This window comes from Musca domestica, unplaced genomic scaffold, assembly GCF_030504385.1.
Source record: "Musca domestica strain aabys unplaced genomic scaffold, Musca_domestica.polishedcontigs.V.1.1 59, whole genome shotgun sequence".
Taxonomy (NCBI): domain Eukaryota; kingdom Metazoa; phylum Arthropoda; class Insecta; order Diptera; family Muscidae; genus Musca; species Musca domestica.
Genome location: NW_026712362.1, coordinates 3,437,928 through 3,582,106, shown reverse-complemented (window position 1 = coordinate 3,582,106; position 144,179 = coordinate 3,437,928). Strand labels below are relative to the sequence as shown.

Here is a 144,179-nt window from a genome sequence, read left to right as displayed (position 1 = left end):
GTCTTTCCATAGAAGAATTTAAGGTGGTGTCATAGAAGGTGGTTCCATAGAAGATCTCAAGGTATTTCCATAGAAGAGTTCAAGGTCTTCTCATAGAAGAGCTCAAGACCTGCGCATAGAAGAGCTGGAGGTCTTCTCCATAGAAGAGCTCAAGATCTTCTCCATAGAAGAGCTCAAGGTCTTCTCCATAGAAGAGCTCAAGGTCTTCTCCATAGAAGAGCTCAAGGTCTTCTCCATAGAAGAGCTCAAGGTCTTCTCCATAGAAGAGCTCAAGGTCTTCTCCATAGAAGAGCTCAAGGTCTTCTCCATAGAAGAGCTCAAGGTCTTCTCCATAGAAGAGCTCAAAGTCTTCTCCATAGAAGAGCTCAAGGTCTTCTCCATAGAAGAGCTCAAGGTCTTCTCCATAGAAGAGCTCAAGGTCTTCCCCATAGAAGAGCTCAAGGTCTTCTCATAGAAGGTATTCTCCATAGAGGGCCAGAAGGTCTTCTCCATAGAATACCACAAGGTTTTCTCCATAGAATAACAGAAGGTTTTCTCCGTAGAAGAGATGAATGTCTTCGCCATAGAAGACAAGAAGGTCTTTCTCGTTCCGTGGAAGAAGGCCTTGTCGATCCATAGAAGTCCAGAAGGTCTTCTCCATAGAAGACAAGGTGTTTTCGATCCATAGAAGACCAGAATGTCTTCCCGATCTACAGAAGACCAAACGGTCTTCTCGATTAAAAGTTCTCTCATAGTAGTCCTGAAAGTCCTTTCATAGAATATCAAAAGTTCTTCCCACTGAAAATATGAAGATGGTCTCATAGAAGAGCTCATAGTCGTCGCAAAAAGACCTGAAGGTTCTCTCATAGAAGAACTTAAAGTCCTCTCATAGAAGACCTAAAGGTCTTCTCATAGAAGACCTAAAGGTCCTCTCATAGAAGACCTAAAGGTCCTCTCATAGAAGACCTAAAGGTCCTCCCATAGAAGACTTAAAGGTCCTCCCATAGAAGACCTAAAGGTACTCTTATAGAAGACCTAAATGTCCTCTCATAGAAGACCTGAAGGTCCTCTCATAGAAGACCCGAAGGTCCCTTCATAAAAGACCTGAAGGTCCTCTTTTGGAAGACCTGTAGATTATCTCTTGGAAGACCTGAAGGTCCTCTCATAGAAGACCTGAAGGTCCACTCATTGAAGACCTGAAGGTCCTCTCTTAGAAGACCTGAAGGTCCTCTCTTAGAAGACCTGAAGGTCCTCTCTTTGATAACCCGAAGGTCCTCTCTTTGATAACCCGAAGGTCCTCTGCTATTTGATCTGAAGGGCCTTTTTAGAAGATCTGAAATTCCTATTTTGTAAGACATAAACTTCCACTCCCACAAGTCTTGAAAGTCCTCTTTTGGAAGACCTTAAGGTTCTCTAATAGAATACCTGAATACCCTCTCAAAGAATACCTGAATGCCCTCTCATAGAGGACCTGAATGCCCTCTCATAGATGACCTGAAGGTCTTTTATAAGATACTCGTAGAAGACCTAATGGACCTTTCATAGTAGATCAGAAATTCCTATTCTAGAAGACCTGAGCGTCCTCTCTTGGAAGAGACTTCCGTGAGAAGACTTGAAGGGTTTGAAGTCCTTTCTGTAGATCCTCTCTTTGAAGACGTTAAGGTTCTTTCTTGAAAGACTTTAAGGTCCTCCTATAGAAAATGTGAACGTCCTCTTATAGAGGAACATATGGTCCTCTCTCAGAACCATCCACAATTGTAGTACCCTTCGCTTATAACTGTTTTGCTCCATTATCGCTTTTTGTTTTAAAATAACACAGATAAGACTTCCCCTGCCATTTAAACGGCCCTCCCCTAATTCCAATACAAATGAATTGTTAAACTTCCCAAAAACCTAAACCTTTGATACCGAACAATGTTCACCACCATGCTCAGCGCCCTGCTCCACTGGTTGGCAATGCATTTGACTCTGGCCAAAGTGTTGTAGTGCCAAAAACACAGAAAAAATCCCCCGCTCCCCCTCGTTCAACCACACTGACGCTGAGTACTGTGGCTGTGGTGTTTTTGAGCCACCTCAATCAGCAAACACTTTAGCTCGTTAGTTTGAATTAAAATGGGCAGATTTAATGTGTCGCCCCACCCCTCTCCAGTTTTAGACTTCCCTCATAGCGATCCACCGCCCTCGACTCGACTGCCAACGATTTATCTAACTATTGTTCTTCCCTGTGAGAAGGGAACGAAAAAAAAACCATACATAAATACCTGCCTGGCATATTCCACAAATTAACGTTTTTCATAAGCTTATTGTGGTTTCTGTTGTTTTGGCCAAAATTTGGTAGAACATCAAAACCACAACACGTTAGATATGCGTGGCGGTTTGTGTGCATGTATTGGCAATATGTTAGCACACATATGTGTGTGTGTGTGTGTCGGTTGTGTGGATTAACTTGATGGCAAATCATTGCAAAACGAGTTTTTTTGTTTTGATGGAAAATTGAAAATTGACATCGAATTTAGCAGAATGAAAAAGTTTGACCAAATTTGACGGATGGTGTATGTTATGGGGATGTAAACATGAATTCGTCGAACAGGAGCTATTGATAAATAATGGTAAACATTGGGAGTATTAAATCATCAATTTCGGTGGAAATCATTCAATTGCCTAGTAAATACAGGACTATGTATAATGATCTTCCACAGAGAGTGGATCCAATTACGAAAAAAAAAAAAATAAAATGTATACAATATGAAGGCTATAGTTATATTCCGTTATATAAAATCAAAATATTGTTTGCCCCACATATTGTCATTGGAAACATACATAACGACTGGAGATTTGTCGTAAAAGGCAAGGACGGCTTCTTACAGAAGGCCAGTAGACCCGATCATTGACTTAGGTCCTCTCATAGTCGACCTGTAGGACCCCTTACAGACCATCTGATGGTCCTCTCATATAAGTGCAGAAGGTTCTCTCATAAACCAAATAATAGCCCTCTTATAGACCAACTGATAGTCTTCTCATAGACCACCCAATGTACCTCTCATAAATGACCAGAAGGTATTTTCATAGAACTCCGAAGATCATTGCATAAACAACCTGAAGGTCCCCTCATAGAACAAAGACGAACAGAATATCCTCAGAAAGTCGTCTCATAAAGCCCTGAAAGTCATGTTATAGAAGAGATGAATGTCCTCAAAAAAAAGGCCGAAAGGTCCACTCATAGAATTCCTAAAAATCTTAAGAAAAGATCCGAAGAAGACATGAATGTCCTCTAAATGAAGGTCGAAATGTCCACTCATAGAATACCTAAATGTCCGCCCATAAAATATACCAAGATCCCACCACAGAATACATGCAACACCTCCCACTGAAGATCTGCAAGTCTTCTTATAGACAAACTGGGCCTCAACACCAGAAGGCCAGTAGTCTTGTCATAGACAACCTGAAAGTCTTCTCACAGAAGAACTGAAGGTCCTCTCACAGAAGACCTGAAAATCCTTTCACAGACGACCTGAAGGTCCTGTCATAGACAAGCAGAAGGTCCTGTCATAGACGACCTTAAGGTCCTCCTATATTCCTCTCATAGTCTTAAGGTCCCCTTATAGACGACCTGAAGTTCCTCTCATAGACGATTTGAAGGTCTCCTCATAGAAAACCAGAAGGTCTTCCCATAGAATACCAGAAGGTCTTCTCATAGACGATCTGAAGGTCTTCTCATAGAAGACCAGAAAGATTTCACATAGAAGAACAGAAGGTCTTCTCATAGAAGACCATAAGGCCTTCTCCTAGAAGACCATAAGGCCTTCTTCTAGAAGACCATAAGGTCTTCTCATAGAAGACCAGAAGGTCTTCTTCGCATGGAAGACCTGGAGGTCTTCTTCGCAGGGAAGACCTGGAGGTCTTTTGCTCATAGAAGACGAGAAAGTCTTCTCATAGAAGACCATAAGGCCTTCTCAGACCAGAAGGTATTCTTCTCATAAAAGACCAGGAGGTCTTCTTCTCATAGAAGACCAGGAGGTCTTCTTCTCATAGAAGACCAGGAGGTCTTCTTCTCATAAGGACCAGGAGGTCTTCTGCTCAGAGAAGACCAGGATGTCTTCTGCTCAGAGAAGACCAGGAGGTCTTCTTCTCATAGAAGACCAGGAGGTCTTCTTCTCATAGAAGACCAGGAGGTCTTCTTCTCAGAGAAGACCAGGAGGTCTTCTTCTCATAGAAGTCCATGAGGTCTTCTTCTCATAGAAGACCAGGAGGTCTTCTTCTCATAGAAGACCAGGAGGTCTTCTTCTCACAGAAAAAGGCCTTCTCATAGAAGAACAGAAAGCCTTCTCACTGAAGACCAGAAGGTCTTCTTCTCACAGAAGACCAGAAGGTCTTCTTCGCACAGAACACCAGAAGGGCCCTACGCACAGAAGAGAAGAATGTCTTCTTCACACAGAGGAGCAGAAGGTCTTCTTCACACAGAAGAGCAGAAGGTCTTCTTCACACAGAAGAGCAGAAGGTCTTCTTCACACAGAAGAGCAGAAGGTCTTCTTCACACAGAAGAGCAGAAGGTCTTCTTCACACAGAAGAGCAGAAGGTCTTCTTCACACAGAAGAGCGGAAGGTCTTCTTCACACAGAAGAGCGGATAGTTCGCTCATGGATAAAAGTTCCATAAGGGAAGATCCGAAGGTCATTTCGTAGACCTCTCACAGAGGACCCAATCGTCCTCTTTCAGAAGATCTAAAAGTCCTCTCTCAGAAAACCAGAAGGTATATTAAGTTTGTCATTCCGTTTGTAACACCTCGAAACATACAATTTAGACCCCACAAAGTATATATATTCTTGATCAGCATAAAATTCTATGTCGATTTAGCGATGTCCGTCCTTCTGTGGAAATCGCTCTAACTTCCGAACGAAATGAAGTAGGTTGATAAAATTTTACTCAAAAGTGTATTATGTCTGCAGGACTTTTGGTTTTGAAAATGGATCATATAACGTTACCTCCCGATATTCGGTGTTTCTATGATTTTAGCGACATTATTCACCGAACTTGTTTTAAATTTGGTAATTGAAATTCGTAATGGATACATCAGCCTATTACAGAAAACTGTCTGTGCCGGTCCACGTTTTGGTATAGTCCCATATAATAGTACCTCCCTATATTCGATATTTTGATGATTTTGATGATGCAGGTCCGCGTCGTCGTATATACCCTAATATAACGGCTACTTTTGATATTTTTAAGACTTTAAAAGAATTTTAAACGGATTTTTTTTTTTTTTTTTGAAATTGTCAAGTTTGTACTAAATGGTGGAGAGTATTCAAAGCTCGGCCCGGCTTATATTTTTTTTACTTAATTATAGAATAGAAGATATTTGTAAAGCCTCCCATAGAACAGAAGCAAGTTTTAGAGATCCTCTGCAAATTAAGAGTACTATATCATAGAAAATCCTACTTCAATTCTTGTTAGAGAAGCAGACATTTACGTGTTCAAAAACACCTCCATCCTCCTTAAAATTGGCAAATCCTATTTAAAAATTTAATCCCTCTCCCCCCTGGTTTGTCATTATTAATCCAATTATCAAATTTACTGCATATTTATTGAGAAATCCTAAACGCAAAAACTTAATTGTTGCATTTATGGCTGGCAAATGGAATGTCGTTAACAGGTATTAAATTCGCATAAACAAATACCTGAACGAGGTTAAAATGTCAAAAATCTTTCTCTAATACCTTAAATCGATTAGTTACAGTATTTTAATACCCCTTGGCAGAAATTAGAAAGTGATTGGTTTTAAATTTCTTTCTATCGGTCATTGGCAAATTTTCTATTTAAAATTTAATTAAAAGCCATTAATTAAACACACAATATATCAAATGACCAGCCGCAGCGCCGGCAGATCAACAGAACAATGTAAATTACCCCTACCATTGCTACATGCACATTTACACACACACACACCCACACGCATATTTAATTGAAGTGATAGATTTCAAAGGATTCCGAATGGAAGAGTTTTCATTAAACTGCCCAGATAGATGTAAGCAAAAATCCCAAACTTGTTGAAATTCTCCAAATGAGTTACTTACAAATCAGCTTAAATCAAAGAAAGTGTCCTGTAATTGAAAAGATTTTTGCACAAACAACACTCACGTAGATGTGTGCATCTTTACAATCGAATCTCCGTGTGTGTGTGTGTGTGTTTGTGTATTTCCTTCATTGAATATGGTTTGGGTCTATTATTTCCGCTTGAAGTCCAGCAAGTATGCTTAGATATTCCAGTAAGTATGTTATGACATAATAACCAAATCCTATTGTTGTCAGTAACACACCAGTAGTTGCACATACACTCTCACACACTCACACATATCCGAACACGATATATTGAACATCAATCCTTTTCACAAAATTTCCAATGCAATTCTCTGGCATGTAATTCAATTAGTATCCTTCTGCCCATAGAGCCATAGCATTCTATTGTCTGTTGCGGTCATTCGGAGAGGAAGAGTGAGGGAGAGCAAGGATAGTAGCATATGTTTGCCAGGCATATCTGGACGTCATTGGGTTTATATGTCGCCTAACAATAGCTGAGATTGGATATATCCTAATTGATTTGTTGTCACCTTTATGTCGAATACAATGGCTTAAAATTGATAGTGTAAATGAGTGCTTTTATTCCAATGACCGACCACATGATGCAAGTCCATTTGATGGAATTTTCAGAAAAAGGAATAAAGAAATAAACAAAGGAGTATCTAGTAATTTAAACTCTAGGAAAAAATATTCTTCAATAGCTTATGAAATATGTTGTGCGGAGATAAGTAGTGATGCCAAGGTGTTAATGGAATTGTAGTGTCTTAATTGACTATAAAATAATTGTTAAAGACATATGGAGCTGTAAGGAAAGTAAAAGAGTACGACTGGCCAGATTGTATGATACTCTACATCAGTATTTGAATTTAGAAAAAATAGCCTTAAAAATATGCATTTATATTGGCAACCGAGTGCCAATGCGACTTTAGTCCGATTGAAGTTTGAAATCGAATATATGGTAACCATATTTCAATCTTAATCAATTTCTTCCACATTTGACAAAATTTATTGTAAGTTGAATGTAAAATCTGGTACCAGATATCATTGTTATTGAGTGCATCTAGGAACGTAGCTATCGGAGCTATGTATGACTCGATTTGTTCCAAACCTGGCAACATTATGTGTTTTGGGTATTATAAATTTGATAGGGCAAAAAATTATGTAGAACCTTGAAATATTGGTCGTAATATAGCAAACTATATGTACATGGAGGTTATGTCCAAATCTGAACCGATAATGACAAAATTTAGGGACTCATTTCTAAGCTGTATTTGATATCTGGTACCAAAGATCATTGTTGTCGAATGCATATTACGAATGTGAGGAACTTAAAACCCCAAATCGGATGAAACATATATGGCAGATATAGCTATATCTGGACCGATGTTCGCCAAATCTGAAGTACTTGCTTCTAGACTGAATTCGATCGGATGTACCAAAATTCAGGTCATTTGGACTGATATTGGCCATTTGGAGCACAGTTAACCCGCCATTTGGAGCACACCAATTTCAATAGGGTTCATCCTTGAACCAAACAAATATTGTTTTCGAAAATTTCATCTCAATCGGATAAAAATTTTTTTCACAAAAATGCTTGGATTAACGGACGGACAGACAAACTGACATGCAAACATCAACTCAGAAAGTGATCCTATAAAGATCTTCAAAAGTAACTATGGGTCTATCTCGCTTACTTCTCTATGTCACAAACAAATGCACAAAGAGCTAATACCCTTAACCTCAATGCCGTCCGCCTGACCCTTATATTAATATAGATATATCAACTATGAAAAATCAATTAATAAACTGATAAAAAAAAACAGTTATGTTCGTCAGGGCCCCATTTGGAAAGTAAACTTATGGGAAGTGAGTGCCGATATGAGGAATTTGCAAACCAAATTTCAAAATATTCCTTTTAAAAATGTATCTAAAATAATGTGGTACAGTTATATGGGTCTATGCGAAATCGTCTCCTTGTATGAACAGTGTGACTAAAGTCATTAAAGTGTCGACAAGTATTCTCTACAAATACCGCGATTATTGATCTATTGATCCTTGCAAAAAACATAGATTTTTGATCTATTGGTCCTTGAAATGAATTCTTGAATGAATCTGGGAATTTTTTTCTGTTGGTCCTAGAAAAATCCACGGTTATTGACCTATTATTCCTGTAAATGTATTCTTGAAAAAAAAAAAACAGGACTATTCGTCTGTTGGTAATTCGATAGTTCTTGAAAATATTCTTTCATAAGTCCACGATTGTAGCTCCTTTGGTCATTGAATTTATATTTAATAACAAAATCCAAAAATATTTAAAATAAAATGGCCTATTATGTACCGAATATATTCGGAATATCGGGGAGGTACAATTATATATTGGGGTTGTGCGAAGACGTCGACCTTCAAACATAATTTCCTGTTGTAAATAACAACAAGTAAAAAAACAGCTAGGAATTTTAAAAATCCGTCGAAAGGTACCGCTCAATTAAAAAAATTAATATGGGGGCTTTACATAGACGTGGTGCTTGATAAGTAATTTTCTGTCATAGGTTTTAGTAGCCATAACGAACTTCAAAAACGAAATTCCGGTGAATAATGTCGCGAAAATTCTGGAAATACCGAATATCTCGGTGTAACATTAAATGGGTGCTATACTAAAACCTAGACCTCTCCTCCTCTTCCAGGGAGTAAAGTACTCACAGAGAACTCCTTGTGTAGAATTTCAGGCAATGTCACATAAAAATGTGACTAAAATCATCAAAATACCGAATTACAGGAGATCAGTTATATGGGGGATATACGATATCATGTACCTATATAGACAATTTTCTTTAGAGGTTAAAGTACTCAAAAGGAACTTCTTATGTGGATTTTAAGCCAATTCCATTGGAAAATGTGACTAAAATCATAAAAATATCCTATATCGAGGGCACAATTGTATAGGGGCTATACGTTATCGAGGACCTATATAGACAATTCTCGTTCAGGGGATAAAGTACTCAGAGAGAACTTCTTGTGTAAAATTCCAGACAATTCGATTTAAAAATGTGGCTAAAATCATCAATATACCGAATATCGGGATGTAAGGTTATATGGGGGATATAATATATAGTAGACCTATATAGACAATTGTCTTTCGGGGGATAAAGTAGTGACGAAGAACTCCTTGTGGAGAATTTCAAACAATTCCATTAAAAAATATATTTATATGGGAGCCATTTGATATCGTTGGCCGATACAGCCCATCTTCAAACCTAACCTGCCTGCACACAAAAGACTGATGTGTGCAAAATTTTAGCTTCCTATCTAAATTCGTTTTGACTCTAGCGTGATTTAAACAGACGGACAGACGGACGAATGGACAGTGCTAAATCGTCTTAGAATTTTACGCTAATCAAGAATATCTATACTTTATTGGGTCTAAAATTATTATTTCAATGAGTTACAAACGGAATGACGAACTTATGTTTTTATAATACTTACGTTTACTCAAATCTGAGTCCTTGAAAAATATTTTTTTAAAACTCCACTGTTATTGGTCTAAAGCTATATTTGTGTATCACAGACACACACACACTCACTCACCCATACAATACCTTTAACATTAATTTCCATAAAATAAATATAATCAGTTTTAAACGACGAACTTAATATATTCATACTATGTATGGTGAAGGGTATAAAAAATACTTAAGACAAGTCTTTTAAATAATATCGGGAGGTACCGTTATATGGGAACTATACCTAAATTTAGACATATATGGGCAATTCTATGCAAGGATATTTCTCATATACTGATAACAAATACTACTGAATTACAGAAAATTCCGTTTAAAATATGACTGAAATACCCAAAACACCTGAAATATGGAGCTACGTTATATGGGAGCTTTGCCAAAAAATGGATCCATATGAGTTATTTTCGATTAAAATCTAATACATAATGGAAGGGTAAATGACTCAGAACCAATCTATATATATTTTTAGAATGGATAGAATATGGATTGTAGAGAATTTTTTCCAAAATATGAAATATCAATACAGAAAGCGAACTGACGGAAAATCGGAGTTTCTAAATAATCGCAAATTTCTGTCATACCTTTATAATATACAATTCTCAAGTCCCGAATCGAAAATATTGCATAAAATTCCAAAATAATAAATCATCAGGAGAAAAAATACTCCAATACTGACAACGCTGTTGCGGATTCTAAGGAATATTTCCATAAATTTTAAATTATTTTCAAAATTAATAATATATTTCCTATAAAAAAGTAAAACATCCTTTTTACTTAATACTAAAAAAAAAAAAAAAAAAACAGGCAAAACCGTTGTTTCTATTTTATGTATGCAAAACATCCGGAAATATATATTAAATTCCATTCTTAATATTTCCTCCCAGTCAAATGATACATTTCGTATCCGACAGCCAGCTTTTATCTAACTTTCTATCCATTTTCATTTCGTAACGATAGCACCTCCAATGAAAATTGTTTTGACACTGACAATTAACATTATTACGAGGCATAGATTTAATTTGGTTTCGTTTTCATGGTGTTTTGGGGGGGAGAGGGGGGGGCTCTTTGTTGCTGCTGGCAGTATTGTTGTAATAGACCCACCTATGTGTGAATGAGGCATGGCACGTTTTTTGGACAATGTTACGAGTTTTTCATGGAATCGAGATTCAAAATACAATGGGTCGTATACATAATAGACTAACAGTGGAGATGATGATATTCCACATGCGCAGGTATGTCCCACAGAGGGGGTAAATATTTAACAGATGAAGAGTATTTGCAATGTTATCTATGATTTACATTAAGAGAAGAATAACAGAGAAGGGCTATGCTGTAAATAACATTTGTGAGAGAGAGGGAACACACACTCACACACATTGTTTATCTCCTGAACTTGTGACGTCAAGTATGGCTCAAGTGCCACTATAAAAACCCCCCATCACCACCAAATTCTTTTTGTTATTGTTGTCGTTTTTTTTTTTTCTTTTTTTGGTTTTCTCGTCTTTTTTCCTTTCATTCTTGTGAAACACTTGATAAAATGTAAACAAACTCAAACCACATAATTAACATTTGGTGGAAAATACTTGAAAAGAATTGCAAAAACAAAATAAAAAACAACAACAACACAATAATGATGATGACGAGAACGTCAACAAAGTGCAAAAATTCCACAAAATCTGGAGCAAAACAAAAGATTGCAATGACACACCGTAGACAGATAGAGAGCATGACAATATCGAAGGGTATGACTGAGTGAGTGAGTAAGTGTATGTGTGTGTTGTGCTTTGTATGTGTTTGAGTGTATGACACTTTAAATTTAATCGTTATGCCGTCACAAGTGTTTGCTTATTCGTTTGTTTCTATTTTTTGCTGGCTATTTTTTGCTTCTATACGTGTGTCATAATTTTTTTTACTTTCATTTGAATTGTATTAATGTTTGTTTAATGCTGATGTTAACTTTAACACACCGAGATAAGAGGCTTTCCCGACCTATACAAGCCATGTTTTTTTTCTTGTTTGTTATTCATAGAAAATAATTGCGTGTGTTGCGATTTTTCACACATGATTAAAAACTATGGTTAAATCTTTATTGATATAATTATTAAAAAAAATAATGCATATATACTGAGAAATATATTTACATTTTAATTGTAAATATTTATAAATCACATAAATAGTTTCGCTTGTTTTTATTATTAATAGAAAAAAATATATAATGATATAAAGTGAAGATAATGATCCTTTAAAACTGATTATATTTATTTTATGGAAATTAATGTTAAAGGTATTGTATGGGTGAGTGTGTGTGTGTGTGTGTCTGTGGTACACAAATACAGCTTTAGACCAATAATTTAAAAAAATATATATTTTTCAAGGACTCAGAATTGAGTAATCGTAAGTATTATAAAAAGTTTTTTTTTTTTTCAAATGACTAAGAGATCAATAATCGTAATTTTTTAAGAATACTTTTGAAGAGCAACAGATCAAAACTAGTGGATTTTTGAAGGATATTTTTCGATAAACCACATATTGGATTGGAATTTTTTAAGGACCAACAGACCAATAATCGTGAAGTAATCATGGATTAAAAAAAAAAAAAACAAATTTCAAGGACCAACAGATCAATAATCCTGGATTTCTTACAGGATATTTTTCAGGCAAAACTAAGCGTGAATTTTTAATAATATTTACCAATGACCCACAGATCAATAATAGTGGATTTTTTAAATAAATTTTTGTCAACGGCCAACTTAACAATACTCCCGATTTTCTTAACATAAATTTTTCCAGGAACAATACATCAACAATCATGGATTGTTTTGAAAAATATTTTCCAGGGACTATCAGAGCTATATTCATGGATTTGTTTAAATAATACTTTTCAAAGAGCAACAGAAGAAAGAGACCATAATTCTGCATACAGGAATTTTAAAGGATATTTTTTACGGTCCAGTAGACTAATTGTCGTATTTTTTTTAAAGAATCTTCTTCAAACTCCAACAAACAAAAAATAGTGAACTTTTTTCAAGGACCTTCAGACCAGACAAACATTCAATTATTCATGGATTTTTTAAAGAATTTTTTTCAAGAGCCAACAAAAAAGGCTAGTTTTCAAGGTCCAGTAGACTAATTGTCGTATTTTTTTTTTTTTTTTTTTTTTTTTTTTTTTCAAAGAATCTTCTTCAAACTCCAACAAACCAAAAATCGTGAACTTCTTTCAAGGACCTACAGACCATTATTCGTGTTTTTTAAGAGTATTTTTCAAGAACAAACATACAATTATTCTTGAATTTTTTAAAAAATATTTTCAAGGACCAACAGATCAAGGATATTTTCCAAGGTCCAGTAGACTAATTAGCGTATTTTTTTCAAAGAATCTTCTTCAAACTCCAACAAACCAAAAATCGTGAACTTTTTTCAAGGACCTACAGACCCTTATTCATGGTTTTTTTAAAGAGTATTTTTCAAAGACACACATACAATTATTGTTGGATTTTTTAAAGAATATTTTTCAAGGACCAACAAAAAAGGGTTTTCAAGGTCCAGTAGACTAATTGTCGTATTTTTTTTTTTTTTTTTTTCAAAGAATCTTCTTCAAACTCCAACAAACCAAAAATCGTGAACTTGTTTCAAGGACCTACAGACCTTTATTCGTGGTTTTCTTAAAGAAGAAAAGTTTTTTTTTCAATTATTATAGCTCCTTCAAAAGATTCGCTCTAAGGGTCCCTAAAAAACCCCTTCAAAAATTCACGTTAAGGAGTCCTTGAAAAAAGTTTTCTCTTATATATTATAACTCCTTCAAAAAATGCACCTTTGAGGGTCCTTAAAAACTCCTTCAAAAAATTCACCCTTGAGGGTCCTTAAAAACTCCTTCGCAAAATTCACGTTTAGGAGTCCTTGAAAAAGAGTTTTCTTTAAAATATTTAACTCCTTCAAGAAATTCACCTTTGAGGATCCTTAAAAACTCCTTCAAAAAATTCACCTTTGAGGATCCTTAAAAACTCCTTCAAAAAATCTCCTTTGAGGGTCCTTAAAAACTCCTTCAAAAAATTCACGTTTAAGAGTCCTTGAATAAAGTTTTCTTTAAAAAATCCACGTTTGAGAGCCCTTGAAATTTTTTTCTTTAAAAATCCATGTTTGAGAGTCCTTGAAAGTTTTTTCTTTAAAAATCCACGTTTGAGAGTCCTTGACATTTTTTTCTTTAAAAAATCCACGTTTGAGAGTCCTTGAAAAAAAATTTCTTTAAAATCCACGTTTGAGAGTCCTTGACATTTTTTTCTTTAAAAAATCCACGTTTGAGAGTCCTTGAAAAAAAATTTCTTTAAAATCCACGTTTGAGAGTCCTTGACATTTTTTTCTTTAAATAATCCACGTTTGAGAGTCCTTGAAAAAATTTTTCTTTAAAAAATCCACGTTTGAGAGTCCTATAAAAAATGTTCTTTAAAAATCCACGTTTAAGAGGCCTTGAAAAGTTTTCTTTAAAAAATCCAAGTTTGAGAGTTCTTCAAAAAAATTCTTTAAAAATCCACGTATAACAGGCCTTGAATAAGTTTTCTTTAAAAAATTCAAGTTTGAGGGTCCTTGAAAATAAGTTCTTCCTTAAGAAACACATTCTAAGATCATTGAAAAAAGTTATTTTTTAAAAAAGTCCACGTTTGAGAGTCTTTAAATAGAAATTCTTCTTTAAAAAATCACATTCGAGGACCTTTGAAGAAAATTATTAAAAAAAAACAGTCCTCGAAAAAAATGTTCTATAAAACGTTAAAAAAAATTCTTTCGAAAATTCACCTTGGGGTTCCTTAAAAAAATTACATTGGGGAGTCCTTGAAAAAGGAAATTTTAAAAAAGTTTTAAAAATATTAAAATCCTCTTTTGAGGGTCCTTGAAACACAATTATTTAAAAAATCCAATCCCTGGAAAAAAATCTTTAGAAAATTCACATTAAAATCTCATTTCACATATCTTGAAAAAAAATATTTTTTTAAAAAAAATCCACGTTTGATGGTTTTCAAAAAATGTCCTTAAAAACTGCTGGGTTAAAGGTCCTTGAAAACATTTTCTTTAAAAAAAACTCACGTTTATAGCTTTGATGGTCAGTGACCAAATATTTCTAAGAAATTTACTATACCTGCTCTGATGGCTATTATATTCGTATACAATCTACGATTTCTGATACATACGCACTTTCAAAGAAAAAGTTAATTAATTATTTAATAATAATAAATATTACTGAGAAGTCAAAATTGTATTTCATGTTTGAAAAAGGAAGAATTTTTGGTTTAAATTTTATATTTATCTCTGATGGCTTGTCAACGACGGCAATTTAAACTCAGACATTCCATTGGAAAATGTGTTAGCCTATTTTTCGCTCTGCTGATCTATTCAAAATATGCTTAAACAAGTAAGCAAAGGCTACAGTCGAGCGGGGCCGACCGTTGAATACCCTACAACACTATAATAAACGATACAGTTTATATAGGCGAGAAACTCGAAAGAATTCCACAAGATATTGTGACAAATAATAAAAGAAAACCATCAGGTTTCATTCTCAAATTTTCGAAAAATAGCAACTTAAACTAATTTGCTAATTTCCAATTTATTGGTAGATGTTGCACTTAAATAGTCTTCCTAGATCTGGAACCAATATTTCCCAAAGACCTATAATCTCTCAGAAGTGGCAAAAGGTTAACATTTATTATTGGTTTTTGACTGAAACGCATCTATATGAGATACAGACATTTGACTATATTCTTCAACGAAATCAGCGTTAACGAAATAGTCGGAAATGCGTCTTTCCTGTATTTGTGAATTCTCCAAAAAGTCACTGGAATGGACATTTTCGTATTTTGTCTACAAAAGTTGGCAAACTCCTTCACATATTGAATATTTTTGGATGGCCATCCAAAACTGCTTGGCTTTTGCAAATGTGCGTGAGGATCGGGCGATAATTACGACCTGCAGACAATTTTGCAGTTTTTTTGTCCATTTCAACCCCTAAATATATGGCGATCATCTCCAAAAAGAGTAGGCTTCTATTCTGACCCTCATCTTATCCTCATGCAAAATTTCGTAAGGATCGGGCCATAAATGAGATCTGTATATGATATCCTGATATCCTAACTACTTAGTTTTGTTAGCTGTAGGAATATTACCAAATGTTTAATTCAAAATGAAACAAGTAAGCAAAGGCTACAGTCGAGCGGGGCCGACCGTTCAATACCCTATAATAAACGGTACAGTTTATATAGGCGAGAAACTCGAAAGAATTCCACAAGATATTGTGACAAATTATAAAAGAAAACCATCAGGTTTCGTTCTCTAATTTTCGAATAATACCAACTTAAGCTAATTTGCTCATTTCCAATTTATTGGTAGATGTTGCACGTAAACGGTCTTCCTAGATCTGGAACCAATATTTTCCAAAGACCTATAATCTCTCAGAAGTGGCAAAAGATTAACATTTATTATTGGTTTTTGACTGAAATGCATCTATATGAGATACAGCCATTTGACTTTATTCTTCCACGAAATCAGCGTTAACGAAATAGTCAGAAGTGCGTCTTTCCTGTATTAGTGAATTCTCCAAAAAGTCACCGGAATGGACATTTTCGTATTTTGGCCATCCAAAACTGCTTGGCTTTTGCAATGTCCGGTAACCCCCATCCAAATGTGCGTGAGGATCGGGCGATAATTACGACCTGCAGACAATTTTGCAGTTTTTTGGTCCATTTCAACCCTCAAAAATATGGCGATCATCTCCAAAAAGAGTAGGCTTCTATTCTGACCCTCATCTTATCCCCATGCGAAATTTCGTAAAGATTGGGCCATAAATGCGATCTGTATATGATATCCTGAAATCCTAACTACTTAGTTTTGTTAGCTGTAGAAATATTACCAAATGTTTAATTCAAAATTAAAATATGCCAAAAATATGACAAAATTGAAAAAATATGAGAAAATTTTACAAAATCAATATTTTCATCTTTAGAGAGACATTTTTATGCGATTTTTTAGACGTTTTTTCTTTCCTGCCCAGAGGCCATTCTGAATTAATGAGAACTGTAGAAATCAGTTCAGCCGTTCTCGACATTTAAGAGATCTTTCAAGCATATCCTCTTTGGTAGACATATATATCGCACATATTTTGCTATATATCCGTTTTGTTGGATGTTAACATCAATGTAAAGATCAGAAGTAACCTTGTCATGGCTTCGTGATTTCGCCAGGATTTAAAATATTTGCGGTTTAATGAAAATTTTTGAATTTTTTCAACACAAAAGATATGGTATATTTTACCCGCTAAATATTATCCGATGACCACCCAATTTGGTAGGCTTCTTCCCCGCCCTAAACTCTAGCTACATGCGAAATTCCGTGTCGATTGGTCTATAATTGCGACCTGTATAGCTACTGCAAAATCCGACATTTTTTCAGTATTTGGTCCATTTCAACCCCTAAACATTTGGCGATCATCTCCAAAAGAAATAGGGTTCTATTCTGACATTAACCCCACCTACATTTTAAATTTCGTGAGGATCGGGTCATAATTGCGACCTGTAGAGTGATTACAAATTAACATGGACAGACGGACAGACGGACAGACGGACAGACGGACAGACGGACGGACGGACATACATAGCTAGATCGACTCAGCTCGGCGAGCTAGGAAGATCCATATATACTTTCCTATATGGGAAACCAATATTTCGAGGTGTTACATAAATTCTGGCCCAATCAAACTTATAATACCCCCAACACATAGTGTTGTAGGGTATAAAAACAACGATTCCTACTATGGAATCTATCGCTCAAATTTTATTCTTTAACGTATTAGGAACTCCCTCGCAAGAGTCCTATAAAAATAATCGTTAAAATTCATTTCATTTTTGCTCACCCATAAAATTATTCATTTTAAAAGAGGAGTAACTGATTAAACGATGGCTGGTAGAATTTCAAATATTATTTTAGGAACTTCGTGGGAATTGTTCAACAAGCATTTTAAACATGTTTTCCCTTTAACAATTGATAATAACTTAATTCGCATTTCCTCTGAATTGAATTTTAAAAACTGTGAACACCACATATCCAGCAGTTTCCTTTGAAAATAAACACAGAATTTTCCATTTCGCATGTAGTAATGAAATCCTTCCCAGAAAATACAACAATTTGTTAATTACCTCGTAACACATCACAGTTAACTCAGCCACTTCCAATTTGTTGAAATTTCCATTAATTAAATATTCAAATAATTATTTTCAATGAGATTCCCACGCTTTCGATTATTTCTCCATTTATGTAATTTAACAGATTATCCCCTAAAAGTATACTTTAATAGAATTGTGCAACATACATGTTAATAATTAAATCATCTCTTCAAGAGAATCGGTAATTGCTCGATGCATTTAAATACCCTCTACCATATTATGGAGGGTATATTAAGTTTGTCATTGCGTTTATAACACCTCGATATATACATTTTAGACCCCACAAAGTACATATATTCTTGATCAGCCTAAAATTCTGTGTCGATTTAGCGATGCCCGCATATCTGTCGAAATCACTCTAGCTTCCGAACGAAATGAAGCAAGTTGACAAAATATTACTCAAATGTATATTATGTCTGCAGGACTTTTGGTATTGAAAATGGGTCATGTAGGTCCACGTTTTGGCGTAGCCCCCTTATAATTGTACCTCCCTATTTTCGACATATTGGTGATTTAAGCGACATTACTAACCGGAAAAGTTTGAAATTGGTACTTGAAATTCGTAATGGATACTACAGCCAATGACAGAAAATTGTCCGTGCAGGTCTGCGTCTTCGTATAGCCCCATATAACGGTACCTCCCGATATTCAGTATTTATTTAGCGGCATTATTCACCGGGATTGTTTCAAATTTGGTATTTGAAGTTTGTAATGGATACTACAGCCTAAGACAGAAATTTGTCTGTGCAGGTCCACGTCTTCGTATAGCCCCCATATAACGGTACCTCCCGATATTCGGTACTTTGATGATTTTAGCGACATTATTCACCGGAATTGTTTCAAATTCGGTATTTAAAGTCCGTGGTGGATACAACAGCCTAAGACAGAAAATTGTCTGTGCAGGTCCACGTCTTCGTACAACCCCATATAACGGTGCCTCCCGATATTAGGGACTTTGATGACTTAACGACATTATTCACCGGAATTGTTTCAAATTTGGTATTTGAAATTCGTAATGGATACTACAGCCTAAGACAGAACATTATCTGTACGGGTCCACGTTTTTGGCCCCATATACAGGGTGAAATAAAAAAAAACTGCAACAAAGTCAAACGCCATAATATTTACATTTTTTTTATTGAATGAAAGCAAAAAATGTCGAAAATAGAATAAGTTTTGATTTGTTCGAATTGTTCACCTTTGGCACGAATTATGTCCTTTAAACGGCCAATCAAACCGTCACACACTGCCCGAATGTTGCTCTGCGGTATTTTGGTCCATTCCAGGTGAAGCGTTTGCTTGAGGTGATTGACACTTTGGTATTTTTTAGTGTCAACCTTGCTTTCCAAAATACTCCAGACACAATAGTCATACAGATTGGTATCTGGAGATTTTGGGGACCATTGTGCGCTGGAAATGAACCGAGGAACTTCATTTTGTAACCATTCTTGGGTGGCGCGTGCTGAGTCCTGTAGGAATGTCCAAGGTGTGCGGCGAAAATTTTTTCGCGATAATATTCGACATTTTTTTTGATACCACAGCCGATTAATACTAGCAGAGAGCGACCATCGACTGTTATTGCGGAACACACCATCACCATGGACGGCGCTTGAGTTCGCGATAATATTAGGCATATATTCTGATGCCACAGTCGATTAATGCGAGCGGAGAGCGACCATCGCCTGTTATGGCGGCCCACACCAGCACCATGGCCGGCGCTTGAGTTCAGGTGGCCAACCGAAGGTGCACATTTTCAGCTGTACTTTGGCAAGTAAACACGATCATTTTGTTTTGTAGTTGTTTACAAACTTCTAGACAACGAATGTTTTCTCATCGGAGAAAACCAAAATTCGGCAGTTCACCACTTTCGACCAAGCGAAGCAACTCTTTAGCTCTTTTGAGTCTATTTTCTTTCTGTTGCGGTGTAAGTTCTTGCATTTTTGGAATTTCAATGGCTTTACCCCGAACTCATTTTTCAACAATTGCCAAATGGAATATTGCGATATGTTCAGCTCACGAGCCATTTTTCGGCCACTGCGATGCGGGTTTCGATCAAGTCGCTTTTTTACTTTTCGAACCATTTCTGCTGATGTTGCTGTTCTGTTCTTCCGTCCACTTCACTTGAGGTTGGGCTACGCCACCAGTATCACGGTAACGAGCGATGGTATGAGACACAAAAGATTTATTCACATTTAAATGCTGGAGTGCTCTAACGATAGCCACTTGTGGTTTTCCAGCCAAATTTAAAGAAATCACACTATCACGCTTGAATTCCATCACGAATAACTTTTTTTTGTGGAAAATTCTCACCACAATGCTTTTGTACCCTTGTAAACAATATAATGAGCTGTCGTTGGAATAATTTTAAGAGCTGTCGGACGAGTGGCTTAGAAATGACAGCAGTCTGAAATTTGTTGCTTTTTTCATCTCCACCGTAATTGTACCTCCAAATATTTGTTTTTTTATGATTTTGGCTACATTATTCAGCGATTTTTTTAAAGTTTTACATTTGAATATTGTATTGGCTTATAGAAAAAGTTGCCTATGCAGGTCCGCCTCGTAGTATAGACCCTAATATAAGGGCTTCATTCGGTATTTTTAAGATTTTAACAGAATTTTTAACAAATTTATTTATTTTTTATATTATTATTATTATTATTATTATTATTATTATTATTATTATTATTATTATTATTATTATTATTATTATTATTATTATTATTATTATTATTATTATTATTATTATTATTATTATTATTATTATTATTATTATATTATTATTATTATTATTATTATTATTATTATTATTATTATTATTATTATTATTATTATTATTATTATTATTATTATTATTATTATTATTATTATTATTATTATTATTATTATTATTATTATTATTATATTATTATTATTATTATTATTATTATTATTATTATTATTATTATTATTATTATTATTATTATTATTATTATTATTATTATTATTATTATTATTATTATTATTATTATTATTATTATTATTATATTATTATTATTATTATATTATTATTATTATTATTATTATTATTATTATTATTATTATTATTATTATTATTATTATTATTATTATTATTATTATTATTATTATTATTATTATTATTATTATTATTATTATTATTATTATTATTATTATTATTATTATTATTATTATTATTATTATTTTTATTTATTTTTATTTATTTATTTATTTATTTTATTTTTTTTTAGTTATTTTATTATTTTTTTTTTTTTTGAAAATTACGAAATTCATTCCAAATGGAGGAAGGTATTCAAAGTTCTGCCCGGCCGAAAACTCAGCTTTTTTACTTGTTTTCTCTGAACTTAATTTTGCAAACTGTGGTCTTCTCACTGTTAGCTGTTCTCCTGACCTTTAACACATAATTACCCATTTCACAGATTCACAGAATCGAACCCTTCCAAAAAAAAAAAAACAATTTATAAATTTCTTCTAAAAATATCCCTTTTTAATTACATTTTGCTAAAAAGGCCATTTCAATTTTCCTTTATTTTTCGAAAACTTTCATAAATCAATACATTACTTCAAATATTCTTATAATTATTTTCAATGGAATTCCCACGCATTCTATTATTAGCCATCCAAGTAATTCATGAGATGATCCCCTAAAAGTAGACTTTAATTAACACCAGCATGTGACGCCTGGGGCTATGCTTTAAAAAGGCAAGCATTTTTTCTCTTTTTCAAACTATTTGAATGCCCATCATTTTCTGTTAAAGAAACGACAACGTAAAAGGAAACAAAAAACTTAATTTATATTTAATTTAAATGAGTGAGAGTGAGTGACCTTATCATAATTCTCAATACTCAAAAAAAAAAAACAGGAGCCGTTAATCGTACAAAGGGGGCGCCAAAAATTAACAAAACTCATTTCATTAATTCAACCATGTAAATAACTTGAAAGCTTCATTTCACATCCACCGCCGGACCCCGACAACAAGGCAAAATGGGCCACAGAAACAGCGTGACCATAGATACCATCAAAAAACCGTCATCGTCATAGTCGTTGAGCCATGCCGTTCTGCTCTTAGCTAGGCAACGGCAGCAGTACCAACAACATCATTATCATCAGCATCATCATAATCATTGTCCTCGTCACCTATACACAGGAAGCCGCCATGAAACGGCAGCACTTTGATTATTAGCTGGCTATTTTTGGTCCTCTCGCCCATTCTGGCAGTCATTCATTCTTCATTTATCTGAATTAAATGTGAGGTGTATCCATGAAAGAAAATGTGTGTGTGTGTGCTTGTATTTGTGTGTTCACAAAGGTGGCATTATCTTTTGAAAAGGACCTTTTCTTCCATTCAACGCTGGCTACCATTGTTGTCGATTTCCTTGTTTGTGTGTGTGTCGCGAACGGTCGTTTGATAGCCAGCCGGCTGGCTGGCTACCAACCAAAAAACAGGAAAGGTGATTTTCAAGTGGGATTTTCTGTTAACTTCTGACAGCAACAACAAATCTCTTACCATCAATATAATCTAGAGTCAGGACACACGCACACACACACAAACACCCAGAACAAAACATTGTACATATTTTATATCTTTGACAAAGTAAATATGTACAAATGATGATTTGCCTTGTGATATCAGGGCGACATGACGAGATTAAAGAATTATGGTAAAATAAATGACAAATAAAATTGGTGAGCGTTGTAACAATTAAAAGTCCGTTTAAGAGGATAATAATAATCAAATACTTGGAAGAAGTTTGGGCTGGGGAGTTTCCATGGGAGCAACTATTTGGAGGGTTAGCCCTTGATAAAAAAAAAATCCACGTTTGTAGCTTTGAAGGTCCTTGAAAAAATATCCCAAGAAGTCCACGATTTAATAATCTGTAGGTCCTTCAAAAATATTAATTAAAAATATTCAAAAAAATACTTAACTATTGGTATCTAAAAAAGATGGCTTAAAAAAGGACATAATAATTTAGCTGAAGCCCCTTTAAAAATATTCTTAAAGAATCTACAACACAAAAAAAATTACATTGAAAACCCAGCGGATTATAAAAGTAGTGCAAAAATAAAAGACAAGGGTATCGTGGTTTTGAAAGTTTATAGCACAAAGTAAGTTCGACCATTTTTCAAGCACCTAGAGAATATAAATTGCGAATTTTGTGGAGAATATTTTTCAAGGATATTTGTCAAGGAACAATAGTCCATTAATCTTCTATTTTTAAGCACATTTTTGAAGGACTATCAAATAAACAATCTTGGTGTTTTAAAACATATTTTTCCACAATAAATAGACCAATAATCTCTGAATTTTTAAAGAATATATTTGGAAGGACCAAAAGGCCAAAAATCTCGAATTTTTTAAACAATATCTTTGTAAGCTCTAAAAGTCCAACAATCGTGGATTTTTTTAAAAAACATTTTTCAGGAACAAACAGACCAATAATCGAATTTTTTCAAGGATATTTTTTAAGAACAAACAGATCAATAGACGCGGACTTTTTCAAGGACTAAAAAGCCAGAAATCGTGGATTTCTTAAAAAATCTCCTTCAAGGACAAACAGACTAATGTTCGCAATTTTTGAAGAAAAATTTTCAAGGACCATCATTTCAATTATCGAAGATGTTTGAAAGAGTATTTTCCAAGGACCAACAATAATGTATTTTTTTAAGAATACTTCTCAGAGACCAATAATCGTGGATTTTTAAAGAATATTTTTCAAACACAAAAATTCACAATTTTCGCAGGTTTTTAAAGAATATTCTTGAAGGATTATGAGATAATCAATAGTGAAAAAGAATATTTTTCAAGGACAAAATATTTCAATTTTCGTAGATTAAAGAATATTCTTGAAGGCTCATCATCTGATGATCAATTGTGGATTTTCCGGACTTCCAAACGTGGATTTTTAAACAAAAATATTTTTTCAAGGACCATCGGACACCGAATCAATTCAATTGAGAATTACTTGACAAATAATCGCAGTAATTAATTATTAAATTACACATTTAAGGATTAATTATGTGCTTTATGTGAGTTTATGCAAAAACTTTCCTCAAAATTTAGAAGGACGATATCAAGGGCAAAAATATTATTAATCGAATTTCACTCTAAGTCACCACGGAAAAAATCACGATTATGGATCTCCTTGTCCTTGAATGTATGTTGGTCCTTGAAAAATATTCTTGAAAAAATCCACGATTCGTTCGTAAAAATATTCTCAGTGGGTCCTTAAAAAATATTAAAAAAAAACCATGATCATTGGTATGTCTGTCCTTGAAAAATATTCTTCAATTAATCCACGATTAATGGTACTTTGGTCCTTGAAAACTATTCTTTTAAAAATTTAAGGCTGATGATCTGTAAGTCCTTGACAACTATTTTTCATCTAATCCACTATTATAGCTTTGTTGAAATACATTCCTTAAAATATTTACCATTACTGCGTATTTTGTCCTTGAAAAATATTCTTTATAAAATCCAGGATTATTGGTCCTTAAAAAATATTCTTTAAAAAATCCAGGATTATTGGTCCTTGATAAATATTCTTTAAAAATCCAGGGCTATTGGTCCTTGAAAAATATTATTTTAAAAATCCAGGACTATTGGTCCTTGAAAAATAATCTTTAAAGAATCCACGATTTTTGGTGCTTGAAAAATAATCTTTAAAATCCAGAATTATTGGTCCTTGAAAAATATTCTTTAAAAATCCAGGATTATTTGTCCTTCAAAAATATTCATTAAAAAATCCAGGATTATTGGTCCTTGAAAAATATTATTTTAAAAATCCAGGATTATTGGTCCTTGAAAAATAATTTTTAAAAAAATCACGATTTTTGGTGCTTGAAACATATTCTTTAAAATATCCACGATCCTTAAAAATTATTCTTTAAAAAATCCAGGATTATTGGTCATTGAAAAATAATCTTTAAAAAATCCACGATTTTTGGTGCTTGAAACATATTCTTTAAAATATCCACGATCCTTAAAAATTATTCTTTAAAATATCCACGATCCTTAAAAATTATTCTTTAAAAAATCCACGATCCTTAAAAGTATTCTTAAAAAAATCCAAGATTCTTTAAAAAATCCTTTAAAAATTATTCTTTAAAAAATCTACTTTTTTCGGTTCTTGAAAAATACACTTTAAAAAATCCACGACTATTTGTCATTGAAAATATGCTTTGGAAAATTCACGACCATGAAAAAAATTCTTTGAAAAATCCACGATTATTGGTCTTGGAATTTTTTTTTTAATCCATGATTATTGGCCCTGGACAATTTTTCTTTTAAAAATCCATGATTATTGTCCGTTGGTCCTTAAAAAAATCCACGATTGTTGATTTGTTGGTACTTGAAAAATATTCTTAAAAACTCCACAATTATTAGTCTGATGTATCTTGAAAAATGTGTTTTTTAAAAATCAGCGCTCATTGACCTGTTGATCCTCGGAAAAAATCTTCAAACAATCCATGTTCGTGACTTTTTGGTCTTAAATTTTTTTGTTTGTAGAGTAGAAGATCCTATTTAAAAAAAAGGATCCTTTTTCCCTTATATATCGTAAATAAAAATCAACGTTTGTAGCTATCTTGGTCCTGAAAGCCTATTTCATAAAATGTAGGTTTGTAGTTAGTGCTTGATGATCCTTCAGAAAAATATTCTTTAAAATATCCAGGTTATATGCTGTGATGGTCGTAGCCTAAATATTTTTTTAAAATATCAGCGATGATATCCCTATCCCGGTACACCAGTAATGCCATCGAATTAATACAGCATATTCTGGCCTTTCAAACCACCACCTCTTAATTTTCGTTATTTCGATGCCTGACCAAATTGATAATTATATCTTTTCGTTCAAAAATTGTTGACGCACCGTTCGTTAACGTATTATTTCACTACTGACACTTCGTGCAATTAAAATGCTTTTAAGGCCACATCCGTCATTGGCTGGAAAGAACAACAAAAACGACAACAATGTTAAATTTAACATATATTTTTAGTCATCACAAAATGGTTTTGTCATTTGACAAAAGTCACACGCAAACACATACTCGAATACCAGGCGAAAAATCACTGGTTTTGGAATTTTAAAATTGGCGAACAATTGCGAGTAGCACCCCCCTCCATGCCTCTCTTGCTCGTTCACTCGCTGGCTCTCTTATCAAATCAACAACACATCACACGTTTCACATTTACGTAACCAAAAACATTTATAAAACATTATTTCAGGGTTTGCTAGAGTCAGCAGGACTACACAACCACAAAATAGAGAATAAACCTCGAAATAAAGCTAGCTGGCTAGCCAACAACAACAACACCGAAAGTTACAAAATAACAACATTCGAAATGGACACACAATGTAAAGAGTGGTCCTTTCTTCTTTTTTTTTTTTTTTTTGGTTTTTGTTTAAAATATACCCAAAACATTGAACGAAAAATTCAATATCTATCACTGAGTGTGTGCCAAATTACAGCTCTGCCACTACTACTTCTGTACGATGCCCAAACATCAATAAACAACAAAAGATTTACACATTCCGGAATAGGGATTTCAAAACTGGTATTATTTTTAAGGATTATTAAAAAATATTTTTCCCGGGCCACGGATAAACATGGATTTTTATAGAATATTTTGTCAAGGATTTTTTATGAATATTTTTTCAACGACCAAGGAGCATGGATTTTATAAATATTTTTCAGGATCAAGAATAAACGTGGATTTAAAAAAAATATTTATTTAAGGACCAAGGATAAGCGTGGATTTAAAAAAATAAATTTTTTAGGACCAAGGATAAGCGTGGATTTAAAAAAATAAATTTTTTAGGACCAAGGATAAGCGTGGATTTAAATAAAATTTTTGTTAAGGACCAAGGATAAGCGTGGATTTAAATAATATTTTTGTTAAGGACCAAGGATAAGCGTGGATTTAAATAAAATTTTTTTTAAGGACCAAGGATAAGCGTGGATTTAAATAAAATTTTTGTTAAGGACCAAGGATAAGCGTGGATTTAAATAAAATTTTTTTAAGGACCAAGGATAAGTTTGAATTAAAAAAAATATTTTTTCAAGGACCAAGACAAACGTGGATTTTTTAAAGAATATTTTTTTAAGGACCAAGGAGAAACGTGGATTTTTTAGAGATTTTTTAAGGTTCAAGTACAAACGTGGATTTTATAAAGAATATTTTTTAAAGGACCAAGGAGAATAGTGGATTTTTTAGAGATTTTTAAGGATCAAATGTAAACCTGGATTTTTTAAGAATATTTCTTCAAGGACCTTCTATAAACGTGGATTTTTTAATAATATTTTTTCAAGGACCTTCTATAAACGTATTTTTTAAAGAATATTTTTTCAAAGACCTTCTACAAACGTGGATTTTTTTAATAATATTTTTTCAAGGACCTTCTATAAACGTATTTTTTTAAAGAATATTTTTTCAAAGACCTTCTATAAACGTGGATTTTTTTAATAGTATTTTTTCAAGGACCTTCTATAAACGTGGATTTTTTTAGTAGTATTTTTTCAAGGACTTTCCATAAACGTGGATTTTTTAATAATATTTTTTCAAGGACCTTCCATAAACGTGGATTTTTTAATACGTGGACTTTTTAAGAATATTTTTGTCAAGGGCCAAGGAGAAACGTTGACTTTTTAAGAATATTTCTTCAAGGACCTTCTATATGGTGGATTTTTAAGAATATTTTTTCAAGGACCTTCTATAAACGTGGATTTTTTAAAGAATATTTTTGTCAAGGGCCAAGGAGAAACGTTGACTTTTCAATAATATTTTTTCAGGGACCATCTATAAACGTGGATGTTTTAATAATATTTTTTCAAGGACCTTCTATAAACGTGGATTTTTTTAAAAATAATTTTTTCAAGGACCTTCTATAAACGTGGATTTTTTACAGAATATTTTTTCAAGGACCTTCTATAAACGTGGATTTTTTAATAATATTTTTTAAAGGACCTTCTATAAACGTGGATTTTTTAATAATATTTTTTAAAGGACCTTCTATAAACGTGGATTTTTTAATAATATTTTTTAAAGGACCTTCTATAAACGTGGATTTTTTAATAATATTTTTTAAAGCACCTTCTATAAACGTGGATTTTTTAATAATATTTTTTAAAGGACCTTCTATAAACGTGGATTTTTTAATAATATTTTTTAAAGAACCTTCTATAAACGTGGATTTTTTAATAATATTTTTTAAAGGACCTTCTATAAACGTGGATTTTTTAATAATATTTTTTAAAGGTCCTTCTATAAACGTGGATTTTTTAATAATATTTTTTAAAGGACCTTCTATAAACGTGGATTTTTTAATAATATTTTTTAAAGGACCTTCTATAAACGTGGATTTTTTAATAATATTTTTTAAAGGACCTTCTATAAAAGTGGATTTTTTAATAATATTTTTTAAGTGACCTTCTATAAACGTGGATTTTTTAATAATATTTTTTAAAGGACCTTCTATAAACGTGGATTTTTTAATAATATTTTTTAAAGGACCTTCTATAAACGTGGATTTTTTAATAATATTTTTTAAAGGACCTTCTATAAACGTGGATTTTTTAATAATATTTTTTAAAGGACCTTCTATAAACGTGGATTTTTTAATAATATTTTTTAAAGGACCTTCTATAAACGTGGATTTTTTAATAATATTTTTTAAAGGACCTTCTATAAACGTGGATTTTTTAATAATATTTTTTAAAGGACCTTCTATAAACGTGGATTTTTTAATAATATTTTTTAAAGGACCTTCTATAAACGTGGATTTTTTAATAATATTTTTTAAAGGTCCTTCTATAAACGTGGATTTTTTAATAATATTTTTTAAAGGACCTTCTATAAACGTGGATTTTTTAATAATATTTTTTAAAGGACCTTCTATAAACGTGGATTTTTTAATAATATTTTTTAAAGGACCTTCTATAAACGTGGATTTTTTAATAATATTTTTTAAAGGTCCTTCTATAAACGTGGATTTTTTAATAATATTTTTTAAAGGACCTTCTATAAACGTGGATTTTTTAATAATATTTTTTAAAGGACCTTCTATAAACGTGGATTTTTTAATAATATTTTTTAAAGGACCTTCTATATGGTGGATTTTTAAGAATATTTTTTAAATGACCTTCTATAAACGTGGATTTTTTAATAATATTTTTTAAAGGACCTTCTATAAACGTGGATTTTTTAATAATATTTTTTAAAGGACCTTCTATAAACGTGGATTTTTTAATAATATTTTTTAAAGGACCTTCTATAAACGTGGATTTTTAATAATATTTTTTAAAGGACCTTCTATAAACGTGGATTTTTTAATAATATTTTTTAAAGGACCTTCTATAAACGTGGATTTTTTAATAATATTTTTAAAGGACCTTCTATAAAAGTGGATTTTTTGTGTTTTTTTAAATATATTTTTTCAAGGACCAAGGACAAACGTGGATTTTTTAATAATATTTTTTCAAGGACCAAGGACAAACGTGGATTTTTTAATAATATTTTTTCAAGGACCAAGGACAAACGTGGATTTTTTAATAATATTTTTTCAAGGACCAAGGACAAACGTGGATTTTTTAATAATATTTTTTCAAGGACCAAGGACAAACGTGGATTTTTTAATAATATTTTTTCAAGGACCAAGGACAAACGTGGATTTTTTAATAATATTTTTTTAAGGACCAAGGACAAACGTGGATTTTTTAATAATATTTTTCAAGGACCAAGGACAAACGTGGATTTTTTAATAATATTTTTTCAAGGACCAAGGACAAACGTGGATTTTTTAATAACATTTTTTCAAGGACCAAGGACAAACGTGGATTTTTTAATAATATTTTTTCAAGGACCTTCTATAAAAGTGGATTTTTTGTGTTATTTTAAATATATTTTTTCAAGGACCAAGGATAAACGTGGGTTATGTTAAGAATAGTTTTTGGAGGACCAAGGGTAAATGTGGGTAATTTAGAGGATATGTTATCAATGACCAGGGATAAAATTGGAATTTGTAAAGAATATTTTTTAAGGACCAAGGATGAATGTTAATTTTTAAGAGCCAAGGATAAACGTGGATCTTTTAATGAATATTTTTTCAAGGACCAAGGAATTCAAAGTGTCACACGGGGATTTTCAGAAAAATATTTTTCCAAGGATTTTTAAAGAATATATCTTTCAGGCTCCCACTTTGATTGTTAAAGGAATCTTTTTTCTAGGGATCTAAATGTTGCAATCCTTGAGTTTTCAACAGATACTTTTTGAGGATTATCAAAGCTACAAAAATGGATATTTAAGGAATAATTTTTCAAGGACTTTTCGATTTTTTGTGGATTTTTGAAGAATATTTTTGGGAGGACCAATATTAAATGTGGATTTTTAAAGAGTATTTTCTCAGGGAACTTGTTTAGATATTTTTATTTCATAAATATGTATATATACATAATTTATTATATGTTTATTTATTTTCTATATTTTTTTTAATTACATTTATTTTGGAAGCCCTACAAGCAATGTCCTCACATGCTTCACTCGCATATGGAATGCTACAAACTAACCAGACAAAATTACATGTAGTACCTAGTACACATATATATCCGAACGTGCAAGGAAAATTTGAAAACATTCACACACACAGACAGACACACTCACTCGAACACTAACCAATTCAGAAAGTTCTGTATCGAATTGCGTACGTAACAAAATGTGTTGTCACTTAGTGACACCATCACATTTATTCTTCTACCAAAAAAGAAAACACACACACATACACCTAAGGGACTTGTTCGTTCCAAGAATTTGTACGAAAAGGTCTCCTGTTTTTTGGAAGGACTTTTAAAAAAAAAAAAAAACATTTAAAAATTGAATTTCCATTCTGTTACAACTCATAAATTGTTCGAGTTTCCTTCCTTTTGCGATTCACACAAAATCCTCAACTGGTGAAGACACGTGAGTTGTCTGCATAATACATTCATTGAATTTTTAATGTATGCCAACAATATTTCTCTTTTTTTCCTTTTTTTTTACTTTACTTTGTTCTCATGTGGACAGATGATGAAAGGGACAGAAACAAAAAAAAGATATATATAAATATTATAGAAAGAATGACGGATTTCATATTATATTTTCAAATGTATTTGGGGGTAAGGGTAAAGGTAAAGACGTAGAAGCCAATGAAACCTTAAAGAGTGGTTTTACAAAGGATTATTGGCATCGTTATGATGTCTGGGCAATTTTGGTATTGTCGAGGGGCAAAGCAGTGATTTTGGGTTATAAAAAAGGCAGAGATTTTAAAAAACTGATATGTTAAGAAAGGAGAAAATATTATTCGTGGACTTTTCGAAGAATAGATTAAGGAGGACCAAACAAATACACCTGAGTTTTAGAGAATATTTTCTAAGAATCGTCAAAGACACAAACGTGGTTATTTTAAAGATTTTTTTCCAGGACCAGGAGTCCAATAATTGTCGATTTATTAAAGAATATTTTTTTAAGGATCAGCCGATCAATTAGACACATTTTTTCACAGATCAACAAACCAATAACCGTCATTTTTTAGAGAATGCTTTTCCAGGACCAAAAGATCAATAATTTCAATAATATATTTTTCAAGGACAAAAGACAAATATTCATGGATTTTTTTAAAAAATATTTTATTTAAGCAATTGGCCAATAATTCTGGACTTTTTATAGAATATTTTTCAAGGATCAACCGACCAATAATCGTGATTTTTTAAGGAATGCCTTTCAATGACTAAGAGGCCAACCATCTTGGATTTTTAAAGGATATTTTTCAAGGACCAACAGATCTTCAAACGTGGATCTTTTCAAGGTCCAGCAGACCAATGATCGTGGATTTTTTAAAGAACATTTCTTCAAGGACTAAAATATCAATAATCCTGGATTTTTAAAAGAACATTTTTTCAAGGACTAAAATATCAATAATCCTGGATTTTTTAAAGAACATTTTTCAAGGACTAAAATATCAATAATCCTGGATTTTTTTAAGGAATATTTTTCAAGGACTAAAATATCAATAATCGTGGATTTTTTAAGGAATATTTTTCAAGAACTAAAATATCAATAATCGTAGATTTTTTAAGGAATATTTTCAAGGACTAAAATATCAGTAATAGTAGATTTTTTAAGGAATATTTTTCAAAGACTAAAATATCAAGAATATTTTCAAGGACTAAGTGGCAAACAATCTTGGATTTTTAAAGAATATTTTTCAGGGACCAACAGAGCAATAATCGTAGATTTTTTAAAGAATATATTTTAAGGACCTACAGACCAATAATCGTAGATTTTTTAAAGAATATATTTTAAGGACCTGCAAACCAATAGTCGTGGATTCTTTAAAGGATATTTTTAAAGGACCAACAGACCAAAAATTGAAATTCAAGATTATGTTTTAATGATCTGCAGACCAATAATTGTTAACTTTTTTGTAGGGAATATTTTTTAAGGACTAAAAGGCCAAAAATAGTGGTTATTTTATAGGATATTTTCAAGGACCAACAGACCAATAAACGTGGATTTTTAAAGAATAATTTTTAAGAACTAACGGACCAATAATCGGAGATTTTTTAAGGATATTTGCAAAGGGCCAACAGACCAAAAATTGTGGATTTTTAAAGAATATGTTTTAAGGACCTGAAGACCAATAATTGTTGACTTTTTTTATAAAGAATATTTTTAAAGGACTAAAAGGCCTAAAACAGTGGATATTTTAAAAGATATTTTCAAAGACTAACGGACAAATAAACGTAGATTTTATAAAGAATAATTTTCAAGGACCAATGGACCAATATTCGGGGACTTTTCAAGGATATTTTCAAAGGACCAAGAGACTAATAATTGTTGACTTTTTTGTAAGGAATATTTTTCAAGGACTAAAAGGTCATAAACGTGATTTTTAAAGAATATATTTCAAGGACTAAAAGGCCAACAATAGAGGATATTCAAAGAATATTTTCAAGGACCAACAGATCAATAATCATTTATTTTTTTCAGAACATTTCTCAAGGACTTAATGGCTAACAGTCGTGAGTTTTTAAAGGATATGTTTCAAAGACCAACGGACTAACAATCGTGACTTTTTAAGGAACACTTTTCAAGGACTAAGAGCCCAACAATCGTAGATTTTTTAAAGAGGATTTTTTAAGGACTCAAAGGACAACAATCGTCGATAGTTTAAAGAGGACCAACAGAATAGTAATCGCGGATTTTTCCATAATATTTTTTATGAACTGAAAGTTCAACAACTGTGTGTTTTTAAATTATATTTTCAAGGACAAACAGACTAATAAGCGTACATTTTTAAAAGACATTTTTCAAGGACTACAACGGCAACAATCGTGGATTTTTAAAGGATATTTTTAAAAAACCAACAGATCTTCAAAGGTGGATTATTTAAAGGATATTTTTCAAGGACTAAAAGTCCAAAATTCGTCAAATTTTTAAAAAATATTTTTCAAGAACTAAAAGGCCAAAAATTTTAGATATTTTAAAGGATATTTTTTCAAGGATCAACAGGACAAACAGAATCGCGGATTTGTTCAGAATATTTTTCAAGGACTGAGGACAACAACTGTGGGTTTTAAAATTATATTTTGAAGAACCAACAGACCAATAATCGTGGATTTTTAAAAGGATATTTCTCAAGAATCTTTAAAGGATATTTTTCCAAAACAAATAGATCTTCAAACGTGGATTATTTAAAGAATATTTTTCAAGGTCTAAAAGGCCAAAATTCGCGAATTTTTTAAAAAAATTTATATTTCAAGATCTAAAAGGCCAAAACTCGTAGATATTTTAAAAGATATTTTTCAAGAACCAACAGATAAATAATCGAAAAAAAGCATTTTTTAAAGAATATTTGCAAGAACTAAATGTCCAATAATCAGAGATATTTTCAATAAATATATTTTTATTTTTGGGTTAATTTGGATCAATATTTTCCAAAAAATAAATATTTTTTCTTTCTCTCTTGCTTTCACTTCATCCCGATTTCCCACCTCTCCCCTTCCCCACAAATCAATACGAAAAACTTACCAAAGTAATTAATAAAAACCCCGTGAAATAATCATTTCTTGCAAACCACAAATCTTATCATCATCATTGACATTCTCCTCTGCCGAATGCCAGCCGCAATTTTCTATCTACATTTAAAATTATCCAGATTTCCATAACTTATTCATACCTAAATGCTGCGATTAAAGTTTTCGCACCAAAATGCTTGAAGGAATTTTCCCGCTGGCAATAGCTACCATACGATGCTATGCTATGTTTAAGAAAAGTAAAGAAAAGCAAAAACAAGAAAGAACTTTATCTCAACATATTTTTCTTGTGTAAGAAAATGTTCCTTGGATCGTTCAATCGTTCTCGTTCGCTATCTGGCAAAAACCTAAACTATCAGTATTCAAAGTTTTCCATAATATTATTAATGACAGCTTAAATACTTTTTCAAAAAGTAATGAAAAACCTACTGTTGTGAATAGAAAAATGGCTAAAGTCGATCTCGGTGTGTGTGTATGTGTGTGTATCTGCTTGTGTGTTTGTGAGTTACTGTGTGCCGCACAGCACACCTAAGGAAAAGTGTCAAAATCAGACACTTTTTCTTCTTGTGCTATTCGACTGAGCCGTAACACAGATGGAGTAGAAGAAAACGTAGAAGTGAGCAAAAGAATAGAAATCATTTTTCAAAACTATATTCTACGTACAATCTAAAAGTATTGACGATAAACTGCTAACAAAACGCTCAAGTTTGCCTTCTGCAACTGCTATTACACCGCGCAGAAAAAGGTAGTTTGCGGAAAGATTGTAATGTGAAAAAAATAGTTGGAATCGGAATAGTTTATTACACTTGTATTTATTTTTATATTTTTTAAAAAATCCATGTTTATAGCCTTGAAGGTCCTTGGAAAAATATTCTTTAAACAATCCAAGTTTATAGCCTTGATGGTCCTTGGGAAAATATTTCTTAAAAAATCCAAGGTTATAGCCTTGAAGGTCCTTTGAAAAATATTCTTTTAAAAATCCACGTTTATAGCCTTGAAAGTCCTTGGAAAAATATTATTTAATAAATCCACGTCTATAGCATTGAAGGTCTTTGGAAAAATATTATTTAAGAAATCCAAGTTTATAGCCTTAAAGGTCCTTAAAAAAATATTCTTTAAAAAATCCAAGTTTATAGCCTTGAAGGTCTTTGGAAAAATATTATTTAAGAAATCCAAGTTTATAGCCTTAAAGGTCCTTAAAAAAATATTCTTTAAAAAATCCAAGTTTATAGCCTTGAAGGTCTTTGGAAAAATATTCTTTAAACAATCCAAGTTTATAGCCTTGATGGTCCTTGGGAAAATATTTCTTAAAAAATCCACGTTTATAGCCTTGAAGGTCCTTGGAAAAATATTTCTTAAAAAATCCACGTTTATAGCCTTGAAGGTCCTTGGAAAAATATTCCTTAAAAAAATCCACGTTTACAGCCTTGAAGGTCCTTGGAAAAATATTCCTTAAAAGATCCATGTTTATAGCCTTGAAGGTCCTTGGAATAATATTCTTTAAAAAATTCACGTTTATAGCCTTGAAGGTCCTTGGAAAAATATTCTTTAAAAAATCAACGTTTACAGCTGTGAAGGTCCTTGAAAAAGTATTCTTTAAAAATCCACGTCTATGTTGGTCCTTGAAAAAGTATTCTTTAAAAATCCACGTCTATGTTGGTCCTTGAAAAAGTATTCTTTAAAAATCCACGTCTATGTTGGTCCATGAAAAAGTATTCTTTAAAAATCCACGTCTAGTTGGACCTTGAAAAAGTATTCTTTAAAAATCCACGTCTATGTTGGTCCTTGAAAAAGTATTCTTTAAAAATCCACGTCTATGTTGGTCCTTGAAAAAGTATTCTTTAAAAATCCACGTCTATGTTGGTCCTGGAAAAAGTATTCTTTAAAAATCCACGTCTATGTTGGTCCTTGAAAAATATTCATTAAAAATCCACGTTTATAGCCTTGAAGGTCCTTGAAAAATATTTTTTTAAAAAATCCACTTTTATAGCCTTGATGGTCCTTGAAAAATATTCATTAAAAAAACCACGTTTATAGCCTTGAGGGTCCTTGGAAAGTATTCTTTAAAAAATCCACGTTTATAGCCTTGAAGGTCCTTGAAAAATATTCTTTAAAAAATCCACGTTTATAGCCTTGAAGGTCCTTGGAAACATATTCTTTAAAAAATCCACGTTTATAGCCTTGAAGGTTCTTGAAAAAATATTTTTTTAAAAAATCCACGTCTTGTTGGTCATTGAAAAAATATTCTTTAAAAAAATCCACATTTATCCTTGGTCCTTAAAAAAATATTCTTTAAAGAGTCGACTTTTATAGAAGTTTAAAAAACCCACGAAGGGTTCTTGAAAAAATATCCCTTTAAAAATTCGAAGTTCTAATAATCCCATGTCCACATTTCTAACATGAATACACCTTCCGCGGGTATTCCGCCTATAGAGGACCTTCGAATAGCAATCAGGAGAGATTTTTCGTACAACGTTATTTCCCTCACCCACTCATATTTGTCTGACTGATAATGGCAAAACTTCGCCGCAAAATTTTAAAATTTTTCTCACCAAAAAAGATAGTTGATGCCGAAAAACTAAGTTTTTCTAGCTCGCCGAAAATTTGTTACAGCGCATTTCCCATTTGGCTAGCCTAAAAAAAAATAACAAACTAGCTTAACATTATGAAGCTGTTTTTTTAGCAGCAGAAAAAAACAACACACACACACTCTTCAGACAAAAAACTCTCAAAGAAAAGGTGGTCGAAGAAAAATGAATAGCAAAGATATCAACGCTATAGCCACAAATCTGCTGTAGGAGATCGTAAACGGCTGGCAAAAAAAATGGAAAACTAACACCCAACCAGGCAGCGAACCAGCCAACCTAGCCCAGAAACTACAGAAACTTTTAAATTACGATGAAAATTTGCTGTTGCCCGCAAACATTGTGGAAAACGGTAAAGTTTTCGTTCAGCTACTTCCGTTAAGCGTTCAGCACTGTTGGTGGTAGTCTTGGTCGTGGCTGGCTATGCCTGCTTACTGGTGTCGCGCCCCAGCATCCTTTTACCAATTTCCGTTTTTAAGCCATTTTCTTCGTTCTCTGTGTGCACAACTTCTGCTATTTATTATAAGAGAGTTTTTTTCTTTCTCTCGGCTTCTTTTCTTTTGAGTCGAACAAATTGTGACAGCGAAATAAGAAGGCACAGCAGAAGATTGTTTAAAGCCCGTTTTTCCATTCCATAACACAAAGTTTAATTTTTCAAAACGCCACATAAACGCCATGGTGAAAATGTAAATATGCTGCTAACAACATGGCGAACGAACCAAAAAAAAAAAAAGAAAGGAATCAAAAAGCCTAACTATTCTACAGAAGGCTTCAGCATGCAATCTTTTCTCCGTTACTTCTATGGCACAGTGGGTGGAAAAGCAAATTATGTAGCTATAATGGAGGACCAATATAAGGGCCCATAGTCGAGCTTGTATACAGGACAAAGAAGGCTCTGGTCGTGGACTTTAAACGACTTTTATCCAGGACAATAACATCTCTAATGGAGGAATTTTAATGAATATTTTTTAAAACACCGATTATTAAAGAATGGTTGACCATGGTTTATTTAAAAATAATTTTTAAGGACCAAAGAGTCTTGAAAGGTATATTCTTTCCAAGGAACGTCATTTTTAAACAATGTGAATTTTTAACGAATACTTTACCAAGTCTCCATTTTTTTTTTTTTTTTTTTTTTTTTTTTGAATTGTGACGTATTTATTTTCTTAAGGACTATATTATGTGTACTTTATTCATCAATTAAAAAAAATTTTTTTGGAGGACTATTAATGCTATATTCGTGGATTTTCAAAAAATATTTTTGCAAAGACTGTCGAGGCAACATTCGTGGATTTTGAAAGAATATTTTCAAAGGACTGTCATTCGAGTATTCCAGGAGTTTCATTCGAGTATTCCAGGATTTTCAAGGAATATTTTTGCAAGGACTATCGAGACAATATTTGTAGATTTTGAAAGAATATTTTTCAAAAGTCTGTCATGGCTATATTCGAGGATTATTTAAAGAAAATTTTTTCAAGGACTTTTGAGATAATATTTGTGACTTTTGAAAGAATATTTTTCAAAGGAATGTCAGGCCTATATTCGAGGATTTTCAATGATTTTTTAAAAATATTTTTTCAAAGGACTGTCATGGCTATATTCAAGGATTTTTAAAGAATATTTTTCACAGGAGTATCGAGACAATATTTGTGGATTTTGAAAAAATAATTTTTCAAAAGACTGTCATGCCTATAATCGAGGATTTTCAAGGAATATTTTTGCAAGGACTGTCGAGACAATATTCGTGGATTTTGAAAGAATATTTTTCAAAGGACTGTCATTCGACTATTCCAGGATTTTAAAAGAATATTTTTGCAGGAACTGTCGAGACAATATTCGAGGATTTTGAAAGAATATTTTTCAAAGGACTGTCATTCGAGTATTCCAGGATTTTCAAAGAATATTTCTGCAAGGACTATCGAGACAATATTCGTGAATTTTGAACGAATATTTTTCAAAGCAATGTCAGACCTATATTCGAAGATTTTTAAAGAATATTTTTTCAAAGGACTGTCATGGCTATATCCCAGGGTTTTAAAAGAATATTTTTCCAAGGACTATCGAGACAATATTTGTGGATTTTAAAAGAATATTTTTCAAAGGACTGTCATTCGAATATTCCAGGATTTTCAAAGAATATTTCTGCAAGTACTATCGAGAAAATATTCGTGAATTGTGAACGAATATTTTTCAAAAGATTGTCATGCCTGTAATCGAGGATTTTCAAAGAATATTTCTGTAAGGACTGTCGAGACAATATTCGTGGATTTTGAAAGAATGTTTTTCAAAGGAATGTCAGGTCTATATTCGAGGATTTTAAAAGATTTTTAAAGAATATTTTTTCAAAGGACTGTCATGGCTATATTCGAGGATTTTCAAAGAATATTTTTCCAAGGACTATCGAGACAATATTTGTGGATTTTGAATGAATATATTTCAAAGGACTGCCATTCGGTTATTCCAAAATTTTCAAAGAATATTTCTTCAAGGACTATCGAGGCAATATTTATGAATTTTGAACGAATATTTTTCAAAGGACTGTCTTGGCTATATTCGAGAATTTTCAAAGAATATTTTTGCAGGGACTATCGAGACAATATCGTGTATTTATAAGCCAAGAACTGTCATGGCTATATCCGAGGATTTTCAAAGAATATTTTTAAAAGGAATATCGACTCAATATTCTCGTATTTTAAAGAAGGGTTTTCAAAGGACTGTCTTCACTAATTTCGGGAATTTTCATATAACAAGGACCATGAATGGTAGAAATGTCCATATTTTAAAGAATATATTTAAAGATGTTCGGGGATTATTTTTTAAAAAATATTTTTTCAAGAACTACAAATGGCACAAGCGTGCCATGCTTCCATGTTTATAGAAGATCCTTGAAAAAAAATTATTTAAAAATTCCACGCTTATCCTTGGTCCGTGAAAAATACTCTTTAAAAAATCCACATTTATAGAAGGTCCTTGAAAAAATATTCTTTAAAAAATCGACGTTATAAGAGGTCCTTGAAAAATATTCTTTAAAAATACCACGTTTATTGAAGGTCTACAAAAATATGAATGATTTTTTTTTTTCAAGGAACAAACGTTGATTTTTTAAAAAACATTGAGATTTTAAAGAATCTTGGATTTTTTTAAGGACCAATCTTGTATTTTTTAAAGAATATTACTTTTAATGACCAATCGTCGATTTTTTAAAGAATATTATTTTCAATGACCAATCGTCGATTTGTTAAAGAATATTATTTTCAATGACCAATCGTCGATTTTTTAAAGAATATTTTTTTAAGGACCAATCGTGGATTTTTCGAAGAATGATTTTTTTCAAGGAACAAACGTGGATTTTTTTAAAAATATTTTTTCAAGGACCAAACGTGGATTTTTTAAGGAATATTTCTTAAGGGCCAAACGTGGATTTTTAAGGAGTATTTCTTAAGGACCAAACGTAGATTTTTTTTAAGGAATATTTCTTAAGGACCAAACGTAGATTTTTTTAAGGAATATTTCTTAAGGACCAAACGTAGATTTTTTTAAGGAATATTTCTTAAGGGCCAAACGTAGATTTTTTTAAGGAATATTTCTTAAGTATCAAACGTGGATTTTTTAAAGAATATTTTTTTAAGGACCAATGGAAATTTTGTCTTTATAAATCAAATTGATTCTCTTGAATAAATTTTTCAGGAGTCACCGCAATATCAGTGATTTCCTTCAAGGATTATTCAAATATGTGACTTCAGGGAACAAAATGATAATCCTTGATTTTTCATACATATTTTTTTGAAGGACCAGAGGGGATTTTCAAAATATTTTAAGGCCTATTTTAAGCAAAGATTTTTGAGGATAATATTTTCGACGACCATCAAGGAAATTATCTTTGAGAGGTTATAGTCTGATAAATTGTAGAAGATTTGTTTGAGATATTATGGAAGATTTTTTAAAATGAAAACCCTGCATTTTTGAGAATATTTTTCAAAAATCAATAAACCATCAATCTCCGATTTTTAAGAATATTTTAATGATTTTAAGTCCCTTAATCGTGGCTTTTAAAAATAATTCTTGAAGAATTATCAGAGTATTTTTTTAAGTTTCAAAACACTGTTTACAGAATCTAGCGAAAAAATAATGATTTTTAATATGTATATTTTTCAAACGTACAATATATATACATATGAATAGATGTTAGCTAAGAAATGCAAATGTTTTGTGCGATTGTGTGTGTGTGAGTTTGTGAGAAAGAAAAAAATAAAACTATTCCCCATTTGCATAGAGATGGCGTTGTCTTGGGTGCATTGTGAACACACACACACATACAGAGGCAGGCAGGCAAGCCACAGCCATACTCTTCAGATTGTCACATGGCGCCGACGATGACGAGGAGCAAAATGACAAAAAGAAACACACAAAATTGATGGCAGTTTAGTTCTTAGATTTTTCTTTCTTTTTGTTTCCTTCTGCTTCGTTTTGTTTCTTTTTTTATTTTTTTCTCCATTTCATTTAATAATATTCATATATCAGTTGCGAGGCTGTGAACAAATTTTTTTAAAAGCATTCCTTTCATACTTGGCGAATGAGATTTCATCTTCAAGAAGAAGACGAAGATGAACAACAACAAAAGTATGACATCACCGGCAGCGAATGGCAACCCCATCTACCTCGGGAATCCCCAGAAGTGACATTTAAGCATCTCTTGTCTAGGTAAATGATAATTAATTTTCTTTTGACTTCATAAAGTATTCAGAGGTGAGAGCGACAGTGAAACACTTGAAACTAAATGCAAAAGCGTTTTCCACTTGTTTACGCTTGTTTTCATGGGAATGGACCGACTTTGTTGCCGTTTGTTGTTGTTGTTGTTATTGCTGCTGAAGATAGATGACAGGCAAATGGTCTCTAGTTACTTGTTCAGGACAGCTCAGCGCAGCCTCTTTTAATGTACTCCAACATCTTGTAAAGTTCTATTTTTAAATACTATGGGATGGGAAAAGCCCCCTCCCCATCTCACCAGGTAAGTTAGATTCTCACGTTTTCCGAGAAGTACAAACATAAATATTTGAATTAGAAAACGCTGCAATTGATCAAGGAAATTTAAACAATATTGTTCATCTGAAATGGAAAAAGTTTTTTTCAAGGTAAATATTTACAAGAAATTGAATAGGGGAAAGATGCAGCTGATATTTATGAATATTTTTTATAACAGCTGAAGGACGATTGTGAATGCGGCAGTGAATTATTAAAAAAAATATTTAAAAGGACGATAATCGCAGATTTTTTAATAGATAATTTTCAAGGACCAACGGACCAACAATCGGGAATTTGTTAAATAATATTTCTCAATGACTAACTGCCATGGACGATAATAGTGAATTTTTCAACGACTCACAATTTAAAGAATTTTTTCAAGGACCAACATACCAATAATCGTGGATTTTTTAAAGAATATTTTTCGAGGACCAACAGGCCAATAATCGTGGATTTTTAAAGAATATTTTTCAAGGACCAACAGACCAATAATCGTGAATTTTTAAAGAATATTTTTCTAGGACCAACAGCTCAATAATCGAGGATTTTTTAAAGAATATTTTTCAAGGACCAACAGACCAGTAATCGTGGATTTTAAAAGAATATTTTTCAAGGATTAATAATCGTGGATTTTTTAAGGAATATTTTTCAAGTACCAACAGACCAATAATCGTGGATTTTTTAAAGAATATTTTTCAAGGACCAACAGACCAATAATCGTGGACTTTTTAAAGAATATTTTTCAAGGGCCAACAGACCAATAATCGTGGATTTTTTAAAGAATATTTTCCAAGGACTAAAATATCACCAATCGCGAATTTTTTAAAGAATATTTTTCAGGGACTAAAATATCACCAATCGCGAATTTTTTAAAGAATATTTTTCAAGGACTAAGAAAAAACAATCGCGGATTTTTTAAGAATATTTTATAAGGACTAAGGAAGAACAATCGCGGATTTTATAAAGAATATTTTTCAAGGACTAAGAAAAAACAATCGCGGATTTTTTAAGAATATTTTTCAAGGACTAAGGAAGAACAATCGCGGATTTTATAAAGAATATTTTTCAGGGACTAAGGAAAAACTGTCGTTCATTTTTTAAACAATATTTTTCAAGTCCTAAAGGACTAATAATTGCGGATTTTTTAAGGACCAACAGACCAATAATCTTGGATTTTTCAAGTCCTAAATGACTAATAACCGTGGATTTTTTAAGGAATATTTTTCAAGGACCAACAGACCAATAATCGTGGATTTTTTAAAGAATATTTTTCAAGGACCAACAGACCAATAATCGTGGTTTTTTTTAAAAATATTTTTCAAGGACCAACAGATCAATAATCGTGGATTTTTTAAAAAATATTTTTCAAGGACCAACAGATCAATAATCGTGGATTTTTTAAAGAATATTTTTCAAGGACTACCGGATCAATAATCTTTGATTTTTACTAATATTTTTCAAGGACTACGGGACCAATAATTTCAAGGAACAAAGGTCGGATGTGAATTTTCCACTTCTGAATTCTTTGAAAGTATCAGCGTGGATTTCTAATGTCAACTTCAGTATTTTTTTTTAGGTATTTTTTAAGTGTTCCTACATGGATTTTCTATGCAATTTGTTACGGTGTTAGCCTCTTGGACCATTTAGACAATTTCTTGAAGAAATTCTGCAGCGGTCCCATTAAAGTATTAAATACTTTTAAAGAACCACCGTGAATTTGTTTTCTTTGAAGGACCATCGTGATTTTTTTATGGGACCAACTTTGATGTTTTTTTATTTTATTTTTTTTTTTAGATTTTTTTACGTATTTTGTTTTTTGAACATTTCATTAGAAGTCTAATGCTAATCATCCAATTCTGAATTCTTTCAAAGGATCAGCGTGGTATTTAAAGGGCCAACTTGAATTTTTTTCAGAAATTTCTTAAGAAGTCCAATATGGGTTTTCTAAACATTTTTTTGTTTTAAGGACCAACATGAACTTTTTTGTAAATTTGAAAAATTTCCTGAAGAAATTCTTAAAAGGTCCTGTGAATTGATTTTAATTTTTTTAAGAACCAAAGTGATTTTTTTCCTTGAAAAGCCAATTTGAATTTCTTTGCTGGACCCATACTGATGTTCCAAGATTTAATGTGAATCCTTTAAAGAGTTTGGTTATAGGATCAAAGTGATTTATTTCAAAGGATGAACTTGAATATTTCCACTAATTTCTTAAGACGACTCACACACATCTTTTGAGAATTTTTTAAAGGACCACCGCGAAGTTTTCCAATATTTACTTGAAAGGGCCAACGTCATATCTTTTAAGATTTTTTAAGAATTTCTCCTGTATTTCTTCAGAGGACTTGGACTAATTTCTTCAAAGGACTTTTTCAAAATTCTCAGAGGACTTAAATTTCCAAAATTGTTTAGAAGAGAACATTTTTTAGACTTAATTTTTATTTTTTGAAAATGAATTTTAATTTATTTTGATGCCTAGAATTCTGATGCTTTTTTCAGAGACAAACTCTGCTGTATTCCTTCAGAGGACTTGGACTAATTCTCTGAGAAGAACTTAGAGTCATATATGACAAGAACCTCGGGTTTTCTATGAGAAGACCTTCTCAGCTCTTCTATGAGAAGACCTTCTCAACTTTACGATGAGAAGATCTCTTCTATGTGAAGACCTTCTCAGCTCTTTTATGAGAAGACCTTCATATCTTCTAGGAAAAGATCTTCAGCTCTTCTAAGCGAAGACCTAAGGATTTTTTCAATATTTTCAGAGGACCCAATTATCGAGAATTGTTTAGAGCACCACATTTTCCAGATTTTATTTATGATTTTTGAAAAAAAATATGAATTTATTTTGACGCCTAGAATTCTGATTTTTTTTCTCAGAGACCAGTTTTGCTGTAATTGTGGACTTTGAGAATTTCTCAATGGCCACAATTTTTCTTTAAGATTTTTTTAAGGTCAACCTAAACTTTACCATTGGATTTTTTATACAATACCTTATCAATCCGCGGCAGAACATCAACTACGTATCCTTACTTTTTTCCAAAGACCGTGTGTTTTTAATGTATTTTTCCTAGATCCAATGGAGGTTCATTCCTAAGTTTCTAAAAAAATATATTTCAAGAATTTCAAGAAAAAATATTTACAGAATATCTATATATCTATATATATCTATTTCTGAATTTTTGTTATGTTTTAGAAGTCTATCACAGATAATTTAATTATACCATCTGAATTCGTGGATTCTTGTTATGTTTGGAAGTCTATCAGAGGTAAGTCCATCAAAAGTGTATCCATTTTTTTTCATTATTATTTCTGCATCATTTCTTGAAGGAGTTTTATAAATGAGGATTATATGTTTCCATGAATCAACCTTTAATTGTCATCTATTCTTCATTTTTCTGATAAAAGATCCACGAATTTTTAACGAATAATTCTTTAATATTGTCCCACAGTCAAGGCATAGTTTGTACACCTCGCCACAAAAATGTACGCACCTCCTTTTGCTAAAAAAATGTGGAATTCTAATTAAAAAATTTCGTCGCCTTCGCCATCGTCATTTAGTGTTGTATCCACCTTTTTGTCACATTCCATATTTTCTTTTAAACTTTCTTCTTCTTTAGTTTTAGGTTGCCGTTCTCTCTCGCTTTCTCTACCTGTGTTTCGAAATAAATGTAAATTAGAATATTTGCTCATTTGCAACAAATTTCATTTTACATCAACTTCCAATTAGATTTACATGAGCAGTACGAGAAAAAAAAATCCGCTGAAGAAAAGTATGGCAAAGAAAGTGACATCAAATTCAACGGTGTAAACTTTTTTGAAATTAGGACAAGAAGATGCAGGAAAGGCGAATAAACCAATATATATTATAATGAAGCGCGCATACAAATATTCGTTGATGTGGAATATTTTAATAAACATCGATTTGAATATGGAGCACGATAACCGAGAAATATGGAATACTTTAAGGAAATGTGTTCATTTATTGGCCAAAGGTGTTAAGTATATTAGAGGAAGGCCCGGAAACCTTATTAAATATACAAAAGAGAACGAGAATTTTACTCCTAGAAATGTTCCCAGAAATTTTTAAGTAGAGTCCGAATTTATACAAAAATTGTTTTGATCCTAAGACGAACAAAAACTATGACAAATCCTACCGAACCTAAAGCTTCTGTAAACCATATTCTATTCCATATTCAGGAGGTATCAAAAATCCTGAGATTTTTTTATTTAGGATGATTATATGCTGCGACTTTCTTTCGAGCAAGTCCTAATTTTCTGCATTTTGTCTCTGTAGACAATGTCGGTAGTTGGCAATTTAAAATTGAAGATGATTTTTTTTTTCTATTTAATTTTTATCATTTTCCAGAACATCCGCTTTCAGTATTTCCAAAAAATTCCAACGATCTTCTCCCGAAATCTAAGAATCTAATACCTCTCAATATTCTCTCTACTATATTTCAATAATATTACCACATATTTTCACATTCAATAAGCCATGAAATCCCCCTCCCATATTGTACCTTTTATTTCCCTCTCATCATATTCTTCTCTTTCTTAATCCTTTTATATTGTGCGAAGATTCTCACATCCTTAATGGGGATTCCCATTTGACCTTTTTCGTTAGCCAAAAAATCACTTCAAATAACTAAAACAAGTTGACTGCGCTAAAAATAATAATTGCATTTGTCGAATAGCCACCATGGCTATTCAACATTTATGGACATCCGTTTTGGTTTTCGCTCCTGGTAGGCTATGAAAACAGATTTCTTCCTTCCGACATTGTATGGGTCTTTGTCTTAACCACACCAATTAGTTTAACTACAACTCTGAGAATAAAGAACAACATTTTGAATAAAGAATTGTGTTTGTTTTTCTAGGTAAATTTCTTTATCCGGCATGTAATGCGAGGGTCGTAAGGAGAAGTTTTCAGTAAAAAAAAAGTAACGAGAAGGGTAACCACAAATCCTCACCCAGCTTATGTCTTAGAGGAGACCAAAAAGCCCTCCAACAGAAGATCTCTTAGAAGAGCTAAAGATCTTCTTCTCATAGAAGAGCTGAAGGTCTTCTCATAGAAGAGCTGAAGTTCTTCTCATAGAAGAGCCGAAAGTCTTCTCATAGAAGAGCTGAAGTTCTTCTCATAGAAGAGCTGAGATGGTCTTGTTATAGAAGACCTGAAGGTCTTCTCATAGAATAGGTGAGAAGGTCTTGTCATAGAAGAGCGGAGAAGGTCTTGTCATAGAAGAGCGGAGAAGTCGTTCTTTTCGTAGAAGGCCAGAAGGTCTTCTTACAGAAGACTAGTAGGTCTTTTCGTAGAAAACCACAAGGTCTCCTCGCAGAAGACCAGAAGGTTTTCTTATAGAAGACCAGTAGGTCTTTCTATGGAAGACCAGGATGTCTCCCGTTAAAAGTCCAAGAGGTCTTCGCATTGAAAACCAGGAGGTGTTTTTATAAAAGGTCTTCTTATGGAAGGCCATGAGGTCTCCACGTAGAAGACAAGAAGGACTTCTCGTAAAAGATCAGAACGTTTTGTCTTAGACGAAAGTCTTCTATTAGAAGAAGGTCTTCTCGTGGAAGACCAAAAGGCCTTCTCGTAGAAAACCAGAAGGTCTCCATAGGAGATCCTTAGGTCTTCTCTTAGAAGACCAGGAGGCCTTCTCGTAGAAAACCAGAAGGCCCTTAGGATCCTTAGGTCATCATATAGAAGATCTCTAGGACGTCGTATAGAATGCCTCTTGGTCTTCTTATAGAAGGCCTCTAGTTCAACGTTTTAAAGACCTTCGTCTTCGTATAGAAGGTCTCTATGTCTTCGTAAAGAAGGCCTCTAAGTCTTTCTATAGAAGACCTCTAGGTCTTCGCATAGAAGACCTCTAGGTCTTCGCATAGAAGACCTCTAGGTCTTCGCATAGAAGACCTCTAGGTCTGCCTATAGAAGACCTCTATGTCTGCCTCTAGAAGACCTCTAGGTCTTCGCATAGAAGACCTCTAGGTCTTCGCATAGAAGACCTCTGGGTCTTCGTATAGAAGACCTCTAGGTCTTCGTATAGAAGACCTCTAGGTCTTCGTATAGAAGATCTCTAGGTCTTCGTATAGAAGACCTCTAGGTCTTCGTATAGAAGACCTCTAGGTCTTCGTATAGAAGACCTCTAGGTCTTCGTATAGAAGACCTCTAGGTCTTCGTATAGAAGACCTCTAGGTCTTCGTATAGAAGACCTCTAGGTCTTCGTATAGAAGACCTCTAGGTCTTCGTATAGAAGACCTCTAGGTCTTCGTATAGAAGACCTCTAGGTCTTCGTATAGAAGACCTCTAGGTCTTCGTATAGAAGACCTCTGGGTCTTCGTATAGAAGACCTCTGGGTCTTCGTATAGAAGACCTCTAGGTCTTCGTATAGAAGACCTCTAGGTCTTCGTATAGAAGACCTCTAGGTCTTCGTATAGAAGACCTCTAGGTCTTCGTATAGAAGACCTCTAGGTCTTCGTATAGAAGACCTCTAGGTCTTCGTATAGAAGACCTCTAGGTCTTCGTATGGAAGACCTCTAGGTCTTCGTATGGAAGACCTCTAAGTTTTCGTATAGAAGACCTCTAGGTCTTCGTATAGACGACCTCTAGGTCTACGTATAGATCTTCCTGTAGAAGACTTCTAGATCTTCCTATAGAAATCCTCTAGGTCTTCCTATATAAGACTTCTAGGTCTTCTTATAAAATTTCTCAAGGGCAAAAATGTCTTCTTAGGTCTCAACACATTTTTTTCTTCCAAAACTTCTGACAGTCTCCCCATTTCCTTGCCAGACTTTATTTGGCTTTTGTATGGCTCCCATTGAGTTTGTTCTCCTCTTTCAGCCGCTCCAAGTATTTAACGTTAACTTGTTGGAGAGTAAATATTAAATTGTACACTATGCAATAAATAAAAGAACAATCTTTTCAAATGGTTTTTCCTTTAACTTTTCTTTACACGTACTCACAACGGCACACACATACATACACACATACTCACCTAGTGTGAGGATAAACAGAAAAAGGCGAACTTGTTTATGCGAATTTTATGTAAAGACTTCTTTTTTATATATCCTTGCTTTCTTTCGCTGCTTTTTCTTTCATTCTTTAATTTTTGTTGCTGTACAACAGCCAACCTTTTGAAAGTCAGCAATAGCAGCAACAACAACAGCAGCAAACCATGGACCTGCAACACTGCAGGCCCTAAAGTGAATCTGTTAAGGTGGTCATAAAATGTTTAACGAATAGCAGCGAGCGGTGGAATCCATGAATGGACGGATGGAGGGATGGAGGGCAGAAAAAAATGCGTTCTGGTTAACATGTATTAGGCGTGTGTGTTTCCGTGTGTTTGTTTCTGTATTGGTACAAGAAAACCAGCTTACATACAAATGAGTCGGCCAGTGTGAGTGTGTGTGGGGGGAGGGTAGTGTGTGTTGTGCATATGGAACTGAGTATAAAAACGGAATCCTCTTATAAAGTGTAGGTTTATACGAAACTGAGTTACAATGAGTGCCTGGTTGGCCATTAATGGTTTGGAAGATGGGTCGGTTACTTGATTGCGTTGCGGTGCTAGTCGAGGTGGTGTCGGTGGTGAAGGAGGCCGTGTTGCTGCTGATGGTGATTTCTTCATCGTTGTCGGTTAGTTGGCTTGAATGCTTTAACACGGTGCTTATCTTTTGTTTACGCCATAAACTATGAAAGCAGCAAGGATTTCACAGACGCGAACGTGTAATCATTCAAGCTAGTCAGTCGACCACCAGCCAGCCATTCAACCAGGCAACCTACTAACGCACACACACACACATACTTCATAATCGATATACGTTTGTATGTGCATGTGTATGTATGTTTGGAGATGCTAAAAGACATACACAGGCACTTAACTAGATTTAAGCTTAACTGTGTAATCTACTCCGCTTACAAAGCAGTGGCGAAATTGAGGTTTTCAATGAATTATTCCAAATCGAATTTAATTTTTGAATTAGGGCAAAGGAAGCTAAATAAATATCAAGGATAAAATTGGGATATTTTCCAAGACCAAGAACCAATGTGGATTTAAAAAAAATCAAGGACATAAAAACCCAGATTTTTAAAAATGTCAAGGATAAAATTCTAATATTTTTAAAGGATTACACATGGATTTCGATAGATTTTCTAAAGACTATTTTTACAAAGACCAAGGACGAACGTGGATTTTTAAAAAATATTTTTTCCAGGACCAAAGGATCATCAAACGTGGATTTTTTAAAGGATTTTTTAGGACCAAGGATAAACGTGGTTTTTTTTAAGGAATATTTTTTCCAAGACCAAAGGATCATCAAACGTGGATTTTTTAAAGAATATTTTTTCCAGGGCCAAAGGATCATCAAACGTGGATTTTTTAAAAAAAAAGAGTTTTTTAAAGAATATTTTTTAAGGACCAAAGGATCATCAAACGTAGATTTTTTAAAGAATATTTTTCAAGGACCAAGGGATCATCAAATGTAGATTTTTTAAAGAATATTTTTTCAAGGACCATCAAGATTTTTTAGATTTTTTTAAACTTTTTTAAAACTTTTTTTCTAAGAACCAAAAGACCATCAGACGTGGATTTTTTAAAGAAAATAGATTTTTAAAGAATATTTTTCAAGGACCAAAGGATCATCAAACGTAAATTTTTTAAAGAATATTTTTCAAGGACCAAGGGATCATCAAACGTGGATATTTTAAAGAATATTTTTCGAGGGCCAAAGGATCATCAAACTTAGATTTTTTAAAGAATAATTTTTTAAGGACCAAAAGATAATCAAACGTGGATTTTTTTTTAAGAATATTTTTCAAAGAACCTTCAAAGCTATAAACGTGGATTTTTTTAAAGAATATTTTTCAAAGGACCTTCAAAGCTATAAACGTGGATTTTTTTAAGAATATTTTTCAAAGAACCTTCAAAGCTATAAACGTGGATTTTTTTAAAAATATTTTTCAAAGGACCTTCAAAGCTATAAACGTGGATTTTTTAAAGTATATTTTTTCAAGGACCTTCAAAGCTATAAACGTGGATTTTTTAAAGCATATTTTTTCAAGGACCTTCAAAGCTATAAACGTGGATATTTTAAAGAATATTTTTTCAAGGACCTTCAAAGCTATAAACGTGGATATTTTAAAGAATATTTTTTTAAGGACCTTCAAAGCTATAAACGTGGATTTTTTAAAGAATATTTTTTTAAGGACCTTCAAAGCTATAAACGTGGATTTTTTAAAGAATATTTTTTTAAGGACCTTCAAAGCTATAAACGTGGATTTTTTAAAGAATATTTTTTTAAGGACCTTCAAAGCTATAAACGTGGATTTTTTAAAGAATATTTTTTTAAGGACCTTCAAAGCTATAAACGTGGACTTTTTAAAGAATATTTTTTCAAGATAAACGTGGATTTTTTTAAGAATTTTTTTAAAGACCAAGGATGACGTAGATGGTTTAAAGAATATTTTGCAAGGACCAAGGATAAACGTGGATCGTTTAAAGAATATTTTTTCAAGATAAACGTGGATTTTTTTAAGAATTTTTTTAAAGGCCAAGGATGACGTGGGTGGTTTAAAGAATATTTTTTCAAGGACCAAGGATAAACGTGGATTTTTTAAGAATACTTTTAAAGACCAAGGATGACGTGGATGGTTTAAGGGAAGGACCAAGGATAAACGTGGATTTTTTTAAGAATACTTTTAAAGACCAAGGATGACGTGGATGGTTTAAAGAATATTTTTTCAAGGACCAAGAATAAACCTGGTTTTTTTGAAGAATATAGTTCAAGTACCAAGGATAAAGGAGGATTTTTTAAATAATATTTTTTCAAGGACCAAGGACAAACGTGGATTTTTTAAATAATATTTTTTCAAGGACCAAGAATAAAACTGGATTTTTTGAAGAATATTGTTCAAGGACCAAGAATAAACATGGATTTTTTAAAGAATATTTTTTCAAGGACCAAGAATAAACTCTCAATTTTTTTTAAATATTGGATTTTTAGAGAATATTTTTTCAAGAACCAAGAATAAACTCTCAATTTTTTTTTCAAAATATTTTTTAAAGGACCAAGGATAATCTTGGTTTTTTAAAGAATATTTTTTCTAGGACCAAGGATAAACATGCATTTTTAACAATATTTTTCAAGGACCAGGGATAATTGGGAATTTTTTGAGGAATATTTTTTTGAAGGACCAAGGATAAATGTGGATTTTTTAAAGAATATTTTTTAAAATGATTTAAAATTATTTTTTAATGAATTTTCGAATAAATGATGTTCAGAACTATAACGCGACATTCTTACGTGCTGTGTTGTTGGTGATCCACACGTGATATCCCAATTTTTTTCACCTGCATTTCGAAAAAAAATGAAATTTGTATTATATTTTTTTTCTTTCGCAAATACCTACTTATTTACATAAATTTGCCATGTGTCAATCAAATAAAGCAGTATATAGCTACTTACTATCGTTTTATTCACTCATTCGCTCTTCGTTGACTGTATACCTGTTTAACACAGATATGTCCTTATGATGTCACAAGGATTTAACTTTACTTCGCAGTCAAAGTCTGATACATGTCGCTGACAGGGCTGCAGTTTTAACATACATTCTCAAACACACACATATGCATACATTGACACGCGTGTGTTTACGATGAACTGTTACAGTAAAAAAAAAACAGAAGTAGAAATATTTTTACGGGGATATGGTGTGGTACACAAAGTATTGAAATTTGAATTAAACAATATTCAATTATTTTTTTTTAGAATTTCGGTAAAGATACTTAATTAATACGGCTCACTTAAATCCATCTTTAATATTTATTGCTCTATATAAAGTTATTCAAAGTTTCCAACCTACGTTCATACTTATAATCCTTCTACGGCATCCAATTTCATATATAGAACATCCCATATTCTCAAATATATATGTGTATGCATGTTTTTTTATAGAATGAACTGCATACTGAACATGTGACATGGATACTTTATGGGAAAATTGGTTACTATGACAGACACATGAAATGTTGTTGCCACGGCCACTCCGATGGCTATGACGATGTCACCGACAACGACGACAATTGCGACGCCAGTAACACTGAAGATGGTGGAAAGTCATTCGAAAAGCGGCAGTTAACTGGATGAAATATTTCGCAAAAAAATATTATGCACACTCCTCTGAAGCACGATCATCATGCGAGTTGAAATTACTTTAAACGGATTTGTTTTTGCTGTTCGTTGTTTTTTTTTTTTTTTTTTGCATTTTTGCTGAGCTCACAGCTCTCAACTGACCTGCAAATTAAATGGGCGGCGAAAAAAACGCAAAGTATGAAAGTGAAAATAATTGCTTAAACTCACTCAAAACCATTAAAACTTTATGAAAGGGCAAATGACCAAAAAGAAATGGTGGAAAGTGAAAAATAAAAGGTGGGTAAAATAGATAGTTTATCGAAAGTCAAATATAAATTCTGAAAGCTTTTGAAAAATATTTTCTAAAAAAAAACTTGAAATATATTCCATTTTTTTATATTTCCTCTGAAAATTATTGCGAAATGCACTTTAAGAATCCCCTTTTGTAGCTCTTGAAGGTTCTTGAAAAAATAAAAAATTCCACGTTTGTAGCTGGGATAGGTCTTGGAAAAATATTCTTTAAAAATCCACATTTATAGCTTTGAAGATCCTTGAAAGAATAAAAAAATCCACGTTTGAAGCTGGGATAGGCCTTGGAAAAATATTATTTATTGAAGATGCTTGAAAGAAAAAAATCCACGTTTGTAGCTCTGAAGGTCCTTGAAAAAATAAAAAAAAAACACGTTTGTAGCTTCGAAGGTCATTGAAAATATATACTTTTAAAAAAATCCACGTTTATAGCTTTGAAGGTCCTTGAATAAAAAATTTCTTTAATAAATCCACGTTTGTAACTTTGAAGGTCCTTGAAAAATACTTTTTTAGAAATCTACATTTCTAGATATGAAGGTTCTTGAAAAAATATTCTTTAAAAAATTCACGTTTGTAACTTTGAAGGTCCTTGAAAAATACTTTTTATTTCATTTCTAGATATGAAGGTCCTTAAAAAAATAATCTTTAAAAAATCCACGTTTAAAGCTTTGAAGGCCCTTTAAGAAATATTCTTTAAAAATCCACGATTATAGCTTCGAAGGTCCTTGGAAAAATACTCATTAAAAAATCCTCGTTTGTAGCTTAGAAGGCCCTTGAAAAAAATATTTAAAAATTCTTGAAAAAAAATCTTTAAAAATTTCACGTTTAATCCTTGAAAAAAATTCAAATTCACTTCTAATCCTCAAAAAAAACCTTCAAAAAATCCACTTTTAATCCTTGAAAAAAATCTTCAAAAAATTCGCTTTTAATCCTTGAAAATTTTTTTTAAAAAAATTCATTTCTAATCCTTGATAAAAATCTTAAAAAAATCCACGTTTCATCTTTAAAAAAATCTTCAAAAATCCACTTTTAATCCATGAAAAAAAATCTTCAAAAATTCACTTTTAATCCTTGAAAAAAAAAAATATTAAAAAAATCTAAAAGTGGATTGAAAAAAATCTTCAAAAAATCCAAGTTTCATCTTTAAAAAAATTTTCTTTTAATCCTTGAAAAAATCTTCTTCAAAAAATCCACTTTTAATCCTTAAAAAAATCTTCAAAAAATCCACTTTTAATCTTTGAAAAAAAAACCTCAAAAAATCCACGTTTAATCCCTGGAATATATTCTTTAAAAATCCACGTTTAGCCCTTGAAAAAATATTCTTAAAAAAATCCACGTTTAGGCCTTGAAAAATATATTCTTTAAAAAATCCACGTTTACAGATCGTCCTTGAAAAAATATTCTTAAAAAATCCAAGCTTAGCCCTTCAAAAAAACGTTTGGTCCTTGAAAAAATATCCTTTAAAAATTCAAGTTGATATTTCTTGGTCCTTTAAAAATCCTCACAACAATAGTTTTATTTACCCTTTGCATCCTAAGTTGTTGAGTGGGACACCATAGAGCACCAACTTTCCTGTCCCTAGGATACAGTACAAATAGAGAAACAACTTTGTCGATAACATTATTGGTTTTTTGGCCAAAATAGCAACACTCACTTTTTCGCCCACACTCACTTTTTCGCCCGCAAAATCTTGAAACAAAAAATTATGAATAATTTAAACTGCGAAAATTTGTGATGCTCAACCCTTGCTCCGGGTCTGCCCACTAGTCTAACCCTTTTGAATAAAAAAATTATGGCAAAAGAAATCTCACCTGAACCTAAATCGTTTGGCAAATTAGTTTACAATTCATAAACATACCGGCTGAGAAGAAAGGAAGGGGCCAAGTTACAACCTGGGTGGATCCTTAAAAATGTCGGAGGGGAAGGGGGAAACTTTTTTCTAGAATATTTTATTTGAAAAAACTTCTCGGACATTTCACACTTTTGTTATTATTAGTCTTTTGTGAAATTCCTGGTGGACCAGCCAACAATAAAGGTCCTTCAGTTACATCCTTGTAATGCTTGGCCTATGGTATTTTTACCTGCATGTGATGCTGCTGTTGTTGTTTCCTTCTTTGTGGTAAAACATAAAAATTGCTTTCCTTTTTCAAATTTAATTCTCCTGATGATATAGGCTAGATTATGGTAATTTGCTTCTTGGTAAAAGCAAGCCCACACATCCCGCCCCCTCTCTCTCTCTCGCACTCTCTCCACCACTCTCTGATAATTGTCAGAGCCAAAGACCAAAAGACTTTTTTTACTGTCATTTGCATAACATTTTTGTTAAGCAGCACCCAAAACGGGGCCCGCACTTAACGAAGCCATGACATGCTACCAAAAAAATACAGGAAAAAGCCGAAACGCACTCACACATTCACAAATTAATATGACGGCTTTTGTATGGCAAAGTGCTTTGGGCAAATGACATGTTTGCTAATTTGTCTTTGATGAAGATGTGCGTACTTGAATATTTGAGGTTGAAGTTGTTTTTTTTTTTTTTTTTTTTTGGTATTGACTTCAAATAATTAAAAAGGGGTTCGGTACTTTGATTGCGGTAATGTCATAAATGTGGAAATAATACTTCAAATTGTTGTACTTGTTTAAAGGGATTAAAAAATCACTTATTTGGATTTAAAACAAAAAAAATGATGACCACGCGAAACAATGTTGGGCGATGAAAAAAAATATTTTCTACGGATCAAATTAGACACGTGGATTGTTTTTAAATCCCAAAATAACACAAACGTGAGTTTTTAAAGAATATTTTTTTCCAGGACCAAAAATCACACACATTGATTTTGCAAGGGATTTATTTAAGGATTCTTTAAAAAATATTTGTATACCCTACAATACTATACCTTGGAAATATTAAAAGTTTGGTTGGGCTAAAAAATTTTGAAATTTTGCACGAAGGTCAGTTTGGGTGAGTAGACGTACGAAAAGTACTAAAATGTACTGAAAATTGAATACTTTGTATAGTACAATAGGAATGAGCTAGAATACTGAAATTTGGGATGAGAGTCACTGATGGAGTGCAGGATAGATGTGCCAAAGAAATTTTGAAAATTCGAACTTTAGGGTTATGGAAAGTTCCAAAATTCTAAGATAGTACCATTTATTGTTATGTGTACGAATAGAGCTAAAAACTTAACATTTGGTATGAGAATCATGGTAGGAAAGTAAGATTGATATATGAAGGTGGTTTTTGAAATGTGTACTAAGTGTGCGAACTGCACTAAATCCGTACTGAAAAGGTACGAAAAATAATAAAATGTACTAAAAATTGAATACTTTGTGTGAGGCAAAAGGAGCTATAGGCCTGAGATTAGAACAGAGAGTCATTGATGAAGCGCAGAATAGATGTACCAATGGATTTTTGGAAATTCGAACTTCAAGGTTACGAAAAGTTCCAAAATGGTACTAAACTTCTAAAATTACACTTTTTGGTATTATGTGAAATGATAGGGCTAAAAACTTGAAATTTTGTAGGAACGAACAAGGTTAGAAAGTAAGGTTGATATAAGAAGGTGGTTTTGGAAATCTGTACCAAGTGTGCGAACTGTACTAAATGGTACTAAATTTTAGAACAGTTTGGTTTAGAGTGAACGAATGAAGCTGAAATTTTGAAATGTTGGTATTGGAGTGATAGTGTTGATGATAGGTTTGTGATAAAGAGTTGGTTTAGGAAATGTGTAAATATGTGTGTGTATAAGTACCAAATAGTACTATATTTGGTACTATTTGGAATTGGGTGAACCGATATTGTTTTAAATCTGAAATTTGATGTTAAAGTCACCGTTTATATGAGGCCTAGACATATGGAGGTGATTTCGGAATTGTGTACTATAATTATACGAAAAGTACTAAATAGTACTAAATTTGGTATTGGATGAAGGGATGCGGCTGGAATCTTCAAATTTGATATTGTGACATCTGTTGGTATCTGGAATTGAGATATGGAGGTGGGTTTTGAAAATAAGCACAATATTTGTACGAAAAGTACTAAACGGTACTAAATTTGGTATTGGGTGAAGGAATAGTACTGGAATCCCGAAATTTGATATTGAGGCCTCTATTGGTATTTGGAATTGAGATATGGAGGTGGGTTTTGAAAATATATACTATATTTGTACGAAAAGTACTAAATGGTACTAAATTTGGTATTGGATGAAGGGATATTCAATTTTCAAGGGCTATTAGATCTTCTTAAGACCTATAATCATGGATTTTACCTGATTTTTTCCCAAGGACTATCGGACCTATAATCGTAGATTTTTTTCCAAGGATTATCAGGCCTATAATCGAGGATTTTGTAATGAATTTTATTCAAGTGCTATAAGGATTGCTACCGTGGAATTTTTAAAGAATTTTCTGCAAGGACTACTTGATCTACAAATGTGAATTTCTTAAAAAATATTTGAGGGATAAAATCGTGATTTTTAATGGATTTTATTGAAGGACTATATCGTGGATTTTTAAAGAAAACACATCCAAGGATCTGATAGTCCTTGAATATATGAAATATATTCGTGGACTTTTATAAGCATTTTTTCCAAGGACTGTCAGATCTGTAGTTGTAAATTTCTTAACGATTTTTTCCAAGGACCTTGAGACCCATACTGGTGGATTTTTTAAGCAATTTCATTCAAGGTCTGTACGTAGCATAACAATGGATTTTTATGAGAATTATTTTCCAAGGACTATCAGAGAAATTGCTTGGATTTTTAAAGAATCTTTTCAAAGGACTTTGAGATCTATAGTCGTTGATTTTTTAATGAATATTTTCGTGTACCTGAAACCCTCGATTTCTTAAAAGATGTAATCAAGGCTATAATCGTGATTTTTTAATGGATTTATTCAAGCACTATTGGACCTATAATTGTGGATTTTTAAGGTATTTTATTCAAGGACTATCAGATTTATGCCCATACTCGTGAATTTTAATCAAGCACTATCAGAAACATAATCCTATTTTTTTCAAGGACTATCAAACCTATAACCGTGGGTTTTTATGAATGTTATTCAAGGTTATTATCAGTATTTTTTTAAGGACTATGAGACTTATAATCGAGTATTATCAAAAAAGCATATTCAAAACCTATTAGAGGACCATCAGGCTTACAATATTGGGTTCTGTGAAGAATATTTTTAAAGAACATACAACTGTAGCTTTTTTGAAGAATTTATTTTCAAGGACTATTGGACCTAAAATCGTGACTGATAATTCTTTTTTCAAAGACCATCCGACGTTATGTTTTTTAAAGGGCAACTTTAATTTAAATATGCGATCATTTAACGTTTTTTTTAAGGACTATAAAATCAATAATGATAGAATTTCGTTCAAGGACCTCTAACAAAGGTTTTTTTTATTTATTCAAGGACTTTTCAAATACTTTAATTCAAAGACTATATAATTAATATATTTGATTTAAAAAAAATCAAGTACCATAAAACGTTGATTGACGTATAATTTCGTTCAAAGACCTCTATAACGGATTTTTTAGAATTTTTTTTTAAATTTTTAGAAGAATTTAATTCAAGGACTATCAAAGTCACAAAAGTAAATCTTAAAAAATATTTTCAAGGACTTTTAGATATCTAATCGAGGATTTTTTAAAGAATTCTATTCAAGGACTATTATATCTATATAATAAATACTTAAATAATTGGTTCAGACCTACAATTGTGTTTTTTTTTTTTTTTTTTTTTGAGAAATGTTTTGAGGGGCTATCAAAAAAAAACATAGCCAGCGATGTTTTAAGTAATTTTTCAGGAACTACCAGACTTAAATTTAATTAAAAAAATTGGAAACTCTCAGACTTAAAATGGGGAATTCTTTACGATTTGTTTTTTCAAAAACTTTTATACCTTGATTCCTGGGTTTTTAAAGAGCTTTTTTCAAGGACTACTATTAAGATTTTTAAAAAGTTTTTCCAAGAACAATAATGTGATTTTTTTTAATAATAATAACAAGGGCCATAAGAACTATAATCGAGGATTTTTCGAAGACTTTTTTCTACGACTATTTGTTTTCTGATCCTGGATTTTGAAAGAACTTCCTCAAGACATCAATTACATAATCGTTTCGTTTTAAGATTTTTTTCAAAATTTGTAGGACCTATAGCCATGGTGTTGTTTAAAAATTCAAGGACTATCATAGCTATATTCTTGAATTTTTAAAAGTTTTTTTTAAGCATTATTTGACCCGCACCTTGGGATTTTTTTCAAGGACTGTCAGACCTATGTTATTAGATTTTTTTTGAAAAATTTTATTTTATTAATTATCGTGAATTTTGAAAATAATTTTATTCAAGGACTATAGACCTATACCGGATTTTTTTTTAAGAATTTCTTCCCTTCTATGGGAATTTGATCTTTTAAATTGATTTTTATATCTCTGCCTTTGGTTGAACATTTTCCTATGAAAGGATGACTTCGTAGAATTGTCTTCTATGAGAGTTCTCATATAACAGACATTTAGCTGAGGAATTTTCCTTATATTGGTAGGTTATCCAAAGGACTATTTTTAACTGGCTCGTATTTTTAACTTTCTCGCCTTAGCATGTCAACGAAATCTTGTAATCATTATATATTTCATCACCTACTTATATTTCAAGTAGGGTATCAAGAAATCCATTCACCCACATATGCCTATGCCTACTGACCTTCATGTTCACACACATATGTTCTTCTTAACAATGCTGATGAGTTGTGTTGGATTGCATGAGTGTGTGTGTGTGCGTATTTTAATGCGTTTGTGTGTCTTCTCATAGACAATGGAATTGCTTTCTAGAGAATCATCTGTTAGGTGAAAATTGAGTTTGGTTTTAATATTTAGGCAAAACTATGCAAATTATATTTTTATGTGTTGAATCCCGGAGATACAGGCAAGGACGATGATGATGATGATGAGGAAGAGTAGGAGCAGCAGCAATATGATAACAAACAATATTGAAATTAGAATGGAAGCTAAATTGAAAAATATTTTTCTTTAAACTGAACATTTTCCAAGAAATTTCAATTAGTTTTTCCAAATGGCCTAGCATGGCAGAATACAACGACTGGATGTGAATGCGAATGTGTGTGAGGGCTAGTTGATGTGTGTGTGCGAGTATTGAGAAAAAGTAATAATATTATATGGAGCATATGTGTTGGACATATTTTGAATCGGCCGGATAGCAGTGTCATTATTATTACTATTATGATAGAAAAATTTTAATGGAATTCATTTCTGGGATATGGGACAAGTTTAAAGAGAATAAATTATGGCCTATATAATGGTAAGGACGATGTAAGGTAACTTATCTTAAGTATGGTCAAAATTTGATTATCAATTTCCTGTAATGTCTATTTGCGATTATGATGGTGATTTTAATTCTTTGAATATATTTTTTTCCATCTCTCCAAAAAAACCTTTCATTGCAACATAACATTTAATAAAGGATATGTAATTAAATTTCATGTTATCCTTTTTTCCAACAAATTCATGGAAATAAACTCACAATTCATTCAAAAAACAATTTCAAGTACTTTACATCCATCCATAAATAAATACAAAAAGAAAAAAATCTGTTGTATGCCTTCATTTAAATAATAAATTTGATTTTGTATTTTATTTCATTTTTTGAATATGTTTTGAGTTTTTTCTTCTTCTTTTCTGAAAATTAAACAAATAATTGTTACATAGTCAAGCAAATGTTTGAAAATTGAGATTTTTTTCCCTTTATACATTGTTAAGCTACAATGTGTTTTACATAAAAAAAACTCTTAAATATCTGCATATATTGGGGCGGGTAAGAAAAAATATTCCACGTCAGGAAGACAAAAGATAGTCGTGACTTTTTAAAGAAAATTTATTCAATGAATTTCAAACCTATAATCATGGGGATTTTAACCAATTTTATTTAAGAACTATCAGACCTGTAATCGCGAAAAAATAAAAGAATATTTTCCAGGGCCATTAAGCCCACAATTCAAGACTATTAGACCGATAACCGTCGATTTTAAAGGAATATTTTTTAGGAACTTCAGACCTATAAGATCCATCAGACTTATTGTGGATTTTTTAAAAGATTTTTAATCCAGGGCTTTCAGATATATATTTAGAGGGATTTAAACAAATTTAATTCAGAACTATCAGACTTTTAATCGTGAAGTTTTAAAAAGTTGTAGAAGACCTGCCAGTCTTAAAATCATGGATTTTTTAATAATTATTTGAAGAACTTTCGTGGATTTAATAAAGATTTTTTTTAAGTTCTCTCAGGTCAATGTTCTGAATTTTTTAATGTCTAAGTTTCAGAAACTATCAGACCTTTAAAAGATATTATTTGAACCAGACGAGGCTTATCAGTCCAAGAATCATATCCAGAAGAAGAGCGACAGTTCTTCCCCTCCAGAAGGTCCTCTCATTGAAGACGAGGAGGGTTTCGTTCGTAAGGTCTTCTTCTGAAGGTAGTCCCATAAAAGGCAAGAGAAAAACTTCCATAGAAGATACAGAAGGTCTTCTCATAGAAGGCAGAGAAAATCTACTCATTAAAGAGTTGCATGTTTCCTCCTAAAAGATCAGAAAGCCTTTTCCTAAAAGACCAGAAGATCTTCTCCAAGAATACTTGAAGACCAGAAGTAATTTTCCTGGAAGACCAGAAGGTTTTCTCTAAAAAGATTGGAAAATCTTTTCATAGAAGGCCAGAAGGTCTTCTTCAACTTCTACTCATAGAAGGCCAGAAAAGGTCTTCTACTCATAGAAGACCAGAAGACGTCCACTTCTCGTAGAAGACCAGAAGGTCTTCTTCTCATAAAATACCAGAAGGTTGTCTTCTCATAGAAGAGATGAAGCAGGTCTTCTCATAGAAGAGCTGAAGAAGGTATTCTTCTCATAGAAGAGCTGAAAGAGGTCTTCTTCTCATTGAAGAGCTGAAGAAGGTCTTCTTCTCATAGAAGAGCTAAAGAAGGTCTTATTCTCATAGAAGAGCTAAAGAAGGGCTTCTCATAGAAGATCTGAAGAAGGTCTTCTCATAGAAGAGCTGATGAAGGTCTTCTCATAGAAGAGCTGATGAAGGTCTTCTCATAGAAGAGCTGAAGAAGGTCTTCTCATAGTTGAGCTGAAGCCGGTCTTCTCATAGAAGAGCTGAAGCCGGTCTTCTCATAGAAGAGCTGAAGCCGGTCTTCTCATAGAAGAGCTGAAGCAGGTCTTCGCATAGAAGAGCTGAAGCAGGTCTTCGCATAGAAGAGCTGAAGCAGGTCTTCGCATAGAAGAGCTGAAGCAGGTCTTCGCATAGAAGAGCTGAAGCAGGTCTTCGCATAGAAGAGCAGAAGAAGGTCTTCTCATAGAAGAGCTGAAGCAGGTCTTCGCATAGAAGAGCTGAAGCAGGTCTTCGCATAGAAGAGCTGAAGCAGGTCTTCGCATAGAAGAGCTGAAGCAGGTCTTCGCATAGAAGAGCTGAAGCAGGTCTTCGCATAGAAGAGCTGAAGCAGGTCTTCTCATAGAAGAGCTGAAGCAGGTCTTCTCATAGAAGAGCTGAAGCAGGTCTTCGCATAGAAGAGCTGAAGCAGGTCTTCTCATAGAAGAGCTGAAGCAGGTCTTCGCATAGAAGAGCTGAAGCAGGTCTTCGCATAGAAGAGCTGAAGCAGGTCTTCGCATAGAAGAGCTGAAGCAGGTCTTCTCATAGAAGAGCTAAAGAAGGTCTTCTCAGAGACCACAAGGTCTTCTTGTCAGAAAAGTCCAGAAGGTCTTCTCATAGCAGAACTGGTCATCTGTTGAAAATAGAAGTCCTAGAATTGGAAATAGAAGCCCTTCAGGCCTTCTATTGAAAATAAAAGCCCTTCAGGCCCTCTATTGAAAATGGAAGCCCTTCAGGCCTTCTATGGCAAATGGAAGCCCTCTAGGTTTTCTATTGATAATAGAAATCCTTCAGGTCCTCTATTGAAAATAAAAGCCCTCCAGGCCCTCTATTGAAAATAGAATCCCTTTAAGTCCTCTATTGAAAATAGTAGCCCTTCAGTCTCTCTATTGAAAATAGTAGCCCTCCAGGCTCTCTATTAAAAATAGTAGCCCTTCAGGCCCTCTATTGAAAATAGAAGCCCTTCAGGTCCTCTATTGAAAATAGTAGCCCTTCAGGCCCTCTATTGAAAATAGTAGCCCTTCAGACCCTCTAAAAATAGAAGCCCCTTATTGAAAATAGAAGCCCGTCTGGCTCTCTATTGAAAAAAGAAGCCCTTCAGGCCCTATATTGAAAATATAAGTCCTTGATATTTTCTACTGAAACTAAAAGCCCTTGAGGTCTTCTATTGAAAATAAAAACCCTTCAGGTCTTCTATTGAAAATAGAAGACCTTCTGGCCTTCTATGAAAAATGGAAGCACTTCAGACCTTCTATGGAAAATAGAAGCTCTTGAGGTCTATTATTGAAAATATAGGACCTTGAGGTGTTATTTAAAAAATAGAAGCCCTTCAGGATGTTCTCAAGGGCCAGAAAATTTTCTAGTAAATGTTACCCGCAGACATCCACCACCCCAATATTGATGAATTGTTCCGAATTGAAGTTAAATAAATTTGACATACAAACACAATTACAATATTTAAGTTTAAATACATAGTATCGGTGTATATGTGCACATACATACCTGACTACGACAACTAAGAATCTGCACACACACCCACTGAAATATTTATATTACTCTTGTTGTTGTTGCTGCCTGTAACAGTGATTGTATTTTGAGATTTCATGTCACGTATTATTGACAAATCATTATGGGTATTATTGTTGTTCGACAGGATGTACAGGAAGTGCGTCAATAATACAACAACACTGCCTATATATCTCACAACCGATATCAAATTCACACGGAAGAACAGAAGAGAACATCAGCAGAGAAAAAGCAAATAAATGCAAAAGCAAACGGAAAACGTTTTGCAGACATATTTTTTATTTAGGATTTTTAAAAGATTTCAATGAATAACCGAAAAGAGGAAAAAAAAATTTTTTCCATATTCACCCAAAGAATCTGTGTTTATTCTAATTCAATATTTATGCAAATTCAAGTTGTGTTCTGGCCAGGTGATGGTAGAGGCCAGAATATCATAAATTGAATATCGAAAGATATGCAAACACACCGACAGGAATGAAAATTTATTAGAAATATTATTAATTCATTTCAAGGAGAAGGGAGACCCACTCACACCTGCCCCCCTCTTCCACACCCCATCTATAGATAAATCTATAAATTTTATTATCCCAATCAAATGCAATGAAATATTGTCGAAGCTATTTCTGACACAATTGTTGGTGTATTTCGGAATTGTGCAAACATTAAAAAATCTTGTTGTTAATTTGATTGTTAATCCCGATAACGTCTAAGACCTTAGCCGCCAGCCAAACGTACGAACGAACGAAGCGATGCAATTTCATTGAATAAACACGTAGAAAAAATATTTATTTAGAAAATTTTGCACACTTCAGCTGAGCACGAATAACGAACGGTACGATGAAAAACGCTGGGCCTCAATGAATTTGATTTATTACCTCGTTTTTTTGGAAATCTTAAATGCGAATGCGAATAAATCAGTCGATGTCACAGACAAAAACGCCAAAATGACAAATTGCCCTCAAATCACGGACGGAGGATTTGATTATTTGAAGGATTTAAATTCTGTCACCTTAAAATGTGACATCTTTCCAGGTTCATGGTCAAGGTGTGAGGAATTCTTCTATGGAAAACTGAAACATCTGGGAAGTTCAGAAATACTATGCCAAATAAAAGCCCTTCAGGCCCTTTGTGGAAAGTAGAAGACACTGAAGCCGTTGTGGTTTTCTATGGAAAATAGAAGACCTTGAAGTCGCTCATATCCTATAAATGCCCTTCAGGCCCTCTATTAATAAAAGAAGCCCTTTAGGCCTAATAAAAAAAATAAAAGCCCTGAAGGTCTTCTATTGAGAATAGAAGACCTTCAGGTCTTCTATTGAAAATAGAAGCCCTTCAGGTCTTCTATTGAAAATAGAAGCCCTTCAGGTCTTCTATTGAAAATAGAAGCCCTTCAGGTCTTCTATTGAAAATAGAAGCCCTTCTGGTCTTCTATTGAAAATAGAAGCCCTTCAGGTCTTCTATTGAAAATAGAAGCCCTTCAGGTCTTCTATTGAAAATAGAAGCCCTTCAGGTCTTCTATTGAAAATAGAAGCCCTTCAGGTCTTCTATTGAAAATAGAAGCCCTTCTGGTCTTCTATTGAAAATAGAAGTCCTTCAGGTCTTCTATTGAAAATAGAAGCCCTTCTGGTCTTCTATTGAAAATAGAAGCCCTTCAAGTCTTCTATTGAAATTAGAAGCCCTTGAGGCCTACTATAGGAAATAGAAGGCCTTGAGGCCTTCTATTGAAAATAGTAGCTCTTCTATGGCAAATACAAGTCCTTCAGGTCTTCTATGGCAAATACAAGCCCTTCAGGTCTTCTGTGGCAAATACAAGCCCTTCAGATCTTCTATGGCAAATAGAAGCCCTTTAAATGCCTTCTATTAAAAATAAAAGTCCTTCAAAGGCCTTCTATTGAAAATAGAAGTCCTTCAAAGGCCTTTCATTGCAAATAGAAGCCCTTCAAAGGCCTTCTATTGAAAATAAAAGCCCTTCAAAGGCCTTTTATTGAAAATATAAACCCTTCAGGCCTTCTATTAAAAATATAAGGTATTCCTATTTAAAAATGGAAGCCCTTCAGGCTTTCCATTGAAAGTTCTATTGCAAATAGAAGGCCTTTAGGCCTAATATGGCTATATAAGCCCTTTAAGCCTTCTTTAGTAAATATAAACCCTTTAGGCCTTCTATGGAAAATAGAAGCCCTTCTATGGCAAATAGAACCCTATCAGGCCTTCTAATGAAAATATAAGCCCTTCAGGTCTTCTATGGCAAACAGAAGCCCTCAAAGGCCTTCTATTGAAAATAGAAGCCCTTCAAAGGCCTTGTATTGAAAATAGAAGTCCTTCACAGGCCTTCTATTGAAAATAGAAGCCCTTCAAAGGCCTTCTATTGAAAATAGAAGCCCTTCAAAGGCCTTTTATTGGAAATAGAAGCTCTTCAAAGGCCTTTTATTGGAAATAGAAGCTCTTCAGACCTTCTATTAAAAATATAAGGCCTTTCTATTTAAAATAGAAGCCCTTCAGGCTTTCTATTGAAAGTTCTATGGCAAAAAGAAGACCTTTAGGCCTTATATGGCTATAGAAGCCCTTTAAGCCTTCTTTAGCAAATAGAAGCCCTTTAGGCCTTATATGGCTATTGAAGCCATTTAAGCCTTCTTTAGCAAATATAAGCCTTTTAGGCCTCCTATGGGAAATATAAGCCCTTTAGGCCTTCTATGGCAAATAGAACCCTATCAGGCCTTCTAATGAAAATATAAGCCCTTCAGGCTCTTTGGGCCTTCTATTAAAAATAGAAGACCTTCTATGGCAAAAAAACCCCTTCAGCCATTCTATGGCTGTAGTTAAGCTAGTTTCTTTTTAAATCATATTTATAAGCATTTTATTTATGATTGGTGTTTTCAAGTGGGAAACAAATCCTTTATTATTGCAATCATGTTATCAGGTGGCAGGAGTTCTGAAATCCTCTACTTGCCAGGGTTGAATGGTGGTGGCTATAAAATATAGAAAATGTATTCCATTTTTTGCAGAATCAATATAATATAATCAAGAACTTACATTGCCATCATTGTAGGCCAATAGAGCGGTGAAAGCAGCAACAACCATAACTAGGAACTTCATTTTTGGAGGATGATTACTTTTCAAACTGTATGCAAATACAAAGATGAATAGTAGAATGATTTTGAAACGATTTCGCTTCGCTTATATAGTTCTACATTGGTGGCAAATTGTTAATCATTAAGTGGCAGGCATATGCAGTTAAATGCGTGACAAATTTAGAAGTTATGTTTAAGTTTAAATGTGAAGTTAATGAATTGGAGATTTAGTTGCGAAATTTTAAAATTTGCATATCATAAATTCTGAAAACGTGACTTTTTAGTAATTTTGAGTATTTTAGCTGAAACTTAAGAGTATGTCATCTTGTTGTGCAAATGAAGTTGTCGATGAAGTAAATGATTTCGTTCATAATATTTTGAAAGAAAAATTATACGATTCCATAAACAATAGGGTATTGTGAAAATTAATTTCGATCTTTTGTCTATTTTATTAAGACGTTTTTTTTAATTCGTCACACCCTTTAATTAAGATATTTAAAGGTCTTATAAAACTATTTAAATCCTAGTTGCATTGAAATTTTATCATCTTTTTCGAAAATAACACCTTTGAAATCCATCGTGGGAAGGATACGACCAAGGAAACTAAAAAAATGAAGCTACTTTCGATAATTGCTCTTGTTGTAATGGTTGCCATGCCACGTGACAGGATCTCTTATACAGTTTCCCGGTATATTTAGATGAAATCTTACCAAATTATATTATGGTATCAATTATAATGTTGGATTTTTAATAAAAACTTAAAACTGAAAAAGGTTGATTGAGTCAAGGGTTTATTAAGGGTAATGTTTAAAAAAAGTTGCAAGAATAATATATACAATATTTTTGAGTCCTGTGGTTTTTGTACTCGAAAAAAGTCTCCAGATGTATTATGTTTTCAATAGGAGGCCTGTTATAATTTCTATTGTTAATCGTAAGGGTAAGGGGAATTTTCCAAAATGTCCTAGTCCCCTAAAATGCATTTCATAGGTGATTAGAAACCCTGTCCTAAAATTAAATTTTTATAGAAATTTTTTGAAAATAATCTTTGGTGGTAAAAATTAAAATATTTTTTTAATTTTCAAACCAGCGCCACCTTGAAAATAATACTCAATGTAAGCGTTCCCTGACAAGAATTAACAATTTGAGACGAGCGCCATCTTGATATAGAAATTCTTTGAACGAGTATCTGTCTTAGCAGGACTTTAACTATTAAAAAAAAAATATCGTAACGAACGCCATCTTGACATTGATATGGATCCAACAAATAGTAGTCTGAGTAGATGAGCATACTTTAAGGCGCATATAACAAACATGAGCATTTTATTAGGAATCGATTTCCGATTATATTTAAAATGGGGTAAAGTATGCAAGATAAGGTAAACTATTGGTTCGAGTGTGTAACATAACCCGAGGGTTTTTTCATTTTTCGTAGTATCGTGCCTCACCATACAACTAGCGCCATCTTGATGTTAGTACTGTGCGAACAAGAAGCCCTCTTTCCGTCTTGTAGTAATTAATAAATTATATGTTAAATATTTTTTTGTCAAACTATTTTCGATAGAAAAAAGAAAGGCCTTCGATGATTTGAAAAAAAAAATTAAATTCTTGGGAAGATCTTTTTAGATAGAATTATATTTGGAAAACTTGACAACACTCCAATTCATACAATTAAAAAATTTTGGCAAGAATTGCTATTGAAATAGGTCCAAAATTTTTTAAAGTAGGTCTGGTATTGTACCACATAGCATTAATAGCGCCACCTTCACAATAAAACAACTGGCATATTCTACAAAAGTTTGTATAGAAATTTTAATTTTCACAACATATTTATGATATATTAAATATTTTTTTGTCAAACTATTTTCGAAAGAAAGACGAAAGGCCTTCGATGACTTGAAAAAATAAATAAATAAAATTCTTGGGAAGATCTTTTTAGATAGAATTATATTTGAAAAACTTGACAACTCTCCAATTCATACAATTAAAAAAATTTGGCAAGAAATTCAAGAAGAAGAAATTCCAAAATTCCAAAATTTGTTAAAGTAGGTCTGGTATTGTTCCACATAGCATTAAGAGCGCCACCTTCACATCGATAATGGGATGACATATTATACCCTGTGAAATGTAAATTTATCAACGCATCCTTAGGCCAATAAAACAACTGGGATACTGGAGACTTAAGGCATATTGTACAAAAGTTTGTATAGAAATGTTAATTTTCACAACATGTTTTTCAAATGAGCGCCATCTTAATTTTGATATTGGCAGAACGAGAAGATATTCGAGAAAAATTCACGATTTTAGGTAAAAATGTATTTCTTTGAAAAAAGTAGTACATGAGGGACTTTACCTTGTGTCTGGCAACGTTTTTTTTTTTTAATGCATTTGATGAAAATGATGAAAAACGTAACGTAAGAAACGACATCTTGATTTGAAAATCGATATATTATTTAGAATATGATTTTGGCTACGACTCCAATATTATTTATACCCTCCACCAAAAAAAGTATGGAGGGTATATTAAGTTCGTCATTCCGTTTGTAACTCATCGAAATAATCATTTTAGACCCAACAAAGTATATATATTCTTGATCAGCGTAAAATTCTAAGACGATTTAGCCCTGTCCGTCCGTCTGTCCGTCTGTTGTAGTCACGCTACAGTCTAAACGAATTAAGATAGGAAGCTAAAATTTTGCACAGATCTCTCTTTTGTCTGCAGGTAGGTCAAGTTCGAAGATGGGCTATATCGGTCCACGATATCGTATAGCCCCCATATAACGGTACCCCCGATATTCGGTATTTTGATGATTTTAGCCACATTTTTCAATAGAATTGTCTGAAAATCCACACAAGGAGTTCCTTGTGAGTACTTTACATGCAGACATAGATTTGTTTTATAGGTCCACAATATCGTATATTCCCCCATATCGACACCTTCCTACATTAGATATTTTAAAGATTTTAAAAGAATTTTTAATGGATTTTATTTTTTTTTGAAAATTTTCTAATTCGTTCCAAATGGTGGAGGGTATTCAAAGTTCGGCCCGGCCGAACTTACTGCTTTTTTACTTGTTGTAAAAATATCGGTACAGAAGCGTATTGCAATATATGGAGAAGCAAGTGCTACATCTTCTCTCATTTGATAAATACATGTCCTTCGAGGAATCCAAATAATAAAAAATCAGCGCCATCTGGATTTAGATTTTGGGTCGTTAAGTAGTTGTCTAATGAATATAAACTGATCTCTGAAGTCTTTAGAAAATATAGTTTCACAATTTACCATTAGATAGGACATGTTTAGAAAATATAGTTTCACAATTTACCATTTGATAGGACATTATCCTTGAATTATGTACAGGATTCCATAGAAATACTTAGTTTTGTAAAATATTTTGAATGAGTGCCACCTATATATTGATATTATAACTGACTGAGAAAAATTAAGCATTTGAAACAAATAATTTTTCTCCAGAAAAAAAAATTGTTGGACTATTTTTTTATACGTATTGGCCTTAAAAAAATATAAACAATATTTTAATGAAAACCTTCTCGATATTGGATGGTGAAAATATGAAAATGGACATACTTTTAGGCGAATATCATTACAGGATAAGAATACATACTTCGATGAAGTCGGTAATAAAAGTATAAAGTAACGGGATGTAAAAGTTTAAGGGTAACACAAAAGTAAGGTTAGTAGGCACATAAAAAAATGTGATTTAATTTGTTCTGGAATTTTGTGAAAACTCTCAAACGATCCTTAGAATTTCAATACATGTTAGAACTGACGCATGACGAACTAACTTTTGATAAAATTGATATAAAAAATTATTAAAATAAAATTAATTATTCCGATATTGGGCAGACCAATAGTAGTCCATATAGATGGACAAATCTTGAGGCGAAATATGGCTATAGTGATACTTCTACAATAACTATAACCAAACTTCCTATTTCTAAATAAATACTACGAAGTAGTTAGTAAAAAAGTATATGCTATATATTTTGACCCAAAAATATATATATGAAAATTTTCAGTTTTTAAAGATTAAGATTGATGAGAAAACCGAAGAAAAGAATGTATAATAATTTGTCCTGCAATTTTGTTAAAGCTCGAAAAGGATTCTTCGAATTTCAGTACATGTTCAAACTAGCGCCATCTTGATAAGAATCTATCTCAAAATATTTTGAAATTTGATAACACTTTACCATGAAACAATATTTCTAACCAACTAAGTGTAGATCTCAGGCAAACTGTTTTTTAGCGAAAAATGTCCATTACGAGAAATTAAAATAAAATATTATATCGAGCTTCATCTAGATATGAATATTGCACAGGCCAACATTCAATAATTTTCGAAATGTAGAGAAATAAGTATTACAAAATTGAAAAATAATACTGATTGGATATAAGCTATAAATAAAGTTTGTAATATATTTAAATATTAGGATGACGAGAGTATATATTAGTTAAAGGCTCTTTTACAAAAAAAAAAATCCTTACATAGACGAAATTTTCTTGTGTTACACATAAGCTATTCAAGCCGGCTTAAATTTCTTCTTTTCAAAATTTGTTATATTCAAATTCGAAAATTTCACAAAAAAAAGCATTTCTCATTCATTAATATTTACTTTTGATTTAAACCAATAACATATTCGAAATTTATCGCGCATTGATCTGCATATCTAAGTTTCTTAATAAACTAGTTTTCGCTCACTGGCCTCTTATTTAAAGCCAGCTGAATGGTTTCTACATCATTCTACAATTCATCTTTGTATTTGCATACAGTGTGAAAAGTAATCATCTTCCAAACATGAAGTTCCTCGTTATGGTTGTTGCTGCCTTCACTGCTCTCTTGGCCTACAATGATGGCAACGTAAGTTCATAATTAGATTTTCTTAACCCACAAAAATTTTGACACATTTTCTTCATTTTATAGCCACCACCATTCAACCCTGGCAAGTAAGGGAATACGGAACTCCTGTCACTCGGATACATGATTGCAACAATTATGGATTTGTTTTCGATTTGAAAACTCCATTCATAAATAAAATGTTTATAAATATGCTTTGAAAAAAAAAAAAAAAAAAAAACTAGTTTATCTTCTTGGGAAAATCAGTTAAGAACAAATAAAAAATCAGTAAGTTCGGTCGGGTCGAACTTTATATACTCTCCTCCAAATGGAAAAAATTTAGAAATTTTCGAAATAAAAAAATCGTTTACAATTCTGTTAAAATCTTAATAATGCTGTGTATAGGAAGTTACCGTCAGATTGGGGTCCATACGAAAACGTGGACGTGTATAGGCAATTTATGTCATAACCAATATAGTACTCAAATATGAAATTTGAAACAATTCTGGAGAATAATGTCGCAAAAACACCAAAATACCAAATATCGGAACGTACCGTTATATGGGAAGACCTGTACCTGCACATACAACTTTCTGTCACAGGCTATAGTAGCCATAAAGAACTTCACACTTTCCACAGACGGACATATCGCTAAATCGACATAGAATTTTATGCTGATCAAGATATATGGCGAGGTATTACAAACGAAATGGCAAACTTAATATACCCTCAATAGGGTATAAAAATAAATTTATTTGGGACATTGGTCTGTGTAAAGACGGTAAGAGACAGGCAACCTTCCGGCTCCATTGAAATTTAAAATCTTTCCGACTAGATCTTATGTATGAGAAGAGAAACTACCGCTGAGCACATCGTTATCTGTTCGTGTCGTTCATAACCTTTATTATCGTACACACTATCGCATTTGACATCACACAATATCACTGAGTTGTTTATATATGTCTGCTAAGATGTTGATAGTTTATAATATTAATTTTACACAAATATGGGCAATGAATTTTCTACATTCTCTCCTCTTATTCACATAATATGGGACTTTGCCAAAAAATGTCATTGAAATCAAAAAGATTTCCAAATTTATAAGTGGTATGGTACAAGATATAAGTAAGAGCGCCATCTTTATGTCAATAAAGAGCATATAAATAATAGTTAGAGAACTTTTAGCTAACCAATATACCTTTAGGTGGATAAAACAATGGAAATATTAATGATGTAATAAATTGTACAACTGTTATATAAGAAACTCTTAAATTCCAAAAATGGGCGCCATCTTGATATTGAAATTGGTTTGACGAGAAAATATCTAAGAAATATCGTTCATTTCCCTAGCAACCATTTTTTTTTTTTTCTTTTTTTTTTTGGAAAAAAAGGCATAAAATCCTGATATTGGTAGCGATCAGCAAATATTGCAAAGCTGTCAGTTTGATTTTAAAATTTCATAAAAAAAAACATTTTTCATCCATAGCATTTACTTGTGCAATAAACAAATAATAAGTGCAAAATTTCTCACGCATTGAACTGCATATCTAAGTCTCTTAATAAACTAGTTTTCACTCATTGGCCATATATTTAAAGCCAACCGAATGGTTTCTAAGTCATTCTACAATTCATATTTGTATTAACATACAGTTTGGAAAGAAATCATTTACCAAAAATGAAGTTCCTCGTTATGGTTATTGCTGCCTTTACCGCTCTATTGGCCTACAATGATGGCAACGTAAGTTCATAATTCAATTTTTTTCATCCTACAAGAATTTTAATACATTTTCTTTATGTTATAGCCACCACCATTCAATCCTGGCAAGTAAGGGAAAGCAACAGAACTCCTTTCCCCCTGGATACATGATTGCAATTATTATGGATTTAACTTCTGTAAATAAACATCAGTCATAAATAAAAATATGCTTTGAAAAAAAAACTATTTTAATTTCTTGGAGATAAAATTAAAAAATATATCTTAAAAATTTGTCAGGTCTATACATTTTATAATTGATATATTATCACTGCAATTTCGAAGAGAAGGAGTCAAAATAGAAAGAGAAAGAGCCCTGGTACTACATATGCACAGAGCGCCATCTTAAAGCTAATATTAGTAAGAAGAATTGTAAATTTATGAGCACATTTTAGGAGAATAACAAACCCTTATATTAAAGAAAGAAAGAAGATAGGAAAGAAATCTTCGGGCCAAATTATCTTCGACCAAATTATTTACAAAGAAAAAATCTGCAGCATCAGGACAATTGTACTGTACCAAAGTTTAGGAATTACTATGATGCTGGCAAAAAAGAGAAAACATAAAATTTATGAAAATATGGGCAAAAGTAATATAAGAGACAAAGAAGGTTATGAATTTTATTTGTGCTGTTCTAAATTGAGAGAAACACTAAAAACTTATTCCCCAGACATTATTTTTTTAGTGGAGAAGAAAATGTTATGGTAGAATTAAGGGGGTATCTTGGTGTAATCTGATGTTTAGAATTTTTATACCCTACACCACAAGGTGGTCAGGGTATTATGTCTTTGTGCATTTGTTTGTAACAGGCAGAAGGAAACGAGATAGACCCATAGTTCCTTTTGATGATCTGCATAGAATCACATTCTGAGTCGATTTATGTCCGTCTGTCCATGTATTTTTGTAAACAAAGTACAGGTCGCATTTATTGCCCGATCCAGATGAAATTTTGCAAAGATCTTTTGTTTGGCCCAAGGACGAACCCTATTGAAATTGGAGACAATCGGTCAAAATTTAGATCTAGCTCCCATATATATCTTCGTCCGATTTGCTTTTTATTGTGCACCAAACGTGTAATATCAGCCCGAATTGTATGGAATTTTGCATATACATCCAAATTAGGCCTGAAAATATGTATGCCAAATTTGATCGAAATCGGTTCAGATATAGCTATAGCTCCCATATATATTGTTCATCCGATTTGTTATTTTTGTCCACCGCCGCCGTAATATGCACTCTGTAACAACAATATTTGGGGAAATATATCAAATACATCTCAGAAATACATTTGCTAAATTTTATCGAGATCGGTTCAGATTTGGATATAGCTCCCATATATAGCTTCGTCCGATTTACCTTTTATTGCGCACCAAACGTCTAATATTTGTCCAAATGGGATGGAATTTTGCACTTACGACCGAATTGAGTCTAGAAGCTAGTATGTCAAATTTGGTGAAGATCGGTTCAGATATAGCTATAGCTTCCATATATATTATTCATCCGATTTGTTATATTTGTTACCCACAACCGTAATATGCACTCCGTAACAACGATATTCAGGGAAATACATCAAATACAGCTCAGAAATATCTTTGCCAAATTTTATCGAGATCGGTTCAGATTTGGATATATCTCCCATATATATCTTTTTCCGATTTCAAATTAATTGTGCACCAAATGGGCAATACAATTCCGAATTTAAAAGATACAAATGCTTCGGCATATTTAGTCCTTTGAACTTTAAATTATTATAATCATAGCGTGTATGATTGAATTCTCCCATAAAAACTTTTAATTGTTATGTGGAGCTCTACTTAATTAGCAAAGTGGTGTAGGGTATCATAAAGTCGGCCCCGCCCGACTTTAAGACTTTCTTTAAGACTTTCTCGACATAACAATTGAACGTTTTTATGGGAGAATTCAATCATACACGCCATGATTATAATTATAATTTAAAGTTCAAAGGACTAAATGTGCCGAAGCATTTGTATCTTTTAAATTCGGACTTGTATTGCCCTTTTGGTGCAAAATTAATTTGAAATCATATAAAGTTATATATGGGAACTATATCCAAATCTGAACCGATCTCGATAAAATTTAGCAAATGTATTTCTGAGCTGTATTTGATATATTTCCCCAAATATTGTTGTTACATAGTGCATATTACGACTGCGGAGGACAAAAATAAAAAATCGGAAGAACAATATATATTGGAGCTATAGTTATATCTGAACCGATTTCGATCAAATTTGGCATACTTATTTTCAGGCCTAATTTGGTTGTACGTGCAAAATTCCATACTATTCGGGCTGATATTACACGTTTGGTGCACAATAAAGGCAAATCGGACGAAAATATATATGGGAGCTATATTTAAATTTTGACCGATTATCTCCAATTTGAATAGGGTTCGTCCTTAGGCCAAACAAATGATCTGAGCAAAATTTCATTTGGATCGGGTAATAAATGCGAACTGTACTTTGTTTACAAAAATACATGGACAGACGGACGGACATGCATAAATCGACTCAGAATGTGAATCTATGTAGATCATCAAAAAGAACTATGGGTCTATCTCGTTTCCTTTTGCCTGTTACAAACAAATGTACAAAGACATAGTACCCTGACCACCTTGTGGTGTAGGGTATAAAAATTGGATCTGATTCGGTATAAACTATAACTTAACTTATAACATCTATGAAAATTGAAGAATTTCACAAAAACATATGTTGAGCATTGAAAACAGGCTTCTAAAGTCAGACTATAGACCCACCTGGAAAATTTTCCACATCAATTCGAGTATGAATTTATCGAATGATGTACGAATACACGGAACTTTCCAAAATTCATCTTTATTATTGATCACTAAAAGTAGCATTAAATGTGCCTGATGAGCCGCTTAACCAATGGCAAAATGCGTCGCATACTGGTTGATGCTTTAGATTCCAATTTTCAACGTCATCTCCTTCCGTCATTTAAAGCTCCACTTGAAAGAGAAAATGATCAAATACATATCTATCAACAAATGACCTTCGACTTAACAGGACACAAATTTCAAATTTGCCATTAATTTGAATGGATATTAAAAGTAATTTATAATTTCGAAATTTGTCACACATTGCAATGCATATTCATACGACTTAATGAGTCATTGCAAAGCACCAACGGACAACTATATAAGCCCAACCGAACTGCTACTAAATCATTCTACAAGTCATCACCTAGTTTCCCAAAATGAAGTTCCTAGTTATGGTTGTTGCTGCTTTTACCGCTCTATTGGCCTATAATGATGGCAACGTAAGTTCATACTTCGATTTTCTTTTTTTGAAAAAAGTTGATATAATTTCTTATTTTTATAGCCACCACCATTCAACCCCGGCAAGTAAAAGAATGCTGGAGTCCTGACATCTGGATGGATAATTGCCCAATAATGGATTTGATTTATATATTAAAACACCAATCATAAATAAAATCTTTCTAAATATGCTTTGAAAAGAAACTTCCTTAACTTCTTTTTTCTTTATTGAAGAAAAGTATGTCTGAAAATTTTGTCCGATCTGTAATTTATATAAATGCTACCTTACCACTATAAGGCAAATGAAAAAAAAAAACAAGTACAAAATTCTTAAATTCGGACGGGCCGAACTTTTAATACCCTCCACCAGTGGATAAGGAAATCATTTTTATATAAAAGTATCTGAATTCAAACGTGTTCCACTTTAGACTAAAAATATCGGTAAGACCGTATAGTGGTAAACGGAAAATTATACAGATAATTGTATACTTCAAGGATTGTCAAAATTGTGGTAAAAATCATTACAATACTGAATATCGGGGGCTGTACAAAAACGTGGTGGTATACATAATATGTTCCGCAAAGGAGCTAGAGCCCATTATGAAATACAAATACCAATTCTTAGACAAATCCATAAAAAATATGGAAAACATCATCAATACACCGAATATCAGTAGGTTCCGCTGCTACACCAAAACGTGGACTTATATGTACTATGTCACAGGAGCCATTATGAACTAAAAATGCCAATTTTTAAACAGATCCGTGGAAAATGTGGCAAAAATGATCAAAATACCGAATATCGGTATATGAGAGCTATACAAAAGCGTGGACCTATACGTACAATGTTCCGCCACCAGAGCAAGAGCCCATTGCGAACATAAAATACCAATTTTTAGACAAATCCTTGGAAAATTGTGGCGAAAATCATCAAAATACCGAATGTACAGAGGTACCGCTACATGGCGGCTATGCCAAAATGTGGACCGATATATTTCATTTTCAATACCAATCATTCTAGACACAATAAAAAATATTCTGCACAAATTTTGAAGCTCTACATCAAATAATCGTGATTTCCAAAGACACACAGACAGACGGACACCGTTAAATCGACTTCGAATTTCAAGCTGATGATGAATATAATATATATAAATATATATACTTTATGGGGTCTACGACTAATATTTAGGAATGTTACAAACGGAATGACAAAGTTAATATATCCTCCTTTTAAGGGTGGAGGTTATAATAAGTCGAAATATTGAAAAAAAAAGAAAAGTTAAAAAAGTAGCGATAGTACATACTCAACGAGCGCCATCTTGATGTTAAAATTGAGCTGATGAATAGAAAATTTGTTAGCACACCTTTAGGCGGATTAAGCAAGAAAAATATTTAAAAAGTATAGAATAGTATGGACGGAATATTAAGTTTGTCATTCAGCAAAGTATATATATTCTTGATCAGCATACAATTCTATGTCGATTTAACGATGTCCGTCCGTCTGTGAAAATCACTCTATCTTCCGAACGAATTAAAGTAGGTTGATAATATTTTACTCAAATGTGTATTATGTCTGCAGGACTTTTGGTATTGAAAATGGGCTATGAAGGTCCATGTCTTCGTATAGCCACCATATAACGGTACTTCCCGATATTCGGTATATTGATGATTTTAGCGACATTATTCACCGGAATTGTTTCAAATTTTGTATTTGAAGTTCGTAATGGATGCTACAGCCTATGACAGAAAATTGTCTATACAGGTTCACGCCTTCGTATAGCCCCCATATAACGGTTCCTTCCAAAATTCGGTATTTTGATGATTATAGCTACTTTATTTACCGGAATTGTTTCAAATTTGGTATTTGATGTTCGTAATGGATACTACAGAGTAAGGCAGAAAATTGTCTCTGCAGGACCACGGTACTTTGATGATTTTAGCGACATTATTCATCGGAATTATGTCAAATTTAGTATTTGTAGTTCGCAATGAATACTAAATCCTAAGACAGAAAATTGTGCAGGTCCACGCCTTCGTATAGCCCCCATATAACGGTACCTCCCGATAATCGGTATTTTTATAATTGTAGCTACATTATTTACCGATTTTTTGTAAGTTTCGCATTTGAATATTATAATGGCTTATGTCGTCGTATTGACTCTAATATAACGGCTACATTCGGTATTACTAAGATTTTAACGGATTTTTTTTATTGTTTTTGTGAATTGCCAAATTCGTTCGAATAATGGAGGGTATTCAAAGTTCGGCCCGGATGAACTTACAGCTTTTTTACTTGTCATATTTATATTGGGCGATCGAACACTTTGGGTTTCACTACATGTTAAAGTGAGAGCCATCTTTATATGGATATTCATCGAACGTATAGCTGCCTGAGAAGAATAGATAATTTGAGGTGAACCATTTTTTCTCTGAGAAAAGTTAACTCTTGAAGGCATTTATTAAGTCGGACATGAACTGGTTTCTTTAAGAAAAACGGTTTGTCTCAAATTTATAAAAAGAAAATATTACGAACGCCATCTTCATATTGATATTGGGCGAAGAAGTATTCTCTGTAGATAAGCATACTTTTAGGCGAATATAATGACATAACTATTCGTGGTATTGGGCATTCAAATAGTTTTCTGAAAAACATGAACCAATTTTCGAAAGTATATAAAGTATGTACTTCTAACTCAATAACATTCAGTAGGTTATTATTTTAAAATTTAGGTATTAACAGTATATTTTTGTCTAACTGTGCAATATGTGATTTTTATTTAAGTTTACCCCAACTAATATTATATTTTGACAACATCCCAATAAAAAATGTGTATTCATATTTCCACTTTATACACAAAATTCAGAGATCGAAACCTGTTCTCCATGCAAAATGCCGAGCAGAATATTATTATTTGAAATAAAGATGCCTGGAATTAATTATACCTTGCTTAAAACATTCCCAAGAAACTTTTCCCATTTCCAATTCCATTTTAAACTAAATCATTAATTCGAAATTCGTCATGCATTGAGCTGAATATTCACACCACTTAATAAACCATAGTTCGGCATCCATCCATAAGCAACTATATAAAGTCAACTGGGTGGCTACTAACTCATCGTTCTAATATTCAAAAATGAATTTCCTAGTTATGGTTGCTGCAGCCTTTACCGCTTTACTGGCCTACAGTGGTGAAAAAATCAAGGTAAGTTCTTAATTTGATGTTCAGATTTCAGCTAAAATGCAAATAAAATGTTTACTTTAATTCATAGCTACCACCCTTCCTTCCCGGAAAGTAAAGGAATGCCAGAGCTCTTTTATCTGATTGCAAAATTCCATTAAACATGTATTTGGGTTCTGTTCACAAATATCAATCGTAAATAAAATCGTAATTAATATACTTGGAAAAAAGTTTTTTCTTTTGAAAAGATCTTTAACAAAAACTTTTCTAAAAACTTGGTTTAACTAGCGCCATCTTGATGTTGTTCAGACAAATAGAATGAAAAAAAAAAAAACAATTTAGATAAAAATTTTCCAGTTCCATTTGGTAAGAGTAAGTATTTGTGGTTATGTATGAGATGGAAAGGGAGCTTATTTCTAAATTTTTGGCATAGGTCAACATTTTGAAACGAGAGCCATCTATATGCTAATATAGGGCGAGCAGGAAGTTGTCTACAAGAACAGGGAATAAGGGCAGTGTATATCCACAATTTGATTCCTTATTAAGGAGCTCTTATAAAATTTTCTCTAACACAAACTATTCCTTGTAAGGATCATTCCCTAATTCCAGGTATTAGACTATACAGGGTGAGATAAAAAAAAAACCTGCAAAAAAGACAAAAGCCATAATTTTTACATGTTTATACCCTCTACCATAGCATGGAGGGTATATTAAGTTTGTCATTCCATTTGTAACACCTCGAAATATAAATTTTAGACCCCACAAAGTATATATATTCTTTATCAGCATAAAATTCTATATCGATTTAGCGATGTCCGTCCGTCGGACGAGTGGCTTGGAAATGACGGCAGTCTGAAATTGGTTGCAGTTTTTTCATCTCACCCAGAATTTTACGCTCAACTCAGAATTTTGGGCTGATCAAGTATAATATTAATGACACAGTTAAAATACCCTCAAAATATCTGTCCTTAAGTATTCGAAGGTTGGATGTCCTTAGACACTCGAACGCAGTTTAACTCCTCCTACTGTGGTTATCTGAGGAACCTCATCCGGTATAGATTTTTCTTCCTCTATCATTTGAGGAGCCACATTCGACATCCAAAAACATCAAAACAAAAATCCAAATTTTTCTCACACATACACACACCTACACATGTACACATTCTCACCTGCTGTCGCTTAAATGTTCATAAAGATGTTGCAGACGACACAGGAACAAGCATTTGTTGCACCTCACATAATGCACACACACGGTGGTGTTCCCTTATAGCAAATTTTCACATACACACACACACATACTCGCACACATATTCACTCAGACTCAGGTCGTTTTGGTCGGTCTGATTTTTGTTTGCCAGTTTCCGTTTCCTTAATGCAATTTTTATGACACTTTCACACTTTGCAACGCATAACAAACAATGCAATGTGTGTATTCGTGTGAGTATGTCTGTGTGCGTGTGTGTGTTCGGTGTCTGTGTGATGGGGAGAGCGAAAGATAAATGTTGTTATTTTTCAACATTCACAAACTGTTACCAAAAATTACTGTCGTAATGTCATCGTTAGTGTTGTTATTCTTGCCACACTGCAGGCAGGCAGTCAAGCGTCAGGCGGCGGGCATGCATCCATGCCGGCCGCTGTGTCAGCTGTGTGTTTTGTCTCGATTGTTATTGCGGTATAAATGAAAACCCCAATGGGTATAGAGACCAACAGAAGAAAAAAAAAAAGGAATTTCGTTAGCGGGAACTCATATGGTTTATTGTAAAATGATGATGAAATGGCAGTGGTGGGGGAGGGGAGCGAGAGAAATAGGTTTAAAGTAGTATTTTGGTTTAATATTTGCGATATTAAAGAGTATGTGGTCTAAAAAGACGTTTGATCTGCTAATAACAACTGTCGGACGAGTGGCTTAGACATGGTAGCAGTCTGAAGTTGGTTGCAGTTTTATTCATCTCACCCTGTATATACAGTATAGGGTCTGTCGTGACTATTTCGAGGATTTATAAACGAAATGACAAAGTTAATATACCTTCAAAATATCTATCCTTGGTTTCCGCGAATGTGGGAGGTCCTTAGACACTCAAACTCAGTTCAACTCTTATGACTGCGACGACGTGGAAGTGGGCGGTAGAAAACAGCAACATCAGCAGAAATGGTTCTAAAAATAAAGAAGCGACTTGATCGAAACACGCGTCGCAGTAGTCGAAAAATGGCTCGTGAGCTGAACATTCGGCAAATATTGAAACATAAGGTCGGGGTAAAGCTATTGAAATTTCAAAAAGTGCAAGAACTTTCAGCGCAACAGAAAGAAAATAAACTGCTAAGATTTAAATAGTGCTTCGCTAGGCCGAAAGTTGTGAACTGCCGAATTTGGTTATATCCGATGAGAAAACATTCGTTGGCCAGCAGTTTGTAAACGTGTTTACATGCCAAAGAGGTCAGCTGAAAATATACACCTTCGGTTGGCCACCATAACTCAAGAGCCGGCCATGGTGATGGTGAGGGCCCCCATAACAGCCGATGGTCGCTCTCCGCTCGTATAATTCGACCGTGGCATCAAAATAAAAGCCGAATATTATCGCGAAAATATTCTCGAGGGTGTATTAAAGCCTTGGGCACACACACATTTTGGCCGCAGACCTTGGACATTCCAACAGGACTCAGCACCATCGCACTCAGAATGGTTACAAAATGAGTTTCCTCGCTTCATTTCCAGCTCCGTTGGACTATTGTGTCTGGAGTATTATGGAAATCAAGGTTGGCACTAAAAAATACCAAAGTGTCGATCACCTCAAGCAAGCGCTTCGCCGGGAATGGGCCAAAATAAAGGTTGGCACTAAAAAGTACCAAAGTGTCGATCACCGCAAGCACTTCGCCGGGAATGCGCCAAAATATAGAGCAATATTCGGGCAGCGTGTGACGGTTTCATTGGCCGTTTGAAGGCCATATTTCGTGCCAAAGTTGACCAATTCGAACAAATCTGTTTCCGAAATTTTTTGCTTTCATTCAATAAAATTTAAAAAAAAATGTAAAAATTATGGAGTTTGACTTTGTTGCATTTTTTTATTTCACCCTGTATTCTTGTATAAAATCTGCTTTAGCTATACCCACCTGCCTTCCCTCCAATTAAAATTCAAATGTAGTTTAGTTTTTATTTTCGCAATATTTTATTTTCATTTAAAATGGTAGCACAGAAATCGTTTAAATGGATGGATAGAATGGTGGGGGCTAAAGATAAAAGAAAATTTTACCATCAATTGAATTGTTTTTACGAATAAAATTTGACTTACATCGGCATGATTATAGGCCAATAAGGCTGTGAGAGCAGCAGCAATCATGGCAAGGAGCTTCATTATGAATATTTATTTTTAGACTTTCAAACTATTTTCTATGAAAATATTTAAGAAAACAAGCACTTGCATGGCTTTTTAATATTTATACAAAACATCGCTAAATTTCCATTGTTTCATTGTGGCTCATTAAATGGCTAGGTTATGCATTTAAATGCATGCCAAATTGTTATAGGCTGCCTTTGTTTAACTTCTGTCGTTATTCTAAATCAATAATAAAATATTTAAATTCACGAAGAATCAAAGAGCTATTTTTTTAGTCGTAAACTATTCATAGTTACAAATAATTTTAGAATTCAAAAAGATACATTGAGTCACTATTATTGTTCAAACATTTTATTACGTATTTCGAATTAATTAATATTTAGATAGAATGTAGCTCAATTCATAATCTCAGCCAACTATATAATGCCATTTGAAACCCTAACTTGTCATTCTAAACTTCATCTTTGTTTCGAAAACGAGTTGAAAAGTTTCGAATTTTGAAAATGAAGTTCCTTGCAATGGTTGCTGCTGCCTTTACCGCTTTGTTGGCCTACAATGATGGCAATGTAAGTACTTATTGGTAATGGAACATATAAAGAACATTTGAAGACGTATCCTTACTTTACAGCCACCACCATTCAATCCATGGTAAAGGAATCGATGAGTCCTGTAAACTAGCAACATTCTTAATTGGTTAACTATAACACACACATATTTTGCACGTTAAACCCCACATAAACTGTTTCTATATGTGACAATAAAATATTCTTGAAACCCACGTTTATAGCATTGAAGATCCTTAGAAAAAATTTAGTAAAAAAATCCACGTTTGTGGCCATTAAGGTCCTTGAAAACATATTCTATAAAAAATCCAGGTTCGTGGCTTTAATGGTCCTTGAAAAAAAATCGTTAAAAAAATCCAGGTTTATAGCTTTGATGGTTCTTGAAAAATATTCTTTAAAACATTTACGTTTGTAGCTTTGAAGGGTCTCGAAGAAAAATTCTTTAAAAATCCACATTTGTAGCCTTGAAGATCCCTGAAAAAAATTCTTAAAAAAGTTCACGTTCGAAGCTTTGAAAGTCCTTGAAATTTTTTTCTGTAAAAAATCCATGTTTATAGCCTTAAGGGTCCTTGGAAAAAATTTATTTAAAAAATCCACGTTTACAACCTTGAAGGTCCTTAAAAAATCTTTAAAAAATCGACGTTTACAACCTTGAAGGTCTTTGGAAAAATTCTATTAAAAAATTCCAAGTTTTCCAATTCCAAGTTTACAACCTTGAAGGTCCTTAAAAAATCTTTAAAAAATCGACGTTTACAACCTTGAAGGTCTTTGGAAAAATTCTATTAAAAAATTCCAAGTTTGAAGCATTGAAGGTTCTTATAAATTATTCTTTAAAAATTCCACATCATTGGTCTTGAAGGTCCTTGAAAAAAAATATTCTTAAATAAATCCTTCTTCTTTAAAAAATCCAGGTTTGAAACCTTGAAAGTCTTTAAAAATATTCCTTAAACATCCATGTTTGTAGCTTAGATGGCCCTTGAATTTTTTTCTTAAAAATTCCAATTTTGTAGCTGTCAACTCCTTTAAAAAATCTAGGATTGTAGCTTTGAAGGTCCTTGAAAATATATTTTTTAAAAAATCTACGATTGTAGCCTTAAAGGTAATTGAAAAGAATATTCTTTAAAAAATCCACGTTTATGGCATTTATGGTCCTTTAAAATTTGTGTTACAAAATTCTCAATTATAGCTTTATAGGTCCTTGAAAAATATTCTTTAAAAAATTTACGTTAGAAGCCTTGAAGGGTCTTGAAAAAAAATCTCTAAAAATCCACCTTTGTAGCTTCAGAGGTCCTTGAAAAATATTCTTAAAAAATTTTACGTTGGTAGCCTTGAAGGGTCTTGAAAATAATTCTTTAAAACTCCACGTTCGAGGCTTTGAAAGGTCTTGAAAATAATTCTTTAAAAATCCACGTTCGAGGCTTTGAAAGGTCTTGAAAATAATTCTTTAAAAATCCACGTTCGAGGCTTTGAAAGGTCTTGAAAATAATTCTTTAAAAATCCACGTTCGAGGCTTTGAAAGTCGTTGAAAATTTTTTCTTTAAAAATCCACGTTCGAGGCTTTGAAAGTCGTTGAAATTTTTTTCTTTAAAAATCCACGTTCGAGGCTTTGAAAGTCGTTGAAAAAATTTTCTTTAAAAATCCACGTTCGAGGCTTTGAAAGTCGTTGAAAATTTTTTCTTTAAAAATCCACGTTCGTACCTTTGAATGTCCTTAAAAAAATATTCTTTAAAAATCCACATTCGGAACTTTGAAGGTCCTTGAAAATGTTCTTTAAACACCCACGCTTATAGCCTTCATTCTTAAAAAACCCACTCTTATAGCCTTCATACCCTGAGAAAAAAAAACATTCTTTAAAATATCCACGTTTATAGCCTTGTAAATCCTTAAAACATATATTTTAAAAAATCCACGTTTACAGCCTTGAAGGTCCTTAAAACATATTTTTTAAAAAATCCGCGTTTGTACCCTTGAAGGTGTTTGAAAAAATATTCTTAAAAATATCCACATTTGTAGCCTTAAAGGTTCTTCAAAAAATAATCTTTAAAAAATCAAGGTATGTAGCCTTGATGTTCCTTGAAACATATTATTTAAAAAATCCACGTTTAAGGCCTTGAAGGTCATTGAAAAATATTATTTCAAGAATTCACGTTTGTAGCCATGAAGGTCCTTTAAAAGATATACACATGTAGCCCTAAAGGTGCTTGACAAAATTATTCTTTAAAAAAAATCTGACTATGTTGCCTTAAAAGTCCTTGAAAAATTATTCATTAAAAATCCATTCGTTCATTAAAAATATTCTTCAAATAATCCACGTTTATAGCTTTTAGGGTCTTTGAACAACATGCTTTAAAAAACACCTAGTAGCCTTGGACGTCCTTCAAAACTATTATTTACAAAATCCAAGTATGTAGTCTTGAAGGTCCTTAAAAAAATTCATTAAAAATCCACGTGCATAGCAATGATACCCCTTGAAAAATATTTTTTAAAAATCCAAGTTTGTAGCCTCCAAGGTCATTGAAAAATATTCTTTATAAAATCTACGTTTATAGTCTTGATGATTATTTAAAAATCGAAGTTTAAAGCATAGGTGGTCCTTGAAAAATATTCTTTAAAAAATCCATGTCTATAGCTTTGAGGGCAGTTGGAAAAATGTTAGTAGAAAAAATCTACGTTTATAACTTTGAAGTTCCTTAGGATAATTCTTTAAGAAATCCAGGTTTGTTGTCCTGAGGGTCTTTGAAAAAATATTATTTAAAAAATCCAAATTTATAGCCTTGATGGTACTTGAAAATAATTTTTCCCAAGTCCATATTTGGTCTTTAAACAAATATTCTTGAAAAAATCCTGGACAATTACGTTTGTGATCCTTGAAAAAATATTCCAGTTGGTCCCCGAAAAATAATTTCGTTTGTAGCTTATATTATCCTTGGACAAATATTCCTTGAAAATATTTTGTAAAATCCTCCTTTTTAGCTTCGCTGGTTCTTGGCAAAAAATATCCTTTAAAAAAATCAAGATTATCCTTCACCCGTGACTTTTTCAGTTTCTTACGAAATACTTATTGAATTTTGCCAATCCTATTTTTTTTTCTGAGTACTTTGCAACATTTCCATTGTTTTCCTTTTGAATTTTCCACTTTAAAATGTTCGTTCTTATGCGAAAATCTTGCATTTTGATTGACTCACTTAATCTTAACATCCACATATAAGCTGCTGTTAACGGGGCGGGGGAAGGGTGGTTGGAGGAAGAAGGATGTTAGGGTCTTATTGCAAAGCCACTTGTCGTATTTTCGCATAATAAATGTCCTCATAGCCAGAAGCGTTGAATACAGTTTATGTCAAAGTAAATTGCGTGTGTATAATAAATCGATGTATTAGCTTAGGTTGGGGAGGATGGGAGATAGTCAATTGTTTGAAGTCGTGGGTATTTATGATGGGAAAAGTAGGGGAAGGACTATTTTAATGTAGAAGTCTGTCAATATCTTGGTCTATCAAATCCACTTGCAAAGAAATTCGAGTCCCTTGAAGTTGTATTCGGAAATAGAGTTGTGTCAATCTAGTTCATAATTCAGAAAACCAGTCCCTTGGCGTATGAGTTATTGCAAATATTTCATATCACTCATACGCAGAGTAGTCAAACAAACCATGGAAGTAGTAGTAGACTAGGACTAGTTCTTTCGAATAGTTTGAAGTAGTTTTAAGGTTTATTTTTCATTGCAGAAATTTACAAAAACAATCTACAAATATATTATGAGTTTTTCTTGACCCACCCTAATATCAGTATATTACAAATCTATGAGCATGTCTTCGCTAATACACCTGGACATGATCATGTATTTAAGTGACACTACCAGCACACCCTTTGTATTGACCCAAGATGTAATATAAATGTACTTACCTTCGTCTTCTTTGTCATCGACAAACACAGTCACACACACACACCCACTTACACTTACACACCTGAGCATCGAAGAGACATGAGAATTGCTGCATTTGTTATACCGTTTGCTAACATCCTTAAATGACATACCGGCCGGAAACCGGAAGAATACATGTTCATATACTTAGTACCTATGTACGGATCCATGCATGTGTATCTGTTTGTTGGTCGGGGAGGTTGCACTCTCGTCCACTGGACCTTAAGGTTGACATAATAATGTATGATATTACATTTGAGTGACCATTAGAGAAAAGTGGAGCATGAGAAGGAGTAAATAAACCTGCCTCCCCCCACCCCTCTATGATAAACGGGTGAAAAGTTCATAAGGAAACATAAGAATTAAATAGAATTTTGCTGCTAAACGATTGTCATGTCGGAGAATTCAATAAAGTTTGTTTAGGATTTCGTAAAGTAAATATTTATGAAATGTAAGACAATCATCGTTGGCAGGATAACAAAATCAGGTTAGTCGTTCAAGCATTTATTTGTTTGCTTTGTGCTATTGATAAGGAAATATAGGTGGAAGGGTAATTGTTCATAAGCTGGATATATGTATTATTTGCAGAAATTCTATAGGGGGTATGATGTGAGATTATATAAAAAAATTTAAGGAAAATCTAACATTTATTTCCAATTTTATGCGAACAATCTTTAAATATAAAAAAGTAGTGAATTAACTGACTGACGGAATATCTAGGCCCAGTCGAAACGACTGAGGCTATAATCTTCAAATTATGAACGAGAATCAGTCTTAGTACTCAAGCGTGTGATAAGTCTGTTTTTATACCCTACACCACAAGGTGGTCAGGGTATTATGTCTTTGTGCATTTGTTTGTAACAGACAAAAGGAAACGAGATAGACCCATAGTTCCTTTTGATGATCTGCATAGAATCACATTCTGAGTCGACTTATGCATGTTCGTCCGTCCGCCCGTCTGTCCATGTATTTTTGTAAACAATGTACAGTTCGCATTTATTGCCCTATCCAGATGAAATTTTGCACAAATCATTTGTTTGGCCCAAGGACGAACCCTATTGAATATAATCGGTCAAAATTTAGATATATCTCCCATAAATATCTTCGCCCGATTTGCCTTTTATTGTACACCAAACGTGTAATATCAGTCCGAATAGTACGGAATTTTGCACGTAAGATCAGATTGGACCTGAAAATAAGTATGCCAAATTCGATCGAAATCGGATCAGATATAGCTATAGCTCCCATATATATTGTTCATCCGATTTGTTATTTTTTCCTCCGCAGCCGTAATATGCACTCTGTAACAACAATATTTGGGGAAATATATCAAATACAGCTCAGAAATACATTTGCTAAATTTTATCGAGATCGGTTCAGATTTGGATATAGCTTCCATATATAACTTCGTCCGATTTAACTTTGATTGTGCACCAAACGTCTAATATTTGCCCAAATGGGCACTTACGACCGAATTGAGTCTAGAAGCTAATATGTCAAATTTGGTGAAGATCGGTTCAGATATAGCTATAGCTCCCATATATATTGTTCATCCGATTTGTTATTTTTGTCCTCCGCAGCCGTAATATGCACTCTGTAACAACAATATTTGGGGAAATATATCAAATACAGCTCAGAAATACATTTGCTAAATTTTATCGAGATCGGTTCAGATTTGGATATAGATTCCATATATAACTTCGTCCGATTTAACTTTGATTGTGCACCAAACGTCTAATATTTGCCCAAATGGGCACTTACGACCGAATTGAGTCTAGAAGCTAATATGTCAAATTTGGTGAAGATCGGTTCAGATATAGCTATAACTCCCATATATACTGTTCATCCGATTTGTTATATTTGTTACCCACAGCCGTAATATGCACTCCGTAACAACAATATTCAGGGAAATATATCAAATACAGCTCAGAAATATCTTTGCCAAATTTTATCGAGATCGGTTCAGATTTGGATATAGCTCCCATATATATATTTTTATCCGATTTCAAATTAATTGTGCACCAAATGGGCAATACAAGTCCGAATTTAAAAGATACAAATGCTTCGGAATATTTATTCTTTCGAATTTTAACTTATAATTATAATCATAGCGTGTATGATTGAATTCTCCCATAAAAACTTTTAATTGTTATGCGGATTTCTACTAAATTAGCAAAGTGGTGTAGGGTATCATAAAGTCGGCCCCACCCGACTCTAAGACTTTCTTTACTGTTTTTTTTTTTTTTTTTGGACTTTTATACTAAAAGGGTACGAAAAGTACTAAAATGTACTAAAATTTTAATACTTTTTGAGTTTTGCCTTGTTAAGGCGAAGATCATATGTTTTATGATTTAAGTGTTTGTTTTCTCTTTCGAGACGAGCTTAATGATCTGAAATTTGCAGTGAAAAGGAAAGTCAGATAGACACTATCACACACTCACCACTATGCGACGCGTTTCGCCGTTGGTTAAGCGGCTCATCAGGCATATTTGATGTGGATGATGGCTTACAAGGGCCGTTCTCTGGAAAGTAGTATATATTTCGAACTTATTGCAAATTAGCATATGCGAATTATACACTAGAAACTCTCCAGGTTTGACTCAAGTTCTATTGGCAGATCGCATATGCTAATTTGCAATAAGTTCGAAATATATACTACTTTCCAGAGAACGGCCCTTGTAAGCCATCATCCACATCAAATATGCCTGATGAGCCGCTTAACCAACGGCGAAACGCGTCGCATAGTGGTGAGTGTGTGATAGTGTCTATCTGACTTTCCTTTTCACTGCAAATTTCAGATCATTAAGCTCGTCTCGAAAGAGAAAACAAACATTTAATACTTTTTATTGGACCAACAAAATGATCTAGAATTCAGAAATTTTGCAAACAGAGTTACTGATGGAGTGCAGGATAGATGTATCAAAGGGTTTTTGGAAACTCGATCTTTAAAATTACGAAAAGTTCCAAAATGTTACTAAACTTCAAAAACGGTACCATTTGGTATTATATAAATGCATAGAACTAAAAAAAATTAAATTAGGAATAAGAGTCCAGGGTGGAAAGTAGGTTTGATATATGAAGGTGGTTTTTGGAAATGGGTACTAAGTTTCCAAACGGTACTAAATTTGAAACAGTTTGGTTTAGGTTAAACGGAAAAAGATGGAATTTTGATTTTTTTGTATTCGAGTCCCTGTTGGTGGTAGGTTTGTGACAAAGAGGTACTATATTTGGTACAATTCAGTATTTAGTGAGAGAATTTGGAATAAGAGTCACTGATGGAGTGCAGAATAGATGTACCAATGTGTTTTTGGAAATTCGCACTTTTAGATTACGAAAAGTTCTAAAATGGTACTAAACTCCTAAAATTGTTCCATTTGGTATTATGAGAACAGACATGAAGCTGGAATTTTCAAATAACCGGTAGGTTTGTGCTAAATAAGTGGTTTCGTATAATTGTACAACAAGTGCATGAAAACGACTAAATAGTGCGATATTTGGTACAATTTGGTATTAGGTGAACAGATAGTGCTTGAAATGGGAAATTTGTTATAGGAGACACTATTTTTGTGTATCCTGGACATATAAAGGTGGTTTCGGAAACTATAATTGTACGAAAAGTACTAAATGGTACTACGTTCGGTATTGGGTGAAAGGATAGTGATAAAATTCTGAAATTTAATACTTAGATTACTAATGGCATTTGCATTCGAGATTTGATGGTGGTTTGGAAATGGGTCCTATATTTGTACGAAAAGTACGAAATGATACTAAATTTGGTATTGATTAAAAGGGATAGGGTTGAAATCCTCAAATGTAATATTGAGGTCTCTATTTGTATTTGGAAATGAGATATGGAGGCGGTTTTAGAAACGTGTACTATAATTGTGCGAAAAGTATAAAATAGTACTAAATTTGGTATTGGATGAAGGAGAAAAGCTCGAATCCTGAAAATTGACCTTGATTTTTTTAAACAATCTAATCCTTCAATTTATTATAACCTCATATGGCTAGAGAAGTATATATCATTTAATATGGCCAAACCGCGCCTCATCGGAATAACGGTGTTAGACCCTACGTCCCTTTGGACAAAATTCGTTTCAAGACATGTCCGTCCGTCAGCCTGTCTGTCTGGCAGGTGCACACAATAACTCTCGAAGCTAGTATTTGATTTGGTCCAAACTTGTACATCGTAATATTATTATCAAACTTACATCGAATTAGAATATAGGCAATATCGGTCCACTCCTTCTGGTATCTCCCCCACAAAAGGACCACATTTTAAACATTAATGAAGCTCATAAAACGCGAAATGTACATCCGATTTCATTCAGACTTAGCACATCTCAATATTTCTATCAACACAAGATCTGATATAAACATGGTAGAGGTCGGACCATTTCTTCTGGTACCTCCCCCACATGGGATTCAAGATTTTGAAAAACAAAAGATGAAAGAAAGCGGGATAAGCATCCAACTCTCTTCAAATTTCACAAATCCAAATATTTTTTCTACGCAGGATCTGTTGTGAAGATGATATACATCTGCTTACCCCTTCTAATACCTCACACACAAAGGGGTCACAATTTTCAATATTGTTATCTGTCATAACATGCGAAACAAGTCAGCGCTTCTTTAAATCTTGCTATATCTAGATATTTCTCTCAACCAGAAGTTTGATATAAATATGGAATTTATGATTTCGCATAAAATAGGATAAAAATGTTCGATTTCCTTCAAATTTGGCACATACCAATATTTTTATCTATATTATTGGAAGTTTTCAAATGAAATACTTCGGTCCGCTTTATCTGTTACCTCACGCATATTTCCATATTGTCCAAAAATTTGCACTATCTCATATAAATTATAGGAAGTAGTCGAAATAGTATAAATCTGTCATTTTGTAATATTTATAGCAGTCTTAGGTCAGATACGGTTTGGTCAGTATTGGCCAACTGCTTCGGAAAGGGTCAAAGATTTGAATAATCATAACTCAAGGCTGGGCAAAACAGACCAATACTTTTTTACTTGTTATTACTTATTTTTAATTTCACATCCACAAACTAATGTTCTACAAAAAAAACATATGTCCTTTGAAAATCCTGTAAAAACATTTTTTTCCAAAAAATCCACAAACTTTAAAAAATCCTCCATACGATAGCCCTTAAATACTTTCTAAAAAATCCACTTAAACTATTTTAGATTTATAGTTATTTTGTATGTTTCTTAATTTGAATCCTTCGATTGTGTTGTTGTTGCTGTTGCTTCTTCAACTGTTATGTTATAATCTGTTGTAAAATTCCAACGTTTGATACAAAAAAAAACAAGCTTGTTGAACACGTTGCAATTCAATTAATACGTCAGCATCATGTAAATGTTGTAACATTCGCTTAACCCTCAAGCGACTGGAATTGAAATCAAAATGTTCACAAAAATATCACACAATTCGAATGCCTGCAGCAAATGTGGCACCCACACTGCTTTGGTATCTAATAGGGTAATAAAGATTACCCTTACTTTGGAGTAGGGAAGTTCAATAACAATCCGGACACCATAAGTGTAAGGGTTAACTACTACTCCCCAGCCAAAGTGAATGCATTCAAATATACGTTCGTATCATTCGTCGTTCATTGTTCCCGTTTCGTCTTTGGCAGATAGATGACTCTGTCGAATTCCTTTTCTATCCTTAAATTGAATGTCAATTATCGAAGAATTTCTAACATTGCTATGGGGACTTGGAATGAATCTGTTAGTCGTTGTCGGCAATGGCATAGACTTCGATTTCGACGTCGCCGTTCGTAGTTGCTCGTCTGTGCTGGAAATAATCAACGGATATGGTAAATTGTTACATTGGTGGGTGTCTTGTCTGTGTGTGTGGGTAGTCTTCTTTTTTGTATGTGTGCGAGTATCTGCAAGTTCCCAGTAAACAATTTTTGCCGAATTCGGTCCGATTTCTGTCAGAATCTCTGAAAAAATGTCCGATTCTGATTCCGAATTCCTTCCGATTTCGGTACGAAAGTTGTATGGACGGGGTCACCGAATTCGGAAAGATTTTCTGAAAAATATCTGAAAAAATATTAGATTTTCTGGACGAATTCGGTCCGAATTCGGTGAAAATTCTTGAAAAAATAGGAGAAAAAACTAGATTTTCGGAAAAGATTCGGAGGACAACTCCGAATTTCTGAAAGAAATCGGGCAGAATTCGTCTGGAAATTCGGCGGAATATTCAGATTTTCTAAAAGAAATCGGTCAGAATTCGAAAGAAAATTCGGAATAAAATTCAGATTTTCTGAAAAAAAACGCTCAGAATTCGGGAGAAAGTTCCGATTTTCTGAAAGAAATCGTTCAGAATTCGGAAGAAATATCGAAAAAATCGTCACACCACTTAAAAATGAAAAAAAAAAACACATATTTATTTAAAAAACAAACAATTTATTTCGGGTTTCGTAAAAATGTAGTTTAAATATTACATCTATAATACATTTACATTATAAATATTATGTATGTAGTTGTTTTGCAATTTTTTTCCATCATATTTTTTTGGGAACGAAAGAGAAAGAGGCTGATTCACAACAACAACAAAACGCACATTTTTACAACGGAAAATCTAACAGTTCACAATAACAATAACAAATAGCATTTTTGCTTTGCGCTTTGTTGTTGTTGAGATCTTGAAATGAATGATCACAACAACAACTACTATGGGAGAGAATGTGTCAAACCACCACCATCCGTTTACATGTGGGAGAGAATATGCCAGAGCAATAGACAATCTACTCTCTCCGTTTGTACATTTTTCGAGTTTTTTTCGCTTAAAAACACAGGAAAATGTGCAGAAATTCTAAAAAAAAACGTTTAGAAAATCTGACCAATTTCTATCAGAAATTTCTGAAAAAAACGTCAGAAATTTCGGAAAAAAATCTAAAATCAGAGCAGTCGGAAAAAATTGTTTACTGGGTTGTGATACTTAAATTGATTCGATAGTGTAACAACACGACCTTACCCTTAAGATATTTGCATGTGAGTAGTTGTGGGTGATTTATGCAAGCAGTTTTTTATTTGATTTGAGATGAGTTTAAAGATTTATGAATGATTTATGAATATTTAACAAATATTTTTCAAGAATCCTCAAAGCTATAAACGTGTTTTTTTAAATATTTTTTCAAGGACCATCAAAGCTATAAACGTAGATTTTTTATAGAATATTTTTCAAGGACCATCATGGCTATAAACGTGGATTTTTTTAAAGAATATTTTTCAACGACCCTCAAAGCTATAAACGTGAATTTTTAAAATAATATTTTCAAGGATCATCAAGACTATAAACGTGGATTTTTTAAATATTTTTTTTTTTCAAGGACCATCAAGGCTATAAACGAGGATTTTTTAAATAATTTTTTTTCAAGGACCATCAAGGCTATAAAAGTGGATTTTTTAAATAATTTTTTTTCAAGGACCATCAAGGCTATAAACGTGGATTTTTTAAATAACTTTTTCAAGGACCATCAAGGCTATCAACGTAGATTTTTTAAATAATTGTTTTTCACGGACCATCAAGGCTATAAACGTGGATTTTTTAAATAATTTTTTTTCAAGGACCATCAAGGCTATAAACGTGGATTTTTTAAATAATTTTTTTTTCAAGGACCATCAAGGCTATAAACGTGGATTTTTTAAATAATTTTTTTTCAAGGACCATCAAGGCTATAAACGTGGATTTTTTAAATAATTTTTTTTCAAGGACCATCAAGGCTATAAACGTGGATTTTTTAAATAATTTTTTTTCAAGGACCATCAAGGCTATAAACGTGGATTTTTTAAATATTTTTTTTTTCAAGGAACGTCAAGGCTATAAACGTGGATTTTTTAAAGAATTTTTCAATGGCCATCCAAGCTATAAACGTGGATTTTTTAGAGAATATTCTTCAAGGACCACCAAGGCTATAAACGTGGATTTTTAGAGAATATTCTTTAAGGACCACCAAGGCTGTTAACATGGATTTTGAAAGAAAAATTTTCAAGGACCATCAAGGCTATAAACATGGATTTTTTAAAGAATATTTTTCAAGGACTTTAAAACTATAAACGTGGATTTTTTAAAGAATATTTTTCAAGGATCATCAAGGCTTTAAACTTGGATTTTTTAAAGAGTATTTTTCAAGGACCTCCACACTTATAGACGTGGATTTTTTAAATAATATTTTTCAAGGATCATCAAGGCTTTAAACGTGGATTTTTTAAAGAATATTTTTCAAGGATCATCAGGGCTATAAACGCGGATTTTTTTAAAGAATATTTTTCAAGGATCATCAGGGCTATAAACGTGGATTTTTTAAAGAATATTTTTCAAGGATCATCAGGGCTATAAACGTGGATTTTTTAAAGAATATTTTTCAAGGACCATCAAGCCTATGAACTTGGATTTTTAAAGAATATTTTTCAAGGACCATCAAGCCTATGAACTTGGATTTTTAAAGAATATTTTTCAAATACCATCCATGCTATAAAAGTGGATTTTTAAAAAATATTTTTAAGGACCCTCAAGGCTATAAACGTGGATTTTCAAAGAATATTTTTCAAGGCTATAAACGTGGATTTTCAAAGAATATTTTTCAAGGCTATAAACGTAGATTTTTTAAAGAATATTTTTCAAGGATATAAACGTAGATTTTTTAAAGAATATTTTTCAAGGTTATAAACGTAGATTTTTTTAAGAATATTTTTCAAGGCTATAAATGTAGATTTTTTTAAGAATATTTTTCAAGGCTATAAACGTAGATTTTTTTAGAATATTTTTTAAGGCTATAAACGTAGATTTTTTTAAGAATATTTTTCAAGGCTATAAACGTAGATTTGTTAAAGAATATAAACGTAGATTATTTGAGGAATATTTTTCAAGGACCTCCACGCCTATAAACGTGGATTTTTTAAAGATATATTTCAAGGACCTTCACACCTATGAACGTGGTTTTTTTAAAGAATATTTTTCAAGGACCTCCACACCTATAAACCTGGATTTTTTAAAGAATATTTTTCAAGGTCCTCCACACTTATAAACGTGGATTTTTTAAAGAATATTTTTCAAGGACCATCCAAGCCATAAACGTGGATTTTTCAAAGAATACTTTTCAAGGACCATCAAGGCCATAAACGCGGATTTTTTAAAGAATATTTTTCAAGGACCATCAAGGTTGTAAATGTGGATTTTTTAAAGAATATTTTACAAAGACCATCAAGGTTGTAAATGTGGATTTTTTAAAGAATATTTTACAAAGACCATCAAGGCTATGAACGTGGATTTTTTAAGTATATTTTACAAAGACCAAAAGTCCCATAAACGTGGATTTTTTAAAGAATATTTTCCAAAGAACATCAAGGCTATAAACGTGGATTTTTTAAAGAATATTTTATATATTAAGAACCCTCAAAGCTATAAACGTGGATTTTAAAGAAGTATAGTTTTTGTAAATTTCTTTTCAAAAACCTTCATTTTAAATGATATATTCCTAAGGACGATCATTTTTTAAAAATTATTTTAAAAATATTTTTTTTATTTTTTTTTGTCATTTTTTAAAAGTTTTTTGAAAATATTTTTTTCTGATTGTTTTAAATAATGTTCCTCCCAATTTTTCTAGTAGCTACAATTTTAATTAAATTCAACACAATTTCCTTTGCCCATTTCCTTCCTCCCAAATTATCTTCTATAGGCATCGTGTAACATCTTGCGTTAAACTAGAATATTTGCCAACACCTCGCCATTTTCACCCACCTCCTCCCCCTCCTTTACACAACAAATGCCACGAATATTTGCCCTTTTGCTTTGTAGGCTTTTGACTATATTAAAGAGAGAGCGTTTTGTAGTCGTTTGGTCTTTAGCAGAGGGAACGACTATTTTTCTTCTCCTTTTTCAATGAATTTTGCCTTTGTCATTGTCAACGTCGTTGTTGCTGTTGCTATTGCCATCATCATCATCAGCCCAGTTCATAAAGCTGTACCGGCGTTGTCGCTTTCGTGCGGGGTTTGTTAATTTGTTCACAATGAAATGTGACAAAATTAGTTTGCTCACTGCTAACAAGTGGCCACAAAAAAAGACTAGGTATTCCCATAGTTCCTCGGTGTGCCTGCCCGTGTGTGTTTATGTGTGTTTGTGTGCACGTGTGTCCGTTGTGCGAATTGGTCGCATACCGTTGTCAACAACACTATCTCTAGCTATTCATGCATTTATGCAGAGTGACAATGGAAGCTGGGGAACAGTGGTTGGGATGAAGGCAAATTTGACAAATGGTCCTTGAAAAATATTCTTTAAAAAATCCACGTTTATAGCTTGGAAAATATTCTTTAAAAAATCCACTTTTATAGCTTGGATAGTCCTTGAAAAATATTCTTTAAAAAATCCACGTTTATAGCTTGGATGGTTCTTGAAAAATATTCTTTAAAAAATCCACATTTATAGCTTGGATGGCCTTTGGAAAATATTCTTTAAAAAATCCACTTTTATAGCTTGGATGGCCTTTGGAAAATATTCTTTAAAAAATCCACTTTTATAGCTTGGATGGCCTTTGGAAAATATTCTTTAAAAAATCCACATTTATAGCTTGGATGGTTCTTGAAAAATATTCTTTAAAAAATCCAAATTTATAGCTTGGATGGCCTTTGGAAAATATTCTTTAAAAAATCCACGTTTATAGCTTGGATGGCCTTTGGAAAATATTCTTTAAAAAATCCAAGTTTATAGCTTTGACGGTCCTTCATAAAAAAAATCCACATTTATAGCTTGGATGGTCCTTGAAAAATATTCTTTAAAAAAAAACTACGTCTATAGCCCTGATGGTGTTTGAAAAATATAGTTTAAAAATATCCACATTTATAGCCTTGATAGTCCTTGAAAAATATTCTCTCATCTTCCTCGGAAAGTTGTCTCCCACACCACTGTAAATGCTAATGATGATCATAACGCTATTTGCACGTTGCAAGGTGGTTCATTTGTGTAGAACGGTTTGATGGTGTTGGCCGTTGTCATGTTTAAACGAGCGAATATGCTGGTCGGTTGCTGACGATGACTCTGGGTCTGGCTGAATGGCCACTGATGCTGCTGTTGCCTCTGCTACTGCTGCCGTTGTAATTAGTCCACTTTAGTCAGCGAAGGTGAAAATTGTGCAATTTCTATGCAGTTCATGCAAAACGAGGGAATATGCTTATTGTCCCTGGGTTGCACTCTTTAGTAGTTTTTTGTTTTTGTGTTTAGTCCTCCAGCAGGAGTTGTTGTTGTTATTGTTGTTCGTTGGTTCTTTTTTTTTTGTCACCATTGACAATGCATAATGCACCGGGCAATGATGAGTCTAGTTTTTTGTGCTCCTCACCAAAACTAGTGAAAATACATTGGACATTACGGATGATGATGATGAGGGGAGGAGGAACAAGGGTAGCATGGATGATGATGATGACAAAATATAATTAGCACTCACACAGTTACAAAATGTGTAAAATGCTAGTCGAGTTCGAGTCTAAAGTCCGATAGGGGTATTTAATATTCCAAACTTGAGTGTTTATTAAACGCCAGAGCCATTGTCATAAAACTGTCAACTAATTGAAGTTTGCTACAACTTTTTTTGTTGTTGTTGTTGCCGTTGGTGCAAACTATTAGAAAAAGTGAAATTGATATAAACGTTTAAAGTTTTTACACAAAAATGCTTGTATGCCTCTGTCTCGCTCATGCTCTCTTACTCTTGCACACTCTCTCTCTCTCTCTCCCTCTCTGTATTCATATCTCTATACTCTCTACTTTGTATTAAAATGAAGTAAGTGAAGCTTAATGACTTTGAAAAGTGTAGCATCATTAAGGCAAATTACATAATAGACTTTGTGATAATAAATGAAAATATTAATTCAATATTGTTGGAAAAATTTTAGTAAGTTTTTGGAACTAGTTTAATATGATTTTAGTATAAAATGTTTCAAACTTGATGTATTTGTGATAAGCATAAATTAATTGAATAAATCTGAAAACTATGCTAAATAACAGTAGCTCAATTTTGCCGGCGTATGATTTATTTAAATTTAAGAAATTATCATACGCTTCCTAGTCCACAACGAACATTTTGAAGATTTCTTGATTTTGTCATAGAGGAATACCAAAAGAAAATCATTCAAAATATTTTCATGATTTTTTGAGGAAGTGGTTATTTTTAACTACTACAGAGTGAAATGAAAAAAACTGCAACCAACTTTAGACTGCTGTCACTTCTAAACCACTCGTCCGACACCTGTTGAAATTATTCCAGTATATTATTACTTATATTTTATATACATTATATTTTTACATGCGTTCAAAAGCATTTTTCCCGAAAAAAGTTATTCGTGATGGAACTCAAGCGTGATAGTGTGATTTCTTTATATTTGACTGGAAAACCACAAGTGGCTATCGTTAGAGCACTACAGCATTTAAATATCCACGTTTGGTCTTTGAAACAAGTAAGAAAATATTAAGTTCGGCCGGGCCCAACTTTTAATACCCTCCACCTTAAAGTAAAGGAAACATTTTTATATAAAAGTATCTGAATTCATTACTTTACATTTTAACTTCATATACTATTAAGAACTTTTGCATAATACAGTTAATCTTATCAAAACCATAAAGTGATTAGCCAAATCCGTGGAAAAACGTGGATAAAATAATCAAAGTACCGAATATCGGGAGGTACCTTTATATGGGGGCTATACCAAAGCGTCGACCTATACATGCAATGTCTCGCCACACGAACTGGGATCCGTTATGACCTACAAATACCAATTTTCAGACAAATCCGTTAAAAAAAATTTGGCATAAATCATCAAAATACCGAATATCGGGAGGTACCGTTATATGGGGACTATACCAAAACGTGGACCGATATATCTCATTTTCAATACCAACCGTCCTAGACACAATACAAATTGTTCGGCCAAATTTTGAGGCTCTACGTCAAATAATGTGAGCGGTATCGTGATTTCAACAGACAGACAGACAGACAGACGGACAGACAGACAGACAGACGGACATGGTTAAATCGACTTAGAATTTTATGCTGATTATGAATATATATACTTTGTGGGGTCTACGACGAATATTTAGGGATGTTACAAACGGAATGACAAAGTTAATACACCTTCCTTCCAAGGTGGAGGGTGTAAAAATGAAAGTTTGGTCCTTTTGGTCCTTGAAAAAAATCATTGAAAAATCCACGTTTGGTCTTTAAAAAAAATTGAAAAAAACTACAAGTTTAGTCCTTGAAAAAAAAATCATTAAAAAAATCAAGTTTGGCCATTGGGACGTTTGTTCCTTGAAAAAAAAAAATCATTAACAATCCACGCTTTGTCTTTGAAAAAAAAATAAAACTTTGGTCCTTGAAAAAAATTATTAAAAATCCACGTTTGGTCTTTGAAAAAATTGAAAAAAAAAATCCTCGTTTGGGCCTTAAAAGAACTTAAAAATAAATTGTTTAAAAAATCCATTTTTGGTCCTTGAAAATATCTTCTTTAAAAATCCAATCCAATCTAAGTTTGTGGCGTTGATGGATTTTAGAAAATATATCTGATGGTCTTCGTATAATATTGCTAGCTTTGATGATCTTTAAAAATTCTTATTTGAAAAAATTATTTCGGTGTGTCCTTTAAAAATATGTTTAAGAAACCAGGATTATGTCTCTGTTAATCCATGAAAAAATAATTTAAAAATTCACGATTATACATCTGTTAGTCCTTAAAAAATACGTTTAAAACCCACGATTACAAATATATTAATTTTTTTGAAATAATATGTATTTAAATCCAGGATTATAGCTTGGAAAAAATATGTTTAAAACTCCAGGATTTGTTAGTCCTTGAGAAATATATATCTAAAATCCAAGATTACAGATTCAAGATTGGACCTCGAAAATATATGTTTAAAAAAAAACACGTTGATCCTGGAAAAAAATATGTATATAACTCTATGATTGGTCCTCCAAAAAATGTGTCCAAAAAATTTAAATCGGTCTTCGAAAAAAATATGTCAATGAAATCCACAAATAAAGCTATTTTGTTCCTTGAAAGAATATGTTTAAAAATCCACGATTGGTCTCCGAAAAAAATTTGTCCAAAACTTGAAATCGACCCTCGAAAAAATATATTAAGAATATGTTTTAGATCTGCGAATTGTACAAAAATTTAGATTAGTCCTCGAAAAAAATAGTTTGAAAACTCCACTCTATTGTTCCTCGAAAAAAAATTTCCAAAAATGTGTATTGGTCCCCGAAAAAGAATATTAAAAAGGTATAAAATCTACGATTGGTCCTCGAAAAAAAAAAATGTTCAAAAATGTTGATTGGTCGCCAAAATTTTTTTTTAAAAAAACTCACGATTATTTCAAAAAATAAATATTAAAGAAAATCTACGATTATAGCTCTGTTGATCCTTGAAAAATAATTTCAAAAAAGTCCAAAAGTATAATATATATATATATATATATATATATATATATATATATATATATATATATATATTTTTTTTTTTTTTTTTTTTTTTTTTAAATTATACCTCAGGTACTTCAAAATTGTGTTAAAAACACACAACTATTATTCAATTTGACTTTGAAATATACTAGTCCTTGTAAATTCTTATCCTCATAATTCTCGAAAAATTTAATTCAAGTAATCTACAAATATTTACATACATAATTATCTTTAAAAAAATTCCTATATCCATACAATTTCCCCATTGATTGCAGTATTCAAATTTAGAATATCACACAAGTACATGACCCAACAATGATTGTGCTGTAATCACCAGCGTTCAAACACATTACCACCCTTCACGTGTCGTCGGATATAAATAAAACTGCTACACATTTTATTGTGTCAACATTACAAACATACGTACACACAGACACACACAAACATATTTATTTTCGTACACAAATTAGAAGAGGAATGTATTTGAATTGAATTATCACTTTCCCTTTTTTATTGGGTAAATTCTGTAAATGCTATAGTCGGTTATTAGGGTATATGATTTTAGACGTTCTCCTAAATAATATTAAAAAAATTAAATCTTTATTTCCGAATATTATGTCCAAAATGTTCGTGGATTTTTGATTTTTAAAAATTTTGAGCGACATGTTCATGAAATAAACTGTTAGCTTAGCCCGACGAAGTCAAGGAAGTGGACGGAAGAAAACAGCGACATCAGCAGAAATGTTTCGAAAAGTAAAGAAGCGACTTGATCGAAACACGCGTCGCAGTGGCCGAAAAATGGCTCGTGAGCTGAAAATATCGCAATATTCCATTCGGCAAATATTAAAAAACTGAGCTCGGGGTAAAGCCATTGAAGTTCCAAAAAGTGCAAGAACTTACATCGCAACAAAAAGAAAATAGACTTAAAAGAGGTAAAGAGTTGCTTCTCTTGGCAGAAAGTGGTGATCAGCCGAATTTGGTTTTTTTTTTCGATGAAAAAACATTCGTTTTCCAGCTGTTGGTAAACAAACAAAATGATCGTATTTACTTGTCAAAGAGGACAGCTGAAAATGTGCACCTTCGGTTGGCCACTAGAACTCAAGCGCCGGCCATGGTGATAGTGTGGGTCGCCATAACACCCGAGGGTCGCCAATAAATAAAAGCCGAATATTATCGCAAAAATATTCTGGAGGGTGTATTAAAGCCTTGGGCACGCAAACATTTTGGCTGCAGACCTTAGACATTCCAACAGGACTCAGCACCATCGCACTCAGCACGCGCCACCAAAGAATGGTCACAAAATGAGGTTCCTCGCTTCATTTCCAGCGCACAATGGACACCAAAATCTCCGGATACTAATCCGTTGGACTATTGTGTGTGGAGTATTTTGGAAAGCAAGGTTGGCACTAAAAATACCAAAGTGTCGATCACCTCAAGCAAGCGCTTCGCCGGGAATGGGCCAAAATATCGCAGAGCAACATTTGGGCAGCGTGTGACGATTTCATTGGCCGTTTGAAGGCCATAATTCGTGCCAAAGGCGACCGACTCAAACAAATCTAAACTTATTCTAAAATTTGATGCTATTTCCGACATTTTTTGTGTTTATTTAATAAAATTAAAAAAAAATTAAAAATTATGGCGTTTGACTTTGTTGCAGTTTTTTTTATCTCACCCTGTATATACCGTATTTTGATGATTTTAGCGACATTATTCACCGGAATTGTTTCACATTTCGTATATGAAGTTCCTAATGGGGACTACGTTCTATGACAGAAATTTGTCTATGCAGATCCAGGTCTTCGTATAGGCCCCATACAACGGTACCCACCCGCGATTTTCGGTATTTTGATGACTATAGGGACATTACTCAGCGAAGTTGTTTCAAATTTCGTATTTAGAGTTCGTAATGGGAACTACAGTCTATGACAGAAACTTGTGTATTCAGGTCCAGTTCTTCGTATAGACCCCATATATCGGTACCTCCCTTTATTCGGTATTTTGATAATTTTAGCGACATTATTCACCGAAATTGTTTCAAAATTTGCATTTGAAGTTCCTAATACGTACTACAGCCATTGACAGAATATTGTCTATGCATGTCCAGGTCTTCGTATAGACCCCATGTAAAGGTACCTCCCATTTTATTTGGTGATTTTAGCTACATTATTCACTGGTTTTTTTTCAAGTTTTGTATTTGAATATTGTAATGGCCTGTGACAAAACTTGCCTATGCAGATCCACGTCTTCGTATAGACCCCAATATAACGGATATCTTCGGTATTTTTAAGATTTTAGCACAACGGATTTTATTAACATTTTTTTTTTTGAAAATTTCGTTCCAAATGGTGGAGAGTATTCAAAGTATGCCCCGGACGAACTTACTGCATTTTTACTTGTTTAATTTCATATTTTCATAGAACTAGAATCCGATCCCAGAATGTTCAGAATTGTAATTTTCTGAAAAAATGTTTGGGACAAATTCATTTAATAAATTCAATTTTTAGAAACATATGAATTATTTATTCGAAGGCTGATTATTTGAACAGAATCCTGACTAGAAACACAAAACCTTCGAATTATCCTTATACATATTAATTTATTTTAAAAATAAAATACAACACATTCCATTCGCATACTTATTTTCTCTGAAAAAAAAAAATAAAAAAAAAAACATCTTTACAAAATATTCGAATAATCGATTACATTTACAAACGAAACCAACAACAACAGCAATTACATTTACACTTACATATTTGTGCATTTCTTTATTAGCCCACATTTTCATTTCCTTGCTCTTGCTCTTGAAAATGAAAATTTTCAAGAAAAAATATTATGAAAAACCACAAACAAGGCCAAAACAAACAGCCAAACAGCCAACCAACAAACACAAAAACCAAAAAGACAAGAAGGAAAAAACGCCAATTGAGCAATTTGCCTTGCCTCTAATTATGTCGCCGTTTCAGTGGTTTTCTTGAAATAGTAGCGTAGGGTCGGGAAAATTAAAACAAAGACAATTTTCTTGAAAAGTTAATAATTTTATAAGCAGCCAAGGAAAAGTAATTTAAATATGGGTAAAAATAAAGGAGGAGGTGGTGGAGGCGGCGGCGGCGGTGGTTCCGGTGGTGGTGGTGGCGGCAATGTAAGCAATAATTCGTAGTAAATTTTTTGAATAGACTTTAAATGAACAAGAAATTAATGTGTAATGAGTATTGACAACAAATTTTCGTGAGAAATTTTTGATTGATTATATAATTTAATCGATTTGAGATATTAAATTGAAATATCTACAGAATAAATTTTTTAAAATACGAGACTTTACCGACATTTTGATCCAAATTTAAAACAAATAAAAACGGGGCACTTCGGCCGATCTGAACTTTTAATAGCCTCAACAATAAGGTAAAACCCCTTATTAATTATAATATAGGGATTCAATATTCGAATTGACATATATATGTTCGGCCTGTAAACCCATTTGAAAACAAATTTTTCAAATCACAAGTGATCTTTTTCACAACTGCAGAATGTAAAAATTTTCCTACGATGACCGATTTTATCTTCATAATATCGAAGAAAATGGCAAAACTAGTAGATTGTAGCAGTTTCTGGAACAGAGCAAAGTAGTCTTCTTGTCCGACCTTACATGGACCTTGATAGGTTCCTCGAACCAAGGTCCCAATTCTCAATCTATGAAAAGGAGAAATGAAAATTTCTAAAACCCCAGTTCGATTTTTAACTGAAATCTCTTGGAGAATACGAATAAGATTTTCAAAGTACCATAAAGCAATAAGTGGTCTTTTCCAGAACTCCAGAATGTAAAAATTTTACTACGATGGACGATTTTACCTGTATGATATCGAAGAAAATTCCAAAACTAATAAATTCTAGCAGGTTTTGGATCAGAGCAAAGTAGCCTTCTTGTCCGACCTTACATGGGTCTTGACAGGTCCCTTGACCCAAGGTCTCAATTCTCATTCTATGAAATGGAGAAATGAAAATTTCTGAAACCCCAGTTCGATTTTAAATTGAAATCTGTTGGTGAATACAAATAAGATTTTCAAAATACCATAAAATTGTCGGTATCGTTATGTTGGAGGGGCTATGCCAAAACTTGAGCCTACAGAGACAATCTTTTGCTACAGGATATCTACAGGGTTGGATTGATATATATTGCAAGTTTTCTAAGTACTTTCAGATATTTTAAACAAATCAGTGGGAAATGTGACTAAGATCATCAAAATTCCGAATTTACCGTTTAAAAAGACAATGTTCTGCCACCGAAATAGTTGGAAAACTTTACAAACAACAAATACCAATCAATTAAAAAATTTAGTTTAAATCGTCAAAATATGGGGGCTATAGTAAAAGGCGGACATAGAGGTATATTCCATTTTAAACTCTAAATACTAATATTGAAACCGAAAAGCGGGAGTCACCTTTACATGTGCGCTATAGAAAAACCTGGACCGATATCATTTATTTTCAGTACGAAGCATACCAGACACAAAGCACATTATTGTGTCAAATTTAAAAGCTCTACGTCATCTGACAGATAATCGGTCATCATTACATCGACGACAGAGCCAAATTTTGTGAAGTACCCGAATTATGGAATAATAGATTTTAAATTTTTTTCAAGTACAGTATTTTTTTATATCCCCAGTCATAGGGCTACAGGGTGAGATAAAAAAACTGCAACAAAGTCTATTTTAAATTTTATTAAACATAAGCATGTCGGAAATAGCATCAAATTTTAGAATACGTTTCGATTTGTTCGAATTGGTCACCTTTGGCACCATTTATGGCCTTCAAACGGCCAATGAAACAGTCACACGCTGTCCGAATGTTGCTCTGCGTTATTTTGGCCACTTTGGTATTTTTTAGAGCATACCTTGCTTTCCAAAATACTCCGTATACAATAGTCCAACGAATTGGTATCCGGAGATTTTGTGCGCTGGAAATTAAGTGAGGAACCTCATTTTATAACCATTATTTGGTGGCGCGTGCTGAGTGCGATGGTGCTGAGTCCTGTTGGATTGTCTTAGGTCTGCGGCCAAAATTTTTGCGTACCCAAGGCTTTAATACACCCTCCACAATATTTTCGCGATAATTTATTCGGCATTTATTCTGATGCCACGGTCGATTAATACGAGCGGAGAGCGACCTTCGGCTGTTATGGCGGCACACACCATCGTCATGGCCGGCTCTTAAGTTCTGGTGGCCAACCGAAGGTGCACATTTTCAGCTGACCTCTTTGGCAAGTAAACATGATCGTTTTGTTTGTTTACAAACTGCTGGACAACAAATGTTTTCTCATCGGAGAAACCCAAATTCGGCAGTACACCACTTTCGGCCAAGCGAAGCAACTCTTTAGCTCTTTTGAGTCTATTTTCTTTCTGTTGTGCGATGTAAGTTCTTGCACTTTTTGAAATTTCATTGGCTTTACCCCGAGCTCATTTTTCAATATTTGCTGAATGGAATATTGCGATATGTTCAGCTCACGAGCCATTTAACGGCCACTACGACGCGGGTTTCGATCAAGTCGCTTCTTTATATTTCGAACCATTTCTGCTGATGTTGCTGTTTTCATCCGTCAACTTCCTTGACATATGTCGGGCTACGCTACCAGTATCACGGTAACGAGCGATGGTACGAGACACAAAAGATTTATTCACATTTAAAGGCTGGAGTGCCCTAACGATGGCCCCTTGTGGTTTTCCAGCCAAATATAAAGAAATCATCACGCTGGAATTCCATCACGAATAACTTTTTTCCTGCATGATTCTCACCAAAATGTTTTTTTACGCTTGTAAACAATATAATAAGCTGTCACTGGAAAAATTTTAACATCTCTCGACCGAGTGGCTTAGAAATGACAGCAGTCTGAAGTTGGTTGCAGGTTTTTCATCTCACCCTGTATATTTGCGAAGCCCTTCTCGTACCTCACCCACAAAGGGTCATAATTTTCAATATTTTTATCTGTCATAACTTGCGAAACAAGTCAGCGATTCTTTACAACTTGCTGTATCAAAATATATTTCTATTAACCAGAAACCTGAGCTGCATATGGAAATTACGATTTCCCATAAAATTTGATATAAATGTTCGATTTTCTTGTAATTTTGCCTATACCAATATTTTTTGTCTGTTTTAGAGGTGGTAGGAAAATGGAATACTTCGATCGGGTATATATTGTACCTCACACACATTAAAACTTGTTTTTTATTGCTTTTTATCATATCTCATGCCAACGCTTTAATCTTCCCAATATTAAAAAGTACAAAAAGTTCCCCCTCCCTTAAACATCCCCAAAAAATTCCATGCATTTAAATTGTTGTTCAAAATGGAAGAAACCACAAAATTAGTTAATTTTTAAACGACCTCGACCTGCTTATTCTAATTTTTAGATATTTCCATGGCGATGTTACTTTTTTTTACTTCCTCTCCCACACACACACCCAAAATCTACACTTACAATTCCATTCATTATTTTATTAGAGTTCATTTCATTTTGATTCCTTTTTTTTTTTTTGGCGGTGGTCGGTCGGTCGGTCTACAAATAAAATAGCATGTAATTAACTAATCTAAGAGTTGGAGATGAAGGTAAAACCTTTCTTTGAAAACGCTTCGCACAACAACACATAGCAGCTAGCAAATACAACTATTTCTGTTGAACGAACTTAAAAATAAGTTGAGAAAACTTTGAACTTTTCACCTCTCGCAACTAAATTATCCATGAAAACACAAACAGTTGTTGGCTGCTGTTCTTTTTTTATTAGTTCGTTTCGGTTCGGCAAGGGGTAAAGAGAGATAAAATAGAAGACTAAAAAAGCGGGGGCTGGGTATTTAGAATGTAAGGGAGAATTTAAACAACAATAAAAAACACAAACACGGCCAAACACAAAACATAAATAAGAAAAGAGGTAATTAACATTTTCGATTCGATGTGTATTTTACAGAAAAAAGGCGGAGGAGGTGGTGGTGGCGGCGGCGATAAAGGAGGTGTCAAGAATAAGGGTGGCGGTGGCGATAAAGGTGGCGGCAAAAAAGGTCAAGACCAAAAGGCTGCTGGCGGCGGAGGTGGTGGCAAAAAAGGTGGCAAGAAGTAGCAGCACCAACCATCCACTCACACAAGTTGGCCAATTTGTTATGATTTCTTTGAGTTGTTAGCTTAAATTCAATATTCTTATATTAATTGTATAATTAATGCAAATTTTTTTAATGTGATTATAAAGAATGTGGTGTGATTTAGAATGAATAAAAAGTATTTTTTATAAGTGCTATTTTTTATTGGAATTTAAAAGAATTAACTATGAGGGACCAAGAAGCCTCCATTTTAGGTAAAGAACCATGATGTTTTCTACATGAGAGAAGAAAAAGTGTTTCTTATTTTGATGACTTTTTCATAATCTTGAGAAAAAAACCTTCTTGAATTTTTTTAAAGATTATTAAATTTTTGAAATCCTTTTCATAAAATTAAAAAAAATATTTTATCATCCTTTTAGATTATTTTCTTTATAAACAAGCCCTTCGGAAATAAAAAAGTTTTCTAAAAACAAACGTTTTCTTTTCACAAAAAGAAAGGTTATTTTCTTCCGACAAGATGTCAAAGTAGCCTACAAGGTATTCTTTCCCAGAAGACCAAAAGGTTTAAAGAGAAAACCAAAAGGTCTTATATACAGCGCGAAAGATGTTCTTTAATAGATGTCCAAAATAACTTAATCAGTGGAAGGAAAAAATCTTTCAACCATGAGGTCTAGAAAACACTTCATGGCGACCAGTTCTGTTGAAACATTCTCGTACAGAAGACCACTGGGTCATCTTTCATAAAAACAACAAGGTATTCTCCAATAAATACAAAAACATTTTTCCCAGAAAACAAAAAGTCCTAGTTCTGTAGATGATCAAAAAGTTGTCGAATATTCCAGAAATGCTTAGCTCCTAAAAGAGCATAAAGTGATCTACATTAGAAATAAGATGGCCTTTTGAAAACTACTCTTGACCACTCTAGAAATCCCAGAAGGTAATATTCAATAGTAGATCAGAAGAAACAGAGATTATCTCCTTATTTCATAAATGAAAAGATAAGATGTTTTCAACGAACATCCAAGAGTATTAGGTATCAGAAAGTCTTCCATAGTCTTTTATATTATTTTATAGAAATCAGAAATAATTGTCAACAGAAGAAGAGAATACATTCTAAAGAAGAAGATTTTATACGGAAGATCAAATGGTCTTCATTTACCGAAGCCTGCACATTCTTCTCCTCGAGAAAAGCTGAAGATCTCAAGATCAGAAGATCAGAAAGTCCTTTGTTTTAGAAGGCTAAAAATATAGTCTTTCCAAAGAATACCGAAAGGTATTTAAAAGATCAAAGGAATTCCTGCTTTGGAAGGCTAACAGTAACGTATCAGAAATACTTCATTCATAGTATTTGGACATTTCTTTAGAATACCAAAATATCTTCATCGTATGTCATATTTTATGCAGAAGAAAATAAGACATAAAGATTTTATAAAAAACTGATGGTCTTCTTCTACATAAGACGAGAAGGTCTTCATCTTCAATGGATCAGAGATTCGTTTGATGGCAAAGGTGAGTGTATTATAAAAAAAATAACAAGTATAAACGCAGTACCCATTACAAACATCAAATACGAAATTTGAAACAGTTCCAGTGAATAATGTTGCTGAAATCATCAAAATACCGACTATCGCGAGGTACCATTATATGGGGGCTATACGAAGACGTGGACCTGCATACGAAATTTTTTTACCATAGGTTGTAGTACCCATTAATATACCAATACGAAATTTAAAACGTTTCCGGTGAATAATGTTGCTGAAATCATCAAAATATCGAACATCGGGGGGACCGTTATATGGGGGTTATATGAAGACGTGGACCTGCATAAAGACAGTTTTGTCATATACTGTAGTACCCATTACGAACTATAATTTTGAAATAATTCCAACAAATAATGTCGCTAAAATCATGAAAATACCGAATATCGAGATGTACCGTTATATGGAGACTATTCGAAAACGTGGACCGACATGGCCCATTTCCGAACTTAACCTGCCTACTGGTAAACTATGCATGTATGCAACATTTTAGCCTTCTATCTCAATTCGTTCGAAATATAGCGTGATTACAATAGACAGACAGACGGACTTCACTAGATCGTCTTAGAATTTTACGCTGATCCAGAATATATATACTTTGAAGGGTGTATTATGAATATTTCGACGAGCTACAAACGGAATGGCAAAGCTAATATACCCTCTATAAAATGGTGGAGGGAATAAAAATATTTATAATAAAGAAAATGTCATTTGTATGGTAACATCAGTCTTCTTTTGAAGAAAATATGGTGAAGAAAGCAAACTAGAGTGTCATTTTCCTTAAATATATTCTAAGGGAAGAACTTAAGGTCTCCAAAAAAGGATCATCTCGTTTTCCTATAGAAGTTCTTTCAGAAAATCCCAAAAGGCATTTTGATGGGGTATCAAAAGTTAAAAGCTTCTCATAGATCGCACGAAATAGTCTTGCGTATATTGAGTGCCATTTAATGTATTCGTAGAAATTCCCCTACAACGGTCTCACGTTTTTATACAAAATCTAAAAAAAATCGGTATTATATAATTATATCTATATTCTTTGAATACTTGTTGTGTATAATAAAATAGCTACTAATTCTATTACAAAATGCTAAAGCGTTCTTTGAAAGAATAACATTGTCCTTTGATTACTATCGGAACCATTCCTGTGACATGGCGCCAAAGAAGGATGCTGCTCCAGATTTGCTTTTTGTATCACTTTTTCTTGTTGCAGATGATGTGGTAGTGGCCTTTCGTGTTGGTGTGGTCTATGAGAAAAGAGAAAAACACATTAATAAATCACATGAAGAAAAAAATATATAATTAAATCAACTGAATAAAAAGCACAACTAGAATTTTGAATAAAACAGAATCAAAATATCAAAGATTCTTATTAATTTTTAAATCCAATTTATATTATTAGTAGTCTGTTATCATGCGAATTTTAATTGTATTTGCTGCAGGGATTATCAAATGAAGCAAAAAGTTTCTTTATCAAAAATAATCCGATATCCAATAATGTATGCAAATTTAGGGCGCGTTTTTGTATGACGAATGCGAAAGAAAAACAATATTCCAAATCTGTTTTTCTTTTGAATAGTAAAAAAATAAAAATTTTGAATAAAACTCCAAAAAATTAAAAATAAATTAAATACTCATTTGGTATAGTGTTTTTTGTTCCCATTCACCTTCGTTTCGCAATACATAAACAGACCCTTAATTTTAAATTTTGCATATGAAAGAAGGATTCTTAAGATTTAGAGGCTGTGTTAAATATTTTAAACTATAATTATTCAAAGCCAAACCAAAAACTTGAACAAAACTATCATTAAATCGCATGCATAATAACAATATTTACTTATAAAAAACTCTTCTCCCAAGTAAGTAAACCATAACATTGTGTTGAAAATATAAAAAACACATAATTTATAATTCATATAAAATATCCTTAAAAAAGAAGTTGTGGAATAGAAAATTAAAAATTTCATCTCTGGAAGAAAAAAAAATATTCTTCCTTACCTTTTCACTTTCTGAACTCATCAAGACGGCCTTTTTGTTTTCCACAGCAGTTGTAACATGGGTATTTGTAACCACAGGCAGTAGGGGGAACCACAATGTTGTGGCTCCACTCGAACACAAACTCAAAACATTTGGATCCTTTTCTGGTACAACAGCCGAAGTACCAGAAATATTGCTTGCATTTGTCGTGGTCGTCGTTGTTAATACACCCAGTATACAATTGTAACGTGTAACAGCCCTCTTTACATTTGCCATCAATTGTGTGGATAATAGTTCAAAATCAAAAGGATCAATTACATCTCTATAGGCATCTTGTATCGATGAGAATTGATTCTTTTGTTCGCGATTTAAATCAAAGGAATTTTGCAGAAATTTCAAATCGAAATATAATTGCAATGCAATATTCTGCCCCATTGCAGTCGTGCTATTATTTGACTTTTCAATAAGATTTTTATAATGCTGTAGCAGCTGCTCCAATAGCATTTTCTTTAATGTTAGCAGCACTTTGTTGGGTAAAGTTTCAGGCACAATCTTCTTCAATGCAGTAATCAGTGTGTGGAAATACGATTGCAAGGATATACGTGGTTGTGTCGGCACACGGAATGATGTCTGGGTGGGCATATCCTGTTCATCTTTTTGCTCCAAGGTAATAATTTCCCAATGCTAGAAATAAAACATGAAACACATCATGAATTTCGTATTCCAAATTTCATACTCACCGCAAAATCTTCCAGGATAACAATATTGGAGTTGACGTCCATTAAATAACGATCACAGTGATATTCTTCCAGTATACCGCGAACAAGACATAGCCACAACTGGAATACTTCGTCTTCGATTAAACCACAAATCCTTTGCCAATAATCTTGTGATGCTCCCGAGATCGTGGAAGTTGTTCCCCCTCCTCCCAATTGTTGACGCCAAGAGCTTGAATGGCAAAAACATTTCTTTAAATGAGGGCAAAGCTCAATTAGGGAACAACAACAACGTATGACAAATAGCAACGCCTCCCGTTGAGCGGAGTTCAATCTCAGCTCCTTTGTTTTTGTAATAAATTCGGTAATTTGCCGTTGAGCCGTATCTCTCAGGAAATCAACCAATTCCTGTTTATCTTCTTTCTTTGTTGTGGGCTCCTCCAATAAAACATTCATTTCCTGGATAATTGACGAAAGATCGCCATCAAATTGGGTTGCCATTTGTAGAATATGATCGTCATATCCTTTCGATTTCATTAATAATTTCTTGGTTTTCTTATCATCGGACAGAGCTTGATCTAAACTATTTGGTAAATCTGAGCTGAACTCTTGCCAGAGATTATAGTTTGTTTTGTTTAGCAATCCCTCTTGTTGTATCGTTTTTTCAAGTGTGTTAAATATTGTATTCACAGTTTTGGTCCAACTATCATTAATGATATTACGTATACGCTGATTAATCAATGGTACATAACGTAACTCATAAAAGTCCAGGGAATGTGTTAGGTTATATTGCTTGGCTAGGGCAGATAAATTCAATTGCTTTCGTAATGCGTTCGCTTCGGTTTTGATTTCTTGTATTGTGTTCATATTCAATACAAAATCAAAGAGTCCTTTCAACTGTTTATCGGCTATGCGTTGTGTATCGGCAAGAAAAGTTTCCACAGCTTGAGCAACTGCTTCATTTTTTAAGGTTATTGTTTCAAATTTGGGTTTAAAATTTGTAATGATGTCTGGCAACAAATAAGCGAACTGGACATCATCGCTGTCCATGCGGGCTATGGTAGGAGGAGCACTCGGATCCGAATGTTCATTTAGTTTCTTAAATAATAAACCATTCTCTGAAACATAAAATAATAAAATTACTATATTCCAAAAAGTTCAATTTGTCCATCCTACCCATAAAACATTTGGAGACCATATCCACACTTTCATTGAGCACCCTTAGGCTAACAAGTATACGTTCCTTGACTCTACCCCCCTCTGCAGTAAGGCAATTAAGAAAAGCCGAGGAGCGTAAATTAAGAAAAACCTTCAAAGCACTTTCCAATGAACAACGATCCAACTGCAGCAGTGCCAATAGACAATCGGCCGTTAGTTCTGGTGCCAGATTTTCCCGCTCCAAAGCAACCATAATTTGTTGTTTTATTGTCATGTGAAATGGTTTTAAAATTTCCCACTGTTTCTTGGCCACCGGCAATTTCTGCATTATTTGGTTTCCCGAATCCAACTGTAAGCCCGTGCTAATGTGTCGGCTAAATATAAACAACTCCGTGGCTGCATAATAATGTTCGCGATCGATTTGTGACCAAATCATTTCAGGCAATGCTGTTAGCAACTTAATCTGTACCATGGTACTGAAATAGTTATTCAATTGTTTATTGGCATTCCTTGTCTTCAATTCACCGGCACTATCCGATTCTGTCTTGAAGCCCAGCAATTGTTGTTCATTGAGATTCTTACAATTCACACTTATGCTATCGACTTGTTCTATCAGAGCTTTCGTAGAATCCTGCATAGAGGTAATGGTATCGGCTGCTTTCAACAAGTCTCGGTAACGTTCCCTAGAAATAAGAATTATATCAATGAATGTATTCCCCTTGGCAGATAAGAGCCCTTGATGTCACTCACCCAACCATGGTCCTCAGCTCCTCCCTTTTATTTTCAACAACCTCTTGGATTTTCTTGTGTATTGCATCAATCTCGCCAACACTGTGTTGCTCAAACAGCGTATCAACATTTAAATTTAATAGATTTAAGGTAGCCATTGTTAAATATTTTAAATTCTATTATTTTCTCGCAAATATTTATTTTTCGACTGCTTGCGTTGCAAGGCAAATTCCAAAGCCCCCAATCGGAAAACACAACGCCGTTGTAAATTGAATAATTGATAAAGCTCAAAATCAAAACAAAAACACCGATTGAGTGTAAGAACAAGGTTTCTTAAAATCGAAACATCCCTGTAGGGTTCTAGAAACCTAGTTTCGCCAAGGAAGCAGACTTTGCAGTGATGAAAAACGTCCTATCACAATTGTTGTGTTGACCCTTTTACTGTAAATTTAATAAAAGCAAGAACTGCAAAATTCGCTTTGAGAGAACTGCTTTACCCAGATTATGTGGAATGACAAAACTTAATGGTAGTCCTTCAAAGTCTTACTAATTTTTGTATAGTGGGGATGGAGTGGAGTGGAGTTCTTCAAGTAAAATATAATAAAATATAGTTAAGCATTGGATTTCATTGCATTATTTTGTATTTTGCAGATATAGTAGTAGATATTTTTGTAGATATTTTTGCATTGTTATCTATTGATCTGTTCCAGGACTGCAAAAACTTAAAAGTTTCTACTACGATAACGTATTTTTCCTTTATAATATCGAAAAAAAATGGAAAAAAATGCTTGGCGTTTCTGGAGCAGACCATGGACAGACCATGGTAAAATTAAGAATGTAAAGTCTTTTCAAATAAGCATTCCCATCTCTGCATTTTCTGTTATTTACCTTGTCACATTTCACTACATTAAAACAAGTTCCCATCTCTGATTTTTGTATGTACAATGGATTTATAAATACAAGTTTTGACAACGAGATGTTGTCAAATGAATATTTTTTAAAAAATTGTAAACATATTATTGCATGGCTTCCCCTCCTTGATTTTACTATGGAACAGACCATATATTTTCAAAAAATGTTTAATTTAATTCCATATCTATTAACGCAAGGAGAACAGCATATTTTTTGTAATATTAAAATTAAAGCCGAGAAGACGGTTATAGGTAGATGCATCGATAGATGAATATAGGTAGATGCATCAACGCTTGGGAACATTGATCTGTCAAAATTGTTAAAATGTTTTTCAGAAAAAAGTAGATTTTTATACGTTTTCTTATACGACACAAATTGTAGGTTGTTATGATATGCATTTTCCAACAATTTTTCATTCAACATTTTAATTTCAAAGTCGGTTTGACAGTTCATTGTCCCAGTAGCTGCGTCGATGCGTCTACCTGTATTTTTCTACCATGATACTTCACACACCTACATCTTAATTACGCATTACAGGCAATTTTTTCTGTGTAAACGCCAGATAAACGTTAATTTAATCAATTTTTGCCCCCATAGCAATACACAGTTTAAAAACAACTGGAAAACACACAAATTGGATTAATAAGCCAAGTAATGAATAATGGAAGTAGTTCAACGAAAGAGTTGAACGTTGAACCCATCGTTCTGTTTCGTGAATAGTTTTGCACTGAACAACTTTGCCCCGGAACAAACAACAACTCTCGCAGAGTTTGTGTTTGTTGCTCAAAGGTGTTAAATGTTATTGGTGTGTTGTGGAAGCTAGTTGATTGTTGATGAATAAAATCAAATACGTAGAGCTGTTTTTATGATAAGATAATAGGGGCGATATAAAGTATGAAATTTGTGTCACTGCTATGTTCGATCCATAAACAAATAATTCCAATTAATATCGTTTTTTTTCTATACCATTGCGCGGGTGTGTTCGTTGTATTTGTAGCAGAGCAGCAAAATGGATCACGAATTCCAGATGAGTGTGACCAAAGCCTTGCACCCCTCGGAGCAGCCATTAAAAATGAAACATGCCCGTTCGGTGATTATTGCAACACATCGCTATAAAGGTGCAAAAATGTTCTGGAACATTGTTACGCGACAGCCGTTGATGGAGCACCGTTTCACTGCTTGGAAATTTTGTCATGTACTGCATAAAGTGTTGCGAGAGGGTCATGAGAATTGCATACGCCATTCGCAAGTGCATAAAACTCTAATATTAGAGGTGGGCAAGTTGTGGGGCCATTTGCATGATGGCGTGGGCAAATGCATTGAGAGCTACACCCAATTGTTGGTGAACAAATTGGACTTCCATCAGAAGAATTTGGGCATACCAGGGGCAATTACCATGGATTTCAATGATATACGAAAAATCACAGGGGATGATTTGAATAATTATTTTCAATTGTGTGTTGAAATATTTGATTATTTGGATTGTATAATTGCCCTGCAGGCGGTTATATTCCAGGCACTGAACACTCATCGCCTGTCATCGATGACTCCCCAGGGCCAGTGTCGTTTGGCGCCACTCGTTACCATGATACAAGATTCAAATCCCCTATATGATTTGTGTGTTCGTGTATTGTTTCGTTTGCACGATGGCATACCCCATGACATATTGGCGGGTCATCGTACACGTTTTAATGAATTATTTGTTAAATTAAAATATTTTTATGAAAATGTACGACCATTGCAATACTTTTCGGATATCATACAATTACCCCACCTACCCGATGCAGCACCGAATTTCTCTTCGGTGCATGATGTGGGTAATTACATTGCACCCGTCATGCATGTTTACCAGGAGGAGGAATTGCCTACAGTTGAGGAGAGTTTATTGGACTTGTCAAATTCAAGTGAAAATAATGCCTCGCCTGAACAACAGCCACCGACACCGGCTGAAGAGCAGATTGATGAGGCCCAAATCATGATTGCCAATTTGCAAGAAGAGTTAAGAGTGCGACAAGTGCATATTGATCAACTGGTTAATATTACCAGGGAAATGTCTAATCTTCAGGTACGCAATGAGGCCTTGGAGGCAGAGGTTAATTTGACCAAGGAAATGTTGAGAAACACCAATCAAATCAAAGAAAATTTGGAGCAAAAGCTCAAGGAAATGGAAGAACTGGAGGTAGAGGTGAAAGTGGGAGATGACAAGTGTAAGCAGGTGGAGGAGAAATTTGATAAGATAAAAACCATGTATGCCAAATTAAGAGAAGAGCATATACAACTATTAAGGGTCCGAAATGATGATTCCAAACAGTTGATGGCCGAACGCAAGAAAAATGAAGACTTACAAACTGAGATTCTAGCCCTTAAGGCCAAAGAGGAAGACTTCAGCAAAGCTGAGGAGAAAAATGTGGTATTGAATGAAAAAATTAAGGAACACGAGGAGACACTTAGCAAAAAGGAAATAAGATTAAAGGAACTGGAACAGCAGCTTAGTGAATCTAAGGCATTATTCGAAAAACATGATGTCGATAAAAGTGCCAGGATAAGTGAATATGAAAATCAAATAATGGAACAAAAAATGGAATTGAAAAAATTCAAAGAAAACTATGACTTGGAGGTACAAACGAAGCAGCATGAAATGCAAGAATTGATGGAAATCAAAACACAACATGAAACTAATTTACAGGAGTTGCAACAACAACTCGAGGCTACCACAAAGGATAAGGAGAATTTAAGCCTTAAATTGCAGGAGATTGGAAAGGAGATGTTGCAAAAGATCCAAACACATGAAAATGAAATGCAAATGAAGGCGACTGAAGTTGATCAACTGCAGGCCACGCAAGCCCAACAAAGTGAGACCATAAAGAGTCTAGAAGACAAACAACAAGAGTTGATACAAATTAAAACACAACATGAAAATCACTTACAGGAATTACAACAACAATTGGAAATCGCCGCAAAGGATAAGGAGAATTTAAGCCATAAATTGCAGGAGTTGGAAAAAGAAATTTTGCAAAAAACCGAAAAACACGAAAGTGAAATTAAATTGAAAACGGTTATGGTAGATCAGCTGCAGGCAACACAAAGCGAACAAAGTGAGACCATTAAGAGCTTGCAGGATAAACTACAAGAAAGTACAGCCACCAATGAAAAGTTTAGCCAAAATCTTGTCAATATGAACGAGCAAATCAACAATATTTTCGGTCAATTGGAAACAGCCAAAAAGGAAATTGTGGGCCATCAAATCAAGGAAACTAACACACGTAATATGATGGACAATTTGGTATCCTCGTTAAATAAATTACTTGCAAATAATGTTCAAAAAGATTTCAATTTTAAAAATCTCGAAATGACCTCTGTACCGCAGGCGTGTGAAGTAAATGTTCAGCACATCCAAAATCTATTACACAAAATGCCACAAGACTATAAATCCCTACAAGAAACTCAAGGTCAAAACCTTGGTCCATTTTTGTCTTCGTATTTAGAGTTGAGTCAGCATTTAAAAATATTCCATGAGCATATCATGTTGATTCTCAGTAATACCACCGATCTGAATAAGGCCGAAGAGTTGCGGTTACTTTGCAACGATTTGCGTCAGTCTGTTGTGAATTTGTATCAGGGCATTGAACAAAGTTCGGAGGTAGCAGTAATTGAAAATATTTCCCTTAAAGAGATTAAACCCAAATTGAATGCCATCCAAACGGTGGTCACTTCCTTGCAAAATTCCTTCAGTGAAAGCCTTAATGTGGGCGATATGCTGCAGCAGGAACTCAAACAAATGGATAACATTATTGAGGAGGCAACCAAGGAAATTATGGATCTACTGCTGAATACCAAATCCCAACATGAGGGCATTAAACTAGAGGTCAATGAGAAAATTTTGGATTCATGTACCAATCTCATGCAATGCATTGTGGTGTTGATACAACGTTCTCGGGAATTGCAAAATGAAATTGTGTCCACCCAAAAGGGATCTTCCACAGCCAAGGAGTTTTACAAACGTAATAGTCAATGGACTGAGGGTCTGATTTCAGCCTCCAAAAGTATTGCCAAGGGCGCCAAATATCTGGTGGATGCTGCCAACAAAACCATTGGTTCCGATTCAGCTGAATGTTTTGAGCTGATTGTGGCTGCCCAAGATATTGCCGCCAGTACAGCTCAATTGGTCATTGCCAGCAAGGTTAAGGCACGAAATGATAGCCACAAACTTTCTAATCTAACTAAGGCTTCGCGTGATGTCTCAATGGCCACGGGTCAGGTAGTGGCCACAGTGCGTGACGGCAATAGCAAATTGGAATATAAAAATGAAATAGATATATCCAAATTGACACCCTCCCAAAAGAAAACCATGGAAATGGAAATGCAAATCAAGGTTCTGCAATTGGAGCATTCACTGCAAAGTGAGCAACAAAAATTAATGTCATTCCGCAAGGCATTCTATCAAAGTGCAGATGAGGATTAAGAAATTAAATTGACAGTATCCAAAATTCATTCCTTTATTCGACTTAAATTTATGAACAACATATAATATATTTTTGTACAATTTATTTTTTTTATTAAAAAACATTTTACATTTATCCAACTATATACAAATCATGACAATATATTTAAAACATTCAAAATGTCTTAAATCTATAATAATCTATTACTAACACCCAAAATAACTGACTACTTATATCAAAAACGTAAACAAAACCTCCCCACTTAATAATAATTACTAACATTTTAGTTTTTTTTGTAGATATATATAATACATATTTACATATATAGAAAATAAATATGTATGTAAATTGTTGACACCAAAACAAAAACGGAAATCTGCCAGTTAAATTAACCGACAACCAAAATTGGAGCTAATCTACCGCATACATTCTATCTTTACTGATAGTAGTATTAAGAGAAGAAAACGACAAAAATAAACATAAAAACCAAAAATTCCCCTAAATTGTTTAAAACACCCACACAAACATGCGCCCGCGTACTTTGTGTTGTTATAAATTGTATTTATATATAGAAAAGAATAAATTGTAATATTTTTTTATGATTACTATTATTATTGTATATTGTATTATTACGTTATATATATTTTTTAAACTATGTTTAAGAAATAACAATCAATCGTTGTTAATGACATACCTACAATTTCAGCGAGTGTTGACTAATAACAAATATATGCGACAAATACATAGATAGATATACATTACGTGCATTGTATTTTACTTAAACTGGTTTGGAATCTCAACTTGAAATGGTCTTACTCAAAGAAGCGATACATAAATATTTGTTTTGAATTATTTACTTACTTAATTACCTATCACAGTTCAGAGTAATACATTCTTGCCATTCCGTTGATTTATTTTAAATGTCTATGCGTTAGTTTCAACAAGTTAAAAAGTATCAGTCAGTTTGCCGACAGATATAGAGGGTGAGATAAAAAACTGCAACAAATTCAAAAGTCATAAATTTTACATTTTTTTTAATTTTATTAAATGAAAGCTTAAAATGTCGGAAATATCATCAAATTTTAGAATAAGTTTAGATTTGTTTGAATTGGTCACCTTTGGCATGAATTATGGCCTTTAAACGACCGATGAAACAGTCACACGCTGCCCAATGTTGCTTTGCGGTATTTTGGCCCATTCCCGGCGAAGCGCTTGCTTGAGGTGATCGACACTTTGGTATTTTTGAGTGCCAACGGATTGGTATCCGGAGATGGTGGCAATTGTACGTTGGAAATGAAACGAGGAACCTCATTTTGTAACCATTCTTGGGTGGAGCGTGCTCAGTCCTGTTGGAATGTTCAAGGTGTGCGACCAAAATGTTTGTTTGCAAGGCTTTAATACACCGTCCAGAATATTTTCGCGATAATATTCAGCATTTATTCTGATGCCATGGTCGATTAATTGATACAAGCGGAGAGCGACCATCGGCTGTTATGGCGGCCCACACCATCACCATGGCTGGCTGGTGATGGTAACTAAAATTTTATGAGTTACACGTATTCGAAATATTGACCCTTTGTGGGAAAGATACCAGAAGAAGTGGTCCGATTAGCCCCACATAGTTTATATTGCTGGAAGTATAGCATTGGTCGAAGTTAAAAGAAGAATCGAAATTTTAAAATTTTAACTTTTTGTGGGGGAGGTAACATAAGAAGTGGGCAGATTTTGTAAATGTTCGCACCTGAGCTTCTAAATATTAGGATTTGAAAATTTTGGCCAAAATCGGATGAACATTTCCCTCCTTATGAGGAAATATATTTTCTTTGAAAATGTAAACCTTTGGGGGTGACAGATACCAGAAGAAGTGGACCGATGTATTTCATCTTCACAGCAGATCTTGTGTTGGCAGGAATAATGGGATGTGTGAAATATGAAGAATTCTATGATCGTTTTGGTTATTCAAAACTTTGAGCCTTTGTGGGGGAGGTACCAAGAGGAATGGTCCGATCGCTACCATCGTTATAACAGATCTAGTGTTGATAGAAATATTGAGATATGCCAAGTCTGAATGGAATCGGATGTTAATTTCGAGTTTCACGAGCTTCATGGATATTTAATATTTTGACCCTTGTGAGACAGATCGGTCCACTCCTGACCGATATATTCCGTGGGTTAATAAAAATATTGTGATGTGTGTAATTTGAGTTAAGAGTTAAAATTATTCAACATTTTGACCCTTTGTGGGGGGGGGGTTCATAATGAAGTGGACCGACATTGTCCATTTTCGCACCTGACCTAGCACTGATGCAAATATTAGGATTTGCAAAGTTGGAGCAAAATTTGATTACCCTTTCGTTGGCGTGTTTGGAACAGTGTTGGCTTGTTTTTTTTTTTTTTGAAAGTTTCAACCTCTTGTGGGCGAGGTACCAGATGGAGTTGACCGATATTGTCCATCTCCCAACTCGATCTAAGTTTGATAATAATATTACGATGTACCAAGTTTGGACGAAATCGGATAATCCCTACGAGAGTTTTCGTGCGCAACATCCATACAGACGGACACCGCAAGATCGACTCAAAAAGTTCTTTGCATGTTTTAAAAATTAATTCGGCACAGTAAGGCATTTGGGCATAGTTGTATTTTTCCATTTTTTTCGAAGTTAACTTCTTTTTCAGGTTGTGGGATGATTCCAATCATGTTATATGTGTTATCCTATGGTACAATAAGGAGGTAGAACAGCTTTGTAAAACTACAGAAATACCGCCTTGAGGCTATGTCCGCTTCCTGTCAAAATTATTCTGGAAATATTCTTTTATTTTATTTTTTTATATTGTTACTCTATTTCAAAATAAAGTTTTAAATTAACAGCGCGAAAAATGAATGAAATATCCTTTTTATTGTACCATATTGTGTATTAAAATTTAAAAATATGTTGAAAATTCCCAAAATGTATAAATTCTTTACGACATAGTTGTTCTCATGTGTAAACATGCCATAACAAACTGTTACAAAGCAAATACAACCCTGCTCTGGCGCCTATTGTGAATGGTCACCACACAAACAGATGTTTACAGCCTACGGCTTGTCTTCGTTTGCTTCTCAATAATCAAATTGAAAATAAAATAATTAAAAAAAATATTAAAAAACTCAATCCAATTGAACGTAAAACATGACATTAGTTTTAAAAGTAAATTGTCGGGCCTGTAATCGAGAATGTGGCGATTACAAACACCTGATGGATGAGACGCTAATCGACGATGAGGCCACAACGCTTGCTGCTCTGCTGAATTATTGCACCACATTGGATTGTTTCGATGGTAATGAAGACTTCTCCTTGCCCGAGCACATATGCAATAGCTGTGTGGAACATTTACTGCAATCGTACCTGTTCAAGGAAATGGTTCTACAAAATGACCGCGACTTGCGGGAACGCATTAAAAGGGAAATGGAAGAATCACAATCCAATCTGGAAATTGATCACGTAGTACAGGAGGGCGATGATGCTGGCAGTGAGGTGGCCAACGATATGAAAGAGTGCGACTTGGTGGAACAGGAAATCGATGTGGGCGAGGCAGAAGAGGAGAATCTTAAGGGGATTCCAGCAGAAAACAGAGTTGTGGAAAAGCAAAAAACAACAACGAAAAAAGAAGCCAAGATAGAACCAAAAGCCAAGAAGGCCAAATTGGATGTGGTGGATGAGCCCAAAAAAGAAGACTTAGAGGATGATATTGATGAATATGAAATGGTTGAATGGTTGGAAATAGACGAAGAAAGTTCAACAACTAACGAGGGGCGACCTGAGTCGTCACATCAGGAAGTGGAAGAGCAGCATTTTATAAGGATCGAGGAGAATGGTGGTGAGGATCAAGAATTCTTGGCTGCAGAAGACGAAGTGGAACAGTTTGAAAGCAATGAATCAATAGATGATAGTAAAGATTATGAGAAGGAAAATGGCATTAATCAGCAATCCGAGAAAGAAACAGAAGAGGATGAAGTAAAGAAAATACCCAGAAAGAAATTTGTTAAGGTAAGGTTGGATCATATAGCATTATTAGGATGTACTAAATTCCCTCTCATTTCAGACTGGTGGCTTGACTGAAGAAGACCTGAAGTGTCAATATTGTGGCAAACAATTCGATAAAATGTGTCGTCTGCGTGAACACACCTATGTCCATACGGGTGAAAAGCCTCATGTATGTCAAATATGCGGTAAAAGATCTCGTACCAAAACCCATTACAATGTCCACATGTTAACACACAGTGAAGAGAAGAAATATCGTTGCGACATCTGTGGCCAACATTATCGTACCTCGACTAGTTTAAGAGTTCATGAACGTAAACATTCAGATATACGTCCCTACGCTTGTCCCATCTGCGATAAATCTTTTCACACGGCAGAACAAAAGAAATTGCACGTTATGATCCACACGGGAGAAAGGCCATACAAATGTGATATGTGCGATAAAGCTTACAGAGAAAATCATTCCTTGAAGCAACATATGCTCACACATGGTGACAAGAAACCCTTCCAATGTGATGTGTGTGGCAAGGGTTTGACGCAAATGTCAGGTTATAGACGGCACATGCTTTTGCACACGAACGAGTATCCATATAGCTGTGATATATGTGGACGACCGTTTAGAATCTCCAGCAATTTGGTGGCCCATAAACGGTTACATTTTGATACGTTACCCTACCAATGTACAGTCTGTTCAAAGGGTTTCAATAATTCATCACGCCTAAAGAAACATATGCTCCAGCATGAGAAGGACTCGACCAAAGAATCGTTTAAGCCACGTAAACAACGTCAGGAACCAATTGTTGTCGATACGAAAATGTGCAAGTCAAGAGTAGTTGAAATTATTTAAAAATACCCTACAGTCAACGTTTATAGCTATGCCGCTATTTGTTTGCAATTATTTGGATATTTTAAGTTCTCTTTTTTCTCTTTCTTATTTAATATTAATTCTTATTTTCTTTTCACACATTATGTACGTAATATATTGTTATATTTGCAAGTAAGAATTACTGTATGTCCGAATAGATTTTAATGCAAATTGTTTTATAAGTCACAGCTTATAAGAATATTTTATTTTATCCATAATGTTAAATAAGAATTTTATACCTACTTTCTCTAGTGAATAATTGAAGAAAACTCGTGTGACAGAAATAAATAAATATTTTTGTAGAAAACAAGTAAAATGTTTGTAATAAGCTTAGAATTGATATGATGTTATTGAATTGTGTATATGTATAATACAATTGCATTAAGCATTATTACTATTTTAACTTTACCATAAAATCACAAATATGGAATTCGAAAAAGATAGTCCCAATTCCTGAGAGCAGAAAAGGCAGATAGAAAAGATAAAAAAAAACGGTCATCGCCACATTTTGGGTGAACTGAACTGATAGGGCGGATGATTACAGCTTAATTGTAAGGAGCACATGGGCATACAACATCATTCTGTATGCGATTTGCAGTCAAGGTTCATCCTCCTGAGTACCTCCAAAATGTCAAAGCTTTGAATGCTATCCAATTTTCAATAGTAGAAGCCATCCACCTAACTATCGCATTATACAGTGTAGAAAAAACCACCAAAAACAAACGACGGCAATGAAAGAATTCGAAAAGGATTGACAGTGTTTCTATAAAAACATTGATAATACAATTACAATTGAGTTCCAAAATGGACTAAACATTTCCACAAAGTCTCCAATACACATGTTGTGGTTATAGCAGCAACATAGGTAAAGTATTTTGCTTCAACATCCTGATTTAAGTAATCAGCTACCCTAATAGGCTATAGCCAAAGATTTTCTAAAATGAATTCGGTAGGCTCTGGTTCATGGCCCTGCGTCGTAGTGTGCGGGTCTGAATCAAACGGACAGACGTTTCTCACCTCTACATCATCGTGATCGTTGTAGTCGTGTCAAAGCTTCGTCTCCTCATGTAAATGGTTCACTGTTGCAATTCTTGGGCGGCATTCTGACAGCTCTGAATCCATTGCACTAGTGATGGCAGACCGATCTATGATGGGTCAACAATGTATCGTGATCCGCGTCTCAAGTAATGTCGACTGCCTCCTTGAGGACCTTGTTCCCACTATTTATCGCAGATGATCTTAAAAATGTTTTCGAATATGACTCCTATAATCTTGGGGTAGTTAGTGGCCGAAAGTATGTCCTCTTCACCTGCTCATACAGCTGTCTTTTCGTATGCTCAAAGTGTGGGACAATGATTTTGTAGTGGATATTTTCATATTTCTCGTGTGGAAGAAGGCGGTAAACTTCGCGAAATAGGCAATCTGACACATATGTCGTCGACGACAACGATATGTTCTACGACACAGTTCAATTATATGGTTGCCGACATCGGTACATATCATTTCCCCAGTTTCCAACTTCCACACACCAAGTACTTTTGGCTAGCGACTTGAGGGCCTTTTTTCTACAATTTATCGCAGATAATTGTAGTTCGCAAGGACGAATTAAAAATGTTTGTGATCCCTAAAATCTTGGGATAGTTTGTGGTCGAAAGTGTGTACTTTTCACATGATAGGTTTTTTGTGTTTTCGTATCCTTAGTCCATGTGGCACAGAGTGAGGCACATATGTCATGTTCTACGACACAGGTCATTTATTTTGTCGCAAACCTCGGTTCATGCCATTTCCCCAACTTTCAACTTCCAATACTTCCTGATTCACAAAAATCAATGTATCGTAAATTAACAAAAAGTTTTAAATTTAAATAAATTAAACTTCTTCTGGTAGCTAATCAAAAATTAATCACAAATTTTTACAGTTCTCATGTTTTCTCTGTGTCAGCAGTTTCTCAATTTTGTTAGGCGTTCTTCTCCTTAAACGTATTATTGCTGTTCCTGAATTTCGGCTTCATTTCCATTTAAATCCGGTTGTCCAATTTCTCCATTACTTGGCCTTTCATTCGCTTGCAATATTTCTGATTGATTCGCATCCTGTGGTGGCTCATTTTGTTTTTCCTCATGTAAAGTTTTCTGCTCAGGTTCTTTGGATTCATTAGGTGGAGTTTTAAGAGAAGTTCTTGATTCTGGTTCACAGACATCTTGGAAAACATACTCTTCAGTTGGAGCATCATCCTTGGGAATCTAGAAAAAATTATCACACAAAAGTATGAGTTGAAATTAGAACCGAATACATATACCTATATGGAAGTGAAATTGAACCACGTAGTGCTGGGAGAATCAAAAGTTATGGATATGATGTTCTCCATTTAAACCCCCCATTCAAGACTACATACTTACATTTTGCTGAATACGATGACGAAAGAATCGTTGAATCTTGCGAGCAGCCTCTTCTTGTTCTATTAAATCTAGGTTCTGGTTAGAGGGTTCCTAATCAAAATTGATGATATTGAAATATGAAGAAAATTGAAATCTGAAAATACCTTGGCAGGACCATCAGCATCCTTTGGTAAGAACATTGAACGTCTTACTAAGAAACCACGGAAATTCGACTAAGTGAGGAAAGGTAAATGATTTATTAATTGTTTTAATTTGAAATATTTTTAATTTGCCTGTATTTTCAGAGCAGCCTCCTGGCGTTTTTGTTCCTCCACACGTTTGATTTCACGTTCACGGAAATATTGATATAGAGCCTCAGTGCCTTCAAAATTCTGAAAGAAAGAAATGGGAAAATATTTAGAAAAGTGGATACTTTAAAATAAAAATTGTTATTTTGTCGATGGAGTCGAAATTCATTGAGGCAGAGCATTCAGTGACTCAGGAGCTTGTAAAGGTTTAAGTTATTCTGTGGAATTTGAATTCTATCCCCATTCAGAATACCTTCAGCAATTTTAGAACATCTTGAAAGGTATACGTTGAAGATTACACTGCTTAAAATTCGATAGGGTAATGACATATTTCCTTTATTTTAATCTTCATAAGGGAAATATGTCATTGCCCTATCGAATTTTAAGCAGTGTAATCGTCAAGGCTAAAAATACTTCAAAATTTCGGAGGAGAGACTTCAAAGGGTATTTTATTTGGATAAATTATAGGCCATTACAGGCAAATTTTATTCTTATAAAGAATTCTGAATTTGGTCGACAAAATCTTAAATTTTCCAAATATTCAAATTTCACAGCAGATCTCATATCAATTAGACTGTGGAACAAACTCAAATATATTTCCAAAATTACAGGAAGAATCTATCAGATTTTGAGAATAGTACTAAAGATAGAAAATCCGTGTTTTGTGTATTGAAAGTTTGCGTCGCAAATTAATCTATATATAGGTTCGAATTTCGAATTTTCAGATAGATACTACAGCATATGTCAGATAATTGTCACGTCTTCGTATATCCCTCATATTCGGTATTTTGATGATTTTAGCGAAATTATTCACCGGAATTGTTTCAAATTTGGTATTTGAAGTTCGTAACGGTTACTACAGTCTATGAAAGAAAATTGTGTGTACCGGTCCACGTTTTGGTATAGCGCCATATATAACGGTGCCTCCCGATGTTCGGTATTTTGATGATTTTAGCGACATTATTCACCGGAATTGTTTTAAATTTGGTGTTTCACGTTCGTAATGAATACTACAGCCTAAGACAGAAAATTGTCTGTGCAGGTCCAGGTCTTCGTATAGGCCCCATATAAAGGTACCTCCCGATATTCGGCATTTTGATGATTTTAGCGACATTATTCACCGGAATTTTTTCAAATTTGGTATTTAAAGTTCGGAATCGTTACTACAGCCTATGACAAAAAAAATACTAATGCAGCACCACGTTTTGTATAGCTTTCATATAAACGTTTTCATTCGAGCGGTATATTTCGGAGGATTTTTTTTGAAAATTTTTAAGACCGGCCGAACATAGCTGCCTTTTTAGTTGTTTCTGCTGCAATTGACAGCAAATTATTTATAAATTACACTATGCAGCAGCCAATGTGGAAAATCCAAGAGAATTTGAAAGTTTTCTGTTTGTGGATCGAAACTTCAAAAGGGTTTTTGGTTCTCAGGCAAACCCTTTATTAAGTCTTTTATATAATTCAACCATATACAAAGGATTCCAAATATTTTTTGATTTATATCTCCAAGGATTGTATATGAAGCTATGAAATTTGATATAAACCTTTAATGATGCCAAGTTGCTTATGTACCCACACCTTAGGAAATGTTAGCCTAATTTTTATATTAGTCCCTAGATGTATATTCGGATTTCAAGTATTCTTTTAAGTTTTAGTCATATTTTCCACATAATTTCGTCAAATTCTAATATTGATATTTTGACTTCTTACTAAGTAAAAACCTTCCTTACATTTCCACGTTTTGTTATAGCCCTCATAATCCCCCCTATTGTCAACCCAATCCCACTGTCTTACCTCATGTGCCGACATATAGGCATCCACAAATTTCTGATATGCCGTTTCAATGACAGGCCTTGATATCTTCAACTCCTCTTCGGAAAATTTACATTTCTTGATCAATTCATCCAACATATCCACTTCGTTGAATTTAATTATTTCAACATCTTGACCAATTTCACAGCGTCGTTGGGCCAGGAAACGTTTGAAACATTCCTCCATGGCTGCGCACATTTTCTCCGCCTTTGTGGGTTGAATGTCACAGATACACATGTCGGCCACGATTTCATCGACTATGCGCAGGGCACGATCTATGGCCATTTTGGCCACTAAAAATAAAACTCAAAATTTTGAAGGGGAATTAGGGTTTTAAATTGGAGAGAAACTTACTTCGGGCCTTTTCCCGTGCCACTATCAACGAATGCAAATAATCGATAATGAATTGACAAAGGCATTCCGTGGTTGGTTGACATCTGAGAACTTCACGCGTTATGTCGGACAGCAATTCCGGTAGCCCAGCGGGTACATTTATCGTTTGGGAACGTATTTTTCCATGTTGTATCAAATAGGCCATTGTGAAAAATTCTTTTTTGTTGTGGAATATTGAAGGGAATTTTATTGAAATGGAAATTGACGTGCTTTGACACGTGACAAAAATCCAAAGGGTAGACTGGAAAATTGTATATGATAATTGAATTTTGAAAAGAACGATTTTAGCATTTGGAAAAATGTTGTTAAAAAATACACATTGGTCCTTGAAAGAATATTTTAAAAATCCAAGTCATTGAAAAATTGTTCTTTAAAATCTCACGTTTGTACCTTTGATGGTCCTTGAAAAAAAAAAAAAGATCTTTAAAAACGAACCCCATGGCAAATTTTTCCACGATGAACTCTTTTTGAAAATATATTTAAGTTCATTGACAATGAAAAAAATTCATCTATCATTCACATAGCTTCACCACCCAATGTTATGAAACCCGTATAGTTTTTCTAGTCCAAATTGAATATTTATTTGATATTGACCCCAATTAGTTTTTGTTTCCACTTGAATACCATATAAATAATAGTAATTTTGAATGCAGTCAGCAAACGGCTGCAATATTTGGCTGCAAAAATACCTCCAATTAATATGAACCTAAAAGATTTCAAATTTTTCGCATCTTCGGTTTTCTTACTATTTTTGATCCAAGAAGGACATGCAGAATGTAATAATGGCTATTAAATTTGGGTTTTTAATTCCACTCAGACTAATTTTTTTGCTTTTTCCCCTTTTTAGCACTCCTACCTTGGCCGGAGCGCATTGTGGGTGGCACGGATTTACCCGAGGGGTATTATGTACCCTATCAAGTCTCCTTACAATATCTAATGAATCCCGAGAGTGTCCAACACCGTGGTCCAGTCTATAAACATTTTTGTGGTGGCTCGATTTTAACGCCCCAACATATTCTCACAGCAGCCCATTGTTGTTATGGCTTCGATGTGAGGCGTTTGACAGTTGTGGCTGGCATACGAGATCTTCGGGATCCCATGGCGAGACGCTACTCGGTGGATAATATTCAAATACATTCAAATTATACGGAATTGCTTTCGAATGATATTGCCATTATAAAATTATCCCAGCCCTTGGATATTGATAATAGCACACAATCTGTAATAGAATATGTGAGTGAAGAACGTATTCCCGGAGGTGTGACGGTTTTCTTATCCGGTTGGGGTTTGAGAATACCTGTGAATTTGCAGATACCTTTTTCATGGCCATTAGTGCAGGAGCACTTAAATACAATTAGTTCTTCATCGATTTTGCAAGTCATGCATTTTCGCACCGTTTCGGATTTCCAATGTAAATTGGCCATTGAACATTTGACGCCGCGGGAGTTGTGTGTTACAGGCGATTGGATTTCGGGAGCGTGTTCGGTAAGTTAAATGGATCTATGCCTTCCTTTCGCCCATTTCTGACCCTGGTTTATCGAAATTTTAAATATTTTTGTCTAATTTCCTAGGGTGACTCTGGAGGACCTTTGGTGATGCTTACCAAAAATGGTTTGGTCCAAGTAGGACTCGTATCGTATGGCTTATTTGTTTGTGGTGTTTTCAATGGACTCGTACCAGATGTTTATACCCGAATATCGGAATATACTGATTGGATAGAAAATAACATTAAAAGCTAAGATATCCTTAAAATAAAAAAATTAAAAAAAAACAATTTTTGAGGACCAATAGAGCATCAAAGGAATATTTTTTCAAGGACTACCAAATGTGGAGTTTTTAAAGAATATTTTTCAAGAAGCACATAATATTTTTCCAGAATTAATCGTGGATTTTTAAAGGTATATTTTTTTAAGGACCATGATACGTGGATTTTTTAAAGAATGTTTTTCCAAGGACATCTAACGTGGATTTTTTAAAGAAACATTTTTGTAAGCATAATTGTGGATTTTTAAAGAAACATTTTTGTAAGCATAATTGTGGATTTAAAAAAAAAATTATAAGGATAATTGTAGATTTTTAAAGAATAATTTACCAAAGACCATCAAACGCAGATTTTAAAAGGAATATTTTTCAAGGAGCATCAAACGTAGATTTTAAAAAATATTTTTCAAGGATTAGTCATGGATTTTTTAAAAAAATCGTCAATCGTGGATTTTTTTAAAGAATATTTTTCCAAAGACCATCAAACGTGGATTTTTTGGAAAAGATGGATTTTTCAAAACAAACATTTTTTCAAGGAACATCAAACGTGAATTTTTAAAAAAGAATATTTTTTCAAGGACCATCAGACGTGGATTTTTTAAAGAATATTTTTCCAAGGACCATCAAACGTGGATTTTTTGGAAAAGATGGATTTTTCAAAACGAATATTTTTCCAAGGACCATCAAACGTGGATTTTTAAAAAAGAATATTTTTTCAAGGACCACCAGACGTGGATTTTTTAAAGAATATTTTTCAAACCTGGATTTTTAAACAGAATATTTTTTTAAGTATTTTTTCAAACGTGAATTTTTTAAAGATTATTTTTCAAGGATTAATCGTGGATTGTTAAAAAATATTTTTTCAAGGAACTACAGACAAATATTCCTGAAATTTTTATGAGTATTTAAAGGACGTTTTTTAAGTACCGACAAAAAAATAATCGTGGACTTTTAAAAAAAATGTTTTCAAGGACCAAAAGACAATTATTCGTGGATTTTTAAAGAAAACTGTTTCAAGGACCAAAAGACAAATATTCTTGGATTTTTAAAGAAAATGTTTTTAAGGACAATATTCAAGACAAATATTCGCGGATGTATAAAGAATTTTTGTTTTTTAAGACAAATATTCGTGCATTTTTAAAGAAAATTTTTTTCAAGACAAATATTCGTGGATTTTTAAAGAAAATATTTTTCAAGACAAATATTCGTGGATTTTTAAAGAAAAATTTTTTCAAGACAAATATTCGTTGATTTTTAAAGAAAAATTTTTTTCAAGACTAATATTCGTTTTTTTTAAAGAAAATTTTTTTCAAGACAAATATTCCTGGATTTTTAAGAAACATTTTTCATGGGACCAAGAGTTAAATTATCAAGGACCAAAATATGAATATTAGTAGGTTTTTAAAGAATTTATTTTCAAGGATGAAATGACAAATATTGGTGGATTTTTAAAGTATTTTTTCAAGGACCAAAAGACAAATATTCGCTGATATTTAAAGAAATTTTTTTCAAGGACCAAAAGACAAATATTCGTGGATTTTTAAAGAAAAGTTTTTCAAGGACCAAAAGACAAATATTCGTGGATTTTTAAAGAAAAGACAAATTTTCTTGGATTTTTAATAAAAAAACTTTTCAAGGACCAAAAGGTTCACCCAAGAAATAAAAAATAAAATCCTACGTCAATTTAGCGATGTCCGTCCGTCTGTGGGAATCACTCTATCTTCCGAACGAAATGAAGTGGGCTGATAAAATTTTATTCAAATGTATATTATGTCTGCAAGACTTTTGGTGTTGAAAATGGGCTATGTAGGTCCATTTTTTGGTATAGCCCCCATATAATGGAACCTCCCTATTTTCGGGGTTTTTTTTTCTTTTTTTTATATTTGAAGTTCGTAATGGACACTGCAGCCTAAGACATAAAATTGTCTGTGCAGGTCCACGTCTTCGTATAGCCCGATATTCGGTATTTTGATGATTTTAGAGTCTTTATTCACCGGAATTGTTTATATATTTAAGTGCAAATTTTGTAAATTGTAAGTGAAAATTGTCAAATTCGTACTAAATTGTGGATGGTATTAAAAGTTCGGCGCGGCCGAATTTACAGTTTTTTTTACTTGTTAATGCTTAAATGCTTCTAAAAGTTATCAAGGCATATTTTGTTGAATTTTTAAAACAATTTCTCAGATTTTAGATCTCAGAGTATTAGATTTCTAATCATTGATTGTTGTGAGATATTCAGTGACTGATTAGACTTCTTTTAACCTCAGCTATGACATTTTGTCTTATTACCACACCTATACCTATGTACAAATCCGAGCGAATAAAATGTCAATGTCATTGCGATTACAAATAGACGATATGTTGCCGCTGTTGCACCAACCAAATAAATAGTTCAAACACATGGGTGTTCCTCCCCTAGAATGATAAGAATTACTTGGCTATCTACCCTGCGGTGTCTTAACGAGCATGACCAAGTTCTTTGGAATTGCTATTCGCCTATAAATAAAACGACTTTGAAATAGAAAAGGCAATCAGTTTTTCTTTGACAAAGAAGAGTGACAAGACAATGTTTTCAAGAGTTTTGCTGGGTGTTGCTTTGGCACTTGCCATAGGACACTCTTATGCCGACCAGTCCTGGGAAGAACCTTTGGATTGTAAGTTACATATATTCAAACTTTAAACACATAATATTCATTTTTCAAATTTCGTTTCCCTCCCTCCAGTGGATGCCTATTTCGATGCATTGGATGCCATTCCAGATTCCCAGGAGCGTGTAGTGGGCGGTTATGGTGTGGATAGTGAGGAGTACATAAACTATCAAATCTCTCTGCAATACAATAAGGACGGTGATTATCGTCATTTCTGTGGTGGTTCCATAATATCACCCAATCGCATTTTGACAGCCGCCCATTGTGTCCAGGGACAAAATGCGGAAAAATTAAGCATTTTAGCTGGTATCAATGATTTGCGTTCAAAAGATGGCTCCCGATCTCAGGTTACAGCCATTGATGTACATAAGAACTATGTACCGCTTAAGTCCAGTGATATTGCAATTTTAAATATTGATCCTCCACTAAAATTGGACGGCAAACGTATTGAGAAAATCAATTTCAGTAATCCCGAAAAGGTGGGCGGTAAACAACCGGTGCGCTTATCCGGTTGGGGTTCGGTACATCATTTCGGTAATGGCATATTGGCTAGATATCCCAAGAGATTGCAATTGCTGAACTATGAAACCATTACCAATGAACAGTGCAAACAGATCATGTCGGATTTATCGGATACGGAAATATGTGCCCGCGAGAGATTCGGCAAGGGGGCTTGTAATGTAAGTGTATGAAAGATGGAAAATTGTTGTTGTTTTTGTTATTTTCGTTTTTTTTTTCATTTTCCCTTTAGGGTGATTCCGGTGGCCCCTTGGTCATGCAGAAAGATGATAGTTTAACTCAAGTTGGCATTGTCTCCTATGGCACAGCATTTTGTGCCTCAAGTGCTCCCGATGTTTATACCAGAGTTACTGAATTTGATGATTGGATCAAGGAACGCCTGTAATAAGGACACGATTTTTATTTTGTTTTCTCATTTTTTTACCACAAAAGAACTTTGTTTTGTTATTAAATACATTTTATTGAAAACTTAATATGAAGCTCTAATCTTGGATTTTATATTTTAATCTTGGATATTTAAAGAATATTTTTCAAAGATTAATAATGAATTTTTTTCTGGATTTTTAAAATAGTTTCTCAAGGACCAAAATGCCAAAAAATTGTGGATTTTTGAAGAATACTTTTTTAAGACAAACGATTGCTGGCATAGAAATTTTAAGGATACCTTTTTTAAATATTTTTTTAAAGAATATTTTCCAAGGATTTTAAGGCAAATTATTGTTGGCATGGATATTTTAAGGATACCTTTGAAAGAAAAAATAGATATTTTATTAATACTTTTTGAAGGGCAAATAAAGAAAAAAGTTTGATTTTTGATACTTTTTGAGTCAATATCTTTGATTTTTTTAAGAAAGACCCATAGAGCCCAAAGACCCGTAGAGCCCATTGATTCTTTAGGGATAATTTTTTGAAGGATCATTTGAGTCACAATCTTTACTTTTTTTTTAAGAATATAGTTTTACTACTATTCTGCGGTGATAAAAACTGCAACAAAGTCAAAATACATAATTTTTACATTTTTTTAAAATTTTATTAATTTTATGAAACCAAAAAGTCGGAAAGAACATCAAATTTCAGAATAAGTTTAGATTTGTTCGAATTGGCACCTTTGACACGAATTATGGCCTTCAAACGGCCAATGAAACCGTTCCCGGCGAAGCGCTTGCTTGAGGTGATCGACACTTTGGCATTTTTTAGCCCCAAACTTGCTTTCCAAAATACTGCAGACACAATAGTTCAACGGATTGGTATCCGAAGATTTTGGTGGCCATTAGGAGCTGGAAATGAAGCGAGGAACCTCATTTTGTAACCATTCTGAGTGCGATGGTGCTGAGTCCTGTTGGAATGTCCGAGGTCTGCGGCCATTCTGCAGTCTGAAGTTGGTTGCACTTTTTTCATCTCACCCTGTATGTAATGATTTCAAGAAATCTTCCAACAATTTTTTTAGGGGTGGGGGTGGTATTTTTAAGAAGTATAGAAGAGTGGAGAACTTGGCCCCCTATTTAGGCTACTTTACGATATAAAATTTTAAGACCCTATACACATGTCTTCTTGGCTCCACTTTCATAATCTACTAAGTTTTCCTTGCCATTTTTTGTATTGCATAGTGTTATGAAGGCTTAAATCGGTTCCAAACCAATATCACAGCGGCAGATCTCTTTTGTGCAGCTTTTTTTGTTTTACAAAATTACAGGTGTGACGTTAATTCCTTTAAGTGGTAGATTTATTGGAAAAAATGTCCTCCGTTACTACTTAAGGAGATAATAGTTTAATTATACTAATGTAGAAGTTTTTGCTTCGCAGCGGAATTTTAGTATAAAAGTTAAATTTCAATGAATCTGACTAGCAGTGAAAAGCCATTGCTTCTTTTCGGAACTAACCTCAGAATGTTTGGGAAAATCGTATTATTTTTAATGGTTTGGGCACCAAATTGGAATCCTAATATGGCGACATCTGATATTCGCTGGGACTGTGAGTGGAAAATTAAAGAAATGCTTAATTCAAAAAAAAAAAAAAAAAAAAAAAAAATCGGTCAACTAGAGAACCCGAGTGTATATCCGATATTTCAGATCTTTTCAAAAAATCTAAAAAATGTTGACTAGCTAGACACCCTGAATTCAATACAAGTTTTCTCCATTTGATTTTATTTTAAATTTTAGTGGATGCTTATTTCGATGCCATGGACGCAGCTGGTAACTCTCAAGATCGCATTGTGGGTGGTGAGAATGTACCGGACGGTGAATATGTACGCTATCAAGTATCCCTGCAATATTTGAAAAACAATACCAATCGGCATTTTTGTGGTGGCTCAATTATAACACCAAATCGTATATTGACCGCTGCCCATTGTGTTGTGGGACAAAATCCGGAACGTATCTCCGTTTTGGCTGGGGTAATTGATTTACAAGATGAAAGCGGATCGAGATCGCAAGTAACAAAAATTGACACCCATGAGGGCTATGAGGCATTGAAATGTAATGACATAGCCATTTTGGATATTGAACCTCCATTGGAATTGGATGGCATGCGAATGGATAGTATAAATGTGGATTATAGTGAGCAGATAGGTTCAGATGAAACCACTCTATTAACCGGATGGGGTTCCATACGCCAGTCAAGAGCTTCTCCGGTATATCCAAATCATTTACAAATGCTAAACTTTCGTACCATGGAAAATACGGTGTGTAAGAGAAAAATGCGTAATTTAACGGAGACGGAAATTTGTGCAAAAGCGTTGAGGGGTACCGGGGCATGTGCTGTAAGTTGTACACATTAGTTTTAAAATTATTTTATTTTATAATTTGTTTTTCCGATTTTTATTAGGGAGACTCAGGAGGTCCTTTGGTCATGGACAGAGATGGTGAGACCATTCAAGTTGGTATTGTTTCCTATGGCAGACGTAAATGTGGCTCCGATGGTTTAGATGTTTATACCAGAGTTGGCATGTTTAATGAGTGGATTAAGGAGAGGATTTGAGATGTTTGCATGCTTTATAAATGAGAATATACTTTTTTAATAAAAATGTCTAAGGGTAGTCCATAAGAAGTATACATGGTCTACCTTAAGGAGGAACTGCATATTTGGACTTTTAAAACTATATTTTTTAGGAAAAGCATAGCAACATATTTTTTTTTAAATAAGTAAAATATATTCCAAGAAATTTCAACACAAACGCAGCTCGACTTCTGGATTATGGATTTTTCTAGGCCTAGCAGGGGTACAATCGTAGTTTATTTTAAGAATATTTTTCAAGGAAAAAATGGAAGTGAAATCTACGACAAAAAGCTTTAATAGAGAATTTTTATACCCTCCACCTTGGAAAGGAGGATATATTAACTTTGTCATTCCGTTTGTAACATCCATAAAGTATATATATTCATAATCAATGTAAAATTCTAAGTCGATTTAACGATGTCCGTCTGTCCGTCTGTCTGTCTGTTGAAATCACGATACAGCCCACAATATTTGACGTAGAGCGCCAACATTTAGCAGAGCAATTTGTATTGTGTCTAGGATGGTTGGTATTGAAAATGTCCACGGTCCACGTTATGATATAGTCCCCATATAACGGTACCTTCCGATATTCGGTATTTTGATGATTTATGTTACATTTTTTCACGGATTTGTCTGAAAATTGGTATTTGTAGGTCATAACGGGTCCCTGTGCGTGTGGCAAAACATTGCATGTTTAGGTCTACGTTATGGTATAGCCCCCATATAAAGGTACCGCCCGATATTCGGTATTTTAATTTTTTTTGCCACATTTTTTTACGGATTTGTCTAAAAATTGATATTTGTTGGTCATAATGGGTTCCAGCTCCGGTGGCGAAACATTGCATGTATGGGTCCATGATTTGGTATAGCCCCCATATAACGGTACCTCCCGATATTCGGTATTTTGATGGTTTTTTGCCACATTTTTTCACTGATTTGTCTAAAAATTGGTATTTGTGGATCATAATGGGTCCTAGTTCGTGTGGCGAAAAATTGTATGTATAGGTTCACGTTTTGGTTCACGTTCACGTAATGGGTCCTAGTTCGTGTGGCGAAAAATTGTATGTATAGGTTCACGTTTTGATATAGTCCCCATATAACGGTACCTCCCAATATTCGGTATTTTGATGATTTTTGACACATTTTTTTCAAGAATTTCTCTGAAAATTGGTAGTTGTGGTGAGTCATTGTAATTATAGGTCCACGTTTTGGTATAGCCCCCATATAACGGTACCTCCCGATATTCGGCATTTTAATGGTTTTTGCCACATTTCTTCTAATGTTTCCTTTACCCTAAGGTGGAGGGTATTAAAAGTTTGGCCCGGCCGAACTTAATGTTTTTTTACTTGTTAAAGATATTTTCAGGGACTATGAAAGCTGGTTTTATTTTTTTGCAGATTATTACCGCCATTTATTAAGGTGTACGGGAGGAACAATGTTTTTTTTTAGGATTTTGAATGGACCAACAGAGCTTTTTATGGTCACAAATTTGGAATTCTTTCACGGCAAAAATCTTGAATTTAAAAAAAAAATTATCCGCCACATACCTAATTTTTTAAAGAACCTGCAGCTCACAAACGTGAAAATTGTTAAAGTTTTTTTGAAGACCACATAGCCACCAACTTTAATTTTTAAAAGGAAGGTATTTTCGGTTTTTTTTTTTCAAGTAACTGTTCTAGGATTTACAGAGTTACAATCGTGGAATTTTTCAAATATTTTTTAGAAACAATTATAATAGTAGATTTTTAAGGACCTACAGAACCACAGACCAGGATTTTTTTAAAGATTGGAAGAAGAGCCACCAACATTGTTCTTTAATGCAATATATTTTAAGGACCAGAATGTCTCAAATGAAGATGATTTATGGATTGTCCAATGATGAACAGACCTATAAATGTGAACTTTTTAAGGACATATAGAGATGTCGACTTTCAAGGACCTACAAAGTCGCAGACGTGGATCGATACTCTGGTATTTTTTAGTGCCAACCTTGCTTTCCAAAATACTCCAGACACAATAGTCCAACGGATTGGTATCCGGAGATTTTGGTGGCCATTGTGCACTGGAAATGAAGCGAGGAACCTCATTTTTAACCATTCATGGGTAGCGTGTCCTGAGTGCGATGGTGCTGAGTCCTGTTGGAATGTCCAAGGTCTGCTGCCACAATGTTTGCGTGCCCAAGGCTTTAATACACCCTACAGATAATATTCGTCATTTATTCTGATTCCACGGACGATTAATACGAGCGGAGAGCCACCATCAGCTGTTATGGCGGCCCACACCATCACCATGGTTGGCGCTTGGGTTCTGGTGGCCAACCGAAGGTGCACATTTTCAGCTGACCTCTTTGGCAAGTAAACAAGATCATTTTGTTTGTTTACAAACTGCTGGACAACGAATGTTCTCTCATCGGAGAAAAGCAAAATCGGCAGTTCATCACTTTCGGCCAAGCGTAGCAACTCTTTAGCTCTTTTGAGGCTATTTTCTTTCAGTTGCGCTGTAAGTTTTTGCACTTTTTGGAATTTCAATGGCATTGTCCCGAACTCATTTTTCAATATTTGCCGAATGGAATATTGCGATATGTTCAGCTCACGAGCCATTTTTTCGGCCACTACGACGCGGGTTTCGATCAAATCGCTTCTTTATTTTTCGAATCAATTCTGCTGATGTTACTGTTTTCTTCCGTCCACTTCCTTGACGTTAGGCTACGCTACCAGTATCACGGTAACAAGCGATGGTACAAGACACAAAAATTTTTTCACATTTAAATGCTGGAGTGCTCTAACGATAGCCACTTGTGGTTTTCCAGCCAAATATAAAGAAATAACATTATGACGCTTGAATTCCATCACGAATAACTTTTTTTCTGGAAAATTTGCACCAAAATGCTTTTATACGCTTGTAAAGAATATAATGAACTGTCACTGGAATAATTATAACAGCTGTCGGACGAGGGGCTTAGAAATGACAGCAGTCTGAAGTAGGTTGCAGTTTTTTCATCTCACCCTGTATAATCGTAGATTCTTGGGGGATTCTTTGTTAAATACTTACCATACCAATTAAAGTTGGGAGTAAGTTATTTAAAACTTATCAGATCAATAAAAGTGTATCCTTTGGACTTTATTATTCAAAACTTACCAGAGCAATATTAGTAGATTCTGGGGAATACATTGTTCAATACATACCAGAACAATAAGAGTGGATCCTTTGTAGTAAATAATTCAAAAAACCTACCAGAACTATAATGGCAGATTCTTGGGAATATTGTTTCTATACATACCAGAGCTATAATTGTAGATTCTCACAAGTAAGATTTTAAAAACTTACCAGAAAAATAAAAGTGGATCCATGAGAGTAAATTATTCAAAATTTATCAGAGCTATAATCATAGATTCTTGGGAATAATTTTTTTCAATACAATATTTACCAGAGCAATGAAAGGGTTTTCTTGGAAGTAAATTATTCAAAATTTACCAGAGCAATAAAAGTGCATCCTAGGAGTAAATCCTTTAAAACTTACCAGAGCTAGATCCTTGGGAATATTTTTGGGGTAAAAGTTTTAACTTTTCCAAATAGTTATTTTTAACGATTTTTATTCAAGGTCAAACAGAGACCAATCCAAGGAGCAACAATCTTTCAAGGCAAGGATGTGCATAGAAGTACCCAGCGGATAATTTCTTCTTCTGCATAAAAAATACCTTCTGGCCTTTTATGTAAGAATCTTATTTCCTTTTCCAATAAAAAAAAAATTGCAAAAAAAATAATTTCTAAAATCGATACGACCTATGTTGCTGGCAAGGAAACCAGCACAAATTAACGTTTCTCGCAACGCTTAGGAAAAACATATGTTTTGTCTATTTTAAATTAATAGCTTGTAACTTTCGATTTGCAAATTGGTTTCAGTGTTGTTCGCTCCTGCTCGCCAGTTGGTAGTCAGCAAAAATGTCCAATGCTACAGATACAAGTTTTCTTTCTTTCTACTTGTCTCTTGCTGTTTCTGGCGACTACAAGTGCACACCTAATGATAAATTATGATCCAAAGTTTTAAATCTTTGCAAAGCAGCTAAAGGAGCATCAAGATGTGGCAACAAGTGGCTTGGGTTATTTAAACAAGATTAAATGTAAAGATATTTATGAAATAATATGCAGATCTGATAAGATAAGAGCGATTTTTGCGATTTGTGGCTTAACCTATGAAATAATTGGCATGGGCGTTTGTGGGGAGCAAAAGGGAAGGGAAATAGAATGAGTATTGGTCTACATAGCTAGTTGCAGGAGAATTTCCTGCACTTGCACAACGGCAAGCGCCAAACAAAAAAATAATATAAAGTATTAAACCAATGAAGGAGTATTATACAGGGTGAGATGAAAAAACTGCGACTAACTTAAGCTTAACATGTCGCAATATTCTATTCGGCAAATATTGAAAAATGAGCTTTACTCTGAGCCATTGAAATTCAAAAAAGTGCAAGAACTTACACCGCACACTCAGAAGAGCTAAAGAGTTGCTTCGATTGGCGAAAGTGGTGAACTGCCGAATTTGGTTTTCTCCGATGAGAAAACATTCGTTGTCCAGCAGTTTGTAAACAAACAATGTGATCGTGTTAACTTCGGTATTTGAAGCTCGTAATAGATACTACAGCCTAAGACAGAAAATTATCAGAACCTCCCGATATTCGGAATTTTGACGATTTTAGGTACAATACTCACCGAAAATGTTCAGGTGAAAATGTGCACCTTCGGTTGGCCACCAGAACTCAAGCGCCGGCCATACTGATGGTGTGGGCCGCCATAACAGCCGATAGTCGCTCGTATTAATCAACCGTAGCATCAGAATAAATGCCGAATATTATCGCGAAAATATTCTGGAGGGTGTATTAAAGTCTTGGGCACGCAAACATTTTGGCCGCAGATCTTGGACATTCCAACAGGACTCAACACCATCGCACTCGGAACGCACCACCCAAGAATGATTACAAAATGAGGTCCCTCGCTTCATTTCAAAATCTCCGAACACCAAACCGTTGGAGTATTTTGGAAAGCAAGGTTGGCACTAAAAAATACCAAAGTGTCGATCACCTCAAGCAAGCACTTCGCCGGGAATGGGTCAAAATACCACAGAGCAAAATTCGGGCAGTGTGTGACGGTTTCATTGGCCATTTGAAGGCTATAATTCGTTTTTGTTTTCATTTAATAAAATTAAAAAAAAAAAATGTAAAAATTATGTCGTTTAACTTTGTTGCAGTTTTTATTTTTATCTCACCATGTACACATTATGCGAAGAGGATACCAGAGCTGTTTAAGTCGATTCTGAAGATAGTTTTTCATTTAACGAAGTTCGAATGAAGTATTTTTAAAACTTCTTTTCAAAAAATAATTATATCTTTAATCGTTTGTTTTCAAAATATTTGTAAATGTACAGGATATGATTTGTTTATAATATTTTCTATAAAACCCCTTTTTTGTTTTCACTATCTTGCAGGACCACCTCTCTTCCCTCTTCCCCAAAGTGTTGATACTACGTATTTTCATTTCGTATTCCTCGTATTTCAGAGCATGTTTTTATTTGCATTTATTTCATTTTGTTGCCTTCTTCCCTCAAATTGGGTGGCATTTCAGTTCACTTGATAATTTCGTGGTATTGACACCTACACTCACCGGTGGTGGTAGTGGCGGTGGCCGTGTCGTGGCATACGGAGCGAGCACTGCTGTTACAACATACATATAACGACACCAATCAAAATCAACAATTGACTTTTATTCAATTACAACGACTATATCGACTTCTGGCCAACGAACGAACCTACCAACCAAGCAGCCAGCCAGCCAGCAGACCACCACCGACTATTAAACCTTGTTAGGTTTATCAGAGTTGTACTCAGCGTACCCTAACCTACCTACCTACCATCAAGTTATGCG

The 144,179-nt window shown here is 33.5% G+C and overlaps 3 protein-coding genes, 3 long non-coding RNA genes and 1 other non-coding gene across 8 annotated transcripts; 3 read left to right on the top strand and 4 right to left on the bottom strand.

Moving 5' to 3' along the window:
- Positions 1 to 66,400: 66,400 nt before the first annotated feature.
- On the bottom strand, positions 66,401 to 66,738 carry LOC101888455 (uncharacterized). Its single transcript, XR_225447.4, has 2 exons — positions 66,606 to 66,738; positions 66,401 to 66,541 (listed from the first exon to the last, which is right to left on the bottom strand). It is a non-coding gene; the product is annotated as an uncharacterized LOC101888455 (long non-coding RNA).
- Positions 66,739 to 79,629: 12,891 nt separating this feature from the next.
- Positions 79,630 to 79,941, top strand: LOC109612461 (uncharacterized). The gene is made up of 2 exons (XR_002194538.2): positions 79,630 to 79,750; positions 79,818 to 79,941. It is a non-coding gene; the product is annotated as an uncharacterized LOC109612461 (long non-coding RNA).
- Positions 79,942 to 82,866: 2,925 nt separating this feature from the next.
- On the bottom strand, positions 82,867 to 83,137 carry LOC109612463 (uncharacterized). The gene is made up of 2 exons (XR_002194540.2): positions 83,014 to 83,137; positions 82,867 to 82,951 (listed from the first exon to the last, which is right to left on the bottom strand). It is a non-coding gene; the product is annotated as an uncharacterized LOC109612463 (long non-coding RNA).
- A 21,792-nt stretch (positions 83,138 to 104,929) lies between these two features.
- LOC101898671 (uncharacterized) lies at positions 104,930 to 109,282 on the top strand. Its single transcript, XR_009343727.1, has 2 exons — positions 104,930 to 105,144; positions 108,965 to 109,282. It is a non-coding gene; the product is annotated as an uncharacterized LOC101898671 (transcript).
- Positions 109,283 to 111,636: 2,354 nt separating this feature from the next.
- On the bottom strand, positions 111,637 to 115,475 carry LOC101899982 (conserved oligomeric Golgi complex subunit 1). Its single transcript, XM_011295356.3, has 5 exons — positions 115,228 to 115,475; positions 114,496 to 115,160; positions 113,344 to 114,437; positions 112,625 to 113,287; positions 111,637 to 111,873 (listed from the first exon to the last, which is right to left on the bottom strand). Exons 1-5 carry the CDS (start codon positions 115,362 to 115,364, stop codon positions 111,757 to 111,759), a joined length of 2,676 nt encoding a protein of 891 aa, XP_011293658.2. The 5' UTR covers positions 115,365 to 115,475; the 3' UTR covers positions 111,637 to 111,756.
- Positions 115,476 to 116,839: 1,364 nt separating this feature from the next.
- Positions 116,840 to 125,763, top strand: LOC101899811 (huntington interacting protein related 1). The gene is made up of 4 exons (XM_011295353.3): positions 116,840 to 117,010; positions 117,116 to 120,577; positions 123,728 to 124,588; positions 124,644 to 125,763. The coding sequence occupies exons 2-4, from the start codon at positions 117,128 to 117,130 to the stop codon at positions 125,427 to 125,429; spliced, it is 5,097 nt and encodes a 1,698-aa protein (XP_011293655.2). The 5' UTR covers positions 116,840 to 117,010; positions 117,116 to 117,127; the 3' UTR covers positions 125,430 to 125,763.
- Positions 125,764 to 127,279: 1,516 nt separating this feature from the next.
- LOC101899643 (uncharacterized) lies at positions 127,280 to 130,512 on the bottom strand. Of its 2 annotated transcripts, none has more exons than XM_005186203.4 (6): positions 130,300 to 130,512; positions 129,928 to 130,238; positions 128,116 to 128,214; positions 127,987 to 128,055; positions 127,844 to 127,933; positions 127,280 to 127,687 (listed from the first exon to the last, which is right to left on the bottom strand). In XM_005186203.4, the coding sequence occupies exons 1-6, from the start codon at positions 130,481 to 130,483 to the stop codon at positions 127,430 to 127,432; spliced, it is 1,011 nt and encodes a 336-aa protein (XP_005186260.2). In that variant the 5' UTR covers positions 130,484 to 130,512; the 3' UTR covers positions 127,280 to 127,429. The 2 variants fall into 2 exon arrangements, with proteins under 2 accessions (XP_005186260.2, XP_019893287.2); XM_020037728.2 differs by having other exon boundaries at positions 127,844 to 127,918.
- Positions 130,513 to 144,179: the final 13,667 nt, after the last annotated feature.

Coding starts and splice junctions, on each gene's coding strand:
- LOC101899982 (XM_011295356.3), bottom strand. CDS start 115,364: ATGGCTACCTTAAATCTATTAAATTTAAATGTTGATACGCTGTTTGAG. Junction 115,161..115,227: donor GAGCTGAGGACCATGGTTGG/GTGAGTGACATC, acceptor TCTTATTTCTAG/GGAACGTTACCGAGACTTGT. Junction 111,874..112,624: donor TGAGTTCAGAAAGTGAAAAG/GTAAGGAAGAAT, acceptor CTTTTCTCATAG/ACCACACCAACACGAAAGGC.
- LOC101899811 (XM_011295353.3), top strand. CDS start 117,128: ATGGATCACGAATTCCAGATGAGTGTGACCAAAGCCTTGCACCCCTCG. Junction 120,578..123,727: donor ATCAAAGTGCAGATGAGGAT/TAAGAAATTAAA, acceptor AATTGAACGTAA/AACATGACATTAGTTTTAAA. Junction 124,589..124,643: donor CCAGAAAGAAATTTGTTAAG/GTAAGGTTGGAT, acceptor CTCTCATTTCAG/ACTGGTGGCTTGACTGAAGA.
- LOC101899643 (XM_005186203.4), bottom strand. CDS start 130,483: ATGGCCTATTTGATACAACATGGAAAAATACGTTCCCAAACGATAAAT. Junction 130,239..130,299: donor GGCACGGGAAAAGGCCCGAA/GTAAGTTTCTCT, acceptor TTTTATTTTTAG/TGGCCAAAATGGCCATAGAT. Junction 128,056..128,115: donor AGGCTGCTCTGAAAATACAG/GCAAATTAAAAA, acceptor TTCCTCACTTAG/TCGAATTTCCGTGGTTTCTT.